This window comes from Oncorhynchus nerka, linkage group LG21 (genome assembly GCF_034236695.1).
Source record: "Oncorhynchus nerka isolate Pitt River linkage group LG21, Oner_Uvic_2.0, whole genome shotgun sequence".
Classification (NCBI taxonomy): domain Eukaryota; kingdom Metazoa; phylum Chordata; class Actinopteri; order Salmoniformes; family Salmonidae; genus Oncorhynchus; species Oncorhynchus nerka.
This window is the reverse complement of record NC_088416.1, coordinates 291,507-435,685: the sequence shown is the minus strand read 5'-3', so window position 1 is coordinate 435,685 and position 144,179 is coordinate 291,507. Positions and strand designations below refer to the sequence as shown.

General features: G+C 41.2%; 1 protein-coding gene across 1 annotated transcript; it reads right to left on the bottom strand.

The window, feature by feature from the left end:
- Positions 1-58,958: 58,958 nt before the first annotated feature.
- LOC115103668 (activating transcription factor 7-interacting protein 1-like) lies at positions 58,959-112,663 on the bottom strand. The gene is made up of 14 exons (XM_065006155.1): positions 112,582-112,663; positions 77,074-77,119; positions 75,586-76,131; positions 74,860-75,382; positions 74,394-74,581; positions 74,088-74,225; positions 73,813-73,884; positions 73,295-73,353; positions 70,981-71,039; positions 70,186-70,806; positions 68,392-68,496; positions 68,104-68,199; positions 63,443-63,516; positions 58,959-59,205 (listed from the first exon to the last, which is right to left on the bottom strand). Exons 2-14 carry the CDS (start codon positions 77,089-77,091, stop codon positions 59,056-59,058), a joined length of 2,649 nt encoding a protein of 882 aa, XP_064862227.1. The 5' UTR covers positions 77,092-77,119; positions 112,582-112,663; the 3' UTR covers positions 58,959-59,055.
- Between the last annotated feature and the right edge of the window lie 31,516 nt (positions 112,664-144,179).

The following is a 144,179-nucleotide window of genomic DNA, read 5'->3' as shown; positions in this document are numbered from 1 at the left end:
AGGTTACTGCAGCCTACTGACAACATTACTGTAGCCTACTGACAACATTACTGTAGCCTACTGAAAACATTACTGTAGGCTACTGACAACATTACTGTAGCCTACTGACAACATTACTGTAGCCTACTGACAACATTACTGTAGCCTACTAACAACATTACATTGGTTTCTGTAGCATACTGACAACGTTACATAGGTTACTGTAGCCTACTGACAACATTACATAGGTTACTGTAGCCTACTGACAACATTACTGTAGCCTACTGACAACATTACATTGGTTCCTGTAGCATACTGACAACGTTACATATGTTACTGTAGCCTACTGACAACATTACATAGGTTACTGTACCCTACTGACAACATTACTGTAGCCTACTGACAACATTACATTGGTTTCTGTAGCATACTGACAACGTTACATAGGTTACTGTAGCCTACTGACAACGTTACATAGGTTACTGTAGCCTACTGACAACGTTACATAGGTTACTGTAGCCTACTGACAACGTTACATAGGTTACTGTAGCCTACTGACAACATTACTGTAGTCTACTGACGTCACATAGGTTACTGTAGCCTACTGACAACATCACTGTAGTCTACTGACAACATTACTGTAGCCTACTGACAACATTACTGTAGCCAACTGACGGTGTTACATAGGTTACTGCAGCCTACTGACAACATTACACAGGTTACTGTAGCCTACTGACAACATTACATAGGTTACTGTAGCCTACTGACAACATTACTGTAGCCTACTGACAACATTACATTGGTTCCTGTAGCATACTGACAACGTTACATATGTTACTGTAGCCTACTGACAACATTACATAGGTTACTGTACCCTACTGACAACATTACTGTAGCCTACTGACAACATTACATTGGTTTCTGTAGCATACTGACAACGTTACATAGGTTACTGTAGCCTACTGACAACGTTACATAGGTTACTGTAGCCTACTGACAACGTTACATAGGTTACTGTAGCCTACTGACAACGTTACATAGGTTACTGTAGCCTACTGACAACATTACTGTAGTCTACTGACGTCACATAGGTTACTGTAGTCTACTAACAATGTTACTGTAGCATACTGACAACATTACATAGGTTACTGTAGCCTACTGACAACGTTACTAGGTTAATGTAGCCTACTGACAACATTACATAGGTTACTCTAGCCTACTGACAACATCACATAGGTTACTGCAGCCTACTGACAACATTACTGTAGCCTACTGACAACATTACATCGGTTACTGTAGCCTACTGACAACATTACATAGGTTACTGCAGCCTACTGACAAACGTTACTGTGGCCTACTGACAACATTACTGTAGCCTACTGACAACATTACATTGGTTTCTGTAGCATACTGACAACGTTACATAGGTTACTGTAGTCTACTGACAACATTACATAGGTTACTGTAGCCTACTGACAACATTACATAGGTTTTTGCAGCCTACTGACAACGTTACTGTGGCCTACTGACAACATTACTGTAGCCTACTGACAACATTACATAGGTTACTGTAGCCTACTGACAACATTACTGTAGCCTACTGACAACATTACATTGGTTCCTGTAGCATACTGACAACGTTACATATGTTACTGTAGCCTACTGACAACATTACATAGGTTACTGTACCCTACTGACAACATTACTGTAGCCTACTGACAACATTACATTGGTTTCTGTAGCATACTGACAACGTTACATAGGTTACTGTAGCCTACTGACAATGTTACATAGGTTACTGTAGTCTACTGACAATGTTACTGTAGCATACTGACAACATTACATATGTTACTGTAGTCTACTGACAACATCACATAGGTTACTGTAGCCTACTGACAACATCACTGTAGTCTACTGACAACATTACTGTAGCCTACTGACAACATTACTGTAGCCAACTGACGATGTTACATAGGTTACTGCAGCCTACTGACAACATTACATAGGTTACTGTAGCCTACTGACAACATTACTGTAGCCAACTGACGACGTTACATAGGTTACTGTAGTCTACTGACAACGTTACATAGGTTACTGTAGCCTACTGACAACATTACTGTAGCCTACTGACAACATTACATTGGTTCCTGTAGCATACTGACAACGTTACATATGTTACTGTAGCCTACTGACAACATTACATAGGTTACTGTACCCTACTGACAACATTACTGTAGCCTACTGACAACATTACATTGGTTTCTGTAGCATACTGACAACGTTACATAGGTTACTGTAGCCTACTGACAACGTTACATAGGTTACTGTAGCCTACTGACAACGTTACATAGGTTACTGTAGCCTACTGACAACGTTACATAGGTTACTGTAGCCTACTGACAACATTACTGTAGTCTACTGACGTCACATAGGTTACTGTAGCCTACTGACAACATCACTGTAGTCTACTGACAACATTACTGTAGCCTACTGACAACATTACTGTAGCCAACTGACGGTGTTACATAGGTTACTGCAGCCTACTGACAACATTACATAGGTTACTGTAGCCTACTGACAACATTACTGTAGCATACTGACAACGTTACATAGGTTACTGTAGCCTACTGACAACATTACATAGGTTACTGTAGGCTACTGACAACGTTACTAGGTTAATGTAGCCTACTGACAACATTACATTGGTTACTGCAGCCTACTGACAACATTACTGTAGCCTACTGACAACATTACATAGGTTACTGTAGCCTACTGACAACATTACTGTAGCCTACTGAAAACATTACTGTAGGCTACTGACAACATTACTGTAGCCTACTGACAACATTACTGTAGCCTACTGACAACATTACTGTAGCCTACTAACAACATTACATAGGTTTCTGTAACATACTGACAACATTACATAGGTTACTCTAGCCTACTGACAACATCACATAGGTTACTGCAGCCTACTGACAACATTACTGTAGCCTACTGACAACATTACTGTAGCCTACTGAAAACATTACTGTAGGCTACTGACAACATTACTGTAGCCTACTGACAACATTACTGTAGCCTACTGACAACATTACTGTAGCCTACTAACAACATTACATAGGTTTCAGTAACATACTGACAACATTACATAGGTTACTCTAGCCTACTGACAACATCACATAGGTTACTGCAGCCTACTGACAACATTACTGTAGCCTACTGACAACATTACTGTAGCCTACTGACAACATTACATAGGTTACTGTAGCCTACTGACAACGTTACTAGGTTAATGTAGCCTACTGAAAACATTACTGTAGGCTACTGACAACATTACTGTAGCCTACTGACAACATTACTGTAGCCTACTGACAACATTACTGTAGCCTACTAACAACATTACATTGGTTACTGTAGCCTACTGACAACATTACATTGGTTACTGTAGCCTCCTGGCAACATTACTGTAGCCTACTGACAACATTACATAGGTTACTGTAGCCTACTGACAACGTTACTAGGTTAATGTAGCCTACTGACAACATTACATAGGTTACTCTAGCCTACTGACAACATCACATAGGTTACTGCAGCCTACTGACAACATTACTGTAGGCTACTGACAACATTACTGTAGCCTACTGACAACATTACATAGGTTACTGTAGCCTACTGACAACATTACTGTAGCCTACTGACAACATTACTGTAGCCTACTAACAACATTACATAGGTTTCTGTAACATACTGACAACATTACATAGGTTACTGCAGTCTACTGACAACATTACTGTAGCCTACTGACAACATTACATTGGTTTCTGTAGCATACTGACAACGTTACATAGGTTACTGTAGCCTATTGACAACATTACATAGGTTACTGTAGCCTACTGACAACATTACTGTAGCCTACTGACAACATTACATTGGTTCCTGTAGCATACTGACAACGTTACATATGTTACTGTAGCCTACTGACAACATTACATAGGTTACTGTACCCTACTGACAACATTACTGTAGCCTACTGACAACATTACATTGGTTTCTGTAGCATACTGACAACGTTACATAGGTTACTGTAGCCTACTGACAACGTTACATAGGTTACTGTAGCCTACTGACAACGTTACATAGGTTACTGTAGCCTACTGACAACATTACTGTAGTCTACTGACGTCACATAGGTTACTGTAGCCTACTGACAACATCACTGTAGTCTACTGACAACATTACTGTAGCCTACTGACAACATTACTGTAGCCAACTGACGATGTTACATAGGTTACTGCAGCCTACTGACAACATTACATAGGTTACTGTAGCCTACTGACAACATTACTGTAGCATACTGACAACGTTACATAGGTTACTGTAGCCTACTGACAACGTTACATAGGTTACTGTAGCCTACTGACAACGTTACATAGGTTACTGTAGCCTACTGACAACGTTACATAGGTTACTGTAGCCTACTGACAACATTACTGTAGTCTACTGACGTCACATAGGTTACTGTAGTCTACTGACAATGTTACTGTAGCATACTGACAACATTACATATGTTACTGTAGTCTACTGACAACATCACATAGGTTACTGTAGCCTACTGACAACATCACTGTAGTCTACTGAAAACACATAGGTTACTGTAGCCTACTGACAACATTACATTGGTTACTGTAGCCTACTGACAACATTACATTGGTTACTGTAGCCTCCTGGCAACATTACTGTAGCCTACTGACAACATTACATAAGTTACTGTAGCCTACTGACAACGTTACTAGGTTAATGCAGCCTACTGACAACATTACATAGGTTACTCTAGCCTACTGACAACATCACATAGGTTACTGCAGCCTACTGACAACATTACTGTAGCCTACTGACAACATTACATTGGTTACTGTAGCCTCCTGGCAACATTACTGTAGCCTACTGACAACATTACATAGGTTACTGTAGGCTACTGACAACGTTACTAGGTTAATGTAGCCTACTGACAACATCACATAGGTTACTGCAGCCTACTGACAACATTACTGTAGCCTACTGACAACATTACATAGGTTACTGTAGCCTACTGACAACATTACTGTAGCCTACTGAAAACATTACTGTAGGCTACTGACAACATTACTGTAGCCTACTGACAACATTACTGTAGCCTACTGACAACATTACTGTAGCCTACTAACAACATTACATAGGTTTCTGTAACATACTGACAACATTACATAGGTTACTCTAGCCTACTGACAACATCACATAGGTTACTGCAGCCTACTGACAACATTACTGTAGCCTACTGACAACATTACTGTAGCCTACTGAAAACATTACTGTAGGCTACTGACAACATTACTGTAGCCTACTGACAACATTACTGTAGCCTACTGACAACATTACTGTAGCCTACTAACAACATTACATAGGTTTCTGTAACATACTGACAACATTACATAGGTTACTGCAATCTACTGACAACATTACTGTAGCCTACTGACAACATTACATAGGTTACTGTAGCCTACTGACAACATTACATTGGTTACTGTAGCCTACTGACAACATTACATTGGTTACTGTAGCCTCCTGGCAACATTACTGTAGCCTACTGACAACATTACATAAGTTACTGTAGCCTACTGACAACGTTACTAGGTTAATGCAGCCTACTGACAACATTACATAGGTTACTCTAGCCTACTGACAACATCACATAGGTTACTGCAGCCTACTGACAACATTACTGTAGCCTACTGACAACATTACATTGGTTACTGTAGCCTCCTGGCAACATTACTGTAGCCTACTGACAACATTACATAGGTTACTGTAGCCTACTGACAACGTTACTAGGTTAATGTAGCCTACTGAAAACATTACTGTAGGCTACTGACAACATTACTGTAGCCTACTGACAACATTACTGTAGCCTACTGACAACATTACATTGGTTCCTGTAGCATACTGACAACGTTACATATGTTACTGTAGCCTACTGACAACATTACATAGGTTACTGTACCCTACTGACAACATTACTGTAGCCTACTGACAACATTACATTGGTTTCTGTAGCATACTGACAACGTTACATAGGTTACTGTAGCCTACTGACAACGTTACATAGGTTACTGTAGCCTACTGACAACGTTACATAGGTTACTGTAGCCTACTGACAACGTTACATAGGTTACTGTAGCCTACTGACAACATTACTGTAGTCTACTGACGTCACATAGGTTACTGTAGCCTACTGACAACATTACTGTAGTCTACTGACAACATTACTGTAGCCTACTGACCATTACTGTAGCCAACTGACGGTGTTACATAGGTTACTGCAGCCTACTGACAACATTACATAGGTTACTGTAGCCTACTGACAACATTACTGTAGCATACTGACAACATTACATAGGTTACTGTAGCCTACTGACAACATTACAGGTTACTGTAGGCTACTGACAACGTTACTAGGTTACTGTAGCCTACTGACAACATTACATTGGTTACTGCAGCCTACTGACAACATTACTGTAGCCTACTGACAACATTACATAGGTTACTGTAGCCTACTGACAACATTACTGTAGCCTACTGAAAACATTACTGTAGGCTACTGACAACATTACTGTAGCCTACTGACAACATTACTGTAGCCTACTGACAACATTACTGTAGCCTACTAACAACATTACATAGGTTTCTGTAACATACTGACAACATTACATAGGTTACTCTAGCCTACTGACAACATCACATAGGTTACTGCAGCCTACTGACAACATTACTGTAGCCTACTGACAACATTACTGTAGCCTACTGAAAACATTACTGTAGGCTACTGACAACATTACTGTAGCCTACTGACAACATTACTGTAGCCTACTGACAACATTACTGTAGCCTACTAACAACATTACATAGGTTTCAGTAACATACTGACAACATTACATAGGTTACTCTAGCCTACTGACAACATCACATAGGTTACTGCAGCCTACTGACAACATTACTGTAGCCTACTGACAACATTACTGTAGCCTACTGAAAACATTACTGTAGGCTACTGACAACATTACTGTAGCCTACTGACAACATTACTGTAGCCTACTGACAACATTACTGTAGCCTACTAACAACATTATATAGGTTTCTGTAACATACTGACAACATTACATAGGTTACTGCAGTCTACTGACAACATTACTGTAGCCTACTGACAACATTACATAGGTTACTGTAGCCTACTGACAACGTTACTAGGTTAATGTAGCCTACTGAAAACATTACTGTAGGCTACTGACAACATTACTGTAGCCTACTGACAACATTACTGTAGCCTACTGACAACATTACTGTAGCCTACTAACAACATTACATTGGTTACTGTAGCCTACTGACAACATTACATTGGTTACTGTAGCCTCCTGGCAACATTACTGTAGCCTACTGACAACATTACATAGGTTACTGTAGCCTACTGACAACGTTACTAGGTTAATGTAGCCTACTGACAACATTACATAGGTTACTCTAGCCTACTGACAACATCACATAGGTTACTGCAGCCTACTGACAACATTACTGTAGGCTACTGACAACATTACTGTAGCCTACTGACAACATTACATAGGTTACTGTAGCCTACTGACAACATTACTGTAGCCTACTGACAACATTACTGTAGCCTACTAACAACATTACATAGGTTTCTGTAACATACTGACAACATTACATAGGTTACTGCAGTCTACTGACAACATTACTGTAGCCTACTGACAACATTACATTGGTTTCTGTAGCATACTGACAACGTTACATAGGTTACTGTAGCCTATTGACAACATTACATAGGTTACTGTAGCCTACTGACAACATTACTGTAGCCTACTGACAACATTACATTGGTTCCTGTAGCATACTGACAACGTTACATATGTTACTGTAGCCTACTGACAACATTACATAGGTTACTGTACCCTACTGACAACATTACTGTAGCCTACTGACAACATTACATTGGTTTCTGTAGCATACTGACAACGTTACATAGGTTACTGTAGCCTACTGACAACGTTACATAGGTTACTGTAGCCTACTGACAACGTTACATAGGTTACTGTAGCCTACTGACAACATTACTGTAGTCTACTGACGTCACATAGGTTACTGTAGCCTACTGACAACATCACTGTAGTCTACTGACAACATTACTGTAGCCTACTGACAACATTACTGTAGCCAACTGACGATGTTACATAGGTTACTGCAGCCTACTGACAACATTACATAGGTTACTGTAGCCTACTGACAACATTACTGTAGCATACTGACAACGTTACATAGGTTACTGTAGCCTACTGACAACGTTACATAGGTTACTGTAGCCTACTGACAACGTTACATAGGTTACTGTAGCCTACTGACAACGTTACATAGGTTACTGTAGCCTACTGACAACATTACTGTAGCCTACTGACAACATTACTGTAGCCTACTGAAAACATTACTGTAGGCTACTGACAACATTACTGTAGCCTACTGACAACATTACTGTAGCCTACTGACAACATTACTGTAGCCTACTAACAACATTATATAGGTTTCTGTAACATACTGACAACATTACATAGGTTACTGCAGTCTACTGACAACATTACTGTAGCCTACTGACAACATTACATAGGTTACTGTAGCCTACTGACAACGTTACTAGGTTAATGTAGCCTACTGAAAACATTACTGTAGGCTACTGACAACATTACTGTAGCCTACTGACAACATTACTGTAGCCTACTGACAACATTACTGTAGCCTACTAACAACATTACATTGGTTACTGTAGCCTACTGACAACATTACATTGGTTACTGTAGCCTCCTGGCAACATTACTGTAGCCTACTGACAACATTACATAGGTTACTGTAGCCTACTGACAACGTTACTAGGTTAATGTAGCCTACTGACAACATTACATAGGTTACTCTAGCCTACTGACAACATCACATAGGTTACTGCAGCCTACTGACAACATTACTGTAGGCTACTGACAACATTACTGTAGCCTACTGACAACATTACATAGGTTACTGTAGCCTACTGACAACATTACTGTAGCCTACTGACAACATTACTGTAGCCTACTAACAACATTACATAGGTTTCTGTAACATACTGACAACATTACATAGGTTACTGCAGTCTACTGACAACATTACTGTAGCCTACTGACAACATTACATTGGTTTCTGTAGCATACTGACAACGTTACATAGGTTACTGTAGCCTATTGACAACATTACATAGGTTACTGTAGCCTACTGACAACATTACTGTAGCCTACTGACAACATTACATTGGTTCCTGTAGCATACTGACAACGTTACATATGTTACTGTAGCCTACTGACAACATTACATAGGTTACTGTACCCTACTGACAACATTACTGTAGCCTACTGACAACATTACATTGGTTTCTGTAGCATACTGACAACGTTACATAGGTTACTGTAGCCTACTGACAACGTTACATAGGTTACTGTAGCCTACTGACAACGTTACATAGGTTACTGTAGCCTACTGACAACATTACTGTAGTCTACTGACGTCACATAGGTTACTGTAGCCTACTGACAACATCACTGTAGTCTACTGACAACATTACTGTAGCCTACTGACAACATTACTGTAGCCAACTGACGATGTTACATAGGTTACTGCAGCCTACTGACAACATTACATAGGTTACTGTAGCCTACTGACAACATTACTGTAGCATACTGACAACGTTACATAGGTTACTGTAGCCTACTGACAACGTTACATAGGTTACTGTAGCCTACTGACAACGTTACATAGGTTACTGTAGCCTACTGACAACGTTACATAGGTTACTGTAGCCTACTGACAACATTACTGTAGTCTACTGACGTCACATAGGTTACTGTAGTCTACTGACAATGTTACTGTAGCATACTGACAACATTACATATGTTACTGTAGTCTACTGACAACATCACATAGGTTACTGTAGCCTACTGACAACATCACTGTAGTCTACTGAAAACACATAGGTTACTGTAGCCTACTGACAACATTACATTGGTTACTGTAGCCTACTGACAACATTACATTGGTTACTGTAGCCTCCTGGCAACATTACTGTAGCCTACTGACAACATTACATAAGTTACTGTAGCCTACTGACAACGTTACTAGGTTAATGCAGCCTACTGACAACATTACATAGGTTACTCTAGCCTACTGACAACATCACATAGGTTACTGCAGCCTACTGACAACATTACTGTAGCCTACTGACAACATTACATTGGTTACTGTAGCCTCCTGGCAACATTACTGTAGCCTACTGACAACATTACATAGGTTACTGTAGGCTACTGACAACGTTACTAGGTTAATGTAGCCTACTGACAACATCACATAGGTTACTGCAGCCTACTGACAACATTACTGTAGCCTACTGACAACATTACATAGGTTACTGTAGCCTACTGACAACATTACTGTAGCCTACTGAAAACATTACTGTAGGCTACTGACAACATTACTGTAGCCTACTGACAACATTACTGTAGCCTACTGACAACATTACTGTAGCCTACTAACAACATTATATAGGTTTCTGTAACATACTGACAACATTACATAGGTTACTGCAGTCTACTGACAACATTACTGTAGCCTACTGACAACATTACATAGGTTACTGTAGCCTACTGACAACGTTACTAGGTTAATGTAGCCTACTGAAAACATTACTGTAGGCTACTGACAACATTACTGTAGCCTACTGACAACATTACTGTAGCCTACTGACAACATTACTGTAGCCTACTAACAACATTACATTGGTTACTGTAGCCTACTGACAACATTACATTGGTTACTGTAGCCTCCTGGCAACATTACTGTAGCCTACTGACAACATTACATAGGTTACTGTAGCCTACTGACAACGTTACTAGGTTAATGTAGCCTACTGACAACATTACATAGGTTACTCTAGCCTACTGACAACATCACATAGGTTACTGCAGCCTACTGACAACATTACTGTAGGCTACTGACAACATTACTGTAGCCTACTGACAACATTACATAGGTTACTGTAGCCTACTGACAACATTACTGTAGCCTACTGACAACATTACTGTAGCCTACTAACAACATTACATAGGTTTCTGTAACATACTGACAACATTACATAGGTTACTGCAGTCTACTGACAACATTACTGTAGCCTACTGACAACATTACATTGGTTTCTGTAGCATACTGACAACGTTACATAGGTTACTGTAGCCTATTGACAACATTACATAGGTTACTGTAGCCTACTGACAACATTACTGTAGCCTACTGACAACATTACATTGGTTCCTGTAGCATACTGACAACGTTACATATGTTACTGTAGCCTACTGACAACATTACATAGGTTACTGTACCCTACTGACAACATTACTGTAGCCTACTGACAACATTACATTGGTTTCTGTAGCATACTGACAACGTTACATAGGTTACTGTAGCCTACTGACAACGTTACATAGGTTACTGTAGCCTACTGACAACATTACTGTAGCCTACTGACAACATTACTGTAGCCTACTGAAAACATTACTGTAGGCTACTGACAACATTACTGTAGCCTACTGACAACATTACTGTAGCCTACTGACAACATTACTGTAGCCTACTAACAACATTATATAGGTTTCTGTAACATACTGACAACATTACATAGGTTACTGCAGTCTACTGACAACATTACTGTAGCCTACTGACAACATTACATAGGTTACTGTAGCCTACTGACAACGTTACTAGGTTAATGTAGCCTACTGAAAACATTACTGTAGGCTACTGACAACATTACTGTAGCCTACTGACAACATTACTGTAGCCTACTGACAACATTACTGTAGCCTACTAACAACATTACATTGGTTACTGTAGCCTACTGACAACATTACATTGGTTACTGTAGCCTCCTGGCAACATTACTGTAGCCTACTGACAACATTACATAGGTTACTGTAGCCTACTGACAACGTTACTAGGTTAATGTAGCCTACTGACAACATTACATAGGTTACTCTAGCCTACTGACAACATCACATAGGTTACTGCAGCCTACTGACAACATTACTGTAGGCTACTGACAACATTACTGTAGCCTACTGACAACATTACATAGGTTACTGTAGCCTACTGACAACATTACTGTAGCCTACTGACAACATTACTGTAGCCTACTAACAACATTACATAGGTTTCTGTAACATACTGACAACATTACATAGGTTACTGCAGTCTACTGACAACATTACTGTAGCCTACTGACAACATTACATTGGTTTCTGTAGCATACTGACAACGTTACATAGGTTACTGTAGCCTATTGACAACATTACATAGGTTACTGTAGCCTACTGACAACATTACTGTAGCCTACTGACAACATTACATTGGTTCCTGTAGCATACTGACAACGTTACATATGTTACTGTAGCCTACTGACAACATTACATAGGTTACTGTACCCTACTGACAACATTACTGTAGCCTACTGACAACATTACATTGGTTTCTGTAGCATACTGACAACGTTACATAGGTTACTGTAGCCTACTGACAACGTTACATAGGTTACTGTAGCCTACTGACAACGTTACATAGGTTACTGTAGCCTACTGACAACATTACTGTAGTCTACTGACGTCACATAGGTTACTGTAGCCTACTGACAACATCACTGTAGTCTACTGACAACATTACTGTAGCCTACTGACAACATTACTGTAGCCAACTGACGATGTTACATAGGTTACTGCAGCCTACTGACAACATTACATAGGTTACTGTAGCCTACTGACAACATTACTGTAGCATACTGACAACGTTACATATGTTACTGTAGCCTACTGACAACGTTACATAGGTTACTGTAGCCTACTGACAACGTTACATAGGTTACTGTAGCCTACTGACAACGTTACATAGGTTACTGTAGCCTACTGACAACATTACTGTAGTCTACTGACGTCACATAGGTTACTGTAGTCTACTGACAATGTTACTGTAGCATACTGACAACATTACATATGTTACTGTAGTCTACTGACAACATCACATAGGTTACTGTAGCCTACTGACAACATCACTGTAGTCTACTGAAAACACATAGGTTACTGTAGCCTACTGACAACATTACATTGGTTACTGTAGCCTACTGACAACATTACATTGGTTACTGTAGCCTCCTGGCAACATTACTGTAGCCTACTGACAACATTACATAAGTTACTGTAGCCTACTGACAACGTTACTAGGTTAATGCAGCCTACTGACAACATTACATAGGTTACTCTAGCCTACTGACAACATCACATAGGTTACTGCAGCCTACTGACAACATTACTGTAGCCTACTGACAACATTACATTGGTTACTGTAGCCCCCTGGCAACATTACTGTAGCCTACTGACAACATTACATAGGTTACTGTAGGCTACTGACAACGTTACATAGGTTACTGTAGCCTACTGACAACATTACTGTAGCCTACTGAAAACATTACTGTAGGCTACTGACAACATTACTGTAGCCTACTGACAACATTACTGTAGCCTACTGACAACATTACTGTAGCCTACTAACAACATTACATAGGTTTCTGTAACATACTGACAACATTACATAGGTTACTCTAGCCTACTGACAACATCACATAGGTTACTGCAGCCTACTGACAACATTACTGTAGCCTACTGACAACATTACTGTAGCCTACTGAAAACATTACTGTAGGCTACTGACAACATTACTGTAGCCTACTGACAACATTACTGTAGCCTACTGACAACATTACTGTAGCCTACTAACAACATTACATAGGTTTCAGTAACATACTGACAACATTACATAGGTTACTCTAGCCTACTGACAACATCACATAGGTTACTGCAGCCTACTGACAACATTACTGTAGCCTACTGACAACATTACTGTAGCCTACTGAAAACATTACTGTAGGCTACTGACAACATTACTGTAGCCTACTGACAACATTACTGTAGCCTACTGACAACATTACTGTAGCCTACTAACAACATTATATAGGTTTCTGTAACATACTGACAACATTACATAGGTTACTGCAGTCTACTGACAACATTACTGTAGCCTACTGACAACATTACATAGGTTACTGTAGCCTACTGACAACGTTACTAGGTTAATGTAGCCTACTGAAAACATTACTGTAGGCTACTGACAACATTACTGTAGCCTACTGACAACATTACTGTAGCCTACTGACAACATTACTGTAGCCTACTAACAACATTACATTGGTTACTGTAGCCTCCTGGCAACATTACTGTAGCCTACTGACAACATTACATAGGTTACTGTAGCCTACTGACAACGTTACTAGGTTAATGTAGCCTACTGACAACATTACATAGGTTACTCTAGCCTACTGACAACATCACATAGGTTACTGCAGCCTACTGACAACATTACTGTAGGCTACTGACAACATTACTGTAGCCTACTGACAACATTACATAGGTTACTGTAGCCTACTGACAACATTACTGTAGCCTACTGACAACATTACTGTAGCCTACTAACAACATTACATAGGTTTCTGTAACATACTGACAACATTACATAGGTTACTGCAGTCTACTGACAACATTACTGTAGCCTACTGACAACATTACATTGGTTTCTGTAGCATACTGACAACGTTACATAGGTTACTGTAGCCTATTGACAACATTACATAGGTTACTGTAGCCTACTGACAACATTACTGTAGCCTACTGACAACATTACATTGGTTCCTGTAGCATACTGACAACGTTACATATGTTACTGTAGCCTACTGACAACATTACATAGGTTACTGTACCCTACTGACAACATTACTGTAGCCTACTGACAACATTACATTGGTTTCTGTAGCATACTGACAACGTTACATAGGTTACTGTAGCCTACTGACAACGTTACATAGGTTACTGTAGCCTACTGACAACGTTACATAGGTTACTGTAGCCTACTGACAACATTACTGTAGTCTACTGACGTCACATAGGTTACTGTAGCCTACTGACAACATCACTGTAGTCTACTGACAACATTACTGTAGCCTACTGACAACATTACTGTAGCCAACTGACGATGTTACATAGGTTACTGCAGCCTACTGACAACATTACATAGGTTACTGTAGCCTACTGACAACATTACTGTAGCATACTGACAACGTTACATAGGTTACTGTAGCCTACTGACAACGTTACATAGGTTACTGTAGCCTACTGACAACGTTACATAGGTTACTGTAGCCTACTGACAACGTTACATAGGTTACTGTAGCCTACTGACAACATTACTGTAGCCTACTGACAACATTACTGTAGCCTACTGAAAACATTACTGTAGGCTACTGACAACATTACTGTAGCCTACTGACAACATTACTGTAGCCTACTGACAACATTACTGTAGCCTACTAACAACATTATATAGGTTTCTGTAACATACTGACAACATTACATAGGTTACTGCAGTCTACTGACAACATTACTGTAGCCTACTGACAACATTACATAGGTTACTGTAGCCTACTGACAACGTTACTAGGTTAATGTAGCCTACTGAAAACATTACTGTAGGCTACTGACAACATTACTGTAGCCTACTGACAACATTACTGTAGCCTACTGACAACATTACTGTAGCCTACTAACAACATTACATTGGTTACTGTAGCCTACTGACAACATTACATTGGTTACTGTAGCCTCCTGGCAACATTACTGTAGCCTACTGACAACATTACATAGGTTACTGTAGCCTACTGACAACGTTACTAGGTTAATGTAGCCTACTGACAACATTACATAGGTTACTCTAGCCTACTGACAACATCACATAGGTTACTGCAGCCTACTGACAACATTACTGTAGGCTACTGACAACATTACTGTAGCCTACTGACAACATTACATAGGTTACTGTAGCCTACTGACAACATTACTGTAGCCTACTGACAACATTACTGTAGCCTACTAACAACATTACATAGGTTTCTGTAACATACTGACAACATTACATAGGTTACTGCAGTCTACTGACAACATTACTGTAGCCTACTGACAACATTACATTGGTTTCTGTAGCATACTGACAACGTTACATAGGTTACTGTAGCCTATTGACAACATTACATAGGTTACTGTAGCCTACTGACAACATTACTGTAGCCTACTGACAACATTACATTGGTTCCTGTAGCATACTGACAACGTTACATATGTTACTGTAGCCTACTGACAACATTACATAGGTTACTGTACCCTACTGACAACATTACTGTAGCCTACTGACAACATTACATTGGTTTCTGTAGCATACTGACAACGTTACATAGGTTACTGTAGCCTACTGACAACGTTACATAGGTTACTGTAGCCTACTGACAACGTTACATAGGTTACTGTAGCCTACTGACAACATTACTGTAGTCTACTGACGTCACATAGGTTACTGTAGCCTACTGACAACATCACTGTAGTCTACTGACAACATTACTGTAGCCTACTGACAACATTACTGTAGCCAACTGACGATGTTACATAGGTTACTGCAGCCTACTGACAACATTACATAGGTTACTGTAGCCTACTGACAACATTACTGTAGCATACTGACAACGTTACATAGGTTACTGTAGCCTACTGACAACGTTACATAGGTTACTGTAGCCTACTGACAACGTTACATAGGTTACTGTAGCCTACTGACAACGTTACATAGGTTACTGTAGCCTACTGACAACATTACTGTAGTCTACTGACGTCACATAGGTTACTGTAGTCTACTGACAATGTTACTGTAGCATACTGACAACATTACATATGTTACTGTAGTCTACTGACAACATCACATAGGTTACTGTAGCCTACTGACAACATCACTGTAGTCTACTGAAAACACATAGGTTACTGTAGCCTACTGACAACATTACATTGGTTACTGTAGCCTACTGACAACATTACATTGGTTACTGTAGCCTCCTGGCAACATTACTGTAGCCTACTGACAACATTACATAAGTTACTGTAGCCTACTGACAACGTTACTAGGTTAATGCAGCCTACTGACAACATTACATAGGTTACTCTAGCCTACTGACAACATCACATAGGTTACTGCAGCCTACTGACAACATTACTGTAGCCTACTGACAACATTACATTGGTTACTGTAGCCTCCTGGCAACATTACTGTAGCCTACTGACAACATTACATAGGTTACTGTAGGCTACTGACAACGTTACTAGGTTAATGTAGCCTACTGACAACATCACATAGGTTACTGCAGCCTACTGACAACATTACTGTAGCCTACTGACAACATTACATAGGTTACTGTAGCCTACTGACAACATTACTGTAGCCTACTGAAAACATTACTGTAGGCTACTGACAACATTACTGTAGCCTACTGACAACATTACTGTAGCCTACTGACAACATTACTGTAGCCTACTAACAACATTACATAGGTTTCTGTAACATACTGACAACATTACATAGGTTACTCTAGCCTACTGACAACATCACATAGGTTACTGCAGCCTACTGACAACATTACTGTAGCCTACTGACAACATTACTGTAGCCTACTGAAAACATTACTGTAGGCTACTGACAACATTACTGTAGCCTACTGACAACATTACTGTAGCCTACTGACAACATTACTGTAGCCTACTAACAACATTACATAGGTTTCTGTAACATACTGACAACATTACATAGGTTACTGCAATCTACTGACAACATTACTGTAGCCTACTGACAACATTACATAGGTTACTGTAGCCTACTGACAACATTACATTGGTTACTGTAGCCTACTGACAACATTACATTGGTTACTGTAGCCTCCTGGCAACATTACTGTAGCCTACTGACAACATTACATAGGTTACTGTAGCCTACTGACAACGTTACTAGGTTAATGTAGCCTACTGACAACATTACATAGGTTACTCTAGCCTACTGACAACATCACATAGGTTACTGCAGCCTACTGACAACATTACTGTAGCCTACTGACAACATTACATAGGTTACTGCAGCCTACTGACAACATTACTGTAGGCTACTGACAACATTACTGTAGCCTACTGACAACATTACATAGGTTACTGTAGCCTACTGACAACATTACTGTAGCCTACTGACAACATTACTGTAGCCTACTAACAACATTACATAGGTTTCTGTAACATACTGACAACATTACATAGGTTACTGCAGTCTACTGACAACATTACTGTAGCCTACTGACAACATTACATTGGTTTCTGTAGCATACTGACAACGTTACATAGGTTACTGTAGCCTACTGACAACATTACATAGGTTACTGTAGCCTACTGACAACATTACTGTAGCCTACTGACAACATTACATTGGTTCCTGTAGCATACTGACAACGTTACATATGTTACTGTAGCCTACTGACAACATTACATAGGTTACTGTACCCTACTGACAACATTACTGTAGCCTACTGACAACATTACATTGGTTTCTGTAGCATACTGACAACGTTACATAGGTTACTGTAGCCTACTGACAACGTTACATAGGTTACTGTAGCCTACTGACAACGTTACATAGGTTACTGTAGCCTACTGACAACGTTACATAGGTTACTGTAGCCTACTGACAACATTACTGTAGTCTACTGACATCACATAGGTTACTGTAGTCTACTGACAATGTTACTGTAGCATACTGACAACATTACATATGTTACTGTAGTCTACTGACAACATTACATAGGTTACTGTAGCCTACTGACAACATCACTGTAGTCTACTGACAACATTACTGTAGCCTACTGACAACATTACTGTAGCCAACTGACGATGTTACATAGGTTACTGCAGCCTACTGACAACATTACATAGGTTACTGTAGCCTACTGACAACATTACTGTAGCATACTGACAACGTTACATAGGTTACTGTAGCCTACTGACAACGTTACATAGGTTACTGTAGCCTACTGACAACGTTACATAGGTTACTGTAGCCTACTGACAACGTTACATAGGTTACTGTAGCCTACTGACAACATTACTGTAGTCTACTGACGTCACATAGGTTACTGTAGTCTACTGACAATGTTACTGTAGCATACTGACAACATTACATATGTTACTGTAGTCTACTGACAACATCACATAGGTTACTGTAGCCTACTGACAACATCACTGTAGTCTACTGACAACATTACTGTAGCCTACTGACAACATTACTGTAGCCAACTGACGATGTTACATAGGTTACTGCAGCCTACTGACAACATTACATAGGTTACTGTAGCCTACTGACAACATTACTGTAGCCAACTGACGACGTTACATAGGTTACTGTAGCCTACTGACAACATTACTGTAGTCTACTGAAAACACATAGGTTACTGTAGCCTACTGACAACATTACATTGGTTACTGTAGCCTACTGACAACATTACATTGGTTACTGTAGCCTCCTGGCAACATTACTGTAGCCTACTGACAACATTACATAGGTTACTGTAGCCTACTGACAACGTTACTAGGTTAATGCAGCCTACTGACAACATTACATAGGTTACTCTAGCCTACTGACAACATCACATAGGTTACTGCAGCCTACTGACAACATTACTGTAGCCTACTGACAACATTACATTGGTTACTGTAGCCTCCTGGCAACATTACTGTAGCCTACTGACAACATTACATATGTTACTGTAGGCTACTGACAACGTTACTAGGTTAATGTAGCCTACTGACAACATCACATAGGTTACTGCAGCCTACTGACAACATTACTGTAGCCTACTGACAACATTACATAGGTTACTGTAGCCTACTGACAACATTACTGTAGCCTACTGAAAACATTACTGTAGGCTACTGACAACATTACTGTAGCCTACTGACAACATTACTGTAGCCTACTGACAACATTACTGTAGCCTACTAACAACATTACATAGGTTTCTGTAACATACTGACAACATTACATAGGTTACTCTAGCCTACTGACAACATCACATAGGTTACTGCAGCCTACTGACAACATTACTGTAGCCTACTGACAACATTACTGTAGCCTACTGAAAACATTACTGTAGGCTACTGACAACATTACTGTAGCCTACTGACAACATTACTGTAGCCTACTGACAACATTACTGTAGCCTACTAACAACATTACATAGGTTTCTGTAACATACTGACAACATTACATAGGTTACTGCAATCTACTGACAACATTACTGTAGCCTACTGACAACATTACATAGGTTACTGTAGCCTACTGACAACATTACATTGGTTACTGTAGCCTACTGACAACATTACATTGGTTACTGTAGCCTCCTGGCAACATTACTGTAGCCTACTGACAACATTACATAGGTTACTGTAGCCTACTGACAACGTTACTAGGTTAATGTAGCCTACTGACAACATTACATAGGTTACTCTAGCCTACTGACAACATCACATAGGTTACTGCAGCCTACTGACAACATTACTGTAGCCTACTGACAACATTACTGTAGGCTACTGACAACATTACTGTAGCCTACTGACAACATTACATAGGTTACTGTAGCCTACTGACAACATTACTGTAGCCTACTGACAACATTACTGTAGCCTACTAACAACATTACATAGGTTTCTGTAACATACTGACAACATTACATAGGTTACTGCAGTCTACTGACAACATTACTGTAGCCTACTGACAACATTACATTGGTTTCTGTAGCATACTGACAACGTTACATAGGTTACTGTAGCCTACTGACAACATTACATAGGTTACTGTAGCCTACTGACAACATTACTGTAGCCTACTGACAACATTACATTGGTTCCTGTAGCATACTGACAACGTTACATATGTTACTGTAGCCTACTGACAACATTACATAGGTTACTGTACCCTACTGACAACATTACTGTAGCCTACTGACAACATTACATTGGTTTCTGTAGCATACTGACAACGTTACATAGGTTACTGTAGCCTACTGACAACGTTACATAGGTTACTGTAGCCTACTGACAACGTTACATAGGTTACTGTAGCCTACTGACAACGTTACATAGGTTACTGTAGCCTACTGACAACATTACTGTAGTCTACTGACATCACATAGGTTACTGTAGTCTACTGACAATGTTACTGTAGCATACTGACAACATTACATATGTTACTGTAGTCTACTGACAACATTACATAGGTTACTGTAGCCTACTGACAACATCACTGTAGTCTACTGACAACATTACTGTAGCCTACTGACAACATTACTGTAGCCAACTGACGATGTTACATAGGTTACTGCAGCCTACTGACAACATTACATAGGTTACTGTAGCCTACTGACAACATTACTGTAGCCAACTGACGACGGTACATAGGTTACTGTAGTCTACTGACAACGTTACATAGGTTACTGTAGCCTACTGACAACATTACTGTAGTCTACTGAAAACACATAGGTTACTGTAGTCTACTGACAATGTTACTGTAGCATACTGACAACATTACATAGGTTACTGTAGCCTACTGACAACATCACTGTAGTCTACTGACAACATTACTGTAGCCTACTGACAACATTACTGTAGCCAACTGATGATGTTACATAGGTTACTGCAGCCTACTGACAACATTACATAGGTTACTGTAGCCTACTGACAACATTACTGTAGCCAACTGACAACGTTACATAGGTTACTGTAGTCTACTGACAACGTTACATAGGTTACTGTAGCCTACTGACAACATTACTGTAGCCCACTGACAACATTACATAGGTTACTGCAGCCTACTGCCAACGTTACTGTAGCCTACTGACAACATTACTGTAGCCTACTGACAACCTTACATAGGTTACTGTAGTCTACTGACAACGTTACATAGGTTACTGTAGCCTACTGACAACATTACATAGGTTACTGTAGCCTACTGACAACATTACTGTAGCCAACTGATGACGTTACATAGGTTACTGTAGTCTACTGACAACATTACATAGGTTACTGTAGCCTACTGACAACATCACTGTAGTCTACTGACAACATTACTGTAGCCTACTGACAAAATTACTGTAGCCAACTGACGATGTTACATAGGTTACTGCAGACTACTGACAACATTACATAGGTTACTGTAGCCTACTGACAACATTACTGTAGCCAACTGACGACGTTACATAGGTTACTGTAGTCTACTGACAACGTTACATAGGTTACTGTAGCCTACTGACAACATTACATAGGTTACTGTAGTCTACTGACAACGTTACATAGGTTACTGCAGCCTACTGACAACATTACATAAGTTACTGCAGCCTACTGACAACATTACATAGGTTACTGTAGGCTACTGACAACATTACTGTAGCCTACTGACAACATTACTGTAGCCTACTGACAACCTTGCATAGGTTACTGTAGCCTACTGACAACATTACTGTAGTCTACTGACAACATTACATAGGTTACTGTAGCCTACTGACATTATTACATAGGTTACTGCAGCCTACTGACAACTTTACTGTAGCCTACTGCCAACATTACATAGGTTACTGTAGCCTACTGACAACATTACATAGGTTACTGCAGCCTACTGACAACGTTACTAGGTTAATGTAGCCTACTGACAACATTACATAGGTTACTGTAGCCTACTGACAACATCACATAGGTTACTGCAGCCTACTGACAACATTACATAGGTTACTGCAGCCTACTGACAACGTTACTGTGGCCTACTGACAACATTACTGTAGCCTACTGACAACCTGCCATAGATTACTGTAGCCCACTGACATAGTTACATAGGTTACTGCAGCCTACTGACAACGTTACTGTAGCCTACTGACAACCTTACATAGGTTACTGCAGCCTACTGACAACATTACTGTCGTCTACTGACAACATTACATAGGTTACTGTAGCCTACTGACATTATTACATAGGTTACTGTAGCCTACTGACAACGTTACTAGGTTACTGTAGCCTACTGACAACATCACATAGGTTACTGCAGCCTACTGCCAACTTTACTGTAGCCTACTGCCAACATTACATAGGTTACTGCAGCCTACTGACAACATTACATAGGTTACTGTAGCCTACTGACAACATTACTGTAGCCTACTGACAACATTACTGTAGCCTACTGACAACCTTACATAGCTTACTGTAGCCTACTGACAACGTTACTAGGTTAATGTAGCCTACTTTACAACATTACATAGGTTAATGTAGCCTACTGACAACATTACATAGGTTACTGCAGCCTACTGACAACGTTACTGTGGCCTCCTGACAACATTACTGTAGCCTACTGACAACATTACATAGGTTACTGTAGCCTACTGACAACCTTACATAGGTTACTGTAGCCTACTGACAACATTACTGTAGTCTACTGACAACATTACATAGGTTACTGTAGCCTACTGACAACGTTACTAGGTTAATGTAGCCTACTGACAACATTACATAGGTTACTGTAGCCTACTGACAACATCACATAGGTTACTGCAGCCTACTGACAACTTTACTGTAGCCTACTGACAACATTACATGGGTTACTGTAGCCTACTGACAACATTACATAGGTTACTGCAGCCTACTGACAATGTTACTGTGGCCTACTGACAACATTACTGTAGCCTACTGACAACATTACATAGGTTACTGTAGCCTACTGACAACGTTACTAGGTTAATGTAGCCTACTGACAACATTACATAGGTTACTCTAGCCTACTGACAACATCACATAGGTTACTGCAGCCTACTGACAACATTACTGTAGCCTACTGACAACATTACATAGGTTACTGTAGCCTACAGACAACATTACTGTAGCCTACTGAAAACATTACTGTAGTCTACTGACAACATTACTGTAGCCTACTGACAACATTACTGTAGCCTACTAACAACATTACATTGGTTTCTGTAGCATACTGACAACGTTACATAGGTTACTGTAGCCTACTGACAACATTACTGTAGCCTACTGAAAACATTACTGTAGTCTACTGACAACATTACTGTAGCCTACTGACAACATTACTGACAACATTACATTGGCCTACTGACAACATTACATTGGTTTAGGTTACTGTAGCCTACTGACAAAATTACATAGGTTACTGTAGCCTACTGACAACGTTACATAGGTTACTGTATACATTATTGAGCCACTGACGTTACATAGGTTACTGTAGCCTACTGACAACATTACTGTAGCCTACTGACAACATTACATAGGTTACTGTAGTCTACTGACAACATTACATAGGTTACTGTAGCCTACTGACAACGTTACATAGGTTACTGTAGCCTACTTACAACATTACTGTAGCCTACTGACAACCTTACATAGGTTACTGTAGTCTACTGACAACGTTACATAGGTTACTTCAGCCTACTGACAACATTACATAGGTTACTGTAGCCTACTGACAACATTACTGTAGCCTACTGACAACATTACATAGGTTACTGTAGCCTACTGACAACATTACATAGGTTACTGCAGCCTACTGACAACGTTACTGTGGCCTACTGACAACATTACTGTAGCCTACTGACAACATTACTGTAGCCAACTGACGATGTTACATAGGTTACTGCAGACTACTGACAACATTACATAGGTTACTGTAGCCTACTGACAACATTACTGTAGCCAACTGACGACGTTACATAGGTTACTGTAGTCTACTGACAACGTTACATAGGTTACTGTAGCCTACTGACAACATTACATAGGTTACTGTAGTCTACTGACAACGTTACATAGGTTACTGCAGCCTACTGACAACATTACATAAGTTACTGCAGCCTACTGACAACATTACATAGGTTACTGTAGCCTACTGACAACATTACTGTAGCCTACTGACAACATTACTGTAGCCTACTGACAACATTACTGTAGTCTACTGACAACATTACATAGGTTACTGTAGCCTACTGACAACATTACATAGGTTACTGCAGCCTACTGACAACGTTACTAGGTTAATGTAGCCTACTGACAACATTACATAGGTTACTGTAGCCTACTGACAACATCACATAGGTTACTGCAGCCTACTGACAACATTACATAGGTTACTGCAGCCTACTGACAACGTTACTGTGGCCTACTGACAACATTACTGTAGCCTACTGACAACCTTACATAGGTTACTGTAGCCCACTGACATAGTTAGATAGGTTACTGCAGCCTACTGACAACGTTACTGTAGCCTACTGACAACCTTACATAGGTTACTGCAGCCTACTGGCAACATTACATAGGTTACTGTAGCCTACTGACAACATTACTGTAGCCTACTGACAACATTACTGTAGCCTACTGACAACCTTGCATAGGTTACTGTAGCCTACTGACAACATTACTGTAGTCTACTGACAACATTACATAGGTTACTGTAGCCTACTGACAACGTTACTAGGTTACTGTAGCCTACTGACAACATCACATAGGTTACTGCAGCCTACTGCCAACTTTACTGTAGCCTACTGCCAACATTACATAGGTTACTGCAGCCTACTGACAACATTGCATAGGTTACTGTAGCCTACTGACAACATTACTGTAGCCTACTGACAACATTACTGTAGCCTACTGCCAACATTACATAGGTTAATGTAGCCTACTGACAACATTACATAGGTTACTGCAGCCTACTGACAACGTTACTGTGGCCTCCTGACAACATTACTGTAGCCTACTGACAACATTACATAGGTTACTGTAGCCTACTGACAACATTACATAGGTTACTGTAGTCTACTGACAACGTTACATAGGTTACTGCAGCCTACTGACAACATTACATAAGTTACTGTAGCCTACTGACAACATTACTGTAGCCTACTGACAACATTACTGTAGCCTACTGACAACCTTACATAGGTTACTGTAGCCTACTGACAACATTACTGTAGTCTACTGACAACATTACATAGGTTACTGTAGCCTACTGACAACGTTACTAGGTTAATGTAGCCTACTGACAACATTACATAGGTTACTGTAGCCTACTGACAACATCACATAGGTTACTGCAGCCTACTGACAACTTTACTGTAGCCTACTGACAACATTACATAGGTTACTGCAGCCTACTGACAACGTTACTGTGGCCTACTGACAACATTACTGTAGCCTACTGACAACATTACATAGGTTACTGTAGCCTACTGACAACGTTACTAGGTTAATGTAGCCTACTGACAACATTACATAGGTTACTCTAGCCTACTGACAACATCACATAGGTTACTGCAGCCTACTGACAACATTACTGTAGCCTACTGACAACATTACATAGGTTACTGTAGCCTACAGACAACATTACTGTAGCCTACTGAAAACATTACTGTAGTCTACTGACAACATTACTGTAGCCTACTGACAACATTACTGTAGCCTACTAACAACATTACATTGGTTTCTGTAGCATACTGACAACGTTACATAGGTTACTGTAGCCTACTGACAACATTACTGTAGCCTACTGAAAACATTACTGTAGTCTACTGACAACATTACTGTAGCCTACTGACAACATTACTGTAGCCTACTGACAACGTTACATAGGTTACTGTAGCCTACTGACAAAATTACATAGGTTACTGTAGCCTACTGACAACGTTACATAGGTTACTGTAGCCTACTTACAACATTATTGTAGCCTACTGACAACCTTACATAGGTTACTGTAGTCTACTGACAACGTTACATAGGTTACTGTAGCCTACTGACAACATTACATAGGTTACTGTAGTCTACTGACAACATTACATAGGTTACTGTAGCCTACTGACAACGTTACATAGGTTACTGTAGCCTACTTACAACATTACTGTAGCCTACTGACAACATTACTGTAGCCTACTGACAACCTTACATAGGTTACTGTAGCCTACTGACAACAATTACTGTAGTCTACTGACAACATTACATAGGTTACTGTAGCCTACTGACAACGTTACTAGGTTAATGTAGCCTACTGACAACATTACATAGGTTACTGTAGCCTACTGACAACATCACATAGGTTACTGCAGCCTACTGACAACTTTACTGTAGCCTACTGACAACATTACATAGGTTACTGCAGCCTACTGACAACGTTACTGTGGCCTACTGACAACATTACTGTAGCCTACTGACAACATTACATAGGTTACTGTAGCCTACTGACAACGTTACTAGGTTAATGTAGCCTACTGACAACATTACATAGGTTACTCTAGCCTACTGACAACATCACATAGGTTACTGCAGCCTACTGACAACATTACTGTAGCCTACTGACAACATTACATAGGTTACTGTAGCCTACAGACAACATTACTGTAGCCTACTGAAAACATTACTGTAGTCTACTGACAACATTACTGTAGCCTACTGACAACATTACTGTAGCCTACTAACAACATTACATTGGTTTCTGTAGCATACTGACAACGTTACATAGGTTACTGTAGCCTACTGACAACATTACTGTAGCCTACTGAAAACATTACTGTAGTCTACTGACAACATTACTGTAGCCTACTGACAACATTACTGTAGCCTACTGACAACGTTACATAGGTTACTGTAGCCTACTGACAAAATTACATAGGTTACTGTAGCCTACTGACAACGTTACATAGGTTACTGTAGCCTACTTACAACATTATTGTAGCCTACTGACAACCTTACATAGGTTACTGTAGTCTACTGACAAGGTTACATAGGTTACTGTAGCCTACTGACAACATTACATAGGTTACTGTAGTCTACTGACAACATTACATAGGTTACTGTAGCCTACTGACAACGTTACATAGGTTACTGTAGCCTACTTACAACATTACTGTAGCCTACTGACAACCTTACATAGGTTACTGTAGTCTACTGACAACGTTACATAGGTTACTTCAGCCTACTGACAACATTACATAGGTTACTGTAGCCTACTGACAACATTACTGTAGCCTACTGACAACATTACATAGGTTACTGTAGCCTACTGACAACATTACATAGGTTACTGCAGCCTACTGACAACGTTACTGTGGCCTACTGACAACATTACTGTAGCCTACTGACAACATTACATAGGTTACTGTAGCCTACTGACAACGTTACTAGGTTAATGTAGCCTACTGACAACATTACATAGGTTACTGTAGTCTACTGACAACGTTACATAGGTTACTGCAGCCTACTGACAACCTTACATAGGTTACTGTAGCCTACTGACAACATTACTGTAGTCTACTGACAACATTACATAGGTTACTGTAGCCTACTGACAACGTTACTAGGTTAATGTAGCCTACTGACAACATTACATAGGTTACTGTAGCCTACTGATAACATCAAATAGGTTACTGCAGCCTACTGACAACTTTACTGTAGCCTACTGACAACATTACATAGGTTACTGTAGCCTACTGACAACATTACATAGGTTACTGCAGCCTACTGACAATGTTACTGTGGCCTACTGACAACATTACTGTAGCCTACTGACAACATTACATAGGTTACTGTAGCCTACTGACAACGTTACTAGGTTAATGTAGCCTACTGACAACATTACATAGGTTACTCTAGCCTACTGACAACATCACATAGGTTACTGCAGCCTACTGACAACATTACTGTAGCCTACTGACAACATTACATCGGTTACTGTAGCCTACTGACAACATTACATAGGTTACTGCAGCCTACTGACAACGTTACTGTGGCCTACTGACAACATTACTGTAGCCTACTGACAACATTACATTGGTTTCTGTAGCATACTGACAACGTTACATAGGTTACTGTAGTCTACTGACAACATTACATAGGTTACTGTAGCCTACTGACAACATTACATAGGTTACTGCAGCCTACTGACAACGTTACTGTGGCCTACTGACAACATTACTGTAGCCTACTGACAACATTACATAGGTTACTGTAGCCTACTGACAACGTTACTAGGTTAATGTAGCCTACTGACAACATTACATAGGTTACTGTAGTCTACTGACAACGTTACATAGGTTACTGCAGCCTACTGACAACATTACATAAGTTACTGCAGCCTACTGACAACATTACATAGGTTACTGTAGCCTACTGACAACATTACTGTAGCCTACTGACAACATTACTGTAGCCTACTGACAACCTTACATAGGTTACTGTAGCCTACTGACAACATTACTGTAGTCTACTGACAACATTACATAGGTTACTGTAGCCTACTGACAACGTTACTAGGTTAATGTAGCCTACTGACAACATTACATAGGTTACTGTAGCCTACTGACAACATCACATAGGTTACTGCAATCTACTGACAACTTTACTGTAGCCTACTGACAACATTACATAGGTTACTGTAGCCTACTGACAACATTACATAGGTTACTGCAGCCTACTGACAACGTTACTGTGGCCTACTGACAACATTACTGTAGCCTACTGACAACATTACATAGGTTACTGTAGCCTACTGACAACGTTACTAGGTTAATGTAGCCTACTGACAACATTACATAGGTTACTCTAGCCTACTGACAACATCACATAGGTTACTGCAGCCTACTGACAACATTACTGTAGCCTACTGACAACATTACATAGGTTACTGTAGCCTACAGACAACATTACTGTAGCCTACTGAAAACATTACTGTAGTCTACTGACAACATTACTGTGGCCTACTGACAACATTACTGTAGCCTACTGACAACATTACATAGGTTACTGTAGCCTACTGACAACGTTACTAGGTTAATGTAGCCTACTGACAACATTACATAGGTTACTCTAGCCTACTGACAACATCACATAGGTTACTGCAGCCTACTGACAACATTACTGTAGCCTACTGACAACATTACATAGGTTACTGTAGCCTACAGACAACATTACTGTAGCCTACTGAAAACATTACTGTAGTCTACTGGCAACATTACTGTAGCCTACTGACAACATTACATAGGTTACTGTAGCCTACTGACAACATTACTGTAGCCTACTGACAACATTACTGTAGCCTACTAACAACATTACATAGGTTACTGTAGTCTACTGACAACATTACATAGGTTACTGCAGCCTACTGACAACATTACATAAGTTACTGCAGCCTACTGACAACATTACATAGGTTACTGTAGCCTACTGACAACATTACTGTAGCCTACTGACAACATTACATAGGTTACTGCAGCCTACTGACATCATTACTGTAGTCTACTGACAACATTACATAGGTTACTGTAGCCTACTGACAACATTACTGTAGCCTACTGACAACATTACATAGGTTACTGTAGCCTACTGACAACGTTACTAGGTTAATGTAGCCTACTGACAACATTACATAGGTTACTCTAGCCTACTGACAACATCACATAGGTTATTGCAACCTACTGACAACATTACTGTAGCCTACTGACAACATTACATAGGTTACTGTAGCCTACAGACAACATTACTGTAGCCTACTGAAAACATTACTGTAGTCTACTGACAACATTACTGTAGCCTACTGACAACATTACATAGGTTACTGTAGCCTACTGACAACATTACTGTAGCCTACTGACAACATTACTCTAGCCTACTAACAACATTACATAGGTTTCTGTAACATACTGACAACATTACATAGGTTACTGTAGTCTACTGACAACATTACTGTAGCCTACTGACAACATTACATTGGATTCTGTAGCATACTGACAATGTTACATAGGTTACTGTAGCCTACTGACAACGTTACATAGGTTACTGTAGCCTACTGACAACGTTACATAGGTTACTGTAGCCTACTGACAACGTTACATAGGTTACTGTAGCCTACTTACAACATTACTGTAGCCTACTGACAACCTTACATAGGTTACTGTAGTCTACTGACAACGTTACATAGGTTACTGTAGCCTACTGACAACATTACATAGGTTACTGTAGTCTACTGACAACATTACATAGGTTACTGCTGCCTACTGACAACATTACATAGGTTACTGTAGCCTACTTACAACATTACTGTAGCCTACTGACAACATTACATAGGTTACTGCAGCCTACTGACATCATTACTGTAGTCTACTGACAACATTACATAGGTTACTGTAGCCTACTGACAACATTACATAGGTTACTGTAGCCTACTGACAACCTTACATAGGTTACTGTAGCCCACTGACATAGTTACAAAGGTTACTGTAGCCTACTGACAACGTTACTAGGTTAATGTAGCCTACTGACAACATTACATAGGTTACTGTAGCCTACTGACAACATCACATAGGTTACTGCAGCCTACTGACAACTTTACTGTAGCCTACTGACAACATTACATCGGTTACTGTAGCCTACTGACAACATTACATAGGTTACTGTAGCCTACTGACAACGTTACTGTGGCCTACTGACAACATTACTGTAGCCTACTGACAACATTACATTGGTTTCTGTAGCATACTGACAACGTTACATAGGTTACTGTAGCCTACTGACAACATTACATAGGTTACTGTACCCTACTGACAACATTACTGTAGCCTACTGACAACATTACATTGGTTTCTGTAGCATACTGACAACGTTACATAGGTTACTGTAGCCTACTGACAACGTTACATAGGTTACTGTAGCCTACTGACAACGTTACATAGGTTACTGTAGCCTACTGACAACATTACTGTAGTCTACTGACGTCACATAGGTTACTGTAGTCTACTGACAATGTTACTGTAGCCTACTGACAACATTACATATGTTACTGTAGTCTACAGACAACATTACATAGGTTACTGTAGCCTACTGACAACATCACTGTAGTCTACTGACAACATTACTGTAGCCTACTGACAACATTACTGTAGCCAACTGACGATGTTACATAGGTTACTGTAGCCTACTGACAACGTTACATAGGTTACTTTAGCCTACTGACAACGTTACATAGGTTACTGTAGCCTACTGACAACATTACATAGGTTTCTGTAACATACTGACAACATTACATAGGTTACTGTAGCCTACTGACAACATTACAAAGGTTACTGTAGCCTACTGACAACATTACATAGGTTACTGCAGCCTACTGACAACGTTACTGTGGCCTACTGACAACATTACTGTAGCCTACTGACAACATTACATAGGTTACTGTAGCCTACTGACACCGTTACTAGGTTAATGTAGCCTACTGACAACATTACATAGGTTACTCTAGCCTACTGATAACATCACATAGGTTACTGCAGCCTACTGACAACATTATTGTAGACTACTGACAACATTACATAGGTTACTGTAGCCTACAGACAACATTACTGTAGCCTACTGAAAACATTACTGTAGTCTACTGACAACATTACTGTAGCCTACTGACAACATTACATAGGTTACTGTAGCCTACTGACAACATTACTGTAGCCTACTGACAACATTACTGTAGCCTACTAACAACATTACATTACAGGTTTCTGTAACATACTGACAACATTACATAGGTTACTGTAGTCTACTGACAACATTACTGTAGCCTACTGACAACATTACATTGGATTCTGTAGCATACTGACAACGTTACATAGGTTACTGTAGCTTACTGACAACGTTACATAGGTTACTGTAGCCTACTGACAACGTTACATAAGTTACTGTAGCCTACTGACAACATTACTGTAGCCTACTGACAACATTACATAGGTTACTGCAGCCTACTGACATCATTACTGTAGTCTACTGACAACATTACATAGGTTACTGTAGCCTACTGACAACGTTACTAGGTTAATGTATCCTACTGACAACATTACATAGGTTACTGCAGCCTACTGACAACTTTACTGTAGCCTACTGACAACATTACATAGGTTACTGTAGCCTACTGACAACATTACATAGGTTACTGCAGCCTACTGACAACGTTACTGTGGCCTACTGACAACATTACTGTAGCCTACTGACAACATTACATTGGTTTCTGTAGCATACTGACAACGTTACATAGGTTACTGTAGCCTACTGACAACATTACATAGGTTACTGTAGCCTACTGACAACATTACTGTAGCCTACTGACAACATTACATTGGTTCCTGTAGCATACTGACAACGTTACATAGGTTACTGTAGCCTACTGACAACATTACATAGGTTACTGTACCCTACTGACAACATTACTGTAGCCTACTGACAACATTACATTGGTTTCTGTAGCATACTGACAGCTTTACATAGGTTACTGTAGCCTACTGACAACGTTACATAGGTTACTGTAGCCTACTGACAACGTTACATAGGTTACTGTAGCCTACTGACAACGTTACATAGGTTACTGTAGCCTACTGACAACATTACTGTAGTCTACTGACGTCACATAGGTTACTGTACTCTACTGACAATGTTACTGTAGCCTACTGACAACATTACATATGTTACTGTAGTCTACTGACAACATTACATAGGTTACTGTAGCCTACTGACAACATCACTGTAGTCTACTGACAACATTACTGTAGCCTACTGACAACATTACTGTGGCCAACTGACGATGTTACATAGGTTACTGCAGCCTACTGACAACATTACATAGGTTACTGTAGCCTACTGACAACATTACTGTAGCCAACTGACGACGTTACATAGGTTACTGTAGCCTACTGACAACGTTACATAGGTTACTTTAGCCTACTGACAATGTTACATAGGTTACTGTAGCCTACTGACAACATTACTGTAGCCAACTGACGACTTTACATAGGTTACTGTAGCCTACTGACAACATTACATAGGTTACTGTAGCCTACTGACAACATTACATAGGGTAGCCTACTGACAACGTTACATAGTTTACTGTAGCCTACTGACAATGATACATAGGTTACTGTAGCCTACTGACAACGTTACTGTAGCCAACTGACGACGTTACATAGGTTACTGTAGCCTACTGACAACATTACATAGGTTACTGTAGCCTACTGACAACATTACTGTAGCCTACTGACAACATTACATAGGTTACTGTGGCCTACTGACAACGTTACATAGGTTACTGTAGCCTACTGACAACATTACATAGGTTACTGTAGCCTACTGACAACGTTACTGTAGTCTACTGACGTCACATAGGTTACTGTAGTCTACTGACAATGTTACTGTAGCCTACTGACAACATGACATATGTTACTGTAGTCTACTGACAACATTACATAGGTTACTGTAGTCTACTGACAACGTTACATAGGTTACTGTAGCCTACTGAAAACATTACATAGGTTACTTTAGCCTACTGACAACGTTACTGTAGTCTACTGACGTCACATAGGTTACTGTAGCCTACTGACAATGTTACATGGGTTACTGTAGCCTACTGACAACATTACATATGTTACTGTAGCCTTCTGATGACGTTACATAGGTTACTGTAGTCTACTGACAACATTACATGGGTTACTGTAGTCTACTAACAACATTACATAGGTTACTGTAGTCTACTGACAACATTACATGGGTTACTGTAGTCTACTAACAACATTACATATGTTACTGTAGTCTACTGACAACATTACATGGGTTACTGTAGCCTACTGACAACATTACATAGGTTACTGTAGTCTACTGACAACATTACATATGTTACTGTAGTCTACTGACAACATTACATGGGTTACTGTAGCCTACTGACAACGTTACAGTGGCCTACTGACAACGTTACATGGGTTACTGTAGCCTACTGACAACATTACATATGTTACTGTAGTCTACTGACAACGTTACATAGGTTACTGTAGTCTTCTGACAATGTTACATAGGTTACTGTAGCCTACTGACAACGTTACTGTAGTCTACTGACAACATTACTGTAGTCTACTGACAACATTACATATGTTACTGCAGCCTACTGACAACATTACATGGGTTACTGTAGCCTACTGACAACGTTACATGGGTTACTGTAGTCTACTGACAACATTACTGTAGTCTACTGACAACATTACATATGTTACTGCAGCCTACTGACAACATTACATGGGTTACTGTAGCCTACTGACAACATTACTGTAGCCTACTGACAACATTACATAGGTTACTGTGGCCTACTGACAACGTTACATAGGTTACTGTAGCCTACTGACAACATTACATAGGTTACTGTAGCCTACTGACAACGTTACTGTAGTCTACTGACGTCACATAGGTTACTGTAGTCTACTGACAATGTTACTGTAGCCTACTGACAACATGACATATGTTACTGTAGTCTACTGACAACATTACATAGGTTACTGTAGTCTACTGACAACGTTACATAGGTTACTGTAGCCTACTGACAACATTACATAGGTTACTTTAGCCTACTGACAACGTTACTGTAGTCTACTGACGTCACATAGGTTACTGTAGCCTACTGACAATGTTACATGGGTTACTGTAGCCTACTGACAACATTACATATGTTACTGTAGCCTTCTGATGACGTTACATAGGTTACTGTAGTCTACTGACAACATTACATGGGTTACTGTAGTCTACTAACAACATTACATAGGTTACTGACAACATACATGGGTTACTGTAGTCTACTAACAACATTACATTTGTTACTGTAGTCTACTGACAACATTACATGGGTTACTGTAGCCTACTGACAACATTACATAGGTTACTGTAGTCTACTGACAACATTACATATGTTACTGTAGTCTACTGACAACATTACATGGGTTACTGTAGCCTACTGACAACGTTACAGTGGCCTACTGACAACGTTACATGGGTTACTGTAGCCTACTGACAACATTACATATGTTACTGTAGTCTACTGACAACGTTACATAGGTTACTGTAGTCTTCTGACAACATTACATAGGTTACTGTAGGTTACTGTAGTCTACTGACAACGTTACATAGGTTACTGTAGCCTACTGACAACGTTACTGTAGTCTACTGACAACATTACTGTAGTCTACTGACAACATTACATATGTTACTGCAGCCTACTGACAACATTACATGGGTTACTGTAGCCTACTGACAACGTTACATGGGTTACTGTAGTCTACTGACAACATTACTGTAGTCTACTGACAACATTACATATGTTACTGCAGCCTACTGACAACATTACATGGGTTACTGTAGCCTACTGACAACATTACATAGGTTACTGTAGTCTACTGACAACATTACATATGTTACTGTAGTCTACTGACAACATTACATATGTTACTGTAGTCTACTGACAACATTACATATGTTACTGTAGTCTACTGACAACATTACATGGGTTACTGTAGCCTACTGACAACGTTACAGTAGCCTACTGACAACGTTACATGGGTTACTGTAGTCTACTGACAACATTACATATGTTACTGTAGCCTCCTGACAACGTTACAGTAGCCTACTGACAACGTTACATGGGTTACTGTAGGTTACTGTAGTCTACTGACAACGTTACATAGGTTACTGTAGTCTACTGACAACATTACATAGGTTACTGTAGTCTACTGACAACGTTACTGTAGTCTACTGACAACATTACATATGTTACTGCAGCCTACTGACAACATTACATGGGTTACTGTAGCCTACTGACAACTTTACATGGGTTACTGTAGTCTACTGACAACATTACTGTAGTCTACTGACAACATTACATATGTTACTGCAGCCTACTGACAACATTACATGGGTTACTGTAGTCTACTGACAACATTACTGTAGTCTACTGACAACATTACATAGGTTACTGTAGTCTACTGACAACATTACTGTAGACTACTGACAACATTACATAGGTTACTGTAGTCTACTGACAACATTACATAGGTTACTGTGGCCTACTGACAACATTACATAGGTTACGGTAGCCTACTGACCACGTTACTGTAGCCTACTGACAACGTTACTGTAGCTTATTGACAACATTACATAGGTTACTGTAGCCTACTGACGACATTACAAGCGTAATTCAGAAATTAGGGAGAGATGGTTAATTACAGAAGAATGGATGGACTTTTCAATGCCAGTTAAGGATACAATAGTTATCACCTTTTCACGTTGGATTTATTAAATACAAAAGTTACGACGTGTTGTTAATTCTAGTGCTGCTCTGAACACACAAGCTCGTTCGCTAGCTAGCTTGTTCTGGTACCAACATTAAACCAACTCGGAAGTTCAAAGACGTTCAAAGTTCCTCCATAGAAGCCACTCCACCGTAGGTATAATTCTGTGGGCCTAATTCAGATAATGCATGTCATAACAAGATGCTCAGAGCTTCAAGGCAAGCTTCCTACATCCTCCTTCCTCACCCTGAAAAGTTCCGTTGCATCTCCCGCCCTACACTGTGACTGGCAGCACAGTATGTGTGTTCGTCTTTCATTATGATTAAACCATGCTGTTACGGCAAAATACAATTTGTTATTGGCGACTTTCCTATACAGATTTAATCGCTTACCCGCTCCACACCAAGCTGTTCTATATGCAATGATTGGTGACGTAATATAATGTCGAGCTAAATGTAAAATCAAATGGATGTTTCAGAGGTTTTAAAAAGGAACCGAAAGGAACGATATAAAGCGTTACTTTTTGGGAGTTCAAACTGGTTCAGAACTTTATTTTGCTAGTGGGAACAGTGGAACAGAATGAAAAAATAATGGTTCTGTTCACAACAAAACAATTGGAAAATAACTTTGGTTCCAACCCCTGATTTTAAGTGTTATAAACTAGCGATACTCCTGGTTTGGCTAGTAAACCTCTTGTATATGGTGACCATTGCACACTGCTAACTTGAATACAATGGAATCACCCACAGCAAACTAACGGTCACATTGGTTCTTTGTGTTCTTTTCTGGATAGATTCCTTGGGGAAAGAGTTTGTCACAGAGGTTTGAAACTACAAAGGAGTGTCATGCTTTATCTTCATGGCATCTACTCTACTCTAGCCTGGTTAGATCACACTCCATCTACGAATTTCTTTCACCCTCTTCATCTCCTCCGTTAAATGTATCATTATCCTCTCACTATCGTTCCTTCTCTGAAGAGTCACCTGCACAACACATGATGATCCCAGTTCTTCTCTTTTCTCTCTCTCTCTCATTTGTAATTCATCAAATGTTACTTCCCTTATTCCTTCAACCTGTTCTGGTATCATACCCTCCCTCTGTCACTCTCTCTCTCTATACCGCCACCCCTCTCTCGACGAGCCACACTCCCCTTTTGTTCTGCCTCTCTGTCTCTGAAAAACCTGACTCTCTCTAACCCCTATCCATTTCTCTTTCTATCCCTCTTCACCTCTCTCTCTCCCTTCTCTCTCTCTCTCGCTGTAATTCTGTCTGCCTGTCAAAAAGCGTCTTCAAAAGAGGTTCCGTCGGCTTGACAGGGAACAGTGACAACTTCAACAACAAGAAATGTTCGCACAGCATCTACACATTCTGATCATATAACCAACGAGACTCTCAGTGTGCTGCATTGACTCAAGTCAAGAGAAGCCAAGATATTTCAATGGAGACATTTCTCTATTCAAAAGCAGTATACACCCTAGCCTATCAATTTTATCCAAGCACCTAGACTAGGGTTGTGTCTCAAATGACACCATATTCCCTGTTTAGTGCACTTCCTTTTGGTCAAAACTAGTGCACTACATAGGGAATAGAATGCCATTTGGGACACGGAGGAGGAGGGTATCAGGTAGCCTATTAAGGGGAATAGGTATCGAAGGGGCAATTCAAGGCATGCTGATGAGTTGAGCTGATATGGCACTCTAAGAATCTACAACGACCAAGACATTCCGATCATGTCATTTACAGAACAAACCGCCAAAGAGAGGGGATCAGTAACCAACCGATTAGACTCGCACTGTGCTGCATTGACTCAAGTCAAAAGAAGTGGTCCTCTGTAGCTCAGTTGGTAGAGCATGGACAGTGGGTTCGATTCCCAGGGCCACCTGTACGTAAAACGTATGCAAGCATGACTAAGTCGCTTTGGATAAATGTGTCTGCTAAACGGCATATATTATTATATTAAGAAGCCATGATATTTCAGTGAAAATGCAAAGTCCCTATCCTAAAAATTGTATCAAAACACCTACACTAGAAGTATATTCGGTTGCCTGTTAAGAGGGATACGTGTTGAAGGAATGCTGATATGAGTGAGAGCCTGAGAAAGAATGGCCCTCTAAGAAGCTACGGTATGTGGGCTGCAGCAGTATCACAGCGATGGGGCCCATCTATGCTATTCTTAGAGCTTCCATCCTACCTTCAAAGACAGTCACACATGGCTGGCAGTGGTGGTGGGGAAAAAGAGAGAGAGGTAGAAGAAGAGAGACATTTGGAATGCATATTTTCATCACAGAGAAGCAAACGGTGAGTGGGTGGGAGTCAGATGATCGTCACTTATTAGAGCGACAGTTAGTGAGGGCATACATTTTCGTCATCGACGATGGGTCAATACACTGATGGTCGTTCGGGAAAAGTCTATAGTTGGGAGATGGTGATGCATTACAGGTTCAACGAGGAATGAGAAGAGGACCAGAAAAAAGTATAGAGTAAGAAAATAACTATTTAAATGTCTTTAACTTTGACCACAAGGAATACTTGTACATCTCTCTCACAAACAAACCGACACGCACACTGTCCGATACATTCGAGTACACAAAAACCTGTCAGCCTGCACTTCGAGTCCCCTTAATCCTTTAATGACTCCATCAATATTTGTAAAGCCAGTCAAATGAAGCCAGAAGCCAATAGAGTTGGCTGCCAGGTCGTCTGTCTGTGGCCATGATGCACTGCTGCCACTCTCTCAACACACGCACACGCACACGCACTCGCACACGCACACACACACACACACACACACACACACACACACACACACACACACACACACACACACACACACACACACACACACACACACACACTCTGGTCACAAGCTACTGCTCACAGAAGGGGCTGCCACACCACTAAGCCCGGCAAGAGAACAAGAGAACACGTAATCCACCACAAACCAAACCAGCTCCACAAACAAGCTCCTTCTGGGCCGCACGCTCCCGTTCCCAATCTATCTGTCTGTGTCCCAAATGGCACCCTATTCCCTATTTAGTGCAATATTTTTGCCCCATAGGGCTCTGGTCAAAAGTAGTGGCCATTATAAGGAATAGGATGTCATTTGAGACGTAACCTCTGTCTAAGATCTCCATCCTCAGTCAGATAAATGACCCTTTCACTCGCTCTGGGTTTCATTCAGTCTGTCTGTCTCTCCCTGCCCCTCTCAAGTCAAGGGCTTCATTGACATGGGAAACATACTGTATGTTAACATTGCGAAAGCATGTGAACTAGATAATAAACTAAAGTTAGTTTAATAATAAACTAAACAGTTCCAAAAGTTCCAAAAGACATTTCAAATGTCATATTATGTCTATATATAGTGTTGTAACGATGTACAAATGGTTAAAGTACAAAAGGGAAAATAAATAAACATAAGTATGGGTTGTATTTACAATGGTGTTAGCTCTTCAGTGGTTTTCCTTTTCTTGTGGCAACAGGTCACACATCTTGCTGCTGTGATGGCACACTGTGGTATTTCACCCAGTAGATATCAGAGTTTATCTGTCTGTCTGTCTGTCTGTCTGTCTGTCTGTCTGTCTGTCTGTCTGTCTGATTACCTTTATGCTTCACTTCCAGTCTCTACATCCACTATTAGATAAACCTGTCTCTCTGTCTCACTTCCAGTCTCCACATCCACTATTAGATAAACCTGTCTCTCTGTCTCACTTCCAGTCTCTACATCCACTATTAGATAAACCTGTCTCTCTGTCTCACTTCCAGTCTCCACATCCACTATTAGATAAACCTGTCTCTCTGTCTCACTTCCAGTCTCCACATCCACTATTAGATAAATCTGTCTCTCTGTCTCACTTCCAGTCTCCGCATCCACTATTAGATAAACCTGTCTCTCTGTCTCACTTCCAGTCTCTACATCCACTATTAGATAAACCTGTCTCTGTGTCTCACTTCCAGTCTCTACATCCACTATTAGATAAACCTGTCTCTCTGTCTCACCTCCAGTCTCCACATCCACTATTAGATAAACCTGTCTCTCTGTCTCACTTCCAGTCTCCACATCCACTATTAGATAAACCTGTCTCTCTGTCTGACTTCCAGTCTCTACATCCACTATTAGATAAACCTGTCTCTGTGTCTCACTTCCAGTCTCTACATCCACTATTAGATAAACCTGTCTCTCTGTCTCACTTCCAGTCTCCACATCCACTATTAGATAAACCTGTCTCTCTGTCTCACCTCCAGTCTCTACATCCACTATTAGATAAACCTGTCTCTCTGTCTCACTTCCAGTCTCCACATCCACTATTAGATAAACCTGTCTCTCTGTCTCACTTCCAGTCTCTACATCCACTATTAGATAAACATGTCTCTCTGTCTCACTTCCAGTCTCCACATCCACTATTAGATAAACCTGTCTCTCTGTCTCACTTCCAGTCTCTACATCCACTATTAGATAAACCTGTCTCTCTGTCTCACTTCCAGTCTCTACATCCACTATTAGATAAACCTGTCTCTCTGTCTCACTTCCAGTCTCCACATCCACTATTAGATAAACCTGTCTCTCTGTCTCACTTCCAGTCTCCACATCCACTATTAGATAAACCTGTCTCTCTGTCTCACTTCCAGTCTCTACATCCACTATTAGATAAACCTGTCTCTCTGTCTCACTTCCAGTCTCCACATCCACTATTAGATAAACCTGTCTCTCTGTCTCACTTCCAGTCTCTACATCCACTATTAGATAAACCTGTCTCCCTGTCTCACTTCCAGTCTCCACATCCACGATTAGATAAACCTGTCTCTCTGTCTCACTTCCAGTCTCTACATCCACTATTAGATAAACCTGTCTCTCTGTCTCACTTCCAGTCTCTACATCCACTATCAGATAAACCTGTCTCTCTTTCACTTCCAGTTTTCCATCCACTTTTAGTTCCCTCTACACCCACCCCAGGGAGAGAGAGGGGAAGACAATTAGTCCTTTCTTCCTCTACGCTCTCCTAACTCTTTCTGCCTTCATCCTCCATTCTCACCCTTTATCCTTTTCTAGTTTCATTCTCTACTTCATGCTTTTCTCTCGATCTCGCTGGTACTGAAAACGAATGGTTCTAGATTTAAATAACATGAGCAATGACTGTTTGTACGTACTAAATGGAGTCCAAAAAGGAATAGCATTGGTTGCTGACGGCCAAAAGAGGGGACTTTGGTTTTGCTGGTCATATTAGATCATTACTGTTCACAAAAGACATGTAAATAAGCCCTTTCAAAGGCAGACAGTTACACATTCAGCCTCATATGGATATTGTATCACACATAAACAAACGGAAGGCTTTTCAATCGAACCTGCATTGTGATATTTAGGCAGCCGCTCTTTCTCTTCAAAAACCACCGCTACTACCAGGTACATTCCGCTCATGGGTGGATGCGTCCAGTTTTCACAATAAGAAGTGTGTATGTTCACGGATAATAGTTTATTATTGAATACACTTCATAATTATATATGTTTTTAAATGCATTTCGTGAATTAACACTCGCACTTGGCTTTTTCTCCTCTCCCTTGCCAGCTCTGACTTTGCTGATTTGACTGACTACTTTATAGGGCGGAAATGTACTGGTTGTCCCACCTAGCTAGCATAAGATGAATGGATAAGAGCATGTGCCAAATGACTACAATGTTCATGTAATAAACATTGCAGGTTTGATTGAATTTCGGGCCTAAGACTGATGGACTGCATCTGTGAAACAGAGAGAAAAGGTCAAGCGTAAAAGGCCTTGGGGGGTCCTACCTTGTACATTGCCAGCCCAGATCTCCTCTCTACTCTTCAGAACTGGCATGGTGGTGTGGTCTGGGACCCAACTACTCCTCTCATAGCACCGGGTGGAGGGAAGGATGAACAGAGGAAGCCGTGCAGAGAGGAGTAGACGTGAAGAGGGCTTATGGAGTGAGGGATGAGCACCGGGATTGAACAAGTGTGCGTGTGTCAAGTTTGAGTGTGTAAGGAGAACTCAAAAAATAAATAGAGAAATGACGAATGGATAGAGGCGAGGCGCTCTCTCATTCGTCTCCTGTCGTATGACTCATCCTCCCGTCTTCTTCCACTGGAGGATACAGCGCGACGAGGTTTCCTCTGACAACTCCGTGTGTGTGTGTGTGTGTGTGTGTGTGTGTGTGTGAACAACGGTTGCCGTGGCAATGCGGAGATTAGAGCATGTCTTCCTCCTTCCCTTTTTCCGTGTCTTCTGTCGCTCCCCTCATTTATTTAGTCACCATCATCGGTCTGTACGTTGGGTCTCTGTCAAGACTGGGGGAGAGAGGAGAGGAGGGAGACAGAGAGATGGTCAATAACCAGACATGATCTGTTTGGGGCGAATGTTTCTCTGCTTAATGGTGAATTCTTTTGTGTCGTTTGTATACACAAGTCAATTGCTTCAGAGGTTCAAGGCTTTTAACACAGCTTTTCACCTTTCACTTCACAATCTGAATTCAAATCCTTTCTGACTTATGGATTGGCTCTTGGCCAACACACAATTATGCAGTGTGATTTATCTTCTTATCATATATTATAAAAGTTCCATATTATACATTGACAGACAGTACAAAATGTGTGCAAATGAAAAATGGTACTTAGTTCATTTTGTCTGTTGGTTTCGATTCAACTTTGGCCTAACATTAAATACCACTTTTTAAAATCAAATTTCAGAAAATATCCCATATCTTACATTGACAGACATACAAAATGTGTAAAACATATAGTAACCACTTTGCCAATGTTGACATTAAAGGCCCAGTGAAGTCAAAAACTTGATTATCCTGGGTTTTATGTATATTTCCACAATATGAGGTTGGAATAATACTGAGAAATTGTGACAATTGCAATAATGCCCTTTAAGTGTAAGAGCTTTTTGAAAGGCCATCTGTTTTGGTGGGATGGAGTTTTGGCCTGCCTATCACCAGGCACTAAATTAGTTAATAGACAAATAAGAAAAAGAGTTCCAAACCTCTCTGCCAATAACAGGTCTAGCAAAATTCTTGCTTGAGAAATGTATATTTGCTAAAAAGCTATTTTTGTTTAGTTTTTTGCTATTTTAATTAATAACAATCACAGTAAGAAACTAGATTGCCACCAATAAATGATTTAATATTGAACAACAAACGGCTGCATTGGCCCTTTAAGTATTCAAGGTTTGTAATGGGTAGATTTAACTTGAGCCTAACATTCAGTACATTCAACATTAGATTTCTGGAAAAAGTTCCATACACAACAGACATATAAAATGGGTTCAACAAATAGGAAGCACTTTGCCAATTTTGATGATAAGTATTCAAGAAGTAACTTTGGCCTAACACCCACTAGTCTCTGATCTTGTCCGTGTAATATATGCATCATTCTCTCATGTTCTCTTCCTGCTTTCATCCCTTCCCACTTTTGTAGATGGGTTGTGTCCTGCATTTCCCCGCTGTATTTTACCATGTTGCCCTCTAGGAAGTGTGTGTGTGTACACACTTTAGCCCTGGGAAAAATGTCAAAGGATATCACTGTGTGAGGAATTTTTATCCTGTCTGGCAGAGTGATAAATTATGTATTCAACACATTTTATTTCCAAAACCCATCTTTCTCTCTTTCCAACTGTAATTATCTCAAACTCCTTCAGTAGTATTTAAATGACATTAATACTGCAAATGATGTATTGGGCTCAAAGAAACATATGCACACTTCGGCAATTAAATACTGTACCACATGCAAGTAAGCCGGCCAGCCCTAGGCTCACTACAATCAAACAACGTCTTTTAAAGACAATTATTCAGAAATATACAATATGATATATTGTGGTGATAGTAAAATGGATTAAACAAAACTACTGATTATTAACATCTATCTGGAAAGGGCAGCAGATTGGAGTCTCATTGCTAAATACATAATTATAACTTCCTCTGCCCCCTTCAAAAATGGAACGCATAGCATATGATAAAGGAAATATGTGAGTTACTGGCATACAATGTAAATCACTTTGAGACTCAATAAAAAGTGCTAGGTCTATAGCCTACATACAGTAAATGCAAGCCATTATCATGTCTTTACAGAATTGACCAGAAATGTCACAAATTGAACGTATAGGCTAGCCTAGCCATGTCTCTCAAATGCAGCAACATAATCTCACCATGCGCCACAGCTTTGTTATAGCATTAATCCTTTAGAACTGAGATGGAGGGGTGGATGGATGCCCTTTGTGAGTTAGAGACAGGAAGACATTGTCTGAGTCCCGAATGGCACCCTATCACCTATACAGTGTACTACTTTCAGCCAAATCCCTGTGGGCCCTCGTCAGAGGTAGTGTACTATATAGGGAACAGGGTGCCATTTGAGACGGAGACATTGTCATAAAATGTACCTGGGAGGAACATTGTGTATTATAAATAGTAATAATAATACACTCTCCAAGCGTAGTGTCATCCCTCCTCACTTGTGCTGGTTTAAAAGCCTACCTAAATCATTCAAATCATTCAGACTGCTTGGGTCCACAGTACACTATACTCAATTAACATCAACGCGCTGTAACTTTGAGAGACTACTTTTGCTCTAATGATTAAGACGGAGGACTAGGAAGGAGAATTAGTTAAAAAAGCTTAATCCAAGGCCTTCGTAAAGGAAAGTCTGGACTTAAAATTATATCTCACATCCACTAACATCTGACATTGACTTAAACTTTGCAACCGATTGACTTCAACCACTTAAGATAAGAATCAGATTTGATACTATATGACATTTTGCAGAATTGTAGATAACATGAAATTTAGTTGATCAATAGTTAGGTCTTGGGTAATGACTAAGTAGAAGCTGTGACAGTTTTATATGCTGCCTCTAATATCAAAATAACCAAAAGCAAGCCAAGAATTTCACATTTTGGGGGAATATGAATTACATTCACAAGCACAGTTTTCACCATGCACCAACCTCCATTTTAGACCCCATTTCCATTAGAAGCTTAGGTGAATTTCTCAGAAATGACTAATAGGCATATGGGGTCTATTGAAAAGAAAAACAACAAACGGCATTAGGACACTCAAGCCTGCAGTGAACCACCACGGGAATCCTATGATGCAGCCTGAAATCAACACTTTAGGGGCCTCAAAGAGGACCAAGAATACCCTGGCTGGTGTACGATTCACTGTATCGCTCATTTAAACAGATTCATCACACAGAGTTGAATGTAAGGGGAAACATGGGAGGAAATAAAGCTAAGTATCTGAAAATATCAAAATAAGATAGAGATACTGAACTAAAACCAAATCGAAACAAGTCATAATGCAGCCACAACGGACCAAATTGCACAAGGACAGTCAAATCACCTGTACACTCTGTATTGTACATAACAGATATAGGCTAGGCTATATGGGCCCAATTCCGACTTAGGAAATGACGTATTCGTTAAGCACGCCTTTCCTATGCACTTGGTATTCAGACTTACCTTATGAAGGTGCGTAACGGGCTTTGCAAGTGTGGTTCCCTTGCGCACACTCAATACATTTTATTCAACTGCTGAAAACCCTCCCACTTGCTGGCCAACATAGTTTCTTGTATAGTTTTTATTCAATATGGTTGTCAGTACATTTATGTTAAGCCATCCCTTTAAATACGGTGTGGCTTTAAGTTTGAATTTTGTTGACGGACACAACAGAATATATCGAACGGGTTTAAAATATTAGGGATCAATGAAGGAAAGCCATCTAAATATATGCAATTGGTAGATTTAAAAATGCTCTGATATTGTATATTATTTAACTTAGGAAAGTATTTATGAATCATAAAAAAAAAAACTGGTTTGGAGAGAAAGAAAACGGTGGTTTGATTCATTCTGAAAATTGCCACATTCAGTTCTTCAACCCATGGTAATGTTGGAAGATTACTGTACATAGAATTATAATAGGGAGAACACTGCACAATAGTAGGTTATACCCTCATCTACTGCCTGCACTAACTATGAAACTGTGTGACGACACAGCCAAGTATTGCACAATGCGTCGGGTTCAAAATGTCTAGGCTTGGTCTGCCCGCTCCATAACGATTTCATTAGCTTACATGTCATTTATTATATATAAAACCAGTCAAAAGTCTGGACACACCTACTCATTCAAGGGCTTTTCTTTATTTGTACTATTTTCTACATTGTAGAATAATAGTGAAGACATCATATATGTCCGTCCTAAACGTTCAAACTTAAAGCCACGCCGTATTTAAAGGGATGGCTTAAGATCAGCAACAACCAAAAAGCTGTGACATCGTTTACAGAGGATTCACATGTAGGTAAACAAAACAATGTAATTAAATGGAATGAAAATGTAGTCTATACCAACTGAAGGGAACTAACAGTAAATTGGCAGTTGAATATGTGTTGTTATTCGGCTTACTGAAAGTTGATAATGATAGTGGCTAATATTTTACATTATAAAAATATTTGCGTATATTTAAGACTTAGTCTTCAAAGCTCATTGACTTTTTCCACATTGAGTTATTTATTTATTTTATTGAACCTATATTTAACTATTCAAGTCAGTTAAGAACAAATGGTTATTTACAATGACGGCCTGCACCCCACCCTGACCCGGACGATGCTGGGCCAATTGTGTGCAGCACTATGGGACTCCCAATCACGGCCGGTTGTGATACAGACTGGAATTGAACCAGGGTCTGTAGTGACGCCTCTAACACTGAGATGCAGTGCCTTAGACCGCTGCGCCACTCGGGAGCCTCCTGAATGCACTGTACATAGCTCTTATCAATAGATCTTATCAAATTGTACATTACAGTGCATGAATAAGATGCTTTTTCCACTTGGAACCGGTAGGTTCGCTAGACCTTATTCATGGTTTCCTTATGCGTAAAGGTGGTGGAATTATTAGGGAATTAAATCAAGGTCAGAATACGGTGTATCTGTAGACACCTCTGCTGCACCTTCATTTATTCCATCTCCATCCAAAATGAACAGCAGGTGAACAGCACACTATTCTCATGCTTAATACAGAGAAAGGTACATAAAAAGGGAATTACGTTAATTTACACACACTTAACTCGTGTCAGAATCGTGCCCTATGAAGATAAATAGATCAAACCAGCAAGACAAATGCAGCCATACTAGACCAGGGATTTTAATTTGACCTATATTGCCAAAACAAAATAATCCTGCAGCAACAGGATTTGAACGTTTAGTCCATAATGTTGCTTGATCGGTGGTTAGGTTATTAAACTGGCCAAAAGCAAACATGAAAAGTACAATATTGTTTATATAACTTTGTCAGCGTGGGTTTTCAGTGAATTGATGTAAATCACAAAGCTCAATATTTCTCAGCAACAAAAGTGATCAAATTAGGATCCTACATCTATACATGAACAGTATCACTCTGTATTGTAGCCTACTGTGCATGTGACCAATAACATTTGATTTGATGTACTAATAGAGTGCGTTATATATAGACACAAAACAATGTGTTTAGATGGAGAGAGGAGAGGAGAGGAGGGGCAGGCCTAAAGACCACATCAGTGATCATCAACTAGATCCAGCCACGGGACGATTCTTGAGCGGATGGTCGGGGGGCCGGAACATAATTACAAATCATTCCTAGACAGCAAATTGACCGCAAGAAGCTCAAACAGATATAATATTTGACTAAAACATAATATTTTCAAGCCTTGCTTATATTTATATATGATCACGTGTCTCTCTATGCTTGGGAAATGCGTTCCAAAATTCAAATCACTTGGAGATCATTTCCTGGTGTTTTTACAGTCTTTTATGTGTTTTTGCTCAAACTTGGGGGGCCAAATCAAACCACCCCCAGGCCAAATTCAGCCTGCAGGCCACCAGTTGGGCAACCCTGGATGACACAATGAGCTGTTCTATACAGTACAGTTCATGTAGAGGGTAAATGTATAGAACACTTATTAAGATCAGAAGCTGTGATAAGACAGTGTGGTGAGGATAGATCTAAAAGGACAGAGAGAGCTCTAGATACTGTACACCCCGTTAGAACGCAACCTACTAATCAAAGTTCATCCGGAATACACACACAGACAACCCTACATGCTAGTGTACACACACACACACACACACACACACACTTATACTCTCTCTCACACGCCTGCAAGCACACACACGTATACTCTCTCTCACATGCATGCAAGCACACACACTATAGATGCAAGCAGAGGCACGTACACACACACAGTTCAATCCACTACTCACCTATTTAACTCTTGTCTGTAACTCATTATTAATTTAGTGGTGATCAGAGGAGTGGGACAACAGTAAAGACAGAGCTGCCACTTGAAAACACAAAATGTGGTGTGGGTTCCTTAGTCCTTCATGGTGAAATCCCGCTCAAAGCAATAAACATGGGGTGTTTGTTTGAATTGACCCCTTTTCAATCCACAAGAAGAAGAAAAAAGACAAAAGTTGAAGATGTGAATGCTATTGATTGAAATTGTTTGCCATAAACTGTGCGTGTGTGTGTGTGCGTGCGTGTGTGTGTGTGTGTGTGTGTGTGTGTGTGTGTGTGTGTGTGTGTGTGTGTGTGTGTTTCCAATGGACACACAAGGGCTACATTAATAACTTATTTTGGATGAACTGGTGATGTTGATGATTGAAAAGGGACCTCCCATAAGACATACAACTCAGATGCTGAGAAGAACCATCATAAAATAAGAGGGGAATTTGACAGAGAGAGATGGAGAGCAATGAGATGAACAACATTCTTCTCCTACTGATTTCTATTCTTATCTGTCTATCAGTCTGTCACTATTTCAAACCTACACACACACTGTGAGCAGCGGTCTTCAGATGTGTCACAATCCAAGGCTTTACAAGCTTTTTAATCTACTTTTCAACAACTAAGCCCGGAAGTCTTTCCTGATTTACGTGCCTTTTGAGATACAAGAGAGGTGGACTACAAGGAAGGGGAAGAAACAGCTCCAGAGACAATTAACGGAGAACTGTCCATTCTAGTTGAAAAACATCAAACCGAAATAAGGAGGGGATGCAGAAACAAACAGAATTGAAAACTAAAAGGGAAATTGGTATGGGACGTTTATTACTTTTGGGTAATGTGTGCGTGTCAATAATTCATGGTGAGAGAGAGAGAGCGGGGGCAGGTGGGTGGGTGGGGGTGAGAAAGCTACATACAGATGATGGACCAGCTGAATGAAAGAAATTGAAAATCAAACATTAACCGTGATATGTCAAACAACCAGAAATAACCATAGGGGTCCAATAATACCTTCCCCAACACTGGCAGTTTTCAAGTTTCTGTCCAAATACATAGTTTGCTAAATCACAAGTCAAAACTTCAGGCAAAACGTAGTCATTTTGTGCTAATATTCCAATTAAGACTCAAAATGGCATCAGGTACATATGAGAAATGCAATGTATAAGGCGAGACAGAGAAAACGCCAAGATAGATAACTGTATTCATCAAAGACAACAATTAAAAATGGATGAAGTTTGACTGAACTGACGCGGCGAAAGAATGGGCATGGGAGAATTGTGAGACCAACATCAACTGACTATGAGTACCAGATATAATCTCTCTCCTTTTCGCCAAAGTTTAGTGTGTGAGTGTGTGTGTATGTGTGTTTTATGTATACGTAAAGCACACAAATACACACACAGACAGACAGATAGACAGACACTAAACAATAGTAAACCTACCTAGAGTTACCAATTTAAGAATCCTGCAAAATTGTGATGCATAGGATGTGGGTGACGAAGGACCAGAGGAGGAAGAGAAGGAAAATGGGGGAAAAGGAGTCATTGAAGAAGAGTTGCTGTTTAGTTGTCTCTTTCTTTAAAAAATTCAGTCCATGTTAATTTACATCTGAGTTTAAAGACAGAGAAAGAGAGGGAGAGGAATGTGCTGTGGAGAACTGGTGGAAAAGGGTAGAGGAGAGAAGGAAAGGAATAAGGATCGAAAAGGATGGAATGGTGAGGAGGGAGAGAGGAAAGAGACAGGAAAGAAAAAAAGTCTCAAAATAAAAATAAAAACTCCCCCTCCTCTCTCTCTCACTCATAAATAGAGGAAATTGTACAGCAGGTAGATGGAGAAATAAATGAGGAGGCAAATGATGGAGAGAGCGAATATATGAAAAGATGAAGCACCTCCCAGCACCACGATAAGGAAGAGAAAAAACATACAACGAAAAAAAAAATTGAATACTCCAAAGCCTTCCGTTTCGGCGGTTTGTGTGAGCTGAGAGGAGGGTTATCAGTAATTTCTCCAACTGTTACAAATCTTCTTCATCTCTTCCTTTTCCGCCAAAAACCAGGAGCCTTCCGGTTATTTAAGATGTAAAGCCTTCTCCGGGACAACTGTTAAACGTGTCAAACAGGCGGCATGCTGAGGTACTACCCAGAGCTAGAGACAACGTACAACTGGCACCTCCATCTGCCTTAGAATGTAGAACTCAAAGTGCGCTGACTCGCTGTCCACCCACTCATCTGGAGGAGAGGAGAGGGAGGAGAGAGAGAGAGAGAGAGAGAGAGAGAGAGAGAGAGAGAGAGAGAGAGAGAGAGAGAGAGAGAGGGAGAGAGAGGGAGAGGGAGAGGGAGGGAGAGAGAGAGAGAGAGGAGAGAGAGAGAGAGAGAGAGAGAGAGAGAGGGAGAGAGAGAGAGAGAGAGAGAGAGAGAGAGAGAGGAGAGGGAGAGATGTGTGGAGGTGGGTTCCTCTATAGAATTTTGAATTAAAGGGATGCAGGTTCTCATTTGCAACAAATGTCTAGGAAAATCTAATATAATAAGGAGAATGGCTCCCCCTATTGTCAATAATGAACACCTGCTACCTGACATTTTTTTTTAACTAACATCGTGTTCAGGGGTGTCATGCACCCCTAAACATCTGTGTGGGTACAAAGTACTTGAGGAAGGCTGTTTCTAACACCTGAAAAAGCATTTTCCTGCAATCTAGAGCCCTAATCATTATGCTTAATTTTATGTAAAAAAATATATGTATATTTTTCTGTATATCTAAGCATAACTCCTGAGCTGCCTGTATCCTCCTGACTGGTGGTGATCTTCTTTTAAAGAAACTAAATATGCTTTTCTGCATCGCTGATAAAATCTGCATAAAAGATTGAGTCTTATTCAGTACATTTAGTAATTGCTTGCTTTTCTAAAGTCTACCAACATTGCCAGCAGGCTTGCCAGCTAAGATAGTTAGACAAGCTAGTTACTATAACTCGATTGATAGCCTCGATTGATGGCTTCTTGGTAGCTGGTTATGAGGTTGAGAGATTGGGGACTTACCTGGGCTAGCTAAAGTAATCTTTATAAAATTGCTAGGTCGCTGGCAGTATTACAGAGAAACGACAACAACAAAATAAACAAAAACATATTTGTATAATTTTTTTTATTGAAACGTTTTAAATCAGGACAAATCTGAGGGGGGCACGTGCCCCTGTGCCCTCTATGGGCATGACACCTCTGTTTCAATAAATAAATAAAACATTTGATGAACAACACTGACGATCTAGAGTGAGATAAGTGGACATGGCAAAGTAGCCTATATGCCTAAATGGTGAGAACTCACCATCATTTGAGGACTTCCTCTCTTGGAAATAAAAGTCAAACCACAAAGTAAAAACAACAATAGGCTAGTGTTTTGCTGTACTCATGGACTGTATTATAAAAATATTTAGGAAATATGGAAGATATGCTAGCAAGTTCAAAAGGAGAAATAGGCTAAATACCTCTGAAAACATGTGCTCTACACATGCAGTAAACTTGAGGTAAACTCACCAGTATCATGGAAATACTAACTTACCTAGCTATATTTACTGAAGATGTTGACGAAGGGAAATTAAAACAATGTCATTATTAGGTTTTCTGAATCAATTTACTACAACATCCGTAAGCTCCCAAGCACAATTTTGCAGCAGAAACGTCTGTGGGATCAATCTAAAAGTGCTTTGTGCTTTTGCTGTTTGACTTAGTAGGCTCATCATGGCAGGACTTCTGACAGTTTAGCTTTGAAGAAGTTGCTGAGAAGATTGCAGTCAAAATGTAGGTCAAGATCTTCCTATGTAATTGACTCATTTTTCCTCTTGCCAATTTAAGATGGATCTCCATCTATGCTGCCTTTACACAGGAAGCCCAATTCTGATCTTTTGACACTAATTGGTCTTTTGACCAATCAGATCACATATTTTGCCAGTAATTGGGCAAAATATCAGAAATGGGCTTCCTGTGTAAATATAGCCTATGCTACCATTATTTACCAGATTATCCCATCTGAGCTTAGTCATATGCTATGGACTGTGATTGTGTAGGCTAACTAACCTATGGTTGGACTCTAGACATAAAAGCTGTGACGAGGGGGTAAATGCCCATAGAGAAAGATAGAGGTCTCTAGTGGCCAAAAGGCCATTTTGGCATGGGCACCGCCATTGAGGGCTTCCACCATCACTTCTTGAGTGTAGGGGGCAGGATTTTCGTTTTTGGCAAAATAAAACTTACCCATTTGAAACTGCCTATTTCTCAGGCCCAGAAACTAGAAAATGCATATAATTATAAGGATAGAAAACACTCTAAAGTTTCCAAAACTGTCAAAATATTGTCTGTGAGTATAACAGAACTGATATTGCAGGCGAAAACCTGAGGAAAATCAAACCAGGAAGTGGCATCTATTTTGAAAGCTCCATGTTCCATAGCCTGCCTTCGCTCCATTTAAAGGGATATCAACCAGATTTATTTTCCTATGGCTTCCTCAAGGTGTCAACAGTCTTTAGACATAGTTTCAGGCTTTTATTTTGAAAAATGAGCGAGAAAGATAACATTGCATCAGTGGATAGCTGGGTGTTCGCAGAGTTTTGTTTGCGCAACAAAGTGGGGCAGCCATTGTCTCTTCCTCTCCTATTGAAAAAGCGACAGTCCCGGTTGATATATTATCGATTATATATTTTTAAAACAACCTGAGGATTGATTATAAAAAATGTTTGACATGTTTCTGTGGACATTACGGATACTATTTGGAATTTTCATCTGCGATGTCGTCACCGCTCGAGCCTGTAGATTTCTGAACATAACTCGCCAAACAAATGTTATTTTGGATATAAAAATAATATTTATGGAACAAAAGGAACATTTATTGTGTAACTGGGAGTCTCATGAGTGCAAATATCCAAAGATCATCAAAGGTAAGTGATTTAATCTATTGCTTTTCTGACTTTCGTGACCAATCTACTTGGCTGCTAGGTGTTTGTAATATTTTGTCGACTGAGAGAGATGTTCTTACATAAACGCTTGTTATGCTTTCGCCCAAAAGCTGAATTGAAATCTGACACGCCAGTTGGATTAACAACAAGCTAAGCTGTGTTTTGCTATATTGCACTTGTGATTTAATGAAAATTAAATATGTTTAGTAATTGAATTTGAAGCACTGCAATTCAGCGGGTGTTGATGAAAATGATCCCACTAACGGGATGGGTGCGTCAAGAAGTTAAAGTAGTCAACTGGGTGGGGATTCCTATGGGTTGTAGCCTCAATGGCTCTGCCCATGGTGTCACAGCTATAATGGCACAGATATAAAGATGAGTCCTCTATCTATCTCTATGTTAAATACCTACTAAAGACAGCTAGGCTTACAAATATAAAACCTAATAAACACCTTATTCCTGACCTCCCAACTTCACAGCTTGTCTGAGAATTCTTTGAGCACTCCAAAGCACCAGCTGTGGAATCTTATCATGCTTCTGGAATAGAACATCCTCATGTTGTGCAGTGCTTTATTCATAGCACATGTTCATATACAGGACAATAGGGGGGAAACACACAAGTGTCAGTCAGCCTTTCATACCTTAAGTGCCACTCTTGTAGATCATGTGAGGAGAGGGATGGTCATGGAAGCTGGTGTCAGTGTTGGATAATGACAGCTTTATTGGTGCGTTTCTGAATGGCTGCCACCCTCCGGATCTCTTCAGCTGCTGACATGAAACTTCTATAAAAGTACCTCCAGGTGCCATAAGATTAGCCTAATGTCAGATTGTTGGCTGGAGAGAAAGAAACATGAATATTGGTCTGCAATGCAAGTAATTCCTTGCAACATTGATTAATACTGAATCAATTGAATGCATAATGGTATGTAGTAAAAGCAATCAATGACAACTTCAGTACACTACATAAAGCTATGACACGAAGGCTGTGTTTTAACAGCCACTCTAAAAACCCAAATCTGACTTTCCTTCTACATCCAATCGTTTTTCTTTTTGTTTACTCAGTTTTACATGCGACCCCCATCCGATTTGCACGTTCAAACTGACGTAGCCTCTGAAGTAGTCCTAAGGATCCCGGATAGCACACAGATGCAATGCTCATTTCCTGTCACTGTTCCTTTACATTTTGGGGTGGTTGTCATGATAATGGCAGGTCATGTGCAAAAAATAACACTTTCAGATCAAAAGAATCTGAGCGTCCAGTCAGAGGTCGCATATGGAGGATATGGTTTGTATCAGGATTGAGATCCACATATAGAGGTGGTAAAATTGAAATTGGAAGTGAAAAGATCAGATTCTATGGCTGCGTTTACACAGGCAGACCAATTGTGATATTTTTCCCCTAATTGTTTTTTTTAACCAGCTTTTTTGACCAGATCAGCTTTTTTGCAAATACAGTGGGGCAAAAAAGTATTTAGTCAGCCACCAATTGTGCAAGTTCTCCCGCTTAAAAAGATGAGAGGTCTGTAATTTTCATCATAGGTACACTTCAACTATGACAGACAAAATGAGGGGGAAAAAATCCAGAAAATCACATTGTAGGATTTTTTATGGATTTATTTGCAAATTATGGTGGAAAATAAGTATTTGGTCAATAACTAAAGTTTATCTCAATACTTTGTTATATACCCTTTGTTGGCAATGACAGAGGTCAAACGTTTTCTGTAAGTCTTCACAGGGTTTTCACACACTGTTGCTGGTATTTTGGCCCATTCCTCCATGCAGATCTCCTCTAGAGCAGTGATGTTTTGGGGCTGTTACTGGGCAACACGGACTTTCAACTCCCTCCAAATATTTTCTATGGGGTTGAGATCTGGAGACTGGCTAGGCCACTCCAGGACCTTGAAATGCTTCTTACGAAGCCACTCCTTCGTTGCCCGGGCAGTGTGTTTGTGATCATTGTCATGCTGAAAGACCCAGGCACGTTTCATCTTCAATGCCCTTGCTGATGGAAGGAGGTTTTCACTCAAAATCTCACGATACATGGCCCCATTCATTCTTTCCTTTACACGGATCAGTCGTCCTGGTCCCTTTGCAGAACAACAGCCCTAAAGCATGATGTTTCCACCCCCATGCTTCACAGTAGGTATGATGTTCTTTGGATGCAACTCAGCATTCTTTGTCCTCCACACGACGAGTTGAGTTTTTACCAAAAAGTTATATTTTGGTTTCATCTGACCATATGCCATTCTCTAAATCTTCTTCTGGATCATGCTGCTGCTCCAGTTTCAACTGTTCTGCCTTATTATTATACGACCATGCTGGTCATTTATGAACATTTGAACATCTTGGCCATGTTCTGTTATAATCTCCACCCGGCACAGCCAGAAGAGGACTGGCCACCCCACATAGCCTGGTTCCTCTAGGTTTCTTCCTAGGTTTTGGCCTTTTTAGGGAGTTTTTCCTAGCCACCGTGCTTCTACACCTGCATTGCTTTCTGTTTGGGGTTTTAGGCTGGGTTTCTGTACAGCACTTTGAGATATCAGCTGATGTACGAAGGGCTATATAAATAAATTTGATTTGATCATCCAAATGCTCTCTAGCAAACTTCAGACGGGCCTGGACATATACTGGCTTAAGCAGGGGGACACGTCTGGCACTGCAGGATTTGAATCCCAGGCTGCGTAGTGTTACTGATGGTAGGCTTTGTTACTTTGGTCCCAGCTCTCTGCAGGTCATTCACTAGGTCCCCCCGTGTGGTTCTCGGATTTTTGCTCACCGTTCTTGTGATCATTTTGACCACACGGGGTGAGATCTTGCGTGGAGCCCCAGATCGAGGGAGATTATCAGTGGTCTTGTATGTCTTCCATTTCCTAATAATTGCTCCCACAGTTGATTTCTTCAAACCAAGATGCTTACCTATTGCAGATTCAGTCTTCCCAGCCTGGTGCAGGTTTACAATTTTGTTTCTGGTGTCCTTTGACAGCTCTTTGGTCTTGGCCATAGTGGAGTTTGGAGTGTGACTGTTTGAGGTTGTGGACAGGTGTCTTTTATACTGATAACAAGTTCAAACAGGTGCCATTAATACAGGTAATGAGTGGAGGACAGAGGAGCCTCTTAAAGAAGTTACAGGTCTGTGAGAGCCAGAAATCTTGCTTGTTTGTAGGTGACTAAATACTTATTTTCCACCATAATTTGCAAATAAATTCATTAAAAATCCTACAATGTGACTTCTGGATTTTTTTCTCATTTTGTCTGTCATAGTTGAAGTGCACCTGTGATGAAAATTACAGGCCTCATCTTTTTAAGTGGGAGAACTTGCACAATTGGTGGCTGACTAAATACTTTTTTGCCCCACTGTAATTGACACATGAAATCTGCCTGGTTTACACAGCACAACAAATTCTTATGTGTGGGCATATCCGATTCATATCTGACCTTTTCCCAATTGTGTAAACATCAGCAAAAACATGGAATCTGTTCCGATTCTTACCACATTTGTATGTGATTCTCAATTCATATACAATTTCAATGCCGACAAGACAATCACCCAAAAATGTAAAGGAACTGTGGCAGTAAATGAGCATTGCGTCTGCGGGCTATTTCAGAGGCTACATCAGTGAGGACGAGCAAATATGACATGATTCACATGTAAAACAGACAACAAGATTGGGGTACAGCTGTGTAATGGGGACAGCTGTGTAAACACAGGCTAACAAAATGAATCTCGACACTTGTAAACTTTCCAATAAAACGTTTTATTGAATTTGTCATTCCTATTAAGTCTGGTTACCAGACAATACATACAAAATTACTATCATCGTTCTAACATCATTTAAGTTCTAACACCGATGTTGCATTCCTGTGCAATTTCTGTGAACGTTAAAATGTATTTTCTTTTACTTATTTTTTATAAAGCCCAAAAAAAAAAAATTATCATCTGGACAAGGGTAACAGAAGTCAACATATAAATATCTGACCTGCCATGGGGAACAATTCACTTATGTACAATAGCTTAACTCACAAAGAATATACAATGATAGGCACAACGATAACCGTTGCCATATCCTTTCTCCAATGAGAGTAGTCTGGAGTCCAACAGTGTACATTTAGATGTTTTCTCATGGTGTGTGTTTGTGTACGTTCACAAGTGTTAACACTAAAGCAATCTCAGTCAGGGTCCTCCAGAACACCTTAAAAAAGAAGCAGGTGGAATGCTATCAACTTCCTGTCACATGAAATGCCTTTTCCATTCCTGGTTGGCTCAGCTAGGAGTCGTCGCGCTGATGACGTCAGTGCACTGCGGCTCACAGAAAGTCCCCAAGCGCCCGTACACATCCCGGGCCCGGACAGCAAAGTAATACGTAGATCCAGAAACGAATTGGGTGAGGGTACAGGCCATGGGCAGTGGCAGTGCCTTCACCTCCCCAATCTTCTTCCAGTGCTGCCCCGCTCCAGGGCCATTCCCGGCCGACCCAGCGTTGTCCTGGTGGTATGCGTACAGGTGGTAGCTTTCCACCCCTGCACAGGTCAGGTCAGTCTCTGCCACACACCAGGACAGGACGATGCCATTCTGGTTTTGCACCCTGGCCAACTTCAGCTGGGGCTGCTGGGGGGCGTGGTTTGGTTGGCCTCCATGGGTAGCCGGCCAGGAGGCAAGGGAGCCGAGGGTAACGGGGGCAGGGTGACAGGGGGGGGCTTGGTTGGCGTGGTATTGTTTCCCATGCGTGCTTTGGATGGGGAGTCCTGGGAGGGAAACAAGAGGAGATGGAAATTAATTAGGGCAAGAAATAGGCAGGAAAACATATCACAAATGTATAGCTTTCGAAAAATAAAAATATATAGGTAAAAGACTTAAGGTTTTCAAAGTAGGAAAAAAATAACAGCAATTACAATTCCCTAAAAGTATTTTTTTTAATGTTCATTGGAGTGTCACCTATGCCCTTATATTAGTTACATTCCAGAATAAAGCCAATAATTCATTTTTATTGTGATTCATATGAATGTACCCTAGTAAAATGTAATTCAGTACAACACTGTTTTTCCCCCTCAAAATTACAAATCAAATTTTATTTGTCACATACACATGGTTAGCAGATGTTAATTCAAGTGTAGCGAAATGCTTGTGCTTCTAGTTCAAATAAAATAAAATTTGATTTGTCACATACAACTGGTTAGCAGATGTTAATGCGAGTGTAGCATTAACTGTAGTTCCAACAATGCAGTAATAACCAACGAGTAATCTAACCTAACAATTTCACAACAACTACCTTATACACAGAAGTGTAAAGGGATGAAGAATATGTACATAAAGATAAATGAATAAGTGATGGTACAGAACAGCATAGGCAAGACGCAGTAGATGGTATAGAATACAGTATATACACATATGAGATGAGTAATGTAGGGTATGTAAACATTATATTAAGTGGCATTGTTTGTAGTGGCTAGTGACACATGTATTACATAAAGATGGCAAGACGCAGTAGATGGTATAGAATACAGTATATACATATGAGATGAGTAATGTAGGGTATGTAAACATTATATTAAGTGGCATTGTTTAAAGTGGCTAGTGATACATTTTTCACATCAATTTTTCCACAAAGCCATTCATTAAAAAACATTCCATAAACATTGGGCAAAAAACTGTAGTTTTGCTTAAAATCATCACGAAACAGTGGATATCATTCTCAAAGTAATGTCATGACATCAGGCATTTGAAAGAAAATGCATAAACAATTATTACACCAACATCAAAACAAAACATTTCTGTATTCTGAACATCAGAATATTAACCAAATCCATTGTTTGAACCTCAAATGGAACTCATCAACGTTCTCAAATTGAACTAATCATTCAATAACATCTTTAAAACATCGATTTCTTTTTAGATTGCTTGTGTATGTCGTTTTCTTGTGTAGGCCTATGTCGTATTCTGTAGCCTAACTGGTGTGTAACTTGGAATTTGGTCAACTTTTCCCAGTCAGAGTTGCAGAGTTTTGAATTTGGACTAATGAAGCTCTGTAAACATTTCCCAGTCAGTTGCAGAGTTTTGAATTCCTTCGTGTTGTAGTACACGGCTCTGGTTGGGAGATTACTGCTTGGACATCCGACTTGAAGTAGTATGTGATGTCCTGAACTTGGGGCAACGCAAATGAATTCTTTCTTTCAGCTGCTTGTTGCATGTAACTGATTTCCATCTCCTCTCCTACAACCTTCAAAACTTGGCCAACAAATGTAATCGTAATTGACTATTATGAACTTTCCTTTTAAGTCCTCTGGTGGTTTCACCATTGGGGACAGGCTGTCTTCTGCTTCTGCATTTTGGTTCTGAAAGTCCACCTCTGTTGGAGCATTGCATTACCTGCTCGGGAGCAGAAGCAGGACACCTCTCGATGGTGGATCTTTCCAGGTTCCTTTGCGATGATCTGGTGGATTTTTAAGGTTTATTTGACAGCTGGCAACTAATTTGGACCTGCTTCATCAGAATCGGTTAATCTCATCCTCAATCCAGAAGTATTTTGCGCTTGACTGAGTTTTCTCCAGCATGGTGTAGAGCTCCTTTGGGCTCTGGAGGTCACCGCCCTTTTTGACAAACTCATCTGCACAACGTTTAATTGAACCACCGACCCCATCAAGAGCACCTTTTCCGTGGGACTTCTAAAAAAAAATACCTCTTTGAAACCCATGAGAAATGACACCGTGCTCAAGAGGTAGAAATTATTTTTATTAAAATTCTAATGACAAAAGTATTTTTATGTAGAAATTAATCGTAAAAATATAAATGAACACCCATAGCATAATTCAAATCAAATCTGGTCACATACACATGATTAGCAGATGTTAATGCGAGTGTAGCAAAATGCTTGTGCTTCCAGTTCCGACAGTGCAGTAATATCTAACAAGTAATATAACAAATTCACACTACCTTATAAACACAAATGTAAAGGGATGGAATATGAATCTGGGCCTGCAGCCTTGCGAGGGTTAACACATTTAAATGTTTTACGTCGGCCACGGAGAAGGAGAGGTGGGGGGCCCGCAGTCCTTGGTAGCGGGCTGAGTTGGTGGCACTGTATTATCCTCAAAGCGGGCAAAGAAGGTGTTTAGCTTGTCTGGAAGCAAGACGTCGGTGTCCGTGACGTGGCTGGTTTTCTTTTTGAAGTCTGTAATTGCCTGTAGACCCTGCTACATACATCGTGTCTGGGCCGCTGAACTGCGACTCCATTTTGTCCCTACACCGACATTTCGCTTGTTTAATTGCCTTGTGGAGGGAATAACTACACTGTTTATATTTGGCCATATTCCCTGCCATCTATCCACAATTTCTGGTTGGGGTAGGTTTTAATAGTCACAGTGGGTACAACATCTCCAATGCACTTCCTAATAAATGTGCTTCCTAATAAATTTGCATAAATATATGTTATTGTCTGAGGCTTCCCGGAACATTTTCCAGCCCACTCTTGAAGTGTGGATTCCGATTGGTCAGACCAGCGTTGAATGGTTCTCGTCATACTATTTGAGGTTCTGCCTATTGGACAGTATGAGCAAGATGGTGTCATGGTTGGATTTGCCGAAGGGAGGGCGGGGGAGGAACTTGTATGCATCATGGAAGTTAGAGTAGCAGTGGTCCAGTGTTTTGCTCGAGCGGGTACTACAGTCAATGTGCTGGTAGAATTTAGATAGCCTTGTTCTCAAATTAGCTTTGTTAAAATCCCCAGCTACAATAAATGCATCCTCAGGATATATGGTTTCCAGTTTACATAGAGTCCAGTGAAGTTATTTCAGGGCCGTTGAAGTGGGGGTGGGATATACATGGGTGTGACTATAATCGAAGAGAATTCTCTTGGGAGATAATGCAGTCGGCATTTGATTGTATGGAATTCTAGGTCAGGTGAACAAAAGGACTCGAGTTCCTGTATGTTGTTATTGTTACACCATGCGTCGTTAATCATGAGGCATACATCCCCGCCCTTCTTCTTACCAGAGAGATGTTTGTTTCTGTCGGCGTGATGCATGAAGAAACCTGGTGGCTGTACCAACTCTGACAACATATGCCGAGAGAGCCATGTTTCCGTGAAGCAGAGAATGTTAAAATCTCTAATGTCTCTCTGGAAGGCAACTCATGCCCTAATTTTGTCCACCTTGTTGTCTAGAGACTGGACATTTGCGACTAAAATGCTCGGAAGCGGCGAGTGGTGTGCTCGCCATTCTAAGTCTAACCAGGAGGCCGCTCCATCTGCCTCTCCTGCAGTGACGACGATGTTTTGGGTCGGCCTCTGGGATTATATCCATTGTCCAGGGTGGAGGTCCGAACAAAGGATTCGCTTCGGGAAATAAATATTCCTGGTCATAATGTTGGTAAGTTGACGTCGTTATCTCCAATAGTTCTTCCCGGCTGTATGTAAGAACACTTGAGATTTTCTGGGCTAACAATGTTAGAAATAATACATAAAAAAAAAAATCTGCAGTTTCCTAAGGACTTGAAGCAAGGCGACCATCTTTTTTTGTGTGTTTTAGTGTGTGCAAAAATATATAGATGAATGGGCGACATACTGTATCGAAAAAATATTTTAAAACTTGAACAACTTTTGTCCGGAATTTTGCGCTTCATCAATGTCATTCAGTATAACAAAGGTAAAAAGCCATTTTAAAGCATATCACATGATGGTAATCATGTGACAGTGTGTGACATCACAAAGAAGACCCATTTAAGACTCTCTATCAATGTGATGAGGTCAGTAAATCTCTCTAGTAACCTTTGTAACAAAAACACATGTCCTTCAGTACAATATATTTTAATGTTATTTTACAAAAGCTATATTAAATATGAAAAGTAAGGATAAATCTTTAAAGGTCATTACTTTATATAGGTGGCCAAGGAGCTGCCTATTTGTATTTCATTGTGTTGTGTTAGGAACTCAAATGAATCAAATAAAAATATGAATATGAGAAATAGATTCAGCAGTAACAAACTCACCAGAGGGGGGCGGTAGTGAACTGTCAGATGAGGACCGCCAACTGACTGTTGAGGAGATGCTCTTGATGTTGTGCCTGTAAAGAGAGGACAATATCAAATTAGATAACAGAATAAGCATCCCCCTCCTCAAATCTGCATGGATCACAAGATTCTTTCAGTAAAAAAACAATATGCAAACTTTTACTCAAAACCACTTTTACAGAGCAAATAGACAGAGCTGACTTATAACACATTAAATAACAGGCATGGCTAGGCTAATAGATATTCTTGGAATTCTATTAAATTGTGTCAACTGACTGACCACCATCATAAAACATCCAGCAATTAAAATTAGAATCTCATGAGTGTTATAGTAATATCAGGGTGATATGGGGTCCATATGTGAACATTAGAAAATGTTTAAACGTAAACTTTTTGTCCAACTCCGCATCTGCAATTTAAAATGGTCTACGTACTTGCACGTGATAGAACGCTACAGGTTAGCTATTCCAATTAGATATCCTGGCACACTTAGCCATATGCTAACAAGTCCAGCTGGCGTTGATTATTTCCGGTCACAAATTCTGCCTCAGCCAATCAAAGATCTTAGACTTTACAGCGCCTTCAGAAAGTATGACCCCATGACTTTTTCCACATTTTGCTGTTAACAAAGTGGGATTAAAATTGATTTGTCGTTTTTTTGTCAACAATCTACACAAAATACTAAATGTGAAAGTAGAATTCTAATATTTGTATTTTGTATATATAAAAAATATTTAAAAAAAAAAAATATATATATATATATCTTGATTAGAGTATTCAACCCCCTGAGTCAATACATGTTAGAATCACCTTTGGCAGAGATTACAGCTGTGACTATTTATGGTAAATCTAAGAGCTTTGCACATTATTTTATTATTACAATTCTTCAAGCTCTGTCAAGTTGGTTGTTGATCATTGCTAGACAGCCATTTTCAAGTCTTGCCATAAATATTCAAGCCGATTTAAGTCAAAACTGAAACTAGACCACTCAGGAACATTCAACATTGTCTTGGTAAGCAACTCCAGTGTATATTTGGCCTTGTTTTAGGTTATTGTCCTTCTGAAAGGTGACGGTCTACCAGTGTCTGTTGGAAAGCAGACTGGACTAGGTTATCCTCTAGGATTTAAAAAAATTATGTTTATTTTTACCATAAAAAATTCCCTAGTCTCTGCCAATGACAAGCATACTCATAACATGATGCAGCCAGCCCCACTACTATGCTTGCTTATGACCCTGCCAAGGAGCATTATGACCATCATAATCATAGACTGAAAAAATACATAAAAACGCAACTTGTAAAGTGTTAGTCCCATGTTTCATGAGCTGAAATAAAAGATCCCAGAAATTTCCCATACATGCAATGTGCAGTTTTGTCACAAAATACAATGTCACAGATGTCTCAAGTTGAGGGAGTGTGCAATTGGCATGCTGCCTGCAGCAATGTCCACCAGAGCTGTTGCCAGATAATTTAATGTTAATTTATCTCATCGTTGTTTTAGACATTTTGCAGTATGTCCTACCGGCCTCACAACCGCAGACCACGTTTATGGCGTTGTGTGGGCAAGCTGTTTGCTCATGTCAACGTTGTGAACAGAGTGCCCCATGGTGGCAGTGGGGATATGGTATGGGCAGGCATAAACTACGGACAACGAACACAATTATATTTTATTGATGGCAATTTGAATGCACAGTAATACTGTGAAGAGACTGTGAAGATACTGTGAGGCCCATAGTGAGGCCCATTGTTTTAAGGTATCTGTGACCAACAGATGCATATCTGTATTTCCAGCATGTGAAATCCATAGATTAAGGCCGAATGAATTTATTTCAATTGACTTATTTCCTCATATGAACTGTAACAACATAAAATCTTAGAAATTGTTGCATGTTGCATTTATATTTTTGCTCAGTATATGAAACGTGGTACTCAGTGATATGTTGTGTTGGATTTGCCCCAAAAATAACACTTTGTATTCAGGACATAAAGTTAATTTCTTTCTTTGCCACATTTTTTGCAGTTTTAATTGCAAACAGGATGCATGTTTTGGATTATGTTTATTCTGTACAGGCTTCCTTCTTGATGCTAGGTGTACATAATGTTTTGTCGAGTGATCGATAAACTTACAAACGCTTGGATTGCTTTTGCTGTAAAGCATATTTTCAAAATCTGACACGACAGGTGGATTAACAAAAGGCTAAACTGTGTTTGCTATATTGCACTTGTGATTATGTGAATATAAATATTTTTAGTAATATTATTTGAATGTGGCGCTATGCAATTCAGCGGTTGTTGATGACAATTATCCCGCTAAAGGGATGGGTAGCGTCAAGAAGTTAAGTTCAAATAAGTGTTCATACAGTATTGTTGTAATTGTCATCATTACAAATATATATATTTGCCGATTAATCGGTATGGGCCGATTAATTGGTATGGGCTTTTTTTTGGCGGTATTCGGTATTGAAAAATCATAATCGGTCGACCTCTAGTCTCCAACTTCAGTGATTTTTGCTGTTTGTTCCAGTCATTGGCAGCAGAGAACTGGAAGTAAAGACGGCCAAAGGAGGAATTGGCTTTGGGGACGACCAGTGAGATATACCTGCTGGAGCGCGTGATACGGGTGGGTGCTGATATTGTGACCAGTGAGCTGAGATAAGGCGGGGCTTTACCTAGCAGAGACTTGTAGATGACCTGGAGCCAGTGAGTTTGGCGTTGAGTATGACGCCAGGGCCAGCCAATGAGAGCATATAGGACGCAATGGTGGGTAGTATATGGGGCTTTGGTGACAAAACGGATGGCACTGTGATAGACTGCATCCAATTTGTTGAGTAAAGTGTTGGAGGCTATTTTGTAAATGACATGGCCGAAGTCAAGGATCAGTAGGATGGTCAGTTTTACGAGGGTATGTTTGGCAGCATGAGTGAAGGATGCTTTGTTGCGATATAGGAAGCCGATTCTAGATTTATTTTGGGATTGGAGATGCTTAATGTGAGTCTGGAAGGAGAGCTTACAGTCTAACCAGACACCTGGGTATTTGTAGTTGTCCACATACTCTAAGTCAGAACCGTCCAGAGTAGTGATGCTGGACAGGCGGGCAGCGATCGGTTGAAGAGTATGCATTTAGTTTTACTTGCATTTAAGAGCAGTTAGAGGCAACGGAAGGAGAGTTGTACGGCATCGAAGCTCGTCTGGAGGTTAGTTAACCTTGTGACTAGGGGCAGGATTTTCATTTTGGAAAAATAACGTTCCAGTAGTAAACGGGATATTTTGTCAGGACAAGATGCTAGAATATGCATATAATTGACAGCTTAGGATAGAAAACACTCTAAAGTTTCCAAAACTGTAAAAATATTGTCTGTGAGTATAACAGAACTGATGTTGCAGGCGAAAGCCTGAGAAAAATCCAACCCGGAAGTGTCTCATGTTTTGAAAGCGCTGCGTTCCAATGCGTCCCTATTGAGCAGTGAATGGGCTATCAACCAGATTACTTTTTCTCCGTATTCCCCAAGATGTCTACAGCATTGCGACGTAGTTTTACGCATTTATGTTGAAGAATACCCGTAAGCGGCTACATTGCGCAAGTGGTCACCTGATGCTCCCAGAGTGAATCTCGTGTAAAATACAGAGGTAGCCATTATTCCAATCGGTCCTACTGAAAAACGTATTGTCCCGGTGGATATATTATCGAATAAATATTTGAAAAACACCTTGAGGATTGATTATAAACAACGTTTGCCATGTTTCTGTCGATATTATGGAGCTAATTTGGAATATTTTTCGGCGTTTTCGTGACTGCAATTTCCGGGCGATTTCTCAGCCAAACATGAAGAACAAACGGAGCTATTTCGCCTACAAAAATAATATTTTTGGAAAAAAGGAACATTGGCTATCTAACTGGGAGTCTCGTGAGTGAAAACATCCGAAGCTCATCAAAGGTAAACTATTTAATTTGATTGCTTTTCTGATTTCCGTGACCAAGTTACCTGCTGCTAGCTGGACAAAATGCTATGCTAGGCTATCGATAAACTTACACAAATGCGTGTCTAGCTTTGGCTGTAAAGCATATTTTGAAAATCTGAGACGACAGGGTGATTAACAAAAGGCTAAGCTGTGTCTCAATATATTTCACTTGAAATTTTCATGAATAGGAATATTTTCTAGGAATATTTATGTCCGTTGCGTTATGCTAATTAGTGTCAGTCGATGATTACGCTCCCTCATGCGGGATGGGGAGTCACTAGAAGGGCCAGAAGTATACAAAATGTTGTCGTCTGCGTAGAGGAGGATCAGAGAATCACCAGCAGCAAGAGAGACATCATTGATGTATACAGAGAAGAGAGTCGGCCCAAGAATTTAACCCTGTGGCACCCCCATAGAGACCGCCAGAGTTCCAGACAACAGGCCCTCCGATTAGACACACTGAACTCTGTCTGAGGATTTATTAGTGGTGTTTCCTAGCCTCAGTGCAGTGGGCAGCTGGGAGGAGGTGCTCTTATTCTCCATGGACTTTACAGTGTCACAGTACTTTTTTGAGTTTGTACTACAGGATGCAAAATTTCTGTTTGAAAAAGCTAGCCTTAGCTTTCCTAACTGCCTGTGTATAGTGTCAATATCAATGACTATGTATTGTGCATGCCTCACCACTAGGAGTGCTGATCAGCGGAGGAGGTCCAGTAGATCGCTGGGTAACTGAAGAGGACGATACCGCAGTCGTAATGGCCTTTCTCACACCAGTCACTGTAGAATTAAAGAGAAGGAATTAAGAATAGAGGACAGAAGAGGGAATTCAATTCATATTTATTTATCCATAATTGTTCACATCATTAGCAACAATATTCACTATTTTAGAGGACATAACTCAATGATTTAGTAGACCTCTCTGGAGTTGAAAGGGAGGAATTTGGAGATGGTTTTGAGGTTCATTCTCACCTAGCACATCATCATCCTCCTCCTCCTCCTCCTCAGTGAGGTCTATGAAGGAGCCTTTGGGTCGAGCCCCCGTTTTGGTTGGATTAGAGCTTGTTGCTTGGTTATCTGAAAGGGATGGAACAGACATAGGAAAGAAAACAGTTAGATAATATTCTCTTTTACAACAGGTTTTTGGATTTTGCTGCTTTGGGTGCTACACATCCTGAGTGGATGTGCTTTGAGCACTTTGAAAGTCGGAAGTTTACATACACTTAGGTTGGAGTCATTAAACCTAGTTTTTCAACCACTCCACAAATTTCTTGTTAACAAACAGCAGGTTGGCATGTCGGTTAGGAAATCTACTTTGTGCATGACAGAAGTCATTTTTCCAACAATTGTTTACAGATCATTTCACTTATAATTCACTATAATCACAATTCCAGTGGGTCAGAAGTTTACATACACTAACTTGACTGTGCCTTTAAACAGCTTGGAAAAGCTTCTGATAGAAGCTTCTGATAGGCTAATTGACATCATTTGTCAATTGGAGGTGTACCTGTGGATGTATTTCAAGGCCAACCTTCAAACTCAGTGCCTCTTCGCTTGACATCATGGGGAAATCAAAAGAAATCAGCCAAGACCTCAGGAAGAAAAAATAGTAGACCTCCACAAGTCTGGTTCATTCTTGGGAGCAATTTCCAAACGCCTGAAGGTTCCATGTTCATCTGTACAAACAATAGTACGCACGTGTAAACACCATGGGACCACGCAGCCATCATACCGCTCAGGAAGGAGACGCGTTTCGTCTCCTAGAGATGAATGTACTTTGGTGCGAAAAGTGCAAATCAATCCCAGAAATACAGCAAAGGACCTTGTAAAGACGCTGGAGGGAACGGGTACAAAAGTCCTATATCGACATAACCTGAAAGGCCGCTCAGCAAGGAAAAAGCCACTGCTCCAAAACCACCATAAAAAAGCCAGACAACGGTTTGCAACTGCACATGGGGACAAAGATTGTACTTTTTGGAGAAATAGAACTGTTTAGCCATAATGACCATCGTTATGTTTGGAGGAAAAAAGGGGAGGCTTGCAAGTCGAAGAACATCATCCCAACCATGAAGCACGGGGTGGCAACATCATGTTGTAGGGGTGCTTTGCTGCAGGAGGGACTGCTGCACTTCACAAAATAGATGGCATCATGAGGCAGAAAAATTGTGGATATATTGAAGGAACATCAAGACATCAGTCAGGAAGTTAATCTTGGTCGCAAATGCGTCTTCCAAATGGACATTGACCCCAAGTGGCCATCCACAAAGCCCTGAGCTTAATCCTAAAGAAAATTTGTGGGCAGAACTGAAAAAGCATGTGTAAGCACGGAGGCCTACAAACCTGACTCAGTTACACCAGCTCTGTCAGGAGGAATGGGCCCAAATTCACCCAACTTATTGTGTGAAGCTTGTGGAAGGCTACCCGAAACGTTTGACAATTTAAACCATTTAAAGGCAATGCTACCAAATACTAAACTTCTGACCCACTAGGAATGTGATAAAATAAATATGAGCTGAAATAAATCATTCTCTCTACTATTATTCTGACATTTCACATTCATAAAATAAAGTGGTGATCCAAACTGACCTAAAGACAAGGAATTTTTACGAGGATTAAATGTCAGGAATTGTGAAAAACTGAGTTTAAATGTATTTGGCTAAAGTGTATGTAAACTTCCGACTTCAACTGTACATATAAATGCAATTATTAATCTTGTCCACATACAGTATAGGATATTGTTATCAGGCCTGTTGCTAGAAAACCCACCTGTCTTTGACGTCATAGCCGTCCCCGAAGGAGGTCCTGGAGCTGCCGAGCCCGTAGCGGCTGGACCAGAGGACGCCTGAACAGGCACCCTGGCTGTGGTCACTGACATCCCAGCACTGGGCGTACTGATCCCCCCAGTGCCCCCCTGGTACACAGCCCGAGCCAGAGTCATCTGGGCTGGGGACATGGCTGGAGAGAGCTGGGTGGTGGAGGAGATGGGCTGCAAAGCCATGGTGGAGGTGGTGGGGCCGGCCATGGTGGAGGTGGTGGGGCCGGCCTTGAGGATATAGGTAGTGGTGGGAGTAGTGGTCTTGGCCTTGTTGAGCGAGTTGACTGCAGCGAAGGAGGACACAGGGATGTTGACCAGGGTTCCGGCCCCGCCGTTGGCCATGGCAGAGAGAGGCAGCTGGATGAGGAGCGGCTGGCCATTCTGGCCCACCACGTTGGAGCCAGAGGTGGTCTTGAGGAGCAGGGTGCCGGTGGGGCCGCTCTGGGAGGTGACGGTGCACAGGGAGGCGGAGCTAGAGGAGGTGGGGATCAGCTGCAGGATGGAGCCCTGTGTTACCATGGCAGTGGCCGTAGTGGTAGTGGGGACAGGTTTGGCCTGCTTCACCGGAGAAACTGGACAGACAACAGGAGATAGGAATGGAATGGTGAGTTTATTCCTGACAGCTGATGGTCAGTTGGTGTCGTTCTTTATCTTGTAACTTGATCTCAGGGTCGTTCAATCCCCATGATAAGTGAAACATCCTATTGACAGGTAAGGGAGAAGGTGAAGAAGAAGGGAGAACTTACCTGTATGGTTGGTAGAGACTGGGCTTGTCATGGGCTGCTTTACGACAGCTGCTACTGGCCTGTTGGAAAATATGTGTGTTGAGTTTTGAGTTTAATAAAAAACAATGTAAAGGTAATTGAAAGAGATGTGATTTGCATTCAGTTGGCTTGTTTAAAAATAGGTCAGAGATCATATTGAGACAGACCAGAGAAAAAGTCTTCCTGTAATTTGGCGACCTCTTTGCCACACTTTACCAGTTTAATTTGCCAGTTTACTATTATTCTGTCTTCTGGCTCGGTCTTCTTCTGTTTCCCCCCGTGTTTGTAACATTGTGTTTACTGAGTGTTTGTTATGTGTATTTTGTTGTTTCTTCTTCTTTGCATTGAATTTTACAAATTCAACCCCAAAAAATCTACACATTTAAAAAAAATCTTGATCACAAAAAAGGGGGTAAAAAGTGTTGATTCCTTTAGCACTTGTTTAGTGTATAGGTATCATTCTTGAGTTGTTTGTGGTATTCTGTCATGAAAATCATGAACTGTTTGCAGGTTAACATTTTTGGTACTGTACATTAAATAAAACATTTTGGTATACATTTGTGTTGTAATGATATAACATGTTTTTTATATAGTAATCCGGACCTTTATTTAGTACAGTACATTAGGAACTGGGAATATTATGAACAAATAAAATGTTTCATGGGGCAAGAATGCAAATATATTATTGTTAACGTTGGTAAAATAAAAAAGTGACGATTGCAACTATCTCAAGACTATGTCGTTTCCATACAAAACATAAAAGTGCAACACGACTACTGTGGAAATTGGCACCTTCCCAATCAAACATGTTAAGTCAAATTATAGTCTGATTCAAAGAAGAACTGTAGTCTCTTCACTCTCAGTATCTCATTGATGGAGTCCCTGATCTTTTTCCAGTCTCTGGCATACAGTTTGTTGAACCTTTGTTCCAAATATTTCTTCATGGTTTCGCGCAGGTTAACAGGCAGCGCGTCTTTGCCCAACGTTCCGACGTAGTTCACCGTGGTGACCCACTTCACGTAGTTCTCGTACGAGACCAGGTTCCGGAACAGGAATACTGCGTAACGATCGGATCTGGCCTTCCTTGCAGCATTCTTAGAACGCAGGTAAAGCTGTCTCTCCTTGTCTGTGGAGATGGGACGCAGCATTATGTCTGAACGAACCCTAGTTCCTCCACTCGGTTGCTGTGGTGACTGCTGCTGTGACCCATCTCTTCTAGCAGGCTGGTGTCTTAGGTTGAATGAAGGATTCTCAAATTCCTCTTCCTCAGATATCTCTTCATACTCTTCTTCGGATTCTTCCTCCTCCTTCACTTCCTTCTTAATCCAACCAATAGAGGTCGCCAGCTCCCCTCTCCGCCATGCCCCCTCTTCAGACTGCAGCTCCAGCTTTGGATGCATTCGGAGCACGCTGTTGAGAGGAGAGGTGCAGTTGGATCGGGTGCTGTGAACACTGTCTGCACAGCTTTTAAAAGCTTGTTTTCTCAAGCTTTGGCGCATTGTATAACGTCACAAGACTCAGGACCTGGAACCATGGTGGTGTGCAAAAGAAAAAAGACGCAAAAACCGAACCGCTGTTTGTTTGTTTAATCCAAAACAAAATGATGATTGATTTCATGTGGGGATTTTGGTTTGAAAATGCCTGACGGGTAGGCACTAAGCGATCAAAAGAGAAGTCAGTCTTGTACATCAGAGAATACCCTCGAAAGGTATCATCTTTGTTTCCCGTTATTATGGTTTTTAGCGGATGCTGTTGCTTTTTAATCCAATCTCCCGAGAATTTAATCCAGCCTCAGTATTATTGACAACGATCCTGTGCAGAGTCACCACACATTCAATCACACGTTGTGATTGACTCCATGTGTGGCATTCATTGGCTTCAGGCCGGTATTGTCACGTTGATACAAAGGCACAATGATAGCTAGTATAGCCCCATGCAATGACTAACACACAGCTTTCCTTCTGCATGATTTGAATTACAAATACAGAAAATACATTTTTATGCTGGAGAATACAAGCAATGGGAATGTGCTGTCACAAGAGATGAAAAAAAAGGAAACTATGGAATATGTGAAAGTTTTGGAATTGCCATCCATGATTGCCAATGGTGATTAACACAAGACTGCAAACAAACTAAAATAATGGTTGAATCCAACATCTTCATAAGACTAGAGGCAATGCAATCCCCTGTTTTTGATTACTGTTCACCTGTGATTCACAGGAGGAAATGCATACAAACGACTAAAAGCTTTTCTAAATGAGGAAGTAGTACATTGGCAGTAGGACCAAACTCTTACCGTTGTGTCGGAATGGTGTTTGTAGCAGGTGCAGTCTTGGCAACAGAGGACGTTAGCGCCTGCGAACACACGCCATGGTGACACCTTTAGCCAACACCCTCAGCAATTTTTATTTAATTGTCTGTTTGATATTAAAGGTGCAATATGCAGAATTCGTTCCGCCATTTCCTGGTTTCTAAAATTCTAATTGTTCACCTAATTTTAGTTTATGTGACAAAACAAGTAAGTATAGTGTAGAGAATCATTGTACAATTTAAACCCCTGTGAAATATAATTTACATAACCAAAAATATTGTATTTTCAGCAAAAGACGCAAAACAAATATTTAGAACGGGAAGCATTCTTAGACTTGTTTTCAATGAGAATGTCAGATCTCTATAACTCACAATTCTATGTGAATTTGGTCAGGTCACCCAAAAAAGTTACATAATGCAGCTTTAACTAATATCGATGAGTAGTAGATCACTTACAAAAATATATGAGACACCGGGGTCCCATAAATTAACAAGATTTCTTACCTCCTGTTTTCTTTTGTTCTCCGAGGCCTGGTTGGCTTCTCCGAATTTCTTCGCTAATCTAGCAATCTTGGCCTGAAAAAGGGTAAGAAACAGTGAGAACCTGTGAGACTTTCCATTTGTAAGGATTTTAATTAGCATTGCTGAATTTTGTGACTATTGAAAACTATGACTATTGCTGACTATAACCATTGACGACAATTTCTGACTGTTGTGACTATTGTCAAGTCGACTTGTAACATACCCGTTACTAGTAGTTTAACATGTAGCTAGCTTACCTGTAGTGTGTTAAGGGTGCTCTGATGTTTTGTGGCACAATCAATCTTTTCTACCCGGTCTTTTAGCTCCTGTAAACCTTGGTCGAAGACGGTGAGCTGCAGCGCCCTCAACCGCTCCTCAACCATTTTCTGCAGGACCTGAGAAGAAGAGAAACATAGGATGAGTTCAAGATGTAATTTAGGGCTAGATATTGTGGGGCAATATTGTTTGAGTGTTACTTTATACCTGACTGGGGTAAAGTCTTAAACCTGGGGGTAAAATGCTAATATGTGAGAATAGGTATCATCAATTCCTGCCAGACCAACCTTTTCAAGTTTTAGGCGACTGCCACCTTTCGCAGTGATTTTCAACTCGAGCTCAGCTTCCAACTCCACGCCCTGCACCTTCTGCCTCTTCCCGTCTCTTTCAATCTTCCCTCCATCTTTCTCGTCACCTTCCAACAGGGGACGCTTCTGTCCAGAAGAGGAGCTCTTTTCCTCCTTCACCTTCACCCCTGTTGAGACAAAGTGTTCTGGTTAAGTTTAATCAGATTATTTTGGTTAATGGTCATGTGATATAATTTCCTGTGCAGTATGCTTGTGTGTATGTTATTAATTTTAGTTGTTTTTCCTGTATGGTTTTATTTGTAAAATGCAAGTATTCCCAGATTATATATTTTGTTATAAATCCCAAAAAGTTTGAAAATGAAACATAGCTGGCATTAGTAGTGCCTACTACTATCAGTCAGCTCTGGATGATTTTTCAGGTCTTGCAGATGCTATCATTTCATACCTTTGTCACTTGTGGATGTAGAGGTGGAGGGGGCAAGAGACAAGGTAGAACACCCGGCAGCATTCTGTTTCTCCTTTTTCACCTCCTTTTTCACAGAAACTACCTCCATCTTTTCCTCCTTCGTTACTCCTTCCTTCTCTTTCTGACTATCGTCTTTCTTCTTCTCTCCCTTCTTCACCACCTCTTCTTTGATGTCCTGATCCGGCTCAGGGGCAGCAGAGGGGGAGGGGGTGCAGACAGGGGAGGTCATGGTAGCGGCTTTAGGGGAGGCCATGGTAGCGGCTTTGGGGGAGGAAGGTCTCTCTTCCGTGGAAGTAGAGGTCTCAGAGGCCTTGGTCTCTGTATGGTCCTTGTCCGTATCCGTTTCCATGGCCACGGTGTCTTCTTTCTGCTCTGTCCTCTTTTCCTTCCCAGAATCTTCGTCAGACGTGGCGAGCGAGACGGGAGAGAACGAAGAGTCCAGAGGATACTGATCCATAGGGGCTTGGTCCTCATGGCTCTTTCCAGTTGTAGTGCAGGCCTCCTGGAGAAGAGAACATCCAGGTAAGTTTGTATTTTAGCCGCCAAACTTAAACACATGGAGAAAAAAAAAAATCCTACTTGCGGTGCTTGGACCCCTAACAATGCCAACTTCAACACTTTCCAACTATAACCCCCATTTTACTTAACTTCCAATGTTTCCCATTTATCCATATTTCAGCTCCTCTCACTCGTTCTCATACAAACCTCTTTCTCTATCTCAGGTGCTTTCTCTTCTTTCTCGTCCGTCTTTGCCACCTCCATCTCTGTATCCTTTCCTTCCTTGTCCTTATTGGAAGGGGACGTGGAACACTCGTTTTTCTTTCCCTCTTCCTCCATCTTTTTCAGCACGTCGTTTAGGTTGTGGAATGGCGATGACGGGGAGGGAGTGGCATCTTCCTTGGCTTTGGGGCTTTGGGAGGTTGGTGGGGAGGGAGACAACGATAGGGACAGAGCAAGGGGAGGGGATTGAGAGGTCAGGGAGGTAGGGGAGACTGGGGTTGTGGAACGAGACGTCACCGCTACGTCGTTTTGCTCTCTGTCTGCCCCCTTCTGTGCATCCTCTGGGTGCGTACCGTTCGTCAGTGGGCTACGGGGAGGGGGAGAGCTGGAATTGGAATTGGACAGGGGCGGGACGGGGGACGACAATGTGCTGTGGAGAGACTCCAGTTGCTGGCGGTCGCTTATCTTCATGGTTTTCCTGGCTCGGAATATCTTCTTCTTCTCTTCTGCCACAGCAACTTCCATTTTAACCTGAGGAGTGACAAGGAGGGATGGGGATGTTAGTTGGAACAGGTCATGAAAGAATCCTCCTCGGGAATGTTAACAGCACCTGCGCCTCCCACCTAGCTTCTACCCACTACAATGGGTACAGATGAGCTATCTTTAAGGACAAACCGATGTAGTGTTCTGGGACACCACTAGGGGTCACTGTAGAACCCTGTTGGTATGTTTTTCCCCTCTTTGTTCTATTCTAGAAGGTTCTTTTTCACTGTGAGCTCAGCATACAGAACCATTCTATTCAAGAGTCAATTTCAGCAGAAAGAGTGACTCAGCAGAAGTCAATCAAAATGGTCTCAAGTCCAGCTTCCTCTCCACTGAAGTTTAGTCCAGCATGTTCGCTCACAACTTTTTGTCCTCAGGATTGCGAACTTGAGATGCCATGTGGTCCAGGGGTGACGAACACACTAACATGACAGAAGACTATACTTTTCACTGTAAGAACACTATCCCTCGCTTCAATTGGCTGACAAGCTTTTGCGTTGTCAAATCCACACAGCTGGCCCAGTCTGCAGCACGGATATGACATTATCCCAGGGGATGGCAGCAACATTACTTGCTTTTGTCCCTCCCCTTCGCTCTTAATGGTCCTTTTCCTCAGCCAATCAGGGCCCCTAGATACAGCCTCCGTTGGCAACAGGGAGGAAGGGTTATGCAAGGACTGCATGATTTACCTTATACAGTTCCAATTGTCGAACGCATTCCAGCGTCGGGGCTAGGTTCCAATTTGTGCTTATGGATTTTATATTTCGCTGACAGTCATTTTCTCATAGTTACAGTGACATTGATACAATCATTAAGAACAATAGGCCAATATACAAAATATGACATTCATATGGATTTTTGTATTTAGTCAAATGTGACCTAGGGGTGTCAGTGGTCCTATATTATATTAGATTTAAAATAATATCTCACCTGGAGGTTTCCGATCATGGATTTGACACCAAAAGGATCCAATAACCTAGAGGGGGATGGGGAAAATGTATTTATTATTAATTCAATGTAACGACTTAAAGCACATATCAGCAACATATAGTGTGTTTCATTAATAAGTACATCATAAAAAAAACAAGTTGCAGGCATGTTTTACTAGTCAAGAGATGGTGGCCGTAATAATTGATAATAGAACAGGCCGCGGGTGTTGCAAAGCTCCTGACAGTTTGACGTTTTACAAGTAGGGTATTCCACAATGGCCAAAAAACAGCCAAAAATGGTAGGCTAGTCTTCACGAATGAGATTTACTATCATTACTTAGGCTTCAAGATACATCTTGAAATGTCCAGATAATTGTTTCACAATTTTCTAGAACATCCACCACACACAGAGACAAACTCGCACAACAGGCTTCACACAGAGGACCATTCTAGTTGAGTAGTGAAACCGTTACCTAGCATTGCGGTCTGATCCCTAGTGATATTTTACTTTCCATAGGGACAGGTTACGCATGTCACTGAATGACATCATCACTCATCAAAATGCAGTGGTTTCCAAATAACGAACGCATCTGCGAAACAACAAAATAACCATGATATTGTTGAGGTGAGGAGTAGGTTATTTTTTCTAAATGTTTTTCAGAAATTGGCAGATACTGCTATCCGAACCAATTGATTTTCACCCAGCATGTTAAAATGAGCTAGGTCATCAGGTGCTTTAGTTTGGCCCTGTAAACTCAATAAATTCCAGGCCCAAGAAACTGCATTATTGTATCAGTTCCAGGTACAACAGTCTACTGCATTGTTGCTGCATTGCTGCCTAGACAGACTGCAGTAGACTGCTTACAGCTATATAAATAGGCCACGTGGCTGGTGGCCCCACCCCATGTGCCTTTGACTTCAATGTGCAGCCTGGTATCACATGACAAACAGTCACAGAAATTTTACAACATCCGTTAAGCAACCTACACACAGAGAGAGCGTGTCCTTTACACAGACTGCGCAAACTAAGTTACAGCTCTAGGCAGACAAAGCTGCAGGCTACGCTAGCCTACATACCAATGACACTCTGTTACAACTAAGCGCACAGCTACCCCTCATATCAATACAGATAAGGGGGGGGGTTTGAGTTCTATTTTGAGTTTGATCATTTATCAAACATTTTTATTATGTCCTTCGACTTAAAAAATGTCCTTAGAATGGATGATGAAAAATAATACATTCCTTAATATTTGCCTCATTCATTTACTATATCAACTATTATCATATGATTCTCACCCCTGATGAGTTTCCTTGATATAAAACTAATAAGGTGAAATCACATTCTATTATGTTACAATGACTCAGTTCACATTCCAATGTTATTGCACACTGTGCGCAGTCTTCCCCTCCCCCACTCTTTCATTACCCGCGTTCTGGATTCACTGCAGAAAAAACAAAATGGCCACCAGCTCTGATGTGTGCGCAGCCAGCCAAGCTGAGCCCTCACACGCTGCTAACTGAACACGCATCCAATCCACTGTAGTACAATAGTGTATCAAGTCACATTCATGTCAAGAAGTTATTTGCACCATATGCCAAATTTTGCATAGGTTTCGTCATTTGTATAAAAGGTTAGTTTAAGTTTGGAAAAAAAAGAAAGTAAAAAAAAAATATGTAGTTATGATGTACTTCCTCATCCATCCCACATCGTGTTAATTTATGCGGATAAATTTTGTTACAATGTATTTAGTTTGGGTATATTTTCTCCTGAAGCTACCATGACGCGGTTCAAGCTAGTCCTCTGCTGTACTATATACTGCAGCAATTATAGATTGATGTGGGCCATAGATGATTTGTTTCTGGTCTGCAATAGCTGTAAACTGTCCACTGTATACCTTCAAACTGGAGGAAGAAAGACTCCTCATCACCATCTTGTCCTTGCTTCTATTCCTTTGGTAATGTTTGTCTCCTCTGAACAACACTACTGATTTAATAGGTTAGAAGTACTTGACTAGTACGGTGTTTGGCTCATAGCGCACAACAATTCCAGGCGGTTATGTGGCCACAGCAGCACAATTCACAAATGTATGGGCACATCCGTGATTGCAGCACATTATAAATACACTGGCCAAAAGTATGTGGACACCTGCTTGTCAAACATCTCATTCCAAAATTATGTGCATTCATATGAAGTTGGTCCCCCCTTTGCTGCTAAACCAGCCTACACTCTTCTGGGAAGGCTTTCCACTAGATGTTGGAACATTGCTGCGGGGACTTGCTTCCATTCAGCCACAAGAGCATTAGTGAGGTCGGACACTGATGTTGGGCGATTAGACCTGGCTCGCAGTTGGCGTTCCAATTCACCCCAAGGTGTTTTATGGGGTTGAGGTCAGGGCTCTGTGCAGGTCAGTCAAGTTCTTCCACACCAATCTCTACAAACCATTTCTGTATGAACCTCGCTTTGTACACAGAGGTATTGCCATGCTGAAACAGCAAAGGGCCTTCCCCAAACTGTTGCCAAAGTTGGAAGCACAGAATCATCTGGAATGCAATTGTACGCTGTAGCGTTAAGATTTCCCTTCACTGGAACTAAGGGGCCTAGCCCGATTCATGAAAAACAGCCCCAGACCATTATTCCTCCACCAAACTTGAGTTGGAACTTTGCATTCAGGCAGGTAGCGTTCTCCTGGCATCCACCAAGCCCAGATTCGTCCGTCGGACTGCCAGATGGTGAAATGTGATTTGTCACTCCAGAGAACGTGTTTTCACTGCTCCAGAGTCCAATGGTGGCGAGCTTTACACCACTCCAGCCGATGCTTGGCATTGCGCGTGGTGATCTTAGGCTGGTGTGCGCGGATGCTCGGCCATGGAAAGCCATTTCATGCCGCTCCCGACGAACAGTTCTTGTGCTGAAGTTGCTTCCATAGGCAGTTTGAAACTCGGTAGTGAGTGTTGGACAGACAGTTTTTAACACGCTACGTGTTTCAGCACTCGGCAGTCACGTTCTGTGAACTTGTGTGGCCTATCACTTCGCGGCTGGGGCTGCTCCATTGACATTTCCACTTCACAATAACAGCACTTACAGTTGACTGGGGCAGCTCTAGCAGGGCAGACATTTTACCAACTGATTTGTTGGAAAGGTGGCATCCTATGACCGTGCCAAGTTGAAAGTCACCGAGAGCTTCAGTAAGGCCCTTCTACTGCCAATGTTTGTCTATGGAGATTGCATGGCTGCATGCTCGATTTTATACACCCATCAGCCACAGGTGTAACTGAAAAGTCCATGCAACATCTCAAAATTACGTTTAAAAAGTATGCGGGTAGGCAATTCCTATCATTTGTCAATGTAAAATACTGCTGATCTTACAACCTTAAGCATAGTGCAATACGAACACAAATTAAATAAACTCTTGCCTGTCTTGCTACACAGCAGTGAGAGGATATGGTCAAACCAAAAAGTTAGCAGAGACGGGCTGGGCTTCAAGCCTAGTCCAAGATACAGTTTTATTTAGTAAATGTTTTCTCCTGTTAAATCAGAGGCTTTTCATCCAAGTACAGAGTGCTCATATGTTCTGTTGCTATGCCTATGTGAGCTGTATCCTCAGGCTACCGGCATACATTTCAGGAACTCCATTTCAGATGACTATTTCAGTGTTAATTCCCTTTGATTTCAGATCTCTCAAGACACAGGAAAATGGAGGCCATCGCTCGCAGCAATGTTGAGTAAATATTTTAAGTTGAATTTTACATTCACGACTGATTTAAGTGACCTAGGAGGCCTGCAGAAATCTTAAAGAATTCCTCCACTTACTTTTCACTGCCTCAACAAAGACTAATGACAGCCTCAGAATAATGAGACGTTTGTTAACTGGACTCAATCCAAGATGATCTGTACCTTTCATACCCCAGGAGTGTTTTCAATCAGTAGCAAGGTGGGAGGAGTCATGCAACATGAGTTTTGATTAGCATTGCTATCCCAGTGTTGATCAGACCCAGTTTGGATATTTGTCAGATTTACAGTTATTTTCTAAGATCCCAAAAGAACTCCATTAGCCAGGAAAACAACAGGAGAACATTTAGGTAGATATGAAGATATCACCTTCCTGTTTAAGCTCCTGTTCTTGTTCCAGTGCCAATGATTATTCAATACAGTTCACTTGTCAGACAAAAGTTTTTTACATATTCAAACATAATGCTTAAGGCTTCCAGCATTCTCTCCAAACTGTTCTGACCCTTTCACTTCCTCTCACAAATAGCAGGGCATGAAAATCGAAATGCCAAAAATGCTATTTACGAATACAGAAAATATATACAAATATTTCACCTAATACAAAACAAACAGCCCCATTGCACAATATATTATTTAAAAATAACACACAAAAACGTATATTATCTACGTTTCGGAATCGTGGTTACTGTAGCACTCTTTAACAAAAAAAAGAAATTTCAACAGTAGCCAAGTTAAATACTGAAATGTAGTCCAAGATACTAGTCAGAATAGAGCAACATGGGTATAGGTGTACAAGATTCTTTAAAATCTAAAATTCAAGTAAACCTTGAACAGGAGTAGTCTGGAGAAGTAGGCCTTCCGTTGGACAGAGGTCTTGCGCGCGATTTGTTTGGCTGTGTTGATTGAGGGAACTAGCAACAGCAGAGGGAGGAAGAAAAGAAGCGGGAGGGTGAGGGGGGCTAAGGTTGGACTGTTCCATCTGTTTCAGCATAGAATGTTCTTGTGCAAGGCTGTGCGCACAGTGAAACCGTAATAGTCTCAGCCTCATGGCTCAACACAGGAAAAACTGACCCAGCACAGGCTGACAAGCAACACAATGTAACACCTTCAGAACAAAAGAATGGAAACAAAAAGATTCTCCCCTTTAGGATTTCCATCAGAGTGGCCATACTAAAACCTATTAAAACAAATGCAAAATATACCTTTTTAGTAACTTTGGCAGAAGCATGCAGCACAAAGACTGCTTTTTTGCCAGCAAAAAAAAAACTCAGGCTAGAAGCGCAGTCAGTACTAGAGTGCACAGCCTGACACACTTAGTACCACCCCTCCCCCACACTAGCACAGTTTAACACTGCATGGAAAATTACAGCCTAGCTAGGACTAAACCACTCTGAAAGAAGTAGGGGGGAAATATTTGTTTCTAACTAGAGAGGGTGGTAGAGAGAGAACCGTTTAATTAACCACCAGAAATCTAGACTACTTCTGTCGTAAAATAAGAACGCAGGTGAAAATAAGGACCTTTCACTGTAATGATTTTTAAAAAGCCTGAGAGAGTATAACATTAGACACCATAGTCAAATGTATCAATGTTTACGAGTTGTACAATTTGACAAATATCAATCAATACAGGGATCAATCATGTTCCTTGTCCCTGAACACCAGTATGGAATATTAGGGCAGCTGAGCACACTATACACTGCCTTCGGAAAGTATTCAGACCCCTTGACTTGTTCCACATTACAGCCTTATTCTAAAATTGATTAAATAACAAATTCCCAGCAATCTACAAACAATACCCCATAATGACAAAGCGAAAACAGGTTTAGATTTTTTGCATAGAGAATTACTTTATTTACATAAGTATTCAGAGCATTTGCTATGAGCCTCAAAATGTATCTCCGGTGCATCCTGTTTTCAGTGATCATCCTTGAGTTGTCTCTACAACTTGAATGGAGTCCACCTGTGGTAAATTCAATTGATTGGACATGATTTGGAAAGGCATATACCAGTCTTTATAAGGTCCCACAGTTGGCAGCGCATGTTAGAGTAAAAACCAAGCCATGAGGTCGAAGGAATTGTCTGTAGAGAGCTGAAACAGGATTGTGTCGAGGCACAGATCTGGGGAAGGGAACTAAAACATTTCTGCAGCATTGAAGGTACAAGAACAAAGTGGCCTCCATCATTCTTAAATGGAAGAAGTTGGAACCACCAAGACTCTTCAAAGAGCTGGACGCCCGGGCAAACTGAGCAATTGGGGGAGAAAGGCCTTGGTCAGGGAGGTGACCAAGAACCCGATGGTGACTCTGACAGAGCTCCAGTTTCCTCTGTGGAGATGGTTGTCCTTCTGGAAGGTTCTCCCATCTCTGCAGCACTCCACCAATCAGGACTTTATGGTAGAGTGGCCAGATGGAAGCCAGTCCACAGTAAAAGGCACATAACAGCCCGCTTGTAGTTTGCCAAAAGGCAACTAAAGGACTCACAGACCATGAGAAACAAGATTCCCTGGTAGGATGAAACCAAGATTGAATTATTTGGCCTGAATGCCAACAGTCACATCTGAAGGAAACCTGGCACCATCCCTACGGTGAAGCATGGTGGTAGCAGCATCATGCTGTGGGGATGTTTTTCAGCAGCAGGGACTGGGAGAGTAGTCAGCATCAAGGGAAAGATGAATGGAGCAAAGTACAGAGAGATCCTTGATGAAAACCTGCACCAGAGTGCTCAGGACCTCAGACTGGGTGCGAAGGTTTACCTTCCAACAGGACAACGACCCTAAGCACACAGCCAAGACAATGCAGGAGTGGCTTCGGGACAAGTCTCTGAATGTCCTTGAGTGGCCCAGCCAGAGCCCGGACCTGAACCCGATCGAACATCTCTGGAGAGACCTGAAAATAGCTGTGCAGCGACGCTCCCCATCCAACCTGACAGAGCTTGAGAGGTTCTGCAGAGAAGAATGGGAGAAACTCCCCAAATACAGGTGTGTCAAGCTCATAGCGTCATACCCAATAAGACTTGAGGCTGTAATCGCTACCAAATGTGCTTCAACAAAGTACAGAGTAAAGGCTCGGAATACTTATGCACATGTGGGGGGAAAAAAAAAAAATCGAAGAACCTGTTTTTGCTTTGTCATTATGGGGTATTGTGTGTAGATTCATGAAGAGAAAAAACAATTTAATCCATTTTAGAATAAGGCTGTAACCTAAATACTTTCCGAAGGCACCGTAGATAGAAAAGATACAAAGATAACAGAGGTGAAAACACACCATTTCTGAGAAGAAAGTGTGATAAAATTGTTTAGAAATAAAGATTTTACTTAACAGACCTATAATCACTAACGGCAATAGCAATACAATGATAAAGCGAACATGCACAGAAAAAGACGGTTGTTGATTGTTTTTTACTCATTGTTGAGAGTCAGGACTAAACTGTTTTATGTGCTTAGATTACATGTTCTTGGATTACATGACGAACCCAAAAATAGATTGTTTAAAAATGCTGCTGCTATTACAGTTATTCAGTAAAACACTAACCAGCTAATAGCTCACTGCGTAGTATGCCCATCCCCCACTCCCTTCCTCTTTCATAGACTGCCTGAGGACTGCCAGCAGAAACTCAAAATGTCCGCCAGTGCTGCTGCTATGTGCAGCCAGGCTTAGCACTTGGCAGCTGTTGGCTGAAACATTCACTTGTGCAGGAGGACGAGTTTAAACTCCTCCCATTTTACTCTAAACATAATAATACACTGAACAAAAACAAGCAAAAATGTCAAAGATTTTACTGAGTTACAGTTCATATAAGGAAATGAGTCAATTTAAATAAATAAATTGGGCCCTAATCTATGGATTTCACATGACAGGGAATACAGATATGCATCTGAAACCTTTAAAAAAAGGTAGGGGCATAGATCAGAAAACCAGTCCGTATCTGGTGTGACCACCATTTGCCTCATGCAGTGCAACATCTCCTTCGCATAGAGGTTATCAGGCTGTTGATTGTGGCCTGTGGGATCTGGATCACGCGGTCGTACATGATCTGTACACAAATTGTGTACAGATCCTTGCAATAAAGGGCCGTGCATTATCATGCTGAAACAAGACGTGATGCCGGCAGATCTTCATGCATTCAAATCGCAAACGATAAAATGCAATTGTGTTCATAGCTTATGCCTGCTCATAACATAACCCCAACGCCACCATGGAGCACTCTGTTCATAACGTTGACATCAGCAAACCACTCGCCCACACATACACGCTACACTGTCCGCAATCTGTCCGGTACAGTTGAAATCGGGATTCATCTGTGAAGAGCACACTTCTGCAGCGTACCAGTGGCCATCGAAGGGAGGCTATTCCCACTGAAATCGGTTATACATTTACATTTAAGTCATTTAGCAGACGCTCTTATCCAGAGCGATGACGCAAACCTGCAGTCAGGTCAAGACCCTGGTAAGGACAACGAGCACGCAGATGATTTTTCTGAGACAGTTTGTGCAGAAATTCTTTGGTTGTGCAAACCCACAGTTTCATCAGCTGTCCGGGTGGCTGGTCTCATCGAGGATCCCACAGGTGAAGAAGCCGGATGTGGAGGTCCTAGGCTGGCGTGGTTACACGTGGACTGCGGATGTGATGCCAGTTGGACATACTACAAATCTAAAACAACGTTGGAAACGGCTTATGGTAAAAATAATATATATATATATTAAATTCTCTGGCAACAGCTCTGGTGGACATTCCAGCATGCCAATTGCACAGTCCCTCAAAACTTGACACATGACATTGGTGACAAAAATGCACATTTTAGTGGCCTGTTAATGATCATGCTGTTTAATCAGCCTCTTGATATGCCACACCTGTCAGGTGGATGGATTATCTTGGCAAAGGAGAAATGCTCACCAACAGGTATGTAAACAAATTTGTGCACAAAACGAGAGAAATAAGCTTTTTGTGCATATGGAAAATGTCTGGGATCTATTATTTCAGCCTAGGTGACTAACACCTTACATGTTGTGTTCATATTTTTCTTCAGTATACATACAACGGGGATTGTAGAGAAATATCGCAATTTGTAACATTATTTGTCTCATGTATTGAGTCCTATTAGTAACAAAGAAACCAAAAGATCGCTGGCTCTTTGATGGAAATACTGATTTGACCAAAACGTCCTCCGAATGGATGATGAAAAATAATGTTCAGTAACATTTTTCCTCATAACTTTACAATAAAAATTATTAACATGTTATTTTCTAATATTAGTTTCCTTGTTAAAAAAAAACAAAAAAAGGTGAAATCACATCCTGTTATGTTGCAACAGCGCTGTTCACATTCCAATGTTATTGCACAGTGCTCGTAGTCCTCCCCTCCCCCACTCTTTCATTACCCGTGTTCTGGATTCACTGCAGAAAAAACAAAAATGGCCACCATCTCTGCTGTGTGCACAGCCAGTCAGGCTACTAACTGAACACATATTCAATCCACTAAATCAAGTTACATCACCTCCATGTTAATAAAGTATTTGCTCTGTATGCCAATTTTGCAGTCTGTTTCATTTGTTTTTTTATTTGTATAAAAAGTTAGTTTAAGTTTGCATTTTACAAAATGTATATTTTTTCAAAGTAGTTATGATGTACTTCCTCATCCATCCCACACCATTTTCTGTTAGGTTATGCTGATCAATTAGGTTAAATGTATTTAATTTGGGTATATTTTCTCCTAAAAGTCCATGATGCGGTTCAAGCTAGTCCTCCGCTGTACTATATACTACAGTATTTACTGATTGATGTGGGCCATAGATGATTGGTTTCTGGTCTGCAATAGCTGTAAACTGTCCACTGTATACCTCCAAACTGGAGGGAAAAAAAGACTCCGCATCACCATCTTGTTCTTGCTTCTATTCCTTTGCTAATGTTAGTCTCCTCTGACCAACAATAGTGATTTACTAGGCTAGTAGTACTTGACTAGTAGTGTGTTCTGTTCATAGCTCATAACAATTCTAGAGAGGCATGTGGCCAAACAGCAGCACAAAAATTCAGATGTGTAAAATCAGGGAAAGGCTTGACAATTTATTGGCAGATCTCTGATTGCAGCGCATTATAAATATCTTTCCAGTGATCTGCCCATTCCTGAATTCATCCGTATGACAACACCGGCACCGGCTAACATCTCAAATGTACTTTTTAAAACTATTTGGTTATTCAGGAAGGCAATTTTTTCTCATTTGTCATTGTAAAACACTGCTGATCTTTAAAATCATTAGCATCGGGCAATACGAAGAAGAAAAAACCTGTCTTGCAGGTTTGGTTCAACCAAAAAGTTAGCAGAGTTGGGATGGGCTCCAAGCCGTAGTCCATGCTACATTTTATTTAGTGAATGTTTTCTCCTGTTAAATGAGTGCCCTCATATTCTGTTGCTAGGCCTATGTGAGCTGCATCCTCAGGCTGATGGCATACATTTCAGAAACTCCTTTCAGATTATAATTTCTGTGAAAATTCCCTCCGCTTTGAGATCATTCCCAATACACAGGAAAAGGTAGGCGATCAGTCTCAGCAATGTTGATGAAACATTGTATGTTGAATTTCACAACTGATTTGGCTGAGGTAGGTGGTCTGCAGAAATCTTCAAGAATTCCTGCTCTTACTTCACTGCCTCGACAAGAACAAATGACTGTTGACAGCTCTGAATAATGAACCGTTAATTGGACTTGATGCAAGCTCATTTCTACCTTTCAAACCTTAGGTGTGTTTTTCAATTAGTGGCAAGGCGGGAGGAACCACGCAACACGAGCTTTGATCAGTGTTCATATCCCAGTGTTGATCAGAGACCGTTTGTGGTTTTGTAGCGTTATTTTTTTTTTTTCTAACATCCCCATAGAACTCCATTAGACAGGAAACCAATAGGAGAAAATATTGGTAGATATAGAGATATCACCTTCCTATTAAAGCTCCTGTTCTTGTTTCGGTGCCAATGATGATTCAAGACCTTTTTCAATTGCCAGACAATGATTTTTACACATTAAGACTGGTTGAAAAACATACTTCAGACATCCAGCATTCCCCCCCAACTGTTTTGACCCTCTCATTGTCCACAAATAGCAGGGCATGGACAATCTAAATGTCAAAGCTGCTACTTTTTTACTAGAGAAAATAAATACAAATACTTTTTCCTAATACAAAACATAAATACAGCGCTATTGTAAAAAATATTAGAAAGAAAAATAACACTTCATAAAAAACATCTACATTTTGGAATTGTGGTTAGCACATCACTCCTTCACGGAACAAAAAATATAACAATATCCAAGTAGATTACTGCACCTGTACATAGCCCAACTATAATTTAGCTCAAACAACTACCTCTTTCCCAACTGTATTTAATTTATTTATTTATTTTGCTCCTTTGCACCCCATTATTTTTATTTCTACTTTGCACATTCTTCCATTGCAAAACTACCATTCCAGTGTTTTATTGTGCTATATTGTATTTACTTTGCCACCATTGCCTTTACCTCCCTTCTCACCTCATTTGCTCACATTGTATATAGACTTGTTTATACTGTATGTTTGTTTTACTCCATGTGTAACTCTGTGTCATTGTATCTGTCGAACTGCTTTGCTTTATCTTGGCCAGGTCGCAATTGTAAATGAGAACTTGTTCTCAACTTGCCTACCTGGTTAAATAAAGGTGAAATAAATTTAAAAAAAGTTCAATACTAAAATGTCGCCCAAGATACTGGTCAGAATAGAGCAACACCATTATAGGTGTACAACATTCTTCAAAAAAAGTTCAAGTAAACCTTGAACAGGAGTAGTCTGGAGAAGGCCTTCCGTTGGACAGAAATCGTACACGTGATTCATTTGGCTGTGTTGATTGAGGGAACTAGCAACAGCAGAGGGAGGAAGAAAAAAAAGCAGGAAGGTGAGGGGGGCTAAGGTTGGACTGTTCCATCTGTTTCAGTGTCCTTGTGCAAAGTTGTGCACACAGTGAAACTGCCATAGTCTCAGCCTAATGGCTCAACACAGCCAGCACAGGCAACACTGACCCAGCACAGGCTGACAAACTGCACAATGTAACACCCTCAGAACAAAACATATGGAAACAAAAGGATTTTCTCCCTTTGGGATTTACCTCAGGGTAGCCATAATAAAAGCTACAACAATAAATGTAAATATGTTTAGTAAATTTAGCAGAAGCATGCAGCACAGACATCTTTTTGCCTGCAAAAAAAAAAAACAAGGCTAGCAACACAGTCAGTACTAAAGTGCACAGCCTGACACACTTAGTACCACCCCTCCCCCACCCTAGCAGTCTGCAGCTGCATGGAAAACTACAGCCTAGCTAGGACTAAACCATTCAGGTAGAAGTAGGGGGAGGATTTTTATTTATTTATTTTTTTTTATAACTGGAGACGGAGGTCGAGAGAACCGTTTAATTAACCACCAGAAATCTAGACTACTTCTGTCATAAAATAAGAACGCAAATGAAAAAAATAACCTTTGGTGTAATGTAAAAAAAAATATTTAAAAAATGAAAAGCCTGAGCGAGTATATAATCTTACAGACACCATAGTTAACTGTATCAATGTTTACGAGTTGTAAAACTTGACAAATATCAATCAATACAGGGATCAATCATATTCCTTGTACATGAACACCATTATGGAATATAGATAGAAAAGGTACACAAGTAACACAGGTGTAACACAATTTCTGAGAAGTGTGATAATTGTTTAGAAATAAGTATTTGTATGAATTAAAAAGGCCGATAATCACTAATGGCAATAGCAATACAATGATAAAGCGAACATGCATAAAAAAGATGGTAGTTGATAGTTTACTCCTTCTTGAGAGTCAGGACTATGTTTTCTGTTTCCTGCATAGTTCTTGGATTACAAGGTGAAACCAAAAATAGATAATTTAAAAATGCTGCTGATATTACAGTTATTCAGTACAACTAACACTAGCCAGCTAATAGCTCACTGCGTAGTATGCCCATCCCCCACTCCCTTCCTCTTTCATAGACTGCCTGAGGACTGCCAGCAGAAACTCAAAATGTCCGCCAGTGCTGCTGCTGTGTGCAGCCAGGCTTAGCACTTGGCAGCTGTTGGCTGAAACATTCACTTGTGCAGGAGGACTAGAGAGATTAAACTCCTCCTACTTTTAGGTATCATTTTATACTTCACATAATTATACACTTAACAAAAACAAGCAAAAATGTCAAAGATTTTACTGAGTTACAGTTCATATAATGAAATTAGTCCATTCAAATTAATTAATTAATTCGGCCCTCATCTATTGATTTTACATGACTGGGAATACAGATATGCATTTGTTGGTCACATATTTCTTTAAAAAAAAAAAAGAGGTAGAGGCATAGATCAGAAAACTAGTCAGTATCTGGTGTGAAGACCAATTAGCCTCATGCAGCGCGACACATCTCCTTCGCATAGAGGTTATCAGGCTGTTGATTGTGGCCTGTGGAATGTTGTCCCACTCCTTTTCAATGGCTGTGTGAAGTTGATGGATATCGGAGGGATCTGGACCACGCTGTCGTACACATTGATCCAGAGCATCCCAAACTTGCTCAATTGGTGACATGTCTTGTGAATATGCAGGCCATGGAAGGACTGGGACATTTTCAGCTTCCAGAAATTGTGTACAGATCTTTGAGACATGGGGCTGTGCCTTATCATGCTGAAACATGAGGTGATGGCGGCAGATCTTTGTGCATTCAAATCGCAAATTATAAAATGCAATTGTGTTCATTGTGTGCAGCTTATGCCTGCCCATACCATAACCCCAATGGCACCCTGGGGCACTCTGTTCACAACGTTGACATCAGCAAACCACTCGCCCAAATGACGTCATACACTCTACGCTCTCTGCCATCTGTCCGGTACAGTTGAAATCGGGATTCATCCGAGAAGAGCACACTTCTGCAGCGTGCAAGTGGCCATCGAATGGAGCCTTTTCCCACTGAAATCAGTTACGACGCAAAACTGCAGTCAGGTCAAGACCCGGGTGATGACAACAAGCACGCAGATGAGCTTCCCGAGACTGTTTCTGGCAGTGTGTACAGACATTCTTTGGTTGTGCAAACACAGTTTCATCAGCTGTCCGGGTGGCTGGTCTCATCGACAATCCCACAGGTGAAGAAGCCGGATGTGGAGGTCCTGGGCTGGCATGGTTAAAAGTGGGCTGCGGTTGTGAGGCCAGTTGGATGTACTGCCAAATTCTCTAAAACGATGCTGGAGCGGCTTATGGTACAGAAATGAACATGACATTTTCTGGCAACAGCTCTGTTGGACATTCCTGCAGTCAGCGTGCCAATTGCACACTCTCTCAAAACTTGAGACATGTGGCATTGTGTTGTGTGTCAAAAATGCACATTTTAGAGTGGCATTTTATTGTCCCCAGCAGAAGGTGCACCTGTGTAATGATCATGATGTTTAATCAGCTTCTTGATATGCCACACCTGTCAGGTGGATGGATTATCTTGACAAAGGAGAAATGCTCACTAACAGGGATATAAACTAATTGGTCAACAAGATAAGAAAAATAAGCTTTTAGTGCATATGGAACATTTCTAGGATCTTTTATTTCAGCTCATGAAAAATGGGACCAACACTTCATATGTTGCATTCATATTTTTGATCCTACCGAAAGATTGAGAATAACATTATTTGTCTCTTGTATGGACTATTGCTAACAAAGGAACCAAAAGATTGCAATACTGATTTTACCCAAATGTCTTCAAAGGGATGATGAAAAATAGTTTAGTCACCTTTTCCCTAGACTTTACAATAAGAATTATTAACATGTTATTTTCTAATCTCTGATGAGTTTCCTTGATATAAAACGAATGAGGTGAAATCACATCCTATTATGTTACAATGGCGCTGTTCACATTCCAATGTTACTGCACAGTGCGCGTCGTTTCCCCTCCCCACTCCTCTTTCATTACCCGCGTTCTGGATTCACTGCAGAAAAAAACAAAATGTCCACCAGTTCTGCTGTGCGCACTGCCAGGCTGAGCCCTCACACGCTACTAACTGAACATATATCCAATCCACTTTAGTACAACAGTGCATCAACTTACATCACCTTAATGTTAAATTATTTGCTCTGTATGCCAATTTCACATAGATGGTTTCGTTCGTTTTAATTGTATAAAAAGTAGGTTAGGTTTGCTTTTTACAAATTGTATATTTTTTCTAAAGTAGTTATTATGTACTTCCTCATCCATCCCACACCATTTTCTGTTAGGTTATGCTGATCAATTAGGTTAAATGTATTTCGTTTGGGTAAATTCTCCTCCTGAAGCTCCCATGATGCAGTTCAAGCTAATCCTCCGCTATGCTATATACTACAGCATTTACTGATTGATGTGGGCCATAGATGGTTGGTTTCTGGTCTGCAATAGGTGTCAACTGTCCACTGTAGGAAAAAGACTCCTCATCACCATCTTGTCCTTGCTTCTATTCCTTTGGTAATGTTTGTCTCCTCTGACCAACACTAGTGATTTACTAGGCTAGTAGTACTTGACTAGTACAGTGTTCTCTTCAAAGCTCACAACAATTCCAGAGGGATATGTGGCTACACAGCAGCACAATTCACAGGTGTGTAAAATCAGGGAAAGGCTTGAAAATTCATGGGCACATCTGTGATTGCAGCGCATTATAAATATCTTTCCAGCGATCTGCCCATTCCTGATTTCATCCGTATGACAACACAGGCACTGGCAAACTACTGAAAATTACTTCTAAAAACTATGCAGGTATACAGGAAGGCAAGTCCTCTCATTTGTCATTGTAAAATAGTGCTGATCTTTCAATCATTTGCATTAGCATAGGGCAATACGAAGTCAAAAGTGAATAAATACAACTCGCCTGACTTGCTACACAGCAGTGAGAGGATATGGTCAAACCAAAAAGTTAGCAGAGACGGGCTGGGCTTCAAGCCTAGTCCAAGATAGTTTTATTTAGTGAATATTCTCTCCTGTTAAATAAGGCCCTGATCCAAGTGCAGAGTGCTCTAATGTTCTGTTGCTAGACCAATGTGAGCTGCATCCTCAGGCCGATGGCAAACATTTCAGGAACTCCCTTCAGATTACAATTTCTGTGAAAATTCCCTCCCCTTTTAGATCTCTCCCAATGCACAAGGTAGACGATCAGTCTCAGCAATGTTGAGTAAACATTGTATGTTGAATTTTACATTCACAACTGATTTGGCTGAGGTAGGTGGTCTGCAGAAATCTTCAAGAATTTCTCCACTGCCTCGACAAGGAGAAATTACTTGACAGCCTCTGAATAATTAGACTTGATCCAAGATGATCTCTACCTTTCAAACCTCAGGTGTGTTTTTCAATTAGTGGCAAGGTGGGAGGAGCCACGCGACATGAGCTTTGATCAGTGTTCATATCCCAGTATTGATCAGAGACAGTTTGTGGTTTTATCGCCTTTTACAGTTCATTTTCTAAGATCCTCATTTGACTCAATTAGCCGGTTAACTAAGAGGAGAAAATATAGGTAGATATGAAGGGATCACTTTCCTGTTCAAGCTCGTGTTCTTGTTCTGGTGCCAATGATGATTCAATATCTTTTTCACTTGTCAGACAAAAAGTTTACACATTCTAAATTGTAGCAAAGCATTGCTGCTATCACAATACTTAAGGTTTCTAGTATTGTCCCCCAACTGTTCAGACCCTCTCACACAAATAGCTGGACAAAAATATCTAAATGTAAAAATGTGCATATTTTTTATACCCCCCCCCCAAATACAAATGTTCCTAAGACAAAACACACAATGACCAAATACAACGCCATTAGTGTTACATAAATAACACAAAAAAACACATTATCTACGTTTTGGAAGCATTGTTAGCGTAGCACTCTTTAGCGAACAAACAAAAAATAGAATACTGAAGTGTAGATATTGGTCAGAATAGAATCATTTGGGTATAGCTGTTTAAAAAAATATATATATAAGAAATTTAAGTAAACCTTGAAAAGGAGTAGTCTGGAGAAGTCCTTCCGTTGGACAGAGGTCGTCCGCGTGATTAGTTTAGCTGTGTTGAGGGAACTAGCAACAGCAGAGGAAGTAAGAAAAATAGCGGGAGGGTGGGGGGGACTGAGGTCAGAGGTTGTGCACACGGGCGTACAGTGAAACCATCACAATCTCATCGCTAAACACAGCCAGCACAGGCAACACTGACTCAGCACAGGCTGACTAACTGCACAATGTAACACCCTCAGAACAAAAAGGTTGTGAACAAAATTATTTTTTGCCTTTAGAATTTACCTCACAACGGCCATCTTAAAAGTTACTACAACAAATGCAAAATATACTACTTATTTAGTAACTTGGCAGAAGCATGCAGCACAACTTCTTTTTGCCCGCAAAAAAACAGGCTAACAGCAGTCACAGCCTGACACACTTAGCGGCCACCCCTCCCCACCCACCCTAGCAGTCTGCAGCAGCAACCGTTTAATTAAAACACCAGAAATCTAGACTAAAAAATAAGGACCTTTAACTGTTATGTTAAAAAAAAAGCCAGAGAGAGTATATAACCTTAGACACGATAGTCAAATGTACAGTGCCATGCGAAAGTATTCGGCCCCCTTTAACTTTGCGACCTTTTGCCACATTTCAGGCTTCAAACATGAAGATATAAAACTGTATTTTTTTGTGAAGAATCAACAACAAGTGGGACACAGTCATGAGGTGGAACGACATTTATTGGATATTTCAAACTTTTTCAACAAATCAAAAACTTAAAAATTGGGCGTGCAAAATTATTCAGCCCCCTTAAGTTAATACTTTGTAGCGCCACCTTTTGCTGCGATTACAGCTGTAAGTCGCTTGGGGTATGTCTATCAGTTTTGCACATCGAGAGACTGAAATTTTTTCCCATTCCTCCTTGCAAAACAGCTCGAGCTCAGTGAGGTTGGATGGAGAGCATTTGTGAACAGCAGTTTTCAGTTCTTTCCACAGATTCGCGATTGGATTCAGGTCTGGACTTTGACTTGGCCATTCTAACACCTGGATATGTTTATTTTTGAACCGTTCCATTGTAGATTTTGCTTTATGTTTTGGATCATTGTCTTGTTGGAAGACAAATCTCCATCCCAGTCTCAGGTCTTTTGCAGACTCCATCAGGTTTTCTTCCAGAATGGTCCTGTATTTGGCTAGATCCATCTTCCCATCAATTTTAACCATCTTCCCTGTCCCTGCTGAAGAAAAGCAGGCCCAAACCATGATGCTGCCACCACCGTGTTTGACAGTGGGGATGGTGTGTTCAGGGTGTTGCTTTTACGCCAAACATAACGTTTTGCATTGTTGCCAAAAAGTTCAATTTTGGTTTCATCTGACCAGAGCACCTTCTTCCACATGTTTGGTGTGCCTCCCAGGTGGCTTGTGGCAAACTTTAAACGACACTTTTTATGGATATCTTTAAGAAATGGCTTTCTTCTTGCCACTCTTCCATAAAGGCCAGATTTGTGCAATATACAACTGATTGTTGTCCTATGGACAGAGTCTCCCACCTCAGCTGTAGATCTCTGCAGTTCATCCAGAGTGATCATGGGCCTCTTGGCTGCATCTCTGATCAGTCTTCTCCTTGTATGAGCTGAAAGTTTAGAAGGACGGCCAGTTCTTGGTAGATTTGCAGTGGTCTGATACTCCTTCCATTTCAATATTATCGCTTGCACAGTGCTCCTTGGGATGTTTAAAGCTTGGGAAATCTTTTTGTATCCAAATCCGGCTTTAAACTTCTTCACAACAGTATCTCGGACCTGCCTGGTGTGTTCCTTGTTCTTCACGATGCTCTCTGCGCTTTTAACAGACCTTTGAGACTATCACAGTGCAGGTGCATTTATACGGAGACTTGATTACACACAGGTGGATTGTATTTATCATCATTAGTCATTTAGGTCAACATTGGATCATTCAGAGATCCTCACTGAACTTCTGGAGAGTTTGCTGCACTGAAAGTAAAGGGGCTGAATAATTTTGCACGCCCAATTCTTCAGTTTTTGATTTGTTAAAAAAGTTTGAAATATCCAATAAATGTCGTTCCACTTCATGATTGTGTCCCACTTGTTGCTGATTCTTCACAAAAATATACAGTTTTATATCTTTATGTTTGAAGCCTGAAATGTGGCAAAAGGTCGCAAAGTTCAAGGGGGCCGAATACTTTCGCAAGGCACTGTATCAATGTTTACGAGTTGTACAATTGGACAGATATCAATCAATTCAGGGATCAATTATTCTCCATGTGCCTTTACACCAGCTGGGCTTGAAAGTAACTTTTTTTTGCCATTTTTTACATGTCCAAAAGCTCAAACACTTCTTCCAAAAAAAAGGCCTGTGACAATTTTCACATCATTGTATGACGCAAGGAACCACATAGAGAATCAGACAAAAATGTTGGCCACACTCAGCCTAATGGCTTCTTCGGACGTTCAAGCCTGTCTCAAAATACAACACTACCGCTTCAAGGCTCTTCTGGAGGATGGTTGGCCATTTTCGGTAGCCAATAAAATATTGCACCATTACAATTACAACCAAATACTTTGTATGTCTTTAGAAAATAATTGCCTACAGGGCTCGTCCTGTCGTCCCTGGGACGATAAACAATACATTTACAGTTTAAAAACAGACCCGGGGAGAATTCTGGGATGACAGATCCAAAATTCATACAACCACTGTAGATTAAAAAATTGTAAATAATAATGAGGCTGATGGAACAGATCAGACCATTTAGCATAAAATGTTGCTAAAGTTAAAAAAAATCTTATTATAAGCTCAACAATGGCGCACATGGCTGTTGGATATGCGCAAATGTTCTCAAATGCAATTAGCAGGAAAATACCAAGTGGTTTTATGTGACAGAGAAGAAAATATCCGTTAGAAATTAAGAAAGAGGGGAGATCTAAAGATGCATCAACTAGCATTGGTTACTAATATGACACATAAAACTTCCAAGTTTTAGACAATTACATTTATGGTTAAATAGTTTCAAAATGCTTCTGCTCAGATTCAAGGTGTGTGATCTGGCAACAGGCACAGTCCTTCACTCTCCAGTTTTGTGACCATTTAGTCTGAACAAACCCTGCCTCGTGTAGCCTATGTCAACAGAATCAAGCCTTTAGATGTTAATGTTAGGCAAATTATCCTTCAAAATATTTGTCAAACATGACGGCCACTTAGCCTATATTTATGCAATTAAAAGTCTCATTAAAACTTTGCTAAATTTTCTGGCGTCTCCCTCATGTCAGCATAGGTTTGGACATGATGTGCATATCACCTACCCTGTGACATGTTGTTTTTTAAATTTATGTACATGAAAAATTGATTTGAATATTAAAGCCATTGTCTATTGAATATTGTATCAAGGCCCTCCTTGTTTGATATTGTGAATTTTGTGTGATTTGTTTTACTTGTCCATTTGGACAACCTAAATTTATATTCTTCTTGTCCGACAATTAAAATTTAAAAAATCCTGGACAAGAGGACAAGCATTTATGTCGAGCCCTGACCAGTATGGAATATTAGGCCAGCTGAGCACACTATAGATAGAAAAGTTAAACACAAGTACATGTCCTGGTAATCCGTCTGGCCCTGCGGCCTTGTGAATGTTAACCTGTTGTGTGTTTTTCATCTGCGTTACCGAGCATGCGCTGACCAACTGGCAAATGTCTTCACGCTGACCAACTGGCAAATGTCTTCACTGACATTTTCAACCTGTCCCTGGCAGTCTGTAATACCAACATATTGCAAGCAGATCATAGTTCCTGTTCCCAAGAACACTAAGGTAACATGCCTAAATGACTACCGACCAGTACCACACACGTCTGTAGCCATGACGTGATTTGAAAGGCAGGTCATGACTAACATCAACACCATTATTCCAGTAACCCTAGACCAACTCCAATTTGCATACCGCCCCAACAGATCTACAGATGACACAAACTCTATTGCACTCCACACTACCCTTTCCCACCTGGACAAAAGGAACACATTCATTGACTACAGCTCAGCGTTCAACACCATAGTGCCCTCAAAGCTCATCACTAAGCTAAGGACCCTGGGACTAAACACCTCCCTCTGCATCTGGATCCTGGACTTCCTGATGGGCCGCCCCCTGTTAGTGAGGGTAGGTAACAACACATCTGCCATGCTGATCCTCAACATGGGGGCCCCACAGGGGTGCGTGCTTAGTCCCCTCCTGTAATCCCTGTTCACTCATGACTGCATGGCCAGGCACGACTCCAACACCATCATCAAGTTTGCCGATGACACAAAAATGGTAGGCCTGATCACTGGCAGCGATGAGACAGCCTATAGGGAGGTCAGTGACCTGGCAGGACAACAATCTCTCACTCAACGTGATCAAGACAAAGGAGATGATTGTGGACAACAGGAAAAGGAGGGCCGAGCATGCCCCCATTCTCATCGACGGGGCTGTAGTGGAGCAGGTTGAAAGCTTCAAGTTCCTTGGTGTCCACATCACCAACAAACTATCATGGTCTAAACACACTAAGACAGTCGTGAAGAGGGCACGACAAAACCTAGTCCCCCTCAGGAGACTGAAAAGATTTGGCATGGGTCCTCAGATCCTCAAAAGGTTCTATAGCTGCACCATTGAGAGCATCCTGGCTGGTTGCGTCACTACCTGGTATGGCAACTGCTCGGCCTCTGACCGCAAGGCACTACAGAGGGTAGTGCGTACGGCACAGTGCATCACTGGGGCCAAGCTTCCTGCCATCCAGGACCTCTATACCAGGCGGTATCAGAGGAAGGCCCTAAAAATTGTCAGACTCCAGCCACCCTAGTCATAGACTGTTCTCTCTGCAACCACACAGCAAGCGGTACCAAGTCTTCTACTACTTCTACTTTTACTACTACTACTACTTTAATGCTACCTACATGTACATATTACCTCGACTAACCGGTGCCCCCGCACATAGACTCTGTACTGGTACCCCCTGTATATAGCCTCCACATAGACTCTGTACCGGTACCCCCTGTATATAGCCTCGCTATTGTTATTTTACTGCTGCTGTTTAATTATTTGTAACTTTTATTTTACATTTTTTACTTAACCCTTATTTCTCTTAAAACATTGTTGGTTAAGGGCTTGTAAGTAAGCATTTCACTGTAAGGTCTACCTACACATGTTGTATTCGGTGCATGTGACAAATAAAATGTGATTTGAATTTGAATTTCTGAGAAGAAAGTGAGATGATAATTGATAATTTAGTTAATAGGCCTATAATTACTAATGGCAATATCAATACTATGATAAAGTAAACACCAATAAAAACATCATTCTTGAGAGGCAGGTCTAACCTGTTTTCTGTATCTTCCATAGTGCTTGGATTATGAGATGAAACCAAAATTAGATCATTTAAAATTGCTGCTGATATTACAGTTATTCAGTAGAACACTAGCGAGCTAATAGCTCACTGCGTAGTATGCCCATCCCCCACTCCCTTCCTCTTTCATAGACTGCGTGAGGACTGCCAGCAGAAACTCAAAATGTCCGCCAGTGCTGGTGCAATGGACAACCAGGTTTAGCACTTGGCAGCTGTTGACTGAAACATCAACTTGAGCAAGAGGACTAGAGTTTAAACTCCTCCTACTTTTAGGTATCATTTTACTCTTCGCATAATTATACATAAAATAGGGAATGTATCGAACGATCACAATTTATAACATTCTTTGTGTGTTCTATGGACTCCTATTGCTAACAAAGAAATCAAAAGAACGCTCACTCTTTGATTGAGATACTTATTTGACCAAAATGTCCTTTGAATGGAAGATGAAAAATAATATGTTCAGTAACATTTTGCCATCATAACTTTACTATAATAATTATTAACATGTTATTTTCTCATCTCTGATATGATACAAAATGAATAAAATCACTGCTATGTTACAACAGCTCTGTTAACATTCCAATGTAACTGCACACTGTGCGTAGGCTTCCCCTCACCACTCCTCTTTCATTACACGCGTTCCGGATTCACTGCAGAAAAAAACAAAATGTCCGCCAACTCTGCTGTATGCGCAGCCAGCCAGACTGAGCCCCCACACACTGCTAACTGAACACGCATCCAATCCACTGTAGTACAACAGTGCATCAACTTACATCACCTTCATGTTAATATGTTACCTGCTCTGTATGCCAATTTTGCACAGGCTGTTTCGTTAGTTTTTATTTGTATAAAAAAAAGTAGGTTAAGTTTCTTTTTCAAAGTAGTTATGATGTACTTCCTCATCCATCCCACATAATTTTCTGTTAGGTTATGCTGATCAATTAGGTTAAATGTATTTAATTTGGGTATATTTTCTCCTAAAAGTCCATGATGCGGTTCAAGCTAGTCCTCCGCTGTACTATATACTACAGTATTTACTGATTGATGTGGGCCATAGATGATTGGTTTCTGGTCTGCAATAGCTGTAAACTGTCCACTGTTTACCTCCAAACTGGAGGAAAAAGACTCCTCATCACCATCTTGTTCTTGCTTCTATTCCTTTGGTAATATTTGTCTCCTCTGACCAACCTTAGTGATTTACTAGGCTAGTAGTACTTGACTAGTACTGTGTTCTGTTCATAGCTCACAACAATTCTAGAGGAGTATGTGGCTACACAGCAGCACAACAATTCACAGAATCTCAAAAGGCTTGAAAATTCATGGGCACATCTGTGATTGCAGCGCATTATAAATATATTTCCAGTGATCTGCCCATTCCTGAATTCATCCATATGACAACACAGGCACTGGCAAACATCTCAAAATTACTAAGGAGGTATACAGGTATGCAATTCCTCAAGTACTTGTAAAATACTGCTGATCTTTCAATCATTAACAAAGGGCAATACAAAGTTAAATTAAATACAAAAAAAACCTGTCACACAGCAAGACAGGTTTGGTCAAACAAAAAGTTGGCAGAGACGGGCTGGGCTCCAAGCCATAGTCCAAGCTACAGTTTTCTTTTGTGACCGTTTTCTCCTGCTGCATCCTCAGGTTCCGTTTTCAGATCTCTCCCAAGACACAGGCAAAGGTAGGCTATCAGTCTCAGCAATGTCGAGTAAACATTGTATGTTAAATTTCACAACTGATCTGGCTGAGGTAGGTGGTCTGCAGAAATCAAGAATTCCTGCTCTTACTTTTCACTGCCTCGACAAGAACAAATTACTGTTGACAGCCTCTGAATAATGAAACTTTTGTTAACTCGATCCAAGATGATTTTATATTTTGTATTGAACCTTTATTTAACTAGGCAAGTCAGTTAAGAACAAATTCTTATTTACAATGAAGCCCTACCAGGGAACAGGGGCAGAACGACAGATTTTTACCTTGTCAGCTAGGGGATTTGAACCAGCAACCTTTCGGTTATTGGCCCAACGCTCTAACCACTAGGCTACCTGCCGCCCCTATACCTTTCAAACCCCAGGTGTGTTTTTCAATTAGTGGCAAGGCGGGAGGAGCCACGCAACATTAGCTTTGATCAGTGTTCATATCCCAGTATTGATCAGAGACAGTTTATGGTCTTATTGCTTTTTGTACTTTTTATAGATTCCCATAAGAATCCATTAGCCAAGAAACCAATATGAGAAAACATTGGTAGATATAAAGATATTACATCCCTGTTAAAGCTCCTGTTCTTATTCCGGTGCCAATGATGATTCAAGACCTTTTTCACTTGTCAGACAACGATTTTTACACATTCGGACTGGTTGCAAAGCATTGCTGCTAATACAATACTTAAGGCTTCTAGCATTCTCCCCAAAACCTCTCATGTTCTCACACACAAATAGCAGGGCATGACAATCTAAATGACAAGAATTATACTTTTTTACTACAGAAAATATATACAAATATTTTCTCCTAATACAAAACAGCACTACTGTAAACATTATTATTATTATTATTTAAATAAATAACACTAAAAATATTATCTACGTTTCGGAATTGTGGCTAGCATAGCACTACTTAATGGAAAATAATATATAGTTAAAGTTAAATACTGATATGTAGGCCAAGATCATAGTCAGAACAGAGCAACATCATTATAACTGTACAACAGTTTTCAAAAAAAAGAAAGAAATTCAAGTAAACCTTGAACAGTAGTCTGGAGAAGAAGGCCTTCCGTTGGACAGAGGTCGTACGCGTGATTCGATTGGCTGTGTTGTTTGTACTAGCAACAGCAGAGGGAGGAAGAAAAAAAGCGGGAGGGTGAGGGGGACTAAGGTTGGACTGTTCCATCTGTTTCAGCATAGAGTGTTCTTGTGCAAGGCTGTGCGCACAGTGAAACCATCAATCTCAGCCTCGTGGCTCAAGACAGCCAGCACAGGCAACACTGACCCAGCACAGGCTGACAAACTGCACAGTGTAACACACTCAGAACAAAAGAATGGAAACAAAATGATTTTCCCCCTTTGGGATTTACCCCAGTGTAGCCATCTTAAAAGTGATTCAAACAAAAGCAAAATATACTTTTTTTTGTAACTTTGGCAGAAGCATGCAGCACAGACTGCTTTTTGCCCGCAAAAAAAAACAGGCTAGCAGCGCAGTCAGTACAGAGTGCACAGCCTGACACACTTAGCACCACCCCTCCCCCACACTAGCAGTCTGTAGCTGCATGGAAAATTACAGCCTAGCTAGGACTAAACCATTCTGACGGGGGGGGAGAAGATTTCTCCAACTAGAGAGGGTGCTAGAGAGAACCGTTTAATTAACCACCAGAAATCTAGATTACTTCCGTCCTAAAATAAGAACGCAAATGAAAATAAGGACCTTTTGCCGTAATGTTCAAAACAAGCCTGAGAGAGTACATAACGTTAGACACCATAGTCAAATATATCAACGTTTACAAGTTGTAACATTTGACAGATATCACTCAACAATCAGGGATCAATCATGTTCCTTGTACCTGAACATATCACTAGCCACTTTAAACAATGCTACTTAATATAATGTTTACATACCCTACATTACTCATCTCATATGTACAGTGGGGCAAAAAAATATTTAGTCAGCCACCAATTGTGCAAGTTCTCCTACTTAAAAAGATGAGAGAGGCCTGTAACTTTCATCATAGGTACACTTCAACTATGACAGACAAAATGACACATTGTAGGATTTTTAATGAATTTATTTGCAAATTATGGTGGAAAATAAGTATTTGGTCACCTACAAACAAGCCAGATTTCTTTCTCTCACAGACCTGTAACTTCTTTAAGAGGCTCCTATGTCCTCCACTCGTTACCTGTATTAATGGCACCTGTTTGAACTTGTTATCAGTATAAAAGACACCGGTCCACAACCTCAGTCACACTCCAAACTCCACTATGGCCAAGACCAAAGAGCTGTCAAAGGACACCAGAAACAAAATTGTAAACCTGCACCAGGCTGGAAAGACTGAATCTGCAATAGGTAAGCAGCTTGGTTTGAAGAAATCAACTGTGGGAGCAATTATTAGGAAATGGAAGACATACAAGACCACTGACAATCTCCCTCAATCTGGGGCTCCACGCAAGATCTCACCCCGTGGGGTCAAAATTATCACAAGAACGGTGAGCAAAAATCCCAGAACCACACGGGGGGACCTAGTGGATGACCTGCAGAGAACTGGGCCCAAAGTAACAAAGCCTACCATCAGTAACACACTACGCCGCCGGGGACTCAAATCCTGCAGTGCCAGATGTGTTCCCCTGCTTAAGCCAGTACATGTCCAGGCCCGTCTGAAGTTTGCTAGATGGATGATTGGATGATCCACAAGAGGATTGGGAGAATGTCATATGGTCAGATGAAACCAAAATATAACTTTTTGGTAAAAACTCAACTCGTCGTGTTTGGAGGACAAAGAATGCTGAGTTGCATCCAAAGAACACCATACCTACTGTGAAGCATGGGGGTGGAAACATGCTTTGGGGCTGTTTTTCTGCAAAGGGACCAGGACGACTGATCAGTGTAAAGGAAAGAATGAATTGGGCCATGTATCGTGAGATTTTGAGTGAAAACCTCCTTCCATCAGCAAGGGCATTGAAGATGAAACGTGGCTGGGTCTTTCAGCATGACAATGATCCCAAACACACCGCCCGGGCAACAAAGGAGTGGCTTTGTAAGAAGTATTTCAAGGTCCTGGAGTGGCCTAGCCAGTCTCCAGATCTTAACCCCATAGAAAATCTTTGGAGGGAGTTGAAAGTCCGTGTTGCCCAGCAACAGCCCCAAAACATCACTGCTCTAGAGGAGATCTGCATGGAGGAATGGGCCAAAATACCAGCAACAGTGTGTGAAAACCTTGTGAATACTTACAGAAAACGTTTGACCTCTGTCATTTCCAACAAAGGGTATATAACAAAGTATTGACATAAACTTTAGTTATTGACCAAATACTTATTTTACACCATAATTTGCAAATAAATTAATTTAAAATCCTACAATGTGATTTTCTGGATTTTTTTTCTCATTTTGTCTGTCATAGTTGAAGTGTACCTATGATGAAAATTACAGGCCTCTCATCTTTTTAAGTGGGAGAACTTGCACAATTGGTGGCTGACTAAATACTTTTTTGCCCCACTGTATATGTATATACTGTACTCTATATCATCTACTGCATCGTTATGTAATACATGTATCACTAGCCACTTTAAACTATGCCACTTTGTTTACATACCCCACATTACTCATCTCATATGTATATACTGTACTCGATACCATCTACTGCATCTTGTCTATGCCGTTCTGTACCATCACTCATTCATATATCTTTATGTACATATTCTTTATCCCTTTACACGTGTGTGTATAAGGTGGTCATTTTGGAATTGTTAGGTTAGATTACTCGTTGGTTATTACTGCATTGTCGAAACTAGAAGCACAAGCATTTCGCTACACTCGCATTAACATCTGCTAACCATGTGTATGTGACAAATAACATTTGATTTGAACACCAGTATAGAATATTATGGCAGCTGAGCACACTATAGATAGAAAAGATACACAAGTAACACAGGTGAAAGTATAAAAATATAGAAATAACTTAATTAAGAAGGCCTGTAATCACTAATGTCAATAGCAATACAATGATAAAGCAAACATGCATAAAATAATTATGGTAATCGATAGATTACTCATTCTTGAGTCAGGACTATGTTTTCTGTTTCTTGCCCATTTCTTGGATTACAAGATGAAACCTAAGATCATTTAAAAATGCTGCTGATATTACAGTTATTCAGTACAACTAACACTAGCCAGCTAATAGCTCACTGCGTAGTATGCCCATCCCCCACTCCCTTCCTCTTTCATAGACTGCCTGAGGACTGCCAGCAGAAACTCAAAATGTCCGCCAGTGCTGCTGCTATGTGCAGCCAGGCTTAGCACTTGGCAGCTGTTGGCTGAAACATTCACTTGTGCAGGAGAACTAGAGAGATTATACTCCTCTTACTTTAAGGTATCATTTTATTCTTACCATAATTATACAAATGGGGAGTGTACCGAAAGACCGCACTTCATAACCTATGCTAACATTGAAACCGAAAGATCGCTGACTCTTTGAGATACTGATTTGAACAGAGACGTTCCATGCTTTTTCAGCTCTCATGCAGTTTACAGACCTACTCCAGTATCAAGCATTTTTGATCACAGTTTTTTTTTACATAAAGCTGACAACATACTAGGTCTCTTGTCTGAACCAATACAAACAACTGACCTATATTGTCATTAAAAAAATTAAAATAAATGCATTGGGCTTGATTTATTTCAGTCTCCCTCTTGTCTATCATGGATAAAAAAAACAATGAAAGTTTCTCAAGTATCTTCAAGGCAAATAAGATTGATGTGTAATCTTGTCGCAAATGAGATTTTGTGATGTGTAATTTAGATTTATAACCCTGCCAAACCCCCAAAAATCCCTGGCATCTTTATCCACAAGGTTGTTCTATTCCAGAGGACCCACAGTGATCTGTCTAAAATCAATTGTACGTTGAAAGTCCAAATATTGCTAATTTGAGAAATTCCTTGCTAACCAGCTACTACAAAAAAATATAAGTCGAAGTAACCTACCGACATAGGGCCTTATAAAATTTGTTTTATTTTTTGCCCGATTCGTTTAGTTTTTTCCCAAATTACGTTTCCCCCCTAGGGGTAATAACCAGGTTTTCACTCTCAAAAATCACACATTTATTTATAGAAAAACAAAAGAAATGGGATATTCTAAGTCCACAACAATGCTTAAACCTCATCAGGATACTACTCGGGGTCTGAGAAAAATAGAAGACATTTTGATTTTGGGGTGTAGTTACCCTTTAATGCACCAGCAAGATACCTTTGTTTGGTTAGCAACATTTCTCTAGCACTTTGCAGTGTGTGCAAAACAAAATGGCCACTGGATTGATGCAAATAATCATGATATCATTCTACCAGGTAGGCATATATTACTTTGTAGTTAACATTTAGTTTTTTTTTAAGGAAAGCCTTCCATCCCTATCAGAAGGTTATCATTAGCATCATCGCTAATTGCTACACAAAGTGTAGACATATGCACGCACCACACACACACACAGAGGGGCATTCCTGTGTCTTTTCAGAAAGTGCAGGAAAATACAAATCACTGATGGATTTTGTTCATGTTTTATGATTAATTTGGGCAATTTAATGGATTTACTAATAAGTTCAATACATTTAGTTGATTTCCTACTAAGTTCAATATATTTTTGAATATTGATAAATTCTGTTTTAATATCTGGATTCAGTAATTCTGTACCTCGTTCTCCTCAATGCAGATTTTATAGGGCCCTATACTAGTAACTGATAGTGGTGCAATCATTAGACCCGAGCAACACAGTACATATACCACTACATTACACCCTGGGGGTTCTGTGAACACTTTTATTATAGATCTGCAAGACTGTACATAATAATCTTTACTGGTCTAATGAGTGCCATGAAGTATTTTATTCAATAGCAGTTCATGGCTTTATGTGAATGACTCCTGTGAGAAGCAGAATAATAATTGTTATAAATTATAATTAGGCCTGATTCTCATCCATAATGCAGGTTGGTTCATGTGTTCCTCGCTGACAATGAACACATAATTTCTCTCAAGTTTGTACATCAGACATTTTGACACACATACACAAAAATGTTTTAAGTATTTAAATAACCACTGTTTAAATGACCTTGGGATATAAAACAATCAATGATTCATGAAATGTCCAAAGCACCAAAGACAAACATAAATATTGACTCAAGATCACATTGGGATCACGTTCCTCCCCCTGCTCTCTCAATCAGGTCGTTAAGCCAATCCAGAAGCAGTGTAAAAGGAACCAGCTAGAACCTGCTGAAACCAGTTTAAGCAATGTTATTTAGACAAGGGAAGAATCATTCAATACTCTACTTCCTACTTTACAGTGTTAACGCCGACCTTCAGTTTTGAAGAATTCTGGCATGAATAGCCCCGGGGATCCAGAACAAGGAGTGATATATGGCATACGTTTCCTACATTAGCCTACAGGCATATTAGATAAATATATGTAAGTGACTAGCCTACATTGCTAACTGACCACAAATGGGATTAGGCTAGTACAAGACGTTATGCTGGTGTTAGGCCTATATTTCTGTTATGTAAAGTACCATTAAAGATGTCTATCACATGAACGGGTAAAACGTTCAGGGGTGGGGTGGAGTGGTTGCACCTTATAGTTCTGTTATAGACTTGACCTGTAGGCCTTCACACAAATGTTACTCCACAAATCCTGTTAAGTGTAGGCTATCTTGAGTGAAATGTTGCGCTCGTTTTTTATGCTGCCCATCCCACACACGACAGTTCTGTAGCGACTCACAGCAACAGTCACAACGTGGAAGCAGTCTTCAAGAGGTCCAACCTCACTCACTAGCCTAAATATTTCCGGATTGAGATGAAGTACATAACACATATTTTCAAATACTACGCACACAACTGGTATTCTGAGCTTTCATACTTCTGAACTAAATACCTTCCACGATGCAAAAAAACTAATGGAATCACAGAATACAGGCATCTGAATGGTATTCCGATTATTGTAATGTCTGTCAAATTTGAAGGCCTAAACTGTACAACAAAGCACTGATGAAGTGAGTATCTGGAGACTGTTTTCCTCCCAGGCCAGACAGGGGTTCCTTGCTTTGCTACTGATTGCCCACACAGAACTGATTGCACATTTCTCATATTTGTGCTGCATTGGTGTCAGTCCCTCCCTTGGGTTATGTTCATCCATAGACTGGCTGTTCGATTGACTGAAACTGGTTGATTAAGGAGTGTCCTGTGTGGCTCGGTTGGTGGAGCACTGCGCTTGTGTCGCGGGTTTGATTCCCTCTAGGGCCATTCACATTAAAATGTATGCACACACTGATGTAAATCACTTTGGATAAAAGTCTGCTAAATGGTATATATTATTATAAGGCTAGATCATACTCTGGGTCCCGAGACAGGTTGGGTATGACTGATCAGGGTTGGTGAGGTCGCTTGAGGCAGACATCTTGGTTTGACAGAAGGTGAGAGGGATTGTTTCGAACCAGTTACAGTCCAATACTACCACAAACAGTTAAGTGTCTTGTTGAACCAGATTGACAAATTTACCAAAATAAACTCAACAACGTCTTCGTTAACCAAATTCAAAAGTGTCTATGTGGAGAAACTCGTCATGCTATCGTTATATATGAAAAACTTATAACAGTCAATTCTACAAAGTTATTTATCTGAAACTAGGATGACACGACAATGTCTCTTCTTGACACAAGAACGCGTACCTATTTTTTCTTACAGAAATGTGCATATGGTTTATTGACATCAGGTAATTATTCAACAATGATGTATTATTTCAAAGGTAATTCATCTAGCAATAGGGTGATTCCACATCAGCGAAAAATATTTGAGGTATATCAGATTTTTCAGGTAATTCTCACATAGAACTTCATTGGGATTAAAGACATTTGAAAATACTTTTAACATTTGTATCACTAACCATTTTTGAGAAAAATCACGATTAAAGTGGTCATTTTAGACTCTTTTTAGACCGATACACGCCTCCTGTAAGACACAATGATTTGTGAACCGTACATGATCCAGACAACATCTTCCTCCTTATATTGTTCTCTCAAATATGGAGTATGTGTACATTCCAAAATATCATGTATGGTTCATAGATCATAGTCTTACAGGAAACATGTATAGGTCTAAAAAAAAAGGCCTTAAATGTACACTTTCATCATATGATTTGTGATACAAATGTAAAAAAAAAAAAAAGTCAAACATCCTTCCTCCCAATGAAGTTTCTATGTGAGAATTGCCAAAACAAATATTTTTCGCTCCCGCTGGCATGGAATCGCCCAATAGCTATTAACTAGTCAATATAAAATATTAATATAGTCTATGACAACTGCAAAAGCCTAGCTTTTGTCCTGAATTCTGCCTCCTTTTCAGTTAGCCCCGAAACCGCAGGCATATGGAAGCCTGGAAAAGCAGTGGGGGAGGGATAACTGTCTGCAGGACTGTACCATCTTCCTCAGAGGGGAGACTAAAGTGGATGAGGGGGCATACACACTTGGTGTGAACGAACTGGAACTACTGGTACTCATATTTACAATGAAACGTTCAAGGTAATAAACTACTTTACACGAGGGAACTGAAAACCCCCCAGAACAAATGCAATCTCAAGTCTCTACACAAATGAACATGAACTAACTCACCAGTGTGCCTGAAATAACTTATTTTTAAATCCCAAATTTGCCTAAAACACACACACACAGAAAGTTGCACCAATTGAACAAATATACAAAACAAAAACGCACAACTATCCAGTAAACGATTGGTCTACACAGGAGACGTTGGAACACCCCTCCCCCTCACAGACAGACTGTGTACTGAGTGGAAAAGTACAGCAAACCAAGGCCGTACCACTTTAAGAAGCCAGGGGGGGTTGAGATCAAATAAGAAGACAAGAGGGGAGAGTAATGCTTGAACATTAAAAACACATTTTTTTACGTTCAAAAATATTATTTTTATAAGAAACTATACCAATAATAGGTGTTTCAATATTTATCAAAAACAACTTGAAATAGTTCACGTTAAAGGAGATTGCGTATTAATTCTGTAATTCTACGTACACCTTATGTTACACTAATAGACAGACTACCTCAAAACCAATGTGGTTCCAAACTCATTACAATGTGTAAAAAACATCTAGGCATACCTGAAACGATGCTTCCAGGGGTGCACTAGGTTTCTTCAAGCATGAACAGCCTTTCACGTATGCTAGTACATACAGTGAGACGGGCATTCCAATTCCAGCACAAAATATGTCTCCAAGAGAGATGTGTCTGCCCTCGATGTAAGTCACACAGTTTACATTACTGTTCATTTTAGGACTGTGTGGAAACAGAAGAAAAGCTCATTCTAGGCCTATGCCCACGTGTAATCTGATAATAATCTTTCCAATGTAATGAAAACGTGTTTGGGAAAGTAATTGTGTCTGTTCACCATCATTTATATTTTCGTAGACCTAAGAAAGTTCCAATTGCAATAGAGAGCACATTGGGAGCAGATATTCAACATTCCTTCCACACAGCCAACAAGAACAAAAATGGCAGTACTCTTCAAAGACCCAAGACTTTGAAAGTGATAGATTGTCTAAAATGTTATCATATATAATTATTATGCATTTCCTGGGAGGCTAATGCAGCTAGCTGAGTGCTAACTATTCACTATCTCATCCCCTCCCCCACACACAAACACTGCGCTGCCACATTTTCTGACGGTGCCACTTATTACTGCAGCAACTCAAAATGGCCACCATAGTTGCTGTTAGCTAGGTTTTTTCCATGTGCTTGATCCCCAATTTGTAACAATGTCAGGGAATACTTTGCAGTCACATTAAGGTTGCTTCCTAAAGTTCCTACTGGTGCTGAATTAGACATATGCTAAATGTATTTATGTCCTACTCATACATTTTACATGTTATTGCTGATGTTAGAGCGAGACTCCTCATACAGTAGCTCGAAAGAAAAGATCCTGACCAGTCTTGTCCATTTCTTCCCTTTTGTCATTCAATGTTGTCTGTGTTTCCATAGTGTGTGTACCAATACTTTGTCTCAATATCTCATGGTAGTTTGACATTACTTGCTCTTTGTTTGGTTGCTAGTTTTGAAAAGAGGCTATCAGTCTGATTACTAAAATGATTTAAGCCAGATAACCCCTTTCATTGTAATACTGCAACATCTCAACTGACACCCTCCAGCATCACCCGATCCTACATAGGCTTCTTCCATGCTTCCCTGCAAACATTTTATAAATCTTTTAATTTACTATCATTGATAATTCCTTTTGAAACAAATTCCTTGCTTCATTTATAGAGCAAGAAGCAACATTTATTGTTATAGCCCCAGTGACTTGCACTCACAACTTTGTCAATGTTTGGTGGCCGTCATGGTTATAAAGAAGTTGTCAAGGTTTGAAGGGGATCACATCATCCCAACCAATGGGGTTGTCTAGATTCTGAGTGCTGGATCAGTGGTTCTCAACTGGTTTTTCCCCGGGACCCATATTGAACCAGGTTGTCTCAGTTGCGACCCAATATTCGCATTGCCAAAACACAATCTGAAAAAATGTTTTATGCTATATTGATAGTAAATGCAGCAATTACGACAAGGAAACAACATTCCCACCGCTTTCATTTTCAAAAATACAACTTTGCCCATGTCCTTGATTAAGAATGTTAATAAACTCACTTGCTTTAGACCACAAAATCAACCAAAATAGTGTTGCTATACTACACATGTTCTACCTGGTTTAAGTCAAGATTTTATTTTATTCCAGACACCCGCGACCCACTCAAAACCTCCTTGGGTCACGACCCATCAATTGAGAATCACTGGGCTAGGTTATGATGGACTATAACCTGTAGATGGCGTGTGCATTTCCAAATTTTGACACCAAATAATATAAAGTATGGTAGTTAGCGTGCCAACAAGCTATGCTGTGTAACAAACCGCTTTAGCTGCCTAGGCTTGCAACATTCACTTGTACTTGATACATGTTTTCGATGAAAGCACATTTTTGTCTTCAAAGAAACATAACATTTTGGGCAGCAACAAAAAATGTACAGCCAAATACAAAGCAAACATAAGAAATACTAAATATAATTACATTTGCAGCTATCTTTTGGTAGATATATACACACACACATATATATAGTGTGTGTATAGACAGACTTCAAAAATAAATATATATATACCAAAATATATATATATTTAAAAAGTGTGTGTGTGTATATATATATATACACACACACACACACACATCTTAAAAATAATAATATAATAAATATATATATATAAATAAATAAATTAAATGTGTGCTTGTGTGTATATAAACACACATTTTTTAAATATATATATTTTGGTAGATATATAAAACACACATATATCTTTAAATATATACAAACAATTGTAGTTCTCTACTCAATAGCCAAAAATCTAAAATGATTTTGCTAACAGTTAACGTTAGCTAGCTAGCGCCCCCCTTCACCCCACCTCACTTTTTTTCACGTCCATGTCCCTGCCAAGACCAGTCTACATCGCAAGCTAATGTTTTACACTTACTCGTTCAAGAACATGACAGAAAAAAACGAAACGTCTATTTTATAGAGAAAGTGACACATTTTAAATAGACAAAAATAAAACTGTTGGAATGATCTGTAAAAACAGTTAAGACAGCTAGCATGCTAGCTAACTCACCGATGCTTCTGAATTCTGCCTGTTTCCCGCGAAATAGCCGGTATCCGCACGAGCTGAATGTGCTCCTCGCTCACAACATCGGTTTATAATGTGCAGAGGATCGCAAACTGAACCAAGGGAAAAAACGTAAATATGAGCGTGATAGTGACGCGGACTCGCCGGCTTGAAAGAACACCAAAACAAAACCTGTGCATGCAGACTGTTCTCAGCGACTACAGTCAGTCATCCACCACTGTGTTGCCAGCTCCTCCTCCTTCGTAGTCAAGGGGAGGGGGTTGAGTGCGTGGGAGCAGTCTAGGCACCTCCTACTAGATGTCGTCCATGACAGAAAACAACGTGAAAGCTGGTAGGAGTAGCTTTTTAAAAAAAATCAAGTACAGTATGAATACTGTCGTCCATGAAGGTTTTTTTTAATTCAACAAGGTAAGTAGAAGTTGAAGGAAATTATATGTCTTGAAGAGAGAACAGAACCATTTCTAACTTGATTTTCTTAGATCTGTGAGGGTAAGAAAGTCTTGTGTAGACTTTCACAGACTACCTGATCGCCTGAGGGTATGCAAGACTTGTGTAGACTTTCACAGACTACCTGATCTACTAGGAGAATAGACAGTATTAGTCACAAGACCGCCATAGTGGAAGAGCTAAAAACTGTTTTCTGACATGGCAAGAAGATGGGGTGTGGTCTTGTCTGATGGGGGAAGGATGGGGGAAGTATGAAGGGAGCAGGGGTGGAATTCATAAGTGGGAGGAGTCTGTTTAAGAACAGTGGCAACACAAGTATACTAAAAACAGTTTATAATTATAGTAAAGTATAACATCTTTGGTGGAAATTATGTATTGTACTTTTTTTTATTTTATTCATCCCACATCCTAGAAAAGTTTCAGCTGAAACTCCAGTGCTTGTAATCTGTGGGCTCTCTTTGTAGCTGTTAAGCATTTAAACTGTTCAAAAGCTATAGTTGTTCATAGTAGCATAGCAACATAAGTGTCTAAAAACCAAATTGTCTATAGATAGTGGTGATTTGTTAGTTTTGTGGCTTCAAATTTAGGATCTAAATCAAAAAGGAAAAAGGAAGAAACAAAAAAAACAGAAAGGTAAGACTCGTTTTAGGCCAGACTGAACTAAAAAGATGCTCAACTGCTTCAAGTGCTAAATTGTTCTGATCATAGGTTAATTTGATTTAGTAGACCTATATGTACAACATATGCATCCAGAGCCAAAATAACATATGCAAATTTATTAATCATTGGGAAAAATTACATTTACTGACATTTACTCATTTTCGCACATCCCATGAGCTAATTTCAGGTCGGCCATTTTGTCTCACTGGCCCCTCTGCAGGCGAACTCATTTTCAATTAAAATGTCTGCTTGTGCCACTGTAGTTCCACCAATGACCAAAATAGGTATTTAAAAATATATATGTGATTAAAATGTTTATGCCTGAAATGTCTGGAATTTGATTTATCATATTAACACGTTTTCTTGTTTAGCTACTGTATTTCATTTGTTTGGTTAATCTCCTGGTTTGTGTGTTTTTCTGGAATTGATTATATCCACTTTCCCTAGCGAACCACTTTATTTTTTTTGGGGGGGGGGGGGGGGTTGATTTATTTGATTGAATCACCATGTTAAAAATCTGTCTTGCACATACCCAATCAGAACTAAACTGCCTATTCTTTATAATTGTTTCCCCCCTCACTGCTAAAACTTACTGCATCACAATTCACTTGGAGAAAAGGGTACACGCATACACACAGTCAAACATACACACAGTCAAAACACCTTGCTATACATACAGTTCATCAGTGAGAGAGTGACTGTAATATGCTCCTCCCCTTTCTCCACAAAGGGAGGGGGTGCTTCCAGCCCTAGCCAGCTGTGTGACAAACTTAAGCAGAACTGGCATTGAAAAACAGACAGACAATGGGCACCTTCAAGCCATAGAGATAGATAGAGGACTCATCTTTATCATTGCATCATAGCGTCTGTGACTGCATTGGGAGCGCCATTGAGGCAATCTCCATTTTGAAGTAGTACATTTTGTTCTTCGTCAGGAGGGATCAGCCAATGAAGTTGGAAGTCCCACCCAGTTGACTACATTAAGATGGTGGAAGCTCTCAATGGTGCTTCCCATGCTAACACAGACTTTTGGCCACTAGAGGCCTCTATCATTCTCTATGGTTCGAGCAGCTCAAGTGTGTTGCATTATGGAGACAAAAATGGTCAGACTTGCGCCTACATGTGGACTGTATGAACTTTACAAAAACCATGCGATCAAAGGGCATGCCGTTAATGGGCTTGTTTAACATTGCAGCCGACAGTGCAGGCGAATGCCGACTGACTGATCTACAAAGAACCTTGTTTAATAAATACCTACTCATGATACATTACAGTTTTGATCCTCTCTAACAGTCTTTGACGAAGTTGTCTTCAAGTCGCTGCAGTTGCGTCATACCAACTGCACCATGCAGCCATCACCTGCATTGAGGCACTATTTGTCAGCCAATCATTCGGGTGTTTTTGGTTGACTCACGCAAACTTGACCAAAGACGTTACTGAAACAGGGACTAACTTTGACACAATTCTAAAGCTACAGGAGATACAAATTAAAGTGATATTTAAGATCTCTAACCAATTATTTGGAAACAAGTTCAATCAAATACATTTTTATTCCTCACATGCTTTGTAAATGGCAGGTAGCCTAGTGGTTATAGCGTTGGGCCAATAACCGAAAGGTTGCTAGATCAATCCCCAAGCTGTCAAGGTAAAAATCTGTCTTTCTGCCCCTGAAAAAGACAGTTAACTCACTGTTCCTAGACCGTCATTGTAAATAAGAATTTACTTGCCTAGTTAAATAAACAACAGGTGTAGACTAAAACTGAAACGCTTACTTATGGGCCATTCCCAACAATGTAGAAAGAAAATTGATAAATAATAGAAATGTAATAGTAAATACACAATGAGTAACAATAACTTGACTATATACATGAGGTATCAAGTCGATGTGAAGGGAACGAGGTAATTGAGGTAGATATGTACATATAACTAGGAATGAAGTGACTAGTCAACAGTACAGATAAACAGTAGCAGCAGTGTGTTATGTGGGCTTGTAAAATTTTCATTTAAACATTTAGAAAGACTCTTCCCCAAATGTTTATTGAAAACAAATACATTTTCACAAATACATCGTTACAGTTAGTTAGCTAGCACATTTTTGCCATATTAGCATTGACAAGAAACCAGTAAAAACACCTCAAAACAAGACATGGTATCAAGAACAAGATAAAAACTAGCTGAAATGAGCCAACTGCGATTCCCTGCACGTCATTGTTGCTAGCTACAGCATCTGACTATTCAGAATTATAACTAAGCATGGCTTCCGGCACCAATGCACAAGCATAATTTGTGACGTTGTCAGCCAACCCGTCTATCTGATATGAAAGTCCCGCCTACTTCCTGCTGTACTGTTTTCTAATATATGTTTTTAATTATATCAACAAATTCATTAAAACGTGGTCATTTAAAATATATGTACAATTTGTGGATTCATTTACTTTTTCCCAGGGGTGAAAGTAAGGAGGTCCGGTACGGTGTCAAAATAAATAGTGGGGGTACGCCATATCGGTAAAACATGAGCCTATTACAATAATTAAAACAAAATGTCAAGAAAACGGTAGGCTATTACACCATTATTAATCACTACCGCATGTCAGAGGCATGAAACATTTGCGAATGGACTTAAACAGGTGGTATAGCCTAGGCTCCAAAATGTGATGTGGTTCGACCAGAACATTGACATTTTGCCAAGGCAGAGATGAGTGGCCGACACAGATGTAGACAGCAAATGACGCATCAATTCTGGCCAATTGACAATCGCCAAATGTCATTACACTTTTTGGTGATTTGTTGAAAAGATGTCTCTTTTCATTCACCACTGTTTGGAGGCTTGAAGAACATGTGCGGCGGGTAGCATAGTAAATGAGCCCTTTGAAGTGAGATGAAGCAGATGCTAAGCTACGGGACTGTTTTACTAGCACAGACTGGAATATGTTCCGGGATTCTTTCGATGGCATTGAGGAGTACACCACATCAGTCACTGGCTTCATCAATAAGTGCATCGATTACGTCGTCCCCACAGTGACTGTACGCACATACCCCAACCAGAAGCCATGGATTACAGGCAACATCCGCACTGAGCTAATGGGTAGAGCTGTCGCTTTCAAGGAGCGGGACTCAAACCCGGAAGCGTATAAGAAATCCTACTATGCCCTACGACGAACCATCAAACAGGCAAAGCGTCAATACAGGACTAAGATAGAATCGTACTACACCGGCTCTGACTCTCGTCAGATGTGGTAGGACTTGCAAACTATTACAGACTACAAAGGGAAGCACAGCCGAGAGCTGCCCAGTGACATGAGCCTACCAGACGAGCTAAAGGCAAGTAACACTGAAACATGCACGAGAGCATGAGCTGTTCCGGACAACTGTGTGATCACGCTCTCCGGATCCGATGTGAGTAAGACCTTTTAACAGTTCAACATTCATAAGGTCGCAGGGCCAGACAGATTACCAGGACGTGTACTCCAAGCATGCGCTGACCAACTGGCAAGTGTTTTTACTGACATTTTCAACCTCTCCCTGTCTGAGTCTGTAATACGGCTCTCTTTTATTTTCAAGTTTTCTACTCCGCTAGCCAGCACCTCGTCTTAATAGGTGTGCATTTATTTTTTTCTAGATGAGTCTGTAATACCAACATCTTTCAAGCAGATCACCATAGTCCCTGTGCCTAAGAACACTAAGGTAACCTGCATAAATGATTACAGACCCATAATACTCACATCTGTAGCCATGAAGTGCTTGAAAAGCTGGTCATGGCTCACATCAACATCATTATCCGAGAAACCCTAGACCCACTCCAATTTGCATGCCGCCCCAACAGATCCAGGGCTCCCGAGTGGCGCAGCGATCTAAGGCACTGCATCTGCAAGAGGTCGTCACTACAGTCCCTAGGTAGAATCCAGGCTGAATCAAATCCGGTCGTATTTGGGGGTCTCATAGGACGGCGCACAATTGGCCCAGCGTCATCCAGGTTTGGGCGGGGTAGGCCGTCATTATAAATAAGAATTTGTTCTTAACTGGCTTGCCTGGTTAAATAAAAATCCACAGATGATGCAATGTCTATTGCACTCCACACTGCCTTTTCATACCTGGACAAAAGGAACACCTATGTGAGAATGCTATTCATTGACTACAGCTCAGCGTTCAACACCATAGTGCCCTCAAAGCTGATCACTAAGCTAATGACCCTGGGACTAAACACCTCCCTCTGCAACTGGATCCTGGACTTCCTGACAGGTCGCCCCCAGTTGTTAAGGGTAGGTAACAACACATCTGCCACACTGATCCTCAACACAGGTGCCCCTCAGGTGTGAGCTCAGTCCCCTCCTGTAATCCCTGTTCACTCATGACTGCATGGCCAGGCACGACTCCAACACCATCATTCATTTTGCCAATGACACAAAAGTGGTAGGTCTGATCACTGACAACGACGAGACAGCCTATAGGGAGGTGGTCAGAGACCTGACACTATAGTGCAAGGTCAACAATCTCTCCCTCAAAGTGATCAAGACAAAGGAGATAATTGTGGTCTACAGGAAAAGGAGGACCGAGCACGCCCCCATTCTCATCGACGGGGCTGTAGTGGTGCAGGCTGAGAGCTTCTTGGCGTCCACATCACCAACAAACTAACATGGTCCAAGCACACCAAGACAGTTGTGAAGAGGGCATGACAAAACCTATTCCCCCTCAGGAGACTGAAAAGATTTTGCATGGGTCCTCAGATCCTCAAAAGGTTCTACAGCTGTACCATCGAGAGCATCCTGACAGGTTGCATCACTGCCTGGTATAGCAACTGCTCAGCCTCCGGCCGCTAGGCATTACAGAGGGTAGTGTGTATGGCCCAGTACATCACCGGGGCCAAGCTTCCTGCCATCCAGGACCTCTATACCAGGCGGTGTCAGAGGAAGGCCCTAAAAATGGTCAAAGACTCTAGCCACCCTAGTCATAAACGGTTCTCCCTGATTCCGAGCGGCAAGCGGTACCGGAGCGACCAAGTCTAGGTCCAAGAGGCTTCTAAACAGCTTCTACCTTCAAGCCATAAGACTCCTGAACATTTAATCAAATGGCTAACCAGACTATTTGCATTGCCCATTTGCATCCTACTCTCTGTTATTATCTATGTATAGTCACTTTATTAACTCTACCTACATGTACATATTACCTCATTTACCTCGACTAACTGGTGCCCCCGCACATTGATTCTGTACCAGTACCCCCTGTATATAGCCTCGCTATTGTTATTTTACTGCTGCTCTTTAATTATTTAATTTCTTTCTTTTTTTTGGTATTTTTCTTAACTGCATTGTTGGTTAAAACCTCTCTAGGATAGTCGGGACGGTAGCGTCCCACCTCGCCGACAGGCAGTGAAATTGCAGGGCGCCAAATTCAAAACAACAGAACATACAAGTATTTTACACCATTTTAAAGATAAACTGGTTGTAAATCCAGCCACAGTGTCCGATTTCAAAAGGCTTCACGACGAAAGCAAACCAAACGATTATGTTAGGTCAGTACCTAGTCACAGAAAAACAGCCATTTTTCCAGCCAAAGAGAGGAGTCACAAAAAGCAGAAATAGAGATAAAATTAATCACTAACCTTTGATGATCTTCATCAGATGACACTCATAGGACTTCATGTTACACAATACATGTATGCTTTGTTCGATAAAGTTCATATTTACATCCAAAAATCTCAGTTTACATTGGCGCGTTATGTTCAGTAGTTCCAAAACATCTGGTGATTTTGCAGAGAGCCACATCAATTTACAGAAATACTCATAATAAACATTGCTAAAAGATACAAGTGTTATGCATGAAATTTTAGATACATTTCGCAACCGCTGTGTCAATTTTTTTTTAAACTTAACGGAAAAAGCAAACCATGCAATAATCTGAGTACGGTGCTCAGACACAAAAACAAGCCATGCAGATACCCGCCATGTTGTGGAGTCAACAGAAGTCAGAAATAGCATTATAAATATTCACTTACCTTTGATGACCTTCATCAGAATGCACTCCCAGGAATCCCAGTTCCACAATAAATGTTTGTTTGTTTGATAAATACCTCCTTTTTGTTTGCGCGTTTAGTACACAATCCAAACTCACGAGGCGCGGGCAAGTCCAGGCGAAAGTTCAGATGAAAGTCATATTACAGTTCTTAGAAACATGTCAAACGAAGTATAGAATCAATCTTTAGGATGTTTTTATCATAAATCTTCAATAATGTTTCAACCGGAGAATTCCTTTGTCTGTAGAAATGCAATGGAACGCAGCTAACTCTCACGTGAGCACGCGTGATCAGCTCATGCCACTCTGGCAGACCCCTGACTCAATCAGCTCAAACAGCTCCCTCCTTCACAGTAGAAGCCTCAAATAAGGTTCTAAAGACTGTTGACATCTAGTGGAAGCATTAGGAAGTGCAACATGACCCCATAGACACTGTATATTCAATAGGCAATTGACTTGAAAAACTACAAACCTCAGATTTCCCACTTCCTGGTTGGATTTTTTCTCAGGTTTGTGCCTGCCATATGAGTTCTGTTATACTCACAGACATCATTCAAACAGTTTTAGAAACTTCAGAATGTTTTCTATCCAAATCTACTAATAATATGCATATATTCGCAAGTAGCAGGCAGTTTACTCTGGGCACCTTATTCATCTAAGCTACTCAATACTGCCCACCAGTCCCAAAGAATTTAAGGGTTTGTAAGTAAGTATTTCACTGTAAGGTGGAGAAAATATCAAATAAAGAAAAACCCTTGAATGAGCAGGTGTTCTAAAACTTTTGACCGGTAGTATATATAGCAAAGCTAAAGGCACCCACCCACCTTGGAACTCATCCTCTAATAGTTTACATCGTCACATGGGTTTACAGTTAATTCAGTGACGAATCTGTGGATGGATAACAATAAGTGAAAAATTAAATAAAAAACAAAATGGAGAGAATATAGAATACGAAGATGTATCAAAATTTGATACAGAGGTCGGAATTGTTTCAAGGAACAGAACTGAAAACACTTTTTTGTCATGTTGCTCAGTGCTTCAAGGGAAGCCTCCATGTCCACCCCACTCTCTCTCTCGCTCTATCCCCACCTGTGATATTATAGTAGCTTCTATGGCCTGCGCTTATCTGTCCATCAGACATGCAAAAAACTAGTTTATCTGTTCCATAGCAAGCTGCTCTATCTACCCTAGTTGGTGGAGTAAATCAGGTTGCGTTTAAACGCAGCCCAATTTGGATATTTTTTCAACTAATTGGTCTTTTGACCAATCACATCAGATCCGTTCATGTCAGCTCTTTTTCAGAGCGGATCTGATTGGTCAAAAGACCAGTTAGTGGGGGGAAACAATCAGAGTTGGGCTGCCTGTGTGAATGCAGCCTTAATGAGCTCAATGTAAAAACTGTTGATTTCATGCAGTACAAATGAACGAAAAGGAACTATACCAAAGAGTATGGGTATACTGACAAGATACATGTCTCTGCCCTAACAATGGGAGTCATTGTCCACAAAGCGGCACGGCTGGCTGTCTAGCTTCTGCTTATCCTTTCTTTGGGTTGGTGGATACATGACCTCCTTATTATAATACTTTTTTGAATATTCGATGAGGGTTGTTGACATCAACAGTCTGTATTCAATGGAGAGAGATGCTATGCTTACTAGCCTCATGCCATGAATACTGTATGTGTAGTCATCTCTAGACATCTCCGATAGGGTTTTTTTTCTCAAAGCTTCCAGGATGTCACGTGTCCTACTTATATCAGTACACTCATAACAAGTTAAGCATTATGAAACTTCTATTAGACCAAAAAAAACTCACGTAGCAAATTTTTCTTGACCAAATTAGACACTATTTTATTGACTTCCAACCAAAAACTCCTTGCTTAGTGGGCGAAAATACAGGGGGAAATCGCCACCTGTTGGAGAGAGACAGATTTTCCAGCGAGTTGGGCCTCTGTCCATTCGAACAGTTACTTTTTTGGGATTAGAACTGACTCAGAACTTAATTTATCCTGGTCAAAACACGAACGGAACAAAATAAATAGGGGTTCTGATCGGAATGAAACGATTGGAAAATAATTTAGGTTCCATTCCCTGATTTGATCTTCCCTTTTGGACGTTTGTCTGCACAGAATGTCATAATTCACCATAGGGTAGAATAAGGTGCAATAGCTGGTTTTGACTCATTTAGTTTGTGAGCATAAAGTGTGACCAGAGAAGTATTCAACACTATTCATGCAGATTATAGGGTTTGAGTTTGACCTGGATAATATACATTGTGTTCCTTCGCCACTACTTGCTATACCAGGCATTCAACAAAAACAATCTGGAGTATACCAAACAGTGGATGCTGCTGAGGGGAGAACGGTGCATAATAATGTCTGGAGCAGAGTAAATTGAATGGCATCAAACATCCGGAAACAATGTTTTGGATACCATTCCATCCATTACCACGAGCCCGTTCTCCCCAATTAAGGTGCCAACAACCTCATGTGATACCAAACATTAGGAACACCTTCCTAATATTGAGTTGCAACCCCTTTTGCCCTCAGAACAGCCTCAAGTCGTCGGGGCATGGTCTCTACATGGTGTTGAAAGCGTTCCACAGGGATGCTGTTCCATGTTGGCGCCAATGCTTCCTACGCTTGTGTCAAATTGGCTGAATGACCTCAGTAAAAGGCACAAGACAGCCTGCTTGGAGTTTGCCAAAAGGCACTTAAAGGACTCTCAGACCATGGGATACAAGAGTCTCTGGTCTTATGAAACCAAGATTGAGCTCTTTGGCCTGAATGCCAAGCGTCACGTCTGGAGGACGCATCAGGCTATGGGGATGTTTTTCAGCGGCAGGGACTGGGAGACTAGTCAGGATTGAGGGAAAGATGAATGGAGCAAAGTGCAGAGAGATCCTTGATGAAAACTTGCTCCAGAGTGCTCAGGAACTCTGACTGGGCAGAAGGTTCACCTTCCAACAGAACAACAACCATAAACACAGCCAAGACAATGTAGGAGTGGCTTCAGGACAAGTCTCTGAATGTCCTTGAGTGGCCCAGCCAGAGCCCGGACTTGAACACGATCGAACATCTCTGGATAGACCTGAAAATAGCTGTGCAGCGACGCTCTCCATCCAACTGGACAGAGTTTGAGAGGATCTGCAGAGAATAATGCAAAGTTTGTAGCGTCATACCCAAGAAGATTCCAGGCTGTAATCTTTGCCAAAGGTGCTTCAACAAAAGTGCTGAGTAAAGGGTCTGAATACTTATGTGAATGTGATATTGGTTTATTTTTAATAAATTTGCTAAAACTTCTAAACCTGTTTTTGCTTTGTCATTATGGGGTATTGTGTGTAGATTGATCAGGGGGGGGGAAACTGTTTAATCCATTTTTAGAACAAGGCTGTAATGTAACAAGTCTGACTACTTTCCGAAATGCACTGTTTACACACACTACATAATAAAAGTATGTGAACACCTGCCTGTCGAACATCTCATTCCAAAATCATGGGTATTAATATGGAGTTGGTCCTCACCTTGCTTCTAAACCAACCTCCACTCTTCTGGGAAGGCTTCACACTGGATGTTGGAACATTGCTACAGGGACAGCGTCAGCGTTCCAATTCATCCCAAAGGTTTTTGATAGGCTTGAGTTCAGGGCTCTGTGCAGTCCAGTCAAGTTCTTCCACATCAATCTTGACAAACGATTTCTTTATGGACCTTGCTTTGTGCACGGGGGCATTATGATGCTGTAACAGGAAAGGGCCTTCCCCAAACTGAGAGCAAGAGCAAAAATGTTAGTTGTTATAGACCATTTCTAAGGCCAAAACCTTCAAGTGGTAAATAATGCAATTGCTTTATACCCACCCAAGTGTAGTTGTCCAAACGCTCTTGATCTGGTCAGAGGTTCCATGGATGTCACCCTCAGGGAAGGTGTAGAGTCTGGAAAACCATAAACATTTCCAACTTATCACTAATCATGATATTGAGCTGCTGGAATCTCAGCTACTGGTAGGCCTGCTGCACGAGTTGCTTGGGCTGCTGGCATCTCAGCTGCTGGTAGGTCAGCTGCACGACTTGCTTGGGCTGCTGGTTGCTTGGCTGCTTGTAGGTTGACTGCTTGGCCTTCTGGGAGCTCGGCTACTGGTAAGTTGGCTGCCTGCTGAATCTGCGGGCCAAAAACTGCTTCCCTTTTCAGAGCCCATGTTCCACATGACCCCTTTGCTCTGTGTAACAGCATGATTTATATTAGCTTGCTTGAGTTCATACCAGGGCTGCTGCTGGACCACTGGCTTGGGCTGAACTGTCTGGGACTGTAAACCTTGGTTTACGGTATGTAACCCGGTTCTCTGGAGGAGAATCACACCTAGCAGGCCAATCAGAGCTTTGTGGGTGTACACCCCGCGTGGCTATATAGCACCTGAAATGCTCTGGTTTCCTAATTCTAGAGTCGTGCAAGAGGGGCAATCTGGTGAGATGGCTCCCTCCTCTCCTTCAGAGAACCGGGGTTACATACTGTAACCCAAAGTTATCTTTCAGTCGAATCGGTTCGACATCTCACTATGGGACACTTGCAAAATGCCCTGATTGCCAATACGCCATTTCCTGAGAAGCCTGTTGTGGTACATGGTAATGTGCCTGATTCATCCTACTCAGCTCCAGCATCGAGGACTTTGTGCGCCAGAGAAGGTGCATTGACATCCAGACGATATAACCTAACAAAGGTGTGACAGGAAGCCCAAAAATCTCAGAGAGATGGCCCTGAACAGTGCCCATGATGTAGCAAATCCTCCAGTGGAATGTGCCTGGACACCCAGGGGAGACTGCAACCCCCTACAACTGTATGCCTTGGCAATAGCCCTCACTACCTGTTCTTTGGACAAAGCCCTACCCTGAGCAGGGTTGGGAAAGCAAACAAATGGTCACAGCTCCGGAACAGCCTAGTCCTGTCCATGTAGACGTGCAGGGCATGTACCAGACACAACCTGGGGAAGAGAATGGTGGAGGTTGGAAGGGGAAGAGGTCAGTGGCTTGACTACTATGCCATATGAATTACTTTAGGAACAAACTCGGCATAAGGACATATCATAATCTTGGAGTAGTCGGGATTAAACTGAGTACATGAAAATGAACCAAGAGCGCATGAAGGTCACTAACTCGCTTGGCCATAGCCAAGGTGAGCAACAGGTCCATCTTATGAGACAGGGTTTCCCAAACCCGGTCCTGTGGCCTCACCTGGGTGCACATTTTGGTTTTTGCCCTAGCACTACACTGCTAATTCAAATAAAAACTCATCATTAGGCATTGATTATTTGAATCAGCTGTGTAGTGCAAAGGCCAAAATCTAAACATGCACCCAGAGGGGGCCCCAGGACCGAGTATGGGAAACCTTGTTATTGTCACGCCTTGGTCAATATGTTTTGTGTTTTCGTTATATATTTTGGTCAGGCCAGGGTGTGACATGGGTTTATGTGTTGTGTTCGTATTGGGGTTTTATAGCATTGGGATTGTGAATGATTAGGGGTGTGTCTAGTTAGGCTTGGCTGCCTGAGGCGGTTCTCAATCAGAGTCAGGTGATTCTCGTTGTCTCGGATTGGGAACCGTATTTAGGTAGCCTGAGTTTCACTTTGTATCTTGTGGGTGATTGTTCCTGTCTTTGTGTTGTATTCACCAGATAGGCTGTATAAGTTTCACATTCCGTTTGTTGTTTTCATAGTATTAAGTTATTTCATGTATCGTTCCTTTTTCCTTCATTAAAGATCATGAGTAACCACCACGCTGCATTTCGGTCCGCCTCTCTTTCAACAACAGACGAACGCCGTTACAGTTATAAGACATAGTCTTAAGATCCACAGTGTCCAGGGGTTCAAAATGATGGCCCGTGAGTGCATCCAGAACCAGGGCCAAGTCCCATGATGGGGCAAGTGGCTTAGAGACCAGACGGAGACATCATTAAATGATAAACCATTTGTTGAACCCCGATCGTCGTCTCACCTAGTCCTACATGTTACGCTGTGATCGCTGCCAAGTAGACCTTAATGGTGGGAAAGGACTTGCCCATGTTGAGCAATTCCTATAGGAAGCAGAGAACGGCAGGGATGGAGCACTGAAAGGGGACCAACTCGTGTCTCTCATATCACTTCTCAAACAATCTCCACTGCAGATCATAAAGACCTCTTGTGGGGGAGCTCTTGCACTCTGAATTGTGGCAATTATGTTCGGAGGCAAGCCCACCGAGTTTAAGTTGGACTTCTAACGGGCCAGGCCCAGAAATCCATAAACTCGGGATGAGGGTGGAATATTTTGCCCTTCACTTGGGATAGCAGATCCCTGCCTTGTGGGAGGCACCATGGTTGTGCGTACAGGAGAGGTAAAATCTCTGCCAGCCATGGCTTCCCGGGCCAATGTGGGGCTATCAGGATGAGGGCGAGACTCATCGCTCTCACTCGTGAGTGGGGGGGAGGGATCAGGCCCAAGGAGGGAAGCGCGTTTGGCCACTTGTGGGCCCAGTGTGTCCACGCTTAGAGGAGCGTTGTGGTCTCTCATTGCACGTTGTCTGACTCCAGTCCTGCCGTAACGTCCCCATACCTCCTCGATGACTTTGGGATGAACCAGGTAGGTGGTTCCCCCATGACAGTAAATTCAGTCTGCTTGGCACGTGTTGCTCTGAGAGACGACAGATGTTCGCTGTTAATGGATTAGGCCAACATCGGCCAACCGGCTACCCTAGTGGCAAGAGTGGCCTACCAAGCGGCCACCCCGGCATTTCAAACGGCCACACTGGCATTAACCCAGGCCATTCAGGCCTCATCCCAGGCCATTCAAGCCTCAACCCAGGGCATCCAGGCCTCAACCTAACCCAGGCCATTTCACCCTCCCCAGATAATCACATAACCCCCATAGACCAGTTTGCACCCCGAGTGGGGGTAGATTAAACCAATCTTACAGATAAAACACCACAATCTCTCATTCCCATTGATCCCAGCCCAGCAGCCTACATGCTCCACCCATCATCCGCTAACTTACCACCAGATCCGACCCAGGGGCTGCAGCACAGGACACAGAGTCAAGCCTACATATACTGGACAGACCCACAACTTCAATGGTATTCTAGAACCCAGTCGGCCTCTGACCTTCCTTGGGCACTACTACCCCAGACCTACCAGTCCCCAGCCCAGCCCTACTACCCCAACCATACCAGGCTCCAGCCCAACCCCTAGTCCAGCCAGACCAGATTCCAGCCCAGAACTCAACTCAGAAACCAGCTCAGCCCCATCAGCCTTCGGCCCAGCCATACCAGTCTCAAGGCTAGGCCACAGCTCAGCCACAACAACCATACCAAACCTATCAGCAGCCTCAGCTACCAGTCCATCTCTACCAGGCCCCAGCTCAGCTACGAATCCCGCACAACCAGGCCTCGGCTCAGCTATTAGCCCAACCTTACTTAGCGCCAAGCCCAGTGGCTGCAGCTCAGCAATGAGCTCATCCTTACTAGGCCCAAGTCCAACAACCAGCTCAGACTTACCAGGCTCCCTATGCCTACCCTGAGTAGACAGCCAGCTACCCCCATACCCAGCCAAGATGGGATGGATACCAGACCTCGTCACAAACCCGAAGTGCCACCTATCCAGAGTTCCCCTTCAGTGTTCCCCCTCCCCCCCAGTGGTTCAAATCCCCAGAGTGCTACCCCTTCAGTGGCTAGTGTGCCACGCCCCCAAGGTGCCACCCTTCCAGTGGTCAGTGTACCACAACCCCAGAGCGATCCCGACAATAACCAGTGTCATTCCCCCTAACACTCACTGTTCAGTGGTCTTCACAGCACCCCCCCCCCCCCCAGAGTCCAGCACCCCCTGCCAGAGTCACCCCACGTGACGTTCCATGCCTACACCCTCTTATGGGGCGGCCATTGGCTCTACACCCACTTCCTGTTAAACGCGGAATGAGGGAGAGCTCGGTTTGTTGTTTTGGAAAGTCTCTCAAAAAGTGTTCATTTGAAAAGGTTTGATTTCTAGCTAGCTAGCTACCTTTTTGAGTTTGGATCCTGGAACAAGGTTGGCATCAGTTGCTGGGACTGCTGCTATCTGTCCAGGGATCCTGCCGACCAAGGGTCTGAGGAACCGCTTGGCATAGCTGCTAGCTGCCTATCAAGCTATCAGGGTTTTCTTGAAGGCTTGAATCCAGACCGCGACACGGTTAGTCCTTGTGGCTGGGATTCCGGATTGTCCCGGTCTTGTGGCTGTCTAGATCCCTGCTGTTTGTTGCTGTTTCCATCTTCCCTGTGACTTTCCCTGTCTGAAACTGCAAGCAGTAACAGCGTAGACATTGCGACCATGGCAAAAACCAAAGCCGTTGGGAGTAGCGTTGAGGACAGTGATGTCTATTATTACAGGTGAAGGATCTTTAAAATGAACAAAAGTATCAACTGCTTGTAGAACTACAACAGCAACAAAATATCTTCAAGTATTGCATCCAAATACTGAGACAACTAAAAAAAGAATGGATGACCTGACCAGAGAGGTCCAGGATCTGAAGAACAGTTTGCAGTTCTCCCAGTGTCAGCTCGATAAGTTTAAACAGGAGAACGGCAAGATGACCGCAACCTGTAAGTCATTAAGAGAGGACGTCAGTTATGTATGTGAATCCATGATAGAAATTGAGAAATTAGAGGGAAAGTGGAGGGAAAGTCAAGGCGGAACAACATTGTTGTGGACGGAATTGCAGAATCTCCACAAGACCTGGACGGAGTCAAACCAAATCAAATGTATTGGTCACATACACATATTTAGCAGACGTTACGGCTGTAGCAAAATGCGTGTGTTCCTAGCTCCAACAGTGCAGTAGTATCTAATAATTATCTAATAATTGTATCTCACATCCTCCCTGTGTGCTGTCTCGTCATTGTTGGTAATCAGGCCTACTACTGTTGTCGTCTGCATACTTGATGATTGAGTTGGAGGCGTGCATGGCCACGCAGTCATGGGTGAACAGGAAGTACAGGTGGGTCCCCTGTGTTGAAGATCAGTGAAGTGGAGGTGTTGTTTCCTACCTTCACCACCTGGGGGTGGCCGTCAGGAAGTCCAGGACCAAGTTGCAGAAGGCGGACTTCAGACCCAGGGAACCGAGCTAAATGATGAGCTTGGAGGATACTGTCATGACTCTCTCCCCTTGGTGAGGATCAAAGGTGCCGGATCAGCTAGGCCAATGGCTGACAGATTGCCAATCTCTCTCTCTCTCCTTTGGGAGTTGGCCCAGTTTTATGACTTAACAACTGGATCGTAAATACCTGGCAGAAACTCTCCCTTTGGCTCTGCAGAATTGAGAATGGAATGTCTGAGTGTTACAGGGAGACTCTTACCAAAGAATTTCAACATTGAAACAATATTTCTAAGATAAAGAATGTTGATAATGATGACGGATGGAATATGTGATGTCATTAAAATGATCGGAAACATTGTAACTTTAAGAGCTTTCACAATGTATATATCAGATTTGCATCAAAATGTTGTATAAAATAAATGATTAAGTATTAGAATACTTTATAAAATATAAAATGTGATTTTAGCCTTCTAAATGAGTGTCTTTTCATATTAACCTGGGCCAATTCAGTAACCATGCCCACGTGAGCACAGACATTGTGTCAACAGGATGGAATGCCCTCCAAGGCCTGAGTGCTTAACAGGACTCGTATGGAAATGTACATTAGACCAAGGAGGCGGACGGTGTAAGCCGGACGTCACGAAATGGTTAAAACTACAAGACCAGAAAATGGTAAGACCCTCTGAAACTCTCAACGAGTTAAGAAGGTGAAGATTAGACCAAACAATCTCAGTCTGCAGCGGGGTATTGTGAAGTAGTCTAGTACAATTGACAAAGACGAAAGGGAAGAACATTTCCCAACTCTGATGTATCTATTCTAACGAACACTCCAGAACAAAAGAAGCCTACAACTAAGAAGGACATTGTGACCTCTGGTGGACATCCAGAGACTTACATCGAACTACTCGCCATAGACAGATAGTGGTTTCAACAGAGAGATGACAGAGAAATCAGTTTATGTAATTCTGTGTGATTGTTTAGTTAGTTAGTAAATAAATAATTAAGCCAATATGTGTATTGCTGATTCATCACTTAGGCTTCATGCAGATATCCAAGGATTATGCGACGTTCAGAATGAGACTGATATGAGGAAATTATTGATTGATGACTGGTATGATATCGATATATTCTTGAGTTAATTCGGGAAACGGTTCTCGTGGTGCCCCAAATTACTAATGAATTAATTGTAACATGATTAATTTAATAGAGTAAAAACTAAAGTTAGGAGGTAATTATTAGATGAATAGCAGTCATCACATTAATTATAGTAATGTCACGACAGTACTATGGTGTTGAAGGCTGAGCTATAGTCAATGAACAGCATTCTTATGTAGGTATTCCTCTTGTCCAGATGGGACAGTGCAATGGTGATTGCATTGTCTGTGGATCTATTGGGGCAGTAAGCAAATTGAAGTTGGTCTGTGCTTGGCCCTCCTATGTTGAACATAATAAACAGCTCTCTATCCACCGGCTGTTAGCAGGCCTGCCAGCTTAGTGGAGTCTGCTACAAGCACAGTCAGTGTAGTCAGCTCAGCTATCCCCATTGAGACCGTGTCTGTGCCTCGACCTGGGTTGGGCAAAACTAAACATGGCGGTGTTCGCCTTAGCAATCTCACTAGGATAAAGACCTCCTCCATTCCTGTCATTATTGAAAGAGACAGTGATACTTCACATCTCAAAATAGGGCTACTTAATGTTAGATCCCTTACTTTAAAGGCAATTATAGTCAATTAACTAATCATCATCTTGATGTGATTGACCTGACTGAAACATGGTTTAAGCCTGATGAATTTACTGTGTTAAATGAGGCCTCACCTCCTGGTTACACTAGTGACCATATCCCCCGTGCATCCCGCAAAGGCGGAGGTGTTAACTAACACTAACACTTACAATAGCAAATTTAAATTTACAACAACAAAAAATGACGTTTTCGTCTTTTGAGCTTCTAGTCATGAAATCTATGCAGCCTACTCAATCACTTTTTATAGCTACTGCTTACAGGCCTCCTGGGCCATATACAGCGTTCCTCATTGAGTTCCCTGAATTCCTATCGGACCTTGTAGTCATAGCAGATAATATTCAAATTTTTGGTGACTTTAATATTCACATGGAAAAGTCCACAGACCCACTCCAAAAAGCTTTCGGAGCCATCATTGACTCAGTGGGTTTTGTCCAACATGTCTCTGGACCTACTCACTGTCACATTCATACTCTGGACCTATTTTTGTCCCATGGAATAAATGTTGTGGATCTTGATGTTTTTCCTCATAATCCTGGACTATCGGACCACCATTTTATTACGTTTGCAATTGCAACAAATAATCTGCTCAGACCCCAACCAAGAAGCATCAAAAGTTGTGCTATAAATTCACAGACAACACAAAGATTCCTTGATGCCCTCCCAGACTCCCTCTGCCTACCCAAGGACGTCAGAGGAAAATAAGAACAATCCGAAATGTATTTTTGATACTGTCGCAAAGCTAACTAAAAAGCAGCATTCCCCAAGTGATGATGGATTTCACTTCAGCAGTGATATATTCATTAACTTCTTTGAGGAAAAGATCATGATTATTAGAAAGCAAATGATGGACTCCTCTTTAAATCTGCGTATTCCTTCAAAGCTCAGTTGTCCTGAGTCTGCACAACTCTGCCAGGACCTAGGATCAAGAGAGACACTCAAGTGTTTTAGTACTATATCTCTTGACACCATGCTGAAAATAATCATGGCCTCTAAACCTTCAAGCTGAATACTGGACCCTATTCCAACTAAACTACTGAAAGAGCTGCTTCCTGTCCTTGGACCTCCTATGTTGAACATAATAAACGTCTCTCTATTCACCGGATGTGTACCAAACTCACTAAAAGTGGCAGTAATAAAGCTTCTCTTGAAAAAGCCAAACCTTGACCCAAAAAATATTTTTAAAACTATCGGCCTATATCGAATCTTCCATTCCTCTCAAAGATTTTAGTAAAGGCTGTTACGCAGCAACTCACTGCCTTCCTGAAGACAAACAATGTATACGAAATGCTTCAGTCTGGTTTTAGACCCGATCATAGCATTGAGACTGCACTTGTGAATGTGGTAAATTACATTTTAATGGCATCAGACCGAGGCTCTGCATCTGTCCTCGTGCTCCTAGACCTTAGTGCTGCTTTTGATATCATCGATCACCACATTCTTTTGGAGAGATTGGAAACCCAAATTGGTCTACACAGACAAGTTCTGGCCTGGTTTAGATCTTATCTGTCGGAAAGATATCAGTTTGTCTGTGAATGGTTTGTCCTCTGACAACTCAACTGTAAATTTCGGTGTTCCTCAAGGTTCCGTTTTAGGACCACTATTGTTTTCACTATATATTTTACCTCTTGGTGTTGTCATTCGAAAACACAAAGTTAACTTTCACTGCTATGCGGATGACACACAGCTGTACATTTCAATGAAACATGGTGAAGCCCCAAAATAGAGCTCCATTTTTATGGAATGGTCTGCCTACCCATGTGAGAGACGCAAACTCGGTCTCAACCTTTAAGTCTTTACTGAAGACTCATCTCTTCAGTGGGTCATATGATTGAGTGTAGTCTGGCCCAGGAGTGTGAAGGTGAACGGAAAGGCTCTGGAGCAACGAACCGCCCTTGCTGTCTCTGCATGGCCGGTTCCCCAGTTTCCACTGGGATACTCTGCCTCTAACCCTATTACAGGGGCTGAGTCACTGGCTTACTGGTGCTCTTTCATACCTTAAGGGAACATTTTGACATTCGCCATATGGCTAGTGAGAAAGTCCATATTGCAAATGTACGGTCCCTTACTAGACGTCCGAAAACGTTTGTAAAATTTGCGGTCGGTGTCGGGCCGTGCAGCAGGGCCGGATCTACCGGGAAGTCATCAAACGAACTTTCTCGGACATTCGTTTTATATCCGTTTTATAAAATAATCAAATTTTGGTAATTTTTTCGCTGTCCCGGTAAATCCCACAAGCGGGCATAAGCAATCATATTGCAAATGTACAAAACATCACGAATCACGACGTGGCCTTATCTCCAAAACGGAAAATATTTTGAAGCCGAAACTTGGTGAGCGTAGGTTTGGCATAATGGGCAGTTGGCCCCGAACAAGATGGCATCTAGGCCTCAACGGTTTTTGAGTATTTTCTGGGATAAAGGTCCAAAATGAAAATAGAGCAATAATTTTTCTGCTTCACGTCAAAGTCAAGGAGCCTCCGGTGTCAATGAAAAAGGAACCAGCCATTTATCTATCGTCATTTAAGCGAAATCATACAATGTCAAATTGGTGATGTTCAAAAATAGTTTTTTTAAAACAGTTACAGATCCAGTTGCAGGGTGTTCATACAAATCTTTTTAAAGTGTGCTGCGGAGCTCTACGAGATTTCTGTGATTTTCTATGATTTTCTGAAATAACACACACTCACTTACACCTCCGTAAATAACACACACTCACTAAACCCTCCGTAAATAACTCAGTTCTTAACGTAAAGACTTAAAACTCAGGATTCTGTAAAGGCAGACCCCAATCAGGATATGAGTTTATTTATAGCTTCCTGTGCCAACCGGAAGTGCCATAAATGGTGTCATAGTGGCTGTTTCCAAGGGTTAAAAAGGTCAGATCTTTTCAAAACTTCATATGTGTGATTAGGCAACCCCCATGAACTGTAAGTCAGTCATTTCTCCCAACAGATGTCAAAGAAAAACTCTCTCTCACACCCACACAGCAAGGATGGAGTGACAAAGTGCGGTGCTTAAAGACACACAGAGCCTGCAATGGCATTTCCATATTCTCTAGGCCGTGCCGAGTTCAACGAGATGCCCCGCTTGACCGTAGCTCGCTCTGAGTGCAGCGACCGTGAAAAAAAGTAGGCCCAAAATGAAGCCTGGCCCTAAATGTAATTTGCTTTTGGGTGACAGTGAGAGAACCGTTAGGGTGAGAAGCACAATTCGACCGCAGGTACGATCCTGAGGTCCTCCCGATCTGTGCAAGCCTAACCTTGAACGTGTGGCATTAACCCTTAACAGTAAAACAGGGTTTTTTGATCTCACAGATTACAATGACATCTTTCCCCATAGGAATACATTGCCTGCTCCTCTAAAGTCAACCTGAAGCCTATGTGGGTTATGAATGCCTTATGAACCTGTCTTCGATGACAGTCCATCAGGACACCATGAGGTCTACCTGTGTCGATTCTAAGCTTCCTGGACCAACCGGAAGTGGTTAAAATCACCCTAAAAGTGTATATCCATACCCTACCTGCAGTTTGATATAAATAGTGCATTCAACCCTGTGTAAATCAGTCAGTTCTTAACGTAAAAGCAGACCCCAATCAGGATATGAGTTTATTTATAGCTTCCTGTGCCCCCCGGAAGTGCCATAATTGGTGTCACAGGGGCTGTTTCGAAGGGTTAAAAAAGTCAGATCTTTCCAAAACTTCATATGTGTGATTAGGCAACCCCCATGAACTGTAAATCAGTCATTTTTCCCATAAAATTTCAAAGAAAAACTAAATCACACACAGACACAACTTAGAAGGAGGGACGTATTGGGGTGCGTAGAGACAGACGGTGCCTGCAATAGTTAGCTTTGTTCGAGCTAAAAAAGAACTGTCAGACTTAGAGTTCTGAAACTTTAGAAACCTGTTCTAGACCTCAGGTCGATAGTGCGTGGTGAGTTACGTGGCCTCGTACAGCCTCGTACATTTGCAATGACTTCAATTCATTTTGACCATTACGAAAATGACATTTAGAAAAGTCTCAGAGACGCAAGACTAGGTGCATTGAAACCGGCTCGGCCCATAGAGATAGAGATGGACCGCAACGTTTCTGTCCGATTGCTCATTCAAGGACCCCGTAGCAAGGCATGGAAAAAAGTGGATTTTCAGCACCAATTAGGGTTTTGCGAGGGCACCGAAGGACCTATCGAGCCAAAACCCGGGATTCGGGGGCGCCTCACATAGGCCTACACATAATGTCTGAACTGGACCCGCAGCTAGAACGTAACTATGTGTTTTACATTTTTATTATGGTTTGAACAGAAGGCGTTGTGAATTTTGGGCCAGCTCTGTAGTATGTGATAGTTGGCTACTAAACGAGTTGGAAAAAGTGGGTTTGGTGTCAGTTTGGTGTCAGAATGATATCTAACTGACTGATGGACGGTGACTTGCTGGTGACTCTTGTCCATTTGCAATATGTTTAAACAGTGAGGTACCATCACCAAAGTGACATTCTGAAATCAACCCTAACGAGTGATGGAGAGGAACCAGAATCACTGCCCAGCCATCCCGAGTTCATCGGGCCAGTCAATTTTGCATTCCTGCAGGATTTTTGAGTATGCCAAATTCGTGATGGTACATGCCCATTGGAACATATTGCAAATGCACGTGCATTTGCAATATGATTCTATAATGAAAAAAACATCACCAAATGGACATGATGAAATCAACACAACGAGTGATGGAAAGGAACAACTATCACTGCCCGGCCATCCTGAGTTTATCGGGCCATTCAATTTTGCATTTCTGCAGTATTTTTGAGCATGTCAAATTTCTTAAGGCATTTGGCCCCAAAAAGAGTGACTTTTGACTTCCTATGAAATCATATTGCAAATGGACAAAACATATGCCTTATGCAAAGTAAAAAAAATAATAATATTATTATGATAATAAAATACGACTAAAGTATGTTGATACAGTTCTTATACGTGTGTAATTGAGACCAAATTCGAAAGAATTTCGAAAAACGGTCCAGAAAGCACTTTTTTAAAGGCGTGTGAAGTTTTTTTTTAAATTTGGCTATTTATGACTTTTGACTTCCTTGAAATCATATTGCAAATGGAGAAAACATATGCCTTATGCACAAGTAAAAAAAATGTTTATGATAATAATAAAATATGACCAAAGTATGTTGATACAGTTCTTATACATATGTAATTGACACAAAAATCGAAAGAATTTGTGTGAAGGGTGTGTGAAGTTTTTTATAAAATGTTGCTATTTTTACTTTTGACTTCCTATGAAATCATATTGCAAATGGACAAAACATGCGCAAATAAAAAATAAATTATGATAATAAGATTGGACAAAAGTATATTCATACAGTTCTTACACATGTGTAATTGACACAAAAATTGAAAGAATTTTGAAAAACGGTCCAGAAAGCACTTTTTTGGGGGGTGATACGTTTTTGAATCTTTTTTCACTTTTTCAAAATTTTGCTTTTGGATGTTGCCTTGTGTTGCATTTGCAATATGAAAAACCACGGTGGAGCGCGCTCGCCACCTGTTGGATTTTTAAAGTGTTACAACTGGCATTTGCCATATGGCATTTGCAATCAACTTTACACGAAACGACGCCGAATTGGGTGGTATTGGACACCGTGTGTATGGTTTGTCCAGTGCCAATGACTTCCCATTCATTTTTGTCCATTTCAGGGGGGTGTTCCCTTACATTTAAAAAAAATATATATATATTTCACCTTTATTTAACCAGGTAGGCTAGTTGAGAACAAGTTCTCATTTACAACTGCGACCTGGCCAAGATAAAGCATAGCAGTGTGAACAGACAACAACACAGAGTTACACATGGAGTAAACAATAAACAAGTCAATAACACAGTAGAAAAAATTGTCTATATACATTGTGTGCAAAAGGCATGAGGAGGTAGGCAATAAATAGGCCATAGGAGCGAATAATTACAATTTAGCAGATTAACACTGGAGTGATAAATGATCAGATGGTCATGTGCAGGTAGAGATACTGGTGTGCAAAAAAGCAGAAAAGTAAATAAATAAAAACAATATGGGGATGAGGTAGGTAAATTGGGTGGGTTATTTACTGATGGACTATGTACAGCTGCAGCGGTCGGTTAGCTGCTCAGATAGCAGATGTTTAAAGTTGGTGAGGGAGATAAAAGTCTCCAACTTCAGCGATTTTTGCAATTCGTTCCAGTCACAGGCAGCAGAGAACTGGAAGGAAAGGTGGCCAAATGAGGTGTTGGCTTTAGGGATGATCAGTGAGATACACCTGCTGGAGCGCGTGCTGCAGGTGGGTGTTGCCATCGTGACCAGTGAACTGAGATAAGGCGGAGCTTTACCTAGTATGGACTTGTATATGACCTGGAGCCAGTGGGTCTGGCGACGAATATGTAGCAAGGGCCAGCCGACTAGAGCATACAGGTCGCAGTGGTGGGTGGTATAATGTGCTTTAGTAACAAAACGGATGGCACTGTGATAAACTGCATCCAGTTTGCTGAGTAGAGTATTGAAAGCTATTTTGTAGATGACATCGCCGAAGTCGAGGATCGGTAGGAAGTCAGTTTTACTAGGGTAAGTTTGGCGGCGTGAGTGAAGGAGGCTTTGTTGCGGAATAGAAAGCCGACGCTAGATTTTATTTTAGATTGGAGATGTTTGATATGAGTCTGGAAGGAGAGTTTACAGTCTAGCCAGACACCTAGGTACTTATAGATGTCCACATATTCTAGGTCGGAACCATCCAGGGTGGTGATGCTAGTCGGGCGTGCGGTTGAAAAGCATGCATTTGGTTTTACTAGCGTTTAAGAGCAGTTGAAGGCCACGGAAGGAGTGTTGTATGGCATTGAAGCTCGTTTGAAGGTTAGATAGCACAGTGTCCAAGGAAGGGCCAGAAGTATACAGAATGGTGTCGTCTGCGTAGAGGTGGATCAGGGAATCGACCGCAGCAAGAGCAACATCATTGATATATACAGAGAAAAGAGTCGGCCCGAGAATTGAACCCTGTAGTACCCCCATAGAGACTGCCAGAGGAACGGACAACATGCCCTCCGATTTGACACACTGAACTCTGTCTGCAAAGTAGTTGGTGAACCAGGCAAGGCAGTCATTAGAAAAACCGAGGCTACTGAGTCTGCCGATAAGAATATGGTGATTGACAGAGTCGAAAGCCTTGGCCAGGTCGAGGAAGACCGCTGCACAGTACTGTCTTTTATCAATGGCGGTTATGATATCGTTTAGCACCTTGAGCGTGGCTGAGGTGCACCCGTGACCAGCTCGGAAACCGGATTGCACAGCGGAGAAGGTATGGTGGGATTCGAGATGGTCAGTGATCTGTTTGTTAACTTGGCTTTCGAAGACCTTTGATAGGCAGGGCAGGATAGATATAGGTCTGTAACAGTTTGGGTCCAGGGTATCTCCCCCTTTGAAGAGGGGGATGACCGTGGCAGCTTTCCAATCCTTGGGGATCTCAGACGATATGAAAGCGAGGTTGAACAGGCTGGTAATAGGGGTTGCGACAATGGCGGCGGATAGTTTCAGAAATAGAGGGTCCAGATTGTCAAGCCCAGCTGATTTGTACGGGTCCAGGTTTTGCAGCTCTTTCAGAACATCTGATATCTGGATTTGGGTAAAGGAGAAGCTGGGGAGGCTTGGGCGGGTAGCTGCGGGGGGGGGGCGGAGCTGTTGGCCGAGGTTGGAGTAGCCAGGAGGAAGGCATGGCCAGCCGTTGAGAAATGCTTGTTGAAGTTTTCGATTATCATAGATTTATCGGTGGTGACCGTGTTACCTAGCCTCAGTGCAGTGGGCAGCTGGGAGGAGGTGCTCTTGTTCTCCATCGACTTTACAGTGTCCTAGAACTTTTTGGAGTTAGAGCTACAGGATGCAAATTTCTGCTTGAAAAAGCTGGCCTTTGCTTTCCTGACTGACTGCGTGTATTGGTTCCTGACTTCCCTGAACAGTTGCATATCGCGGGGACTATTCGATGCTATTGCAGTCCGCCACAGGATGTTTTTGTGCTGGTTGAGGGCAGTCAGGTCTGGAGTGAACCAAGGGCTATATCTGTTCTAAGATGGTGAGGAAGTTACTTTTAAAGAATGAACAGGCATCCTCAACTGACGGGATGAGGTCAATATCCTTCCAGGATACCCGGGCCAGGTCGATTAGAAAGGCCTGCTCGCAGAAGTGTTTTAGGGAGCGTTTGACAGTGATGAGGGGTGGTCGTTTGACCGCGGACCCGTAGCGGATACAGGCAATGAGGCAGTGATCACTGAGATCCTGATTGAAGATAGCGGAGGTGTATTTGGAGGGCAAGTTGATCAGGATAATGTCTATGAGGGTGCCCATGTTTACAGATTTAGGGTTGTACCTGGTGGGTTCCTTGATGATTTGTGTGAGATTGAGGGCATCTAGCTTAGATTGTAGGACTGCCGGGGTGTTAAGCACATCCCAGTTTAGGTCACCTAACAGAACAAACTCTGAAGCCAGATGGGGGGCGATCAATTCACAAATGGTGTCCAGGGCACAGCTGGGAGCTGAGGGGTGTCGGTAGCAGGCTGCAACAGTGAGACACTTATTTCTGGAGAGATTAATTTTTAAAATTAGAAGTTCGAACTGTTTGGGTATGGATCTGGAAAGTATGACATTACTTTGCAGGCTATCTCTGCAGTAGAATGCAACTCCTCCCCCTTTGGCAGTTCTATGTTGACGGAAAATGTTATAGTTGGGTATGGAAATCTCAGAATTTTTGGTGGCCTTCCTAAACCAGGATTCAGACACAGCAAGGACATCAGGGTTGGCAGAGTGTGCTAAAGAAGTGAGTAAAACAAACTTAGGGAGGAGGCTTCTGATGTTGACATGCATGAAACCAAGGCTTTTTCGATCACAGAAGTCAACAAATGAGGGTGCCTGGGGACATGCAGGGCCTGGGTTTACCTCCACATCACCCGAGGAACAGAGGAGGAGTAGGATGAGGGTGCGGCTAAAAGCTATCAAAACTGGTCGCCTAGAGCGTTGGGGACAAAGAATAAAAGAGAGCAGATTTCTGGGCATGGTAGAATATATTCAGGACATAATGTGCAGACAGGGGTATGGTGGGGTACGGGTACAGCGGAGGTAAGCCCAGGCACTGGGTGATGATAAGAGAGGTTGTATCTTTGGACATGCTGGTTATAATGGGTGAGGTCACCGCATGTGTGGGAGGTGGGACAAAGGAGGTATCAGAGGTGTGAAGAGTGGAACTAGGGGCTCCATTGTAAACTAAAACAATGATAACTAACCTGAACAACAGTATACAAGGCATATTGACATTTGAGAGAGACATACAGCGAGGCATAAAGTAATCGCAGGTGTTGATTGGGAGAGCTAGCTAAAACAACAGGTGAGACAACAACAGCTAATCAGCTAACACAACAACAGCAGGTAAAATGGCGATGACTAGGCAGAGAGGGTCAGATTAACTACACACAGAGCCTGAGTTCGCGGCTGGGACCGACAGATAAAAAATAAATAAACAGAATGGAGTACCGTGATTAATGGACAGTCCAGCAGGCATCAGCTATGTAGCCAAGTGATCATAGTGTCCAGGGGCAGCAGTAGATAGGACAGGGAAGCCGTTAGCAAGCGGGCGACACAGCGTTTAAAGTTAGTAGCCCAGGGCTAGTTGGAGCGTCTGCTCCGACGGAGGCCGGTTGAAGGCACAGCCGATGGAGTATTCGTCGGCAGACCAGTCGTGGTGGTGCGGTGGGGTGCCATGTCGACAGAGAATCCAAGCCAGATGGCGAAAGAGGTATTGTGGAATTTAGTTTGCTAGCCGGGAGATGCGTCTGGTTCACAGCTAACTGGTGCTAGCTTCGTGGCAGTGGCGTTAGCAGCAAGGATCCGGTGGAGTATTGGGCTCTAGCCATGTATGAGTGGGGTTCGGGTGAACAGCTGAGTAGGCCGGGAGGTGGGCCTCAGGGATAGCTTCGGTACTGGGTGCCACGGTGGGTGCCGTCCCTAGGAGGGGTGCGTCACTTGAGTGGGTTGAGTCACTGATGTGATCTTCCTGTCTGGGTTCTGGGTATCCTTCCTGTTTGGCCCTGTCCGGGGGTATCATCGGATGGGACCACAGTGTCTCCTGACCCCTCCTGTCTCAGCCTCCAGTATTTATGCTGCAGTAATTTATGTGTCGGGGGGCTAGGGTCAGTTTGTTATATCTGGAGTACTTCTCCTGTCTTATCCGGTGTCCTGTGTGAATTTAAGTATGCTCTCTCTAATTCTCTCTTTCTCTCTTTCTTTCTCTCCCTCAGAGGACCTGAGCCCTAGGACCATGCCTCAGGACTACCTGGCATGATGACTCCTTGTGTAACAGTACTCTTCTGGCGTTGTGTACATCAGTCATCGACACGGAACTCCAATATGTAGCACCAGTTATGTAGCTTTATTCTGTTAGGAACGGCACAAAATTGCACGTCATGCAATGCACGTCTCACCATCAACTCTGCACTCATGCACGCTGGTTTGGTGCTTGTTCACTGGGGTAGTTACCAAAATAATACAATTACAATATACAATATAATATCTTTAACAATGTACCTGTTAGGAACGGCACAAAATTGCACGTCATGCAATGCACGTCTCACCATCAACTCTGCACTCATGCACTGTACAAAATATATGAACCCCCCCCCCCACCAGACACAGTAAGTTGCTAGCTAGTACTGGCGGGAATTCTTTACAACAAAATGCACAAATATTCTCCAAAAACCACTGCATCTTGTGTGTGAACATTTACAAACAATTTGATATAAATTGTACATTTAAATCATCCCTTGAGAGTATAAAAATTACTTTTGATGTACAGTGCTTTGCATCCAACAACTTACCGCTGGTTTGGTGCTTGTTCACTGGGACGATTCTAACTGGAACATCCCCCCTCGTAAGCAAGCTACGCAAACCAGCCAATAAGATGCCATGTTGAGTAGGTGAAGGCAAGACAAACTCAAACCAAAAACCCATTGGCTTAACAATATAGTGGCAAGGGGAATCACCAATATAACCCTGTTACACTTGCTGTCCCCAGTCCACCTGGCCGTGCTGCTGCTCCAGTTTCAACTGTTCTGTCTGCGGCTATGGAATCCTGACCGGACGTGCTACCTGTCCCAGACCTATTATTTGACCATGCTGGTCATTTATGAACATTTGAACATCTTGGCCATGTTCTGTTATAATCTCCACCGGCACAGCCAGAAGAGGACTGGCCACCCCTCATAGCCTGGTTCCTCTCTAGATTTCTTCCTAAGTTTTGGCCTTTCTAGGGAGTTTTTCCTAGCCAACGTGCTTCAACACCTGCATTGCTTGCTGTTTGGGGTTTTAGGCTGGGTTTCTGTACAGCACTTTGAGATATCAGCTGATGTACGAAGGGCTATATAAATACATTTGATTTGATTTGTCTAGGATGACAGGTAAGGTCGAGGTGACTAGCCTGTCAAAACACTGCATGATGACAGAAGTGAATGCTATGGGGCCATAGTCATTTAGTTCAGTTACCTTTGCTTTCTTCAGTACAGGAACAATGGTGGACATCGTGAAGCAACTGGGGAGAGCGGACTGGGATTGGGGAGAGATTTAATATGTCTGTAAAAACTGCAGCCAGCTCGCCTGCGCATTTTCTGAGGACGCGGCTAGGGATGCTGTCTGGGCCGGCAGCCTTGTGAGAGTTAGGAGGCTTAAATGTCTTACTCACGTCGGCCACGAAGAATGAGTGCCCACAGTCCTTGGGAGCTGGCTGCATCGGTGGCAATGTATTATCCTCAAAGCGGGCGAAGAAGATGTTATCTTGTCCTGGAGTAAGACTTCGGTGTCCGCAACGTGGCTGGTTTGCCCTTTGTTATCCGTGATTGTCTGTAGACCCTGCCACATACGTCTCGTGTCTGAGCTGTTGAATTGCAACTCCACTTTGTCTCTGTACTGACGTTTTGCCTGTTTGAGTGCCTTACGGAGAGAATAACTACACTGTTTGTATTCAACCATATTCCCAGTCACCTTGTCATGGTTAAATGCGGTGGCTCATGCTTTCAGTTTTGCTCGAATGCTGCCATATATTCACGGTTTCTGGTTTGGGTAGGTTTTAATAGTCACAGTGGGATTCACATCCCGTATACACTTCCTGATGAACTCTGTCACCATGTCTGTGTATATGTCAATGTTATTCTCAGAGGCTACAGGGAACAGTGATCAAAACAATCTTGAAGCACGGATTCCGATTGCTCAGACTAGGGTTGAATAGACCTTATAGGCATCTTGAAAGGGGGAGTAGCAGTGGTCAAGTGTTTTTTCAGAGCGAGGACTACAATTGTGTTGATAGAACATCGCTAGCGTTTTCCTCAAATTTGTTTTGTGAAAATTCCCAGCTACAATAAATCCGACCTCAGGATATGTGGTTTCCAGTTTGCATAAAGTCCAGTGTTGTTCTTCGGGACCGGTGTCCGTTCCATGGGACGGTTGAGCTAATGTAGGCTAATGCGATTAGCATGAGGTTGTAAGTAACAAGAACATTTCCAAGGACATAGACATATCTGATATTGGCAGAAAGCTTAAATTCTTGTTAATCTAACTGCACTGTCCAATTTACAGTAGCTACAGTGAGGGAAAAAAGTATTTGATCCCCTGCTGATTTTGTACGTTTGCCCACTGAAAAATAATGATAAGTCTATAATTTTAATGGTAGGTTTATTTGAACAGTGAGAGACAAAATAACAAAAACAAAAACATCCAGAAAAACGCATGTCAAATATTTTATAAATTGATTTGCATTTTAATGAGGGAAATAAGTATTTGACCCCTCTGCAAAACATGACTTAGTACTTGGTGGCAAAACCCTTGTTGGCAATCACAGAGGTCAGACGTTTCTTGTAGTTGGCCACCTGGTTTGCACACATCTCAGGAGGGATTTTGTCCCACTCCTCTTTGCAGATCTTCTCCAAGTCATTAAGGTTTCGAGGCTGACATTTGGCAACTCGAACCTTCAGCTCCCTCCACAGATTTTCTATGCGATTAAGGTCTGGAGACTGGCTAGGCCACTCCAGGACCTTTAATGTGCTTCTTATTGAGCCACTCCTTTGTTGCCTTGGCCATGTGTTTTGGGTCATTGTCATGCTGGAATACCGATCCACGACCCATTTTCAATGCCCTGGCTGAGGGAAAATACTTTTTCCCCTCACTGTATTACAGTGAAAGACTACCATGCTATTGTTTGAGGAGAGTGCACAATTTTGAACATGAAAAGTTATTAATAAACAAATTGGGCACATTTGGACAGTCTTGATACAATTTTTTACATAAATGCAATGGTTCATTGGATCAGTCTAAAACTCTAAATTGCACCTGGGCTGGAATAAAACATTATAGCCTTTCTCTTGCATTTCAAAGATGATGGTACAAAAAAATACAAAATATTGGGTTTTTTCTATGGATTATCTTTTATCAGATCTATTGTGTTATATTCTACTACATTCTTTTTACATTTCCACAAACTTCAAAATGTTTCCTTTCAAATGGTACTAAGAATATGCATATCCTTGCTACAGGACCTGATCTACAGGCAGATAGATTTGGGTATGTCATTTTAGCCGAAAATTTAAAAATAGGGGCGGAT

What these genes read in the sequence shown, in the direction of transcription:
- LOC115103668 (XM_065006155.1), bottom strand. An exon ending in TACATCCACAAGTGACAAAG is followed by an intron (nt 74,582 to 74,859) that starts GTATGAAATGAT and finishes TTGTCTCAACAG; the next exon opens with GGGTGAAGGTGAAGGAGGAA. An exon ending in AGTCTCTACCAACCATACAG is followed by an intron (nt 70,807 to 70,980) that starts GTAAGTTCTCCC and finishes TTGTCTGTCCAG; the next exon opens with TTTCTCCGGTGAAGCAGGCC.